The sequence below is a fragment of the Hippocampus zosterae genome, chromosome 14 (assembly GCF_025434085.1).
Source record: "Hippocampus zosterae strain Florida chromosome 14, ASM2543408v3, whole genome shotgun sequence".
Lineage (NCBI taxonomy): Eukaryota > Metazoa > Chordata > Actinopteri > Syngnathiformes > Syngnathidae > Hippocampus > Hippocampus zosterae.
The window spans coordinates 14,032,835-14,163,420 of record NC_067464.1 but is presented as its reverse complement, the minus strand read 5'-3'; the positions used below and the strand labels follow the sequence as shown (position 1 = coordinate 14,163,420).

General features: G+C 42.1%; 1 protein-coding gene and 1 long non-coding RNA gene across 3 annotated transcripts; one reads left to right on the top strand and one right to left on the bottom strand.

Annotated features, from left to right (window-relative positions):
• The first annotated feature begins 63,142 nt into the window (after positions 1 to 63,142).
• On the top strand, positions 63,143 to 117,279 carry LOC127615142 (uncharacterized). Its single transcript, XR_007966828.1, has 2 exons — positions 63,143 to 63,955; positions 116,877 to 117,279. It is a non-coding gene; the product is annotated as an uncharacterized LOC127615142 (long non-coding RNA).
• Positions 117,280 to 118,622: 1,343 nt separating this feature from the next.
• On the bottom strand, positions 118,623 to 126,053 carry bsdc1 (BSD domain containing 1). 2 transcript variants are annotated; one of them, XM_052086686.1, is made up of 11 exons: positions 125,815 to 126,053; positions 125,206 to 125,260; positions 124,365 to 124,481; positions 123,329 to 123,496; positions 122,874 to 122,928; positions 121,921 to 122,036; positions 121,763 to 121,831; positions 121,049 to 121,133; positions 120,511 to 120,966; positions 120,187 to 120,290; positions 118,623 to 120,102 (listed from the first exon to the last, which is right to left on the bottom strand). In XM_052086686.1, the coding sequence occupies exons 1-11, from the start codon at positions 125,823 to 125,825 to the stop codon at positions 120,073 to 120,075; spliced, it is 1,266 nt and encodes a 421-aa protein (XP_051942646.1). In that variant the 5' UTR covers positions 125,826 to 126,053; the 3' UTR covers positions 118,623 to 120,072. The 2 variants fall into 2 exon arrangements, with proteins under 2 accessions (XP_051942646.1, XP_051942645.1); XM_052086685.1 differs by having other exon boundaries at positions 120,478 to 120,966; positions 125,815 to 126,052.
• Between the last annotated feature and the right edge of the window lie 4,533 nt (positions 126,054 to 130,586).

The window sequence follows — 130,586 nt, the reverse complement described above, 5'->3', positions numbered from 1 at the left end:
TTTGTTTTTGAAGTACAAATGTTGAAACTATTTTTGACCTTGCAATTATTCCCTCTTCAGTTCTAATGATGAGAAAATGGTTTACTCTACAATGCCCATTAAATGATCTCAAATTTCTGTGTGGCAGTATTTGAGCAGTTCAAAAAGAAACAGTATACTTTTTTTCTTCTTGAATGTCAGTAATCTGATTACAAAACAGCCAGCCTCAACATTCATTAGAGACCTTCGGTGACACTGGTGCTGCTTTATCATCAGCGCGAAATAGCAAAAGTTGTTAGGTTGATTGTAATTCAATGAGATTGGGGAGAGCGAAGTCAGTTGCTGCCATGTTCTCAAGGCTGTATGTAGTCTTAATTCTTGTAATTTAAACCAAATCATCCCCAGTGTCCCATTATTGAGTCCCCAATTCATCCTACTGTGATACCACCACCGAAAAAGGCCCCCTTGTTGTTGTCTTTGCTTGACTTAATTAAGTTATGATTTCCTTCGTATTATCTGGGGCATCTCTGTCTAACATTCCAAGTTTCCAAAAGCACACGGATCAACCCCCTGCACTTATATTTGCCCTCACACAAACATGTCACAACCGTGGAATGCGAGGTATGCTTCCGCCACCCAGAGGAATGATCTCCATCCTTTCACTGGGCTGAACCTCCCAAAGTGGAATACACCCTGAGGGGTTTTAAATCTGTGAACACGCCCTCCCGCCCTTTCTTACCATCCTCCATCCCACTATACATTCCCCAAAATGAGTCAAGAAAGACAACAACAAGGTTCAAAGTCTTCTTTTGCCCCATCTCGACATCCAGTATACATCTATTTATATCCTTGGAATTTCAGATTTTCACTGATGTGGGCATCTATGAGTGGACTCTACCAGGATGAGCCCAAAACATTCAGGATCTTGAATTTCATGGGATTCGTTATAGATTTGATGATCACAAAGTGCCACGTTTTCACATTGTGGCAACAATCGGATGCAAGAAAAAAGGTGGTTGTGTTTCTGTATTGGCCAATGTAATTGTGGTTTAATGTCAAAAAAGGGGTCTTGAGTAGTAAACTGGTATAATCTGACATGTTGAACCGGAGGGCAGTATGGCAGGATTGTGGTTATCACGTCTGCCTCACGGCTCTGTGGTTTGGTTTTGGATCTAGCCTTCCAGTGTGGGGTTTCCCTGTACTCTCATGTATTTTTGTGAGGTTTTTCTTGGTATTATGGCTCTCTCCCACATTTTCTTTTTGGAGTGGGAGCAGAGCTGTAGTTGCTCGAGTTGTGTGTTGTTTGTGAAAGTCTCATTCCATCAAACTACTCTTTTTGAGTGAACGTATGGAAAGGAGTCACTTCATGAACTGATTTGTTCCTTTTTCGGTTTAGTTGACATCCAACTCCCCCGCAAACAGTTGACGTTTCTGGAGAAGCGCAAGTGACTGAGTGTGGAGCATCTGCATTTCTTTCCATGAATCGGTTCTGTGATAGAGAAGAGAATGGGGACTGGTCGCTACCCTTGAAAACTGCTTTCAATGTATGCATATCCACAGGGTGCGGTTTGGTGCAGGTGACGTAAATGTCGTCATCAATCATTGTGCGTGAGGCTCCACGCAGACTGCAGCTGAAAGTGTGCAACTCAGTTTTCCTGACCATGCGTACTGAATGTATACAGCGTGCCGATGGCGCATGCACAGAGCAACAAACGAGAATGTGCACCTGCTTGAGTGAGAAGGTCCGCTGGCATCACCATCTTTATAATTCAAATTTAGCCCAAATACAGGACTTGACTCAAACACCTGGAGCAAAGCATCCCTAAACACTGGAACAAACTCATGGGCTCCGTTTCTTTTTGCTTTTTGTGGTGTCGCCATGTGAATTAGAAAAGTGCATCCATGAAAAAGGAACTGTGAAATGTAGTATGTGTGGAACGGCATGCACATTTGCAATTTGTGTGCAAGTCCAAAGTTGTCTGCATTTGCACAATGCATTTCAGGTAGTGAGGTCGGTGGGTCATGAGGAAAACAGCACGCAGATAGACCATTCTAATATTCAATCTATAATTGTACAGCTCTTTTCCCTAATATTTCAATAGAAATTGTCAGTGAGGAAAATATATCAGACTGCTATGTCTGTGTCAATAGCTTATAGCATCCTTTTCCAAACTTCATGTCATTTTACTGGACCAAAAGTGGGTTATGGACAGGTACGAAAACAATTACAGGAGATTCGAAAGTCAATAGTTCCTATTTAATTGTTTTATATTTTAAACAAATACTGTATTGTAATTATGACTTGACTGCTGAGTTAGTGTTGTTGTGACGTGTTATATTCATGTGATATACTGTACCAGTACACAATTTCAAAGGCAATTTTTCACATGATATTTTCTTTATTGTTCTTCACTTAAATAAAATGTGTGTCTCACTCTGAGAACTATTTGTCAAAAGGACTTACTAAAATAAATTACAGTGAGCATCTAGCACTGATTCCCAAGACACACTTGCACTATACATCTTGTTTTGATGAAAAACCTTATTTCCTTGAGAAAAATGCATCTGTGGCTGGCAGACTTCCTCTGGCCTCGTCTGCCGACTTATTTTTGTCAAGTTTCATGCTCCGCCTTCTTCTAATCTTCCCGCACTATTTTTTTCCCTCACTCGGAGTGAGTCAATGGCCTTGTTTGTGTGGTTGCCCATTTTCATGGCCTGACTCAGGATAAGCATGAAAATCAGATAAAAAAGGCCTCTATTGTATGATTAGCCTCCCAATGGATGAGCATGAAAAGTAGGGGTGATTAGGGAGGACGGGCCTAAGTGGTGACTTGTGCATGCTAAAAGTTATCGTTAGGCATTATGGATCAGCTGAAATTAGTAAAAAAAAATGAATAGGTTAATATGTCGAAAAGTATTGTTTTTGTTTTGCTATGTTAGAGAATCTTGGCATCATCTGGCAGCATTGAGAGCAGGAGTTTACCAAACTCTGAAACAGAGCTAATTCTTGACGACTACCAGTTTGAGACACATTTCTGAGATAACTGTTTTGCTGAAAAATATTACTTTGGGCACGGGGTGGGGGGGGGGGTCATCTCATCATAGTTGCATGGACTAACTTGTATTCACAAACATTATGGAGTGCTACAGATAGTGCATAGCTATATATTGAAAAGGGGTGGACATTTAGACACAGTCTAGGATAGCCTCATGCTGCTAGCTTCGGCTAGCCCGTTCGATGCTCGATTCATACCAGTGGCAGCAGGACCACAAAATGGAACAAGGACAGCAATCCAAAGTGACGCTTTATCGCCAGATTACTATGTCAAATCTTACACAGGCAACACTGCATGCTAAATATTATTCCTCGTTGAAGGTACAATTACATGTCTAACTACTTTCCGAACTCTGTCGCTTCAAATGTGCGGAATCTGAAAAGTTCTGACATCTATCAGTCCCTACACAGTAATAAACTTGGTTGCGGTTGGTCAAAAGAGGTTGACATGGTCTCATTGAGATTCGGGCATACGAAGGAGCGGATCTGGCTACAATGCAATGCCAGATTCTGTTTAGGGTAAGCCATTTTAAAATAAAAAGAAAAACTGTTTACATAGTTATTAAGTGGATGTTTTGTCATCCTCGTGGTGCGGGAGGCAGAGTGAGCTCCGTTAACATTCATTTCTAAACATAGCCTATAAATAAGCCCGTGCGTCAACTGTTTACTTTCCTTGTACTGCTTGACACCCTGAGCTCCTGTACTCATATGTTATAAGTTTCTGAATAGCCTGAAGGAAGAAGCAGTTTGCTCAGAATGTATTTCCAAATGCACCCATGGTGAAGGAACAGCGATTTTTGGGGGCAACGAGATCTAATGTTCATGATCTTGGTTTTTGTAAAAATGAATTTACCCCGAAGAAATAAACATTTTTTTGACTGGTTTGACTTAGAAGGATGAAAAATAGCAAGAAAATCAGCAAAATACTAAGGTAAACCCGTCATCGATTAAGTTATGGTCAGAAATGAAAACCTCATGATAGACTGAAGATGCAATAACCAAACCGCAAAATATATTTCTTGACCATTGCATTTGCCCGTATTGAAAAAGGCAATGAAAGATTTCAGACGTGGGATTTTTTGTCAAATAAATACATAAATAAAATAAAACAATAAAAAATTTTTACTACAAAACATTAAATTTGTGTTGTCTGACCTTGTAGATCAGGGGTGCTCAAACTTTTTGGATCGAAGATCTACTTTTCGATCATCTAACCTCCCAGGATCTACCCTTACCGGCACGCGCGCGCGCGAGCGCGAGCGCACACACATGCACACACGCACACGCACGCCCTGAAGAGAAACAGCCTGAAACTGAGGCATGCGACGCACTTTTGCAGCCTGTTAACTATCGTAGCTCACACGTACCGTTTTAAAGTGCTTCCCTGGGCCCTACTAGATTCCTATTCTTTGCTCGTGCCCTTGGTGAATTGTACACGAAGCAAACTCTGAATGAGAATAAAAGACGGAGCGCCACAGTTCTGATCACAAGCTGCAATTGCAGACTGCTGAGAGCTAACAACTTCCGGTGACGTAATCATTATTTTATTTTTAAATATTTTTTTGTGAAAATGACACTGATGAGATGATTAGGGTGCAGTGTACATTAACACAAAAAATATATTATTAACATGTACAAAGACACACAAATGGTTGTTTGTTTGTTTGTTTGTTTTTTCTCCTCGACACTCCTCGGATCTACTTGGGACCTGTCTTTGATCTACCGGTAGATCAGGATCTACCTAATGAGCACTCCTGTTGTAGATTTTTTTTGTGTTGTTTGTTTTTTGTTTAGACATTTGTGCTACCAGGCAGCTACTAGAATAAAGAGAATCAGGTGGACAATCCCCTTCACTGCCATGAATAGGGGTGTGTCCACTTGGGAGAAAGGTCTTTGTTATGCTAATTATTTCGATCAACTGGCTTATTGACTGCAAAGGATCCTCACCAGAAGGCAAGCACAAAGCTGCACATGGCAGACATTTTAGCAGCAGCTTCTGCAGACCTATTTGCAGCCTTCTGGCAGGAGGGTGGTAAGATTATTATAGCAGGATGTCCAATGCTTGGCCAAACTCATGGTTTTGTTTTACCTCATTGATGGATTAATTACTCACACGGATGCTTGGAAACAAAGTCTCAAGATGCTGCAAAATGAACAGCAATTGTTTTGATGTGTCTGTTGTGTTGATTCACACCCCCCACCTCCCCTTCACGAGCCCAATCTTCCTTTGGTGGTAGACACATGATGCTGCAGACCCCTCCCAACATTTCTGCATGAGTACAGACATGCCATAGAGCCAGTTGCCATAGCAACTACTGCTCCTGTCCCCGACTGGTTTTAAGGGCAAACGTGATTTGGTGGTAAGCCAGTCAAGGGCAAAATGATAGCGGGGGGAGTTCTTGATCTAATCATGTTTGGTTTGTTTATTTGAGATGACTCTCACTTCCTCATAGTAATCATAAATTGTTTGGTACAGTTTGAGACAACACGTTTTTCACCTTAATTGATGTAGATGAGAAAATAGAAATAATAGAGGAATAAAAGAAGAATGAAGTAGGAAGACGTGATAGATGCAAGCTAGAACTGGTATGTGTGTGTCAGATGGGGTTGCACAGTTGTGGGGCAGCTCATTCCCACTGGCAATGCAGCCAGAGCATTAGTAGGTCAGTGTGCCATCATCTCATTCATCATTATCACTGCCTGCTTTTCCTCCTCTCGCCCTCTTCCTCCCTCCTATTTTTTCTTTTTGCAGTTGTTTTCTTCCGAAATGAATACTATGAAGGCTCCAGGAAAATTCCATTTGAACGAAGTGGAGTAGACCTCACAGTGCAGAGGTACCGGGTTCGATTCCAGCTCAAGCCTTCCTGTGTGGAGTTTACATGTTCTCCCCGTGCCTGCGTGGGTTTTCTCTGGGTACTTCGGTTTCCTCCCACATTCCAAAAACAGATCAGAAAATGGATGCATGTATGGATGGATGGATGGGTGAAGTTGAGCTTGGGAACTGATGCAAGACAGCATTTTTTTGATTGTTGTTGTTCTGTGCATGCTCTTGCCCTATCCATGAGGAATATTGGTCTTTGTAGTGCGAGAAGTACAAAGTACTTGTAAGTACGTCATCCTTGCCAAAGAAAGCCAAACATGAATACCGTATTTTCCGGATTATAAATCGCTGCGGAGCAGAAATCGCACTGGTCATTAAATGCATAATAAAAAAGAAAAACACATGCATATGTCGTATTTTGGGGGGAAATTTATTTGATAAAATCCAACACCAAGAACATACATGTCACCTTGAAAGGCAATTCAAAATAAAAATTAAAAAGAGAACAACAGGCTGAATAAGTGTACGATATGCTAACGTAGCTTGGCATATAAACAACGAGCTGAGAACGTGTCTGGTATGGTCCGAAACATACAAAGAGTTATTCAGATAACTCTCGCATAAAGAACATGCTAAAAAGTTGACAAAACCATTCGTGTCACTCGGAATCACAAAATCCAATGAAATCCCCTGTCACTTTAAGACAACTCCGGAATTAGAAGATGCAGCGCTTCGTCTTCTACGTCACTTACGTCAGACTCATCCTCAATTTATCAACACAGACCGAGAGTGTCCTCTTGCGGTTCAATGTGAAAATAACATATGAAATGATGCAATAATGTGTTAATAATTTCACACATAAATCGCTCCAGAGTATAAATCCAAACTATGAAAAAAAAAACCCTGTGATATATAGTAAATCTGGAACATTGATCTCTATGCGTCATTTTCACGTTATTTTCTATCTCTACGGAGGAAATGACACCGCGTGTATACAGACAGATATATCATGTGTATGAGTTAGTTGGGCTGGTACGCAACAGGCCGGAAATACACCAGCAGAGATAATTAGTCATTGTAAACCTCGGAGATGCTGCTCAAAAGTACACTTGGAGCGAGGAGGAAACAGACTGGTGAGTAACATGAACACAATGTATTTTATTGACTAAGAAGTGGAAAAAAGTGTCTTTTTGCATCAAAACTTCCATGCGTCACCATTTTATATTGGGTTATTTAAATGAGGGACGAACTGTCGCTCATTCATATCAATGACTTATTCCAAAACTTTCAGAAATTGGTACAGTATTTTGACCGTAACCCACATATTGACTACCTGTAAACATAGTCATTGTATTGAGTCTTGGTGGCCTGCCTCTAATGTTGCTCAACAGTTTAGCCCTCATTTTGGCACATCTAATAAGATTGGAAAATGTATAACATAGCTGATATTAAATAAAACACACGCTCACACGTGCACACTTGGTCAGTTCTGCTTCTCACTGACCGTCTTTCCATGAAAAAAAAAGAATTCATTACTCTCTAGCTCCAATCATTTTTTTTTCCTTTTCTGCCTTCTTAAAAGCCCATCCCCCCCAAACCATTTTCATTGTCATGCAGATTTAAGGATCAAATGGGGGATGGGTGCGTGGGGGATGGGCAACTACGAGGCTGGTGAAGAGGCTGTACTTGGTGTTAAGTATGACCTGGCAGCCCTGCTGTGCCTCAGCAGGCAGTCTGGCGTGAGCTGGGGAGGAGGGAGCAAAGACAGAGAAAAATGAGCTCTTCTAGGGTTATCCCCTCCCCATTCAGCCTGTATGCATGACTCAGGCATTGCTGAGCTTCGTTCCTTCTAGAAATATAATACATGTATTGTGCAAGAGCAGTACAATGTATGATTGTCATACAGTTTCGGGTATTTTGAACGTTTGTCTCGACATAACAACCTTATTGATGTGAAAATAAACAATCATAATTCATAAATCATATTATATTAATCCGTGGTGAAACAAAAAGCCATCACAGACATGGACGGCCTCACCATCTGTCTGGGTGGCACAATGTTTGGACTTTTTCAAAACATGTGAGGTTGTGTGCAAACGTGTACCACTGTGATTGGCTATGGCGCTGTGTAGTTCTTATGTCTAGAGGTTGAACCAAGACCACGTTCATCCCAGCTGTCAGTGTACCGGTAATCACATCCTCTCATTGCATGGTGGAAATGAATGCTTAGCCTTGTGACTGTAGCCTTGAGGTATTTAGGCGACATTTACACAAGACTATTAACGGGGATAAAAACCGTCTTGTTTTGGACATTATATGATAGATGTGTTTTGTTTAGCGACAGCCGGGACACTTCAATGCTCTTTCATTAGATGCATGAGGTAGAATAAAACCTGTGCCTCCACCTGTTGCCAATCAGACAACAGATTAACTCCTGGCTCCCTGTTTGTATTTTAGCATTATTGTCTTCAATTCAACCGGCCCAGATTGCACACGGAGTCCATTTATGAAGAAATATAGAAAGGATCACCACTATTTCAGGTATCATACTTCTGTAATATTTTTGGAGAGGTTTCTGTGAGATTATTTAAAATTAAATGGGTGCATTGGCTCAAAAACGGTTATAAAATCCTGAACAATACTGCAGTGATACGAGCCATTGAAGTATGTTCAGATAGTCGTTTGCACGTTTGCCTCTCTGTTGTAGGATTTTAGTTTGCATCCTAGTTTAAACATTTTTGCTTTTTTTGTTTGGAGATAGAGAAACACTGTAAGTTGTCCATGTGTGTAAATGTGACTAAACAGTTGTTTGTAGTATACGTGGGCTGCGATTGACTGGTGATCAGCGAGGGTGTACGCAGCCTGTCTCACCTGCAAGTCTGCTGGGAGAGATTCCACTTACCGTACACATGACACAGGTGAAGAGAAGTGGCAGAGGTAGGAGTAAGTCAGATATCTAAGTCTCACGGTGTAACCTTCAAGTTTCAAGAAAGTCCCAAGTTAACATAGGAAAAAAAATGTCCGAGTGCCCACCAAATTTCTAGCAAGTCATCAGTCACGTCAAAATCTTGCAATGATAACATTTAGTGAGACTAAAATATTTTTTTCACCGATCATAACTAAACCCCCCGCCCAGTATATTATCTCTAAAAATGAAATGAACATTTACTGTGCATAAAAATTAAATGAACAGCAACTTGAGAGTACTGATTGAAGGCATACATGTATCCACTTAAATTATTGAGAAAGCATACTATGTTTTACTAACGTTTGAATGACTACTGCTACCATGATGATCAAAATTGAAATGTGTGGAATATCGGAGTAAACATTCATAATCATCCGATTAAAATACGTTGGTTTTGGTGCAAATCTTTTTCCAAAATTATTTTGAGTGTGTACAAGGAATATACAGTCTCGCTTTATTGTCTCAACTATATGCATAACCAATATCAATAGTTGAGCAACTGTTTGGTGAATGAAACTATAGAGCTAACCTAGCTAGTAACCTTCATAGCTCACCCAGCTAGCTGCTAGTAAAAGTCGTAGATGTTGTGTATCTTAGCTTTGGGTTTCAAACCTCGCATGTTGTTAGTCATCGCCCCTTCCCCCAAAAATATAATCTTTATATCCAAATGTATTCATCTTTGGTGTCACTTGCGCAATGAGTCAGCCTCAGCCCTTCAACAATGGTAACTTTTGTTTTGGAATGAGACATAGATCTGATATCAGCAGCCTGTCTGGAATGTCTGCCAATCACTGAGTGCATGTATGAAGTTGCTGAGGCACTGTGAGTTATTGCACAAACAGCTTTGACCATTTCTCCCCCTCATACAACCATTTTTGGAACAAAAGGTCATGCCTTGAGAATGATACAGCCTTCTTTCCTTTGACTTTACGGAACGTCTTCCTTGTGAGCCAACTTTTATGGCTGTTAAAAGATCCAAGGTTGCTTCATCAACCTAAGGACTGTGAACATGTGAATAAGAACAATATGTTGGATCGAGATTAGTCTCCTTTTCACATGTTTGCTGTTTCCGCTCGTTTTGCACGGTGGGGATTTTCATTACCATATCAACAGTGCACCTGGTCAGTATCAGTAATGGATGACTTGCTCACGTGGAATCGTCGATGTTTCAAAGTAACAGGTTGATCCACCCTTGTGACTTACACTTCAGACATCGGACAAACATGCCTTTTCCTACTATTGTTTTATAATAAGAGTCCAACATATTTATTCCTACCTGCAAAATGGTTATTTCACGTAGTCGGTACATAGTTAATGAAACAGTATCTACATGGGATTTTTTTTGTATTAAAATGTTGCAAAGATGGAATTTTAGTCATTCATTTATACAACTTTTCATCTATTTGTTGTCAGCCATTTACAGGGGTCAAGTGTGAAAGGCACACTGAGTTGGAAGTATTCCCACGCCAGCGGTAACATTGAAAAAGTATAAAGTGTTATATTTCCTTCTAAATACTGAAAATGTTCATCTTTTGAATACATCTGTCATACTCAGAGTAACAGCAGAAGAGCAAAGGTCTCTTGTGTTGTGCTCAAGTTAATGAATTAACGCTACTCCAGTGACGTGTACACCTGCTATGATCAGCATGAGCAGCATTATTACAATAACTTTCAAAGAAACAGAAATTCCATCCATGTTTCATTCGATTGTTTCTATTTTAAAACACCCTTTAAAAGTGCACTTTCCTTACCAATATGTGCCTTGTCTGTCGCAAGCACCACTATCTGTTACTGTAAATGCAAATCAGCGATGCATATTCTTCCAATGCATGCAGCCCCAGTGCAAAACTGTGAATGGTGGTGCTGCAAAAGGATCCCAGCAAAAAGAAATAAAACTCTCATACAGTTGGCCATTGTACTATGATGAGTGATGTTTAGACTCACTGACTCAGCACCTCATGGCACAAAAAATAAAGAAAAAAAGACAACTTGCTTATTTTTTCCCCACTCCTCATTCCCAGTGAGAGATTTACTTCAGTTTAAATTTTAACAGTTAATTACTATCGGCAAATAATATTTGTGCGTTATATTTCAATTGTTTTTCCCACCTCCCACTGTTAGTGTACGTCCTGGGTTGTCAAGTTAAAGTAATTTGTTGTATGACATACTGTATGCAGTCGGTGAGGTAGGTATTTAGGGGACGAAAATTAGTAGCTAACAGATGGCTTTCCCACTCATTGTGCAACAAAATACTCAGCTCAGCTTGTGGGAAAAAAAAGTAGCCCGAATCATTATTTGGTCATCATTTTGTTCCAGTTTTCCATTTCATCCATCTGCCATTGCAGCTCTGTTGTCATGGAGCATCAATGCGGTGTGTTGTGTTTTATTTTTTTTGTTAGTGACCTATTTATGTGTCTCACCCACCCCCACCCCACACGAAACACACACACCAGCCCTCTCTATCTCTTGCCCCAATTCCCTCACTGTCCTTCGTTTTGAACCAGCACAGTTTCCTCACACTGCAATCTCAGAGATCATCAATTCAAATAGGAGGATGAAGGTTTTCTTTGTGTGTTGTTTTCATTTTAAGCTCGATGAGTTTTTATTTGCTCAGAAGTGTTTTCATGCAAATGTGTTCCATCAATATCTTCTCAGAGGGTTACTGAGGTAAGGTAATATGTCAGAGGGTAGAATATCCATCACATTTTTAGATTGCTTATCTGGTTTAGGCTTACCACAGAGTATCCTAGTTGAAATTGGGCAAAACTATGTGTGCTTTTAGCTGTGCCTGATTGTGCTTGCTGAGTATCCACCAACCCAATCTCAACCGATCTACTGACACTCCTCCACGTGGTCAACGACATCTGGGCCCGCCTGGCCAGTTGAATGTGCCCTAACCTCTCACTACCTCCCTCAGAACTAGTAATAATGCTCTTGCTACCGCCCGACCATAACTGCTAGTGATTGATTAGGGATTGATTAGGTGAAAGAGGGCTTGGAGAGTGGGGGTTGGCTCGTGCGGCGCTGTGGCAAGTTATTTATGTTTGTGTCTCATCGGGAAATGAGACCCGTCAAGATTTATTAAAACGGTCCAGATTATTACGTTGTACATTCACTCCTTGTCGGTGTCCGAGTGGCGACCCTGAAGGATGGAAACATTAAAACAAAATGGGATGAATATCCTCCCGCCGAGAGGTTCAACATGAAAGACACTTGCTCCTGAGAGAAAGGGAAGACATCCCTTTGTGATGTGGCAAAAACATGGTTTGCCTTCCTGTTGGGCTTACTAACAAGATTATAATAGTTCAGTGATGAGCTGGAGTTATACGGGTAAGCAGTTTCAGGACACCTTTCCATTGGACCATAGACTAGCAGAATAACTCGTGATGCAACATTTTGCCAACAATAGCTTGAACATCAGAGTATAGCTCTTATGTGACAATAAATACGTTATGAAAGAAATAACGACATGATACTATACTATACTATACAATACGACACTACACGATACATCCAATCTATGGTCATCAGTTTCGAAATCAGTGAGAAAATGAAAGATTCATGACAAAACTGATGCTTATTTTCCCTCTTTTTTTTTTTTGCACTCCTTGTTTCCACTGAGTGAAATTGTTCAATTTGGAACAATAGTAGAAGTTGTTTTGTAGAAGTAAACATCAATCGGGCTTCTTTGTCCATCATAGCATGTTTGGGAGGGATGGTCGTGCATCCATCCAATCCATTTTCCGACCTGCTTTATCCTCACAAGGGTCGGAGCAGGGGTGTTGCTGGAGCCAATCCCAGCTGTCTTCAGGCAGTAGGCGGGGGACACCCCGAACCAGTTGCCAGACAATCGCAGGGCACACAAAGACGAACAACCATCCGTGCTCAGATTCACACCTAGAGACAATTTAGAGTGTTCAATCAGCCTGCCATCCATGTTTTTGGAAAGCGGGAAGAGTACCCAGAGAAAACCCACGCAGGCATGGGGAGAACATGAAAACTCCACATAGGAAGGCCGGAGCCGGGATCAAACGCACGACCTCTGCACTGTGACGTCAACGTGCTAACCACTGTCCCACCGGGCCGCTCTGGTTGTGCATCAGTTATGTAAACAGTGTGACGACAGTGTCGTCCAATCAAACTCAATAAACAAGAATGTCATAATCCAATCCAATGTTCTTATGTTATTTGGCTACAGTATCTCTGAGTTGTATTTCTCATTTTATTATGTCATGCACTATATTTGTCTTGGGGATATCATTGCATGACGTCTTCATTGACATTCTGGTTTGTTGACCGGTCACTGGTTAAGGTCTGTTACCACCAAGATGTATGATTTGGATTTCGACCCAATTTTCTGTATTACCATTGAAAAGTAGCAACCCCCCCTAAAGAAAACATAAATAAATAAAGGTCAGAAAACGGCTCCAATGTTGTGAAATGAAAAGTCAAACACAATCCAAAGCATACCACATCATGTGTCAACCATGATGGAGGCAGTGCAAATTTAACGGGCACGTATGGCTGCTAATGGATCGGGGTCACTTGTGTTTATTGACAACGTGACAACTGACATAACGATGTGAATTGTAAAATGCATCGGGCTACACTCTTGACTGATATTTAGACAAGTGTGAAAACGAAATGATTGGGGGGCATGTCACAGTGCAGATGGATAACTATGCTCGACATAAAAGAAGTGAAGCGAAACATTGGAAAATTATTTCATGGCATCAAGTAGAGAATGATTTTCATGTACTGAAAACAAAAATTTTGACCTTCAAGGTACAACTGGCCATACAGCTTTTCTAGAGTGGTAAAGGTAAAGGGGTAAATTGCTGAGGACGTGCACGCATCCACCATACATGAGCAGGTGTTTATGGTGGACCTTCATAATGCCTCCAAATATGCTAGGTAAGCCGTTTAGGCACCATAGGCAATGCAGAATATAATCGGCTCGAACCAACGATTGTAATTTTGATATAATGTATAGAATTTGATGAGATTGTCGATTCTTTACGGTTGTCATTGGAGGATTAAAGCCTCTTAACATGTAACCTCTGACTATCACCTGTGTCACTGCAAGATGATGAAAGTGATGTGATGCACTCAGCAAGAGCAATGTGATCATTGCCGATTGTAGTCAGATGTGCTTCTCCTCCTTGTGTAGGCTTTTGCCTCAGGCGGAGTAGGAGTTTCACCCTCGTATGAAAACACTTCAATAATGCTTATAAGATGTCTTTATAATATAAGATAATCAGAGGGTAATGGAATACATACCAGCGTTACATATTCCGAATACAAAAAAAAAGTCAAATTGCATCAATCAAATTGTAAGGTACATTTATTAAAAATTGTGATTATTTTGCAGGATTATGTTTTCCACATGGATTGTGACGCCACTGTTTATTTGTGCCCTCAGCGCAACAAGTGCATACATTGTCACAATTGTCCTGCAGCTCAATGGGCCGTCGTTACTCCAGTCACACGGTGCGGTGTTGCTGAGAATAAAGGGGTGTCCATTTTCAGATGTGGAGGCGGGGAAAGGGGGTGTCTGGCAATGTCCTCCAAACGTGTTTCTACGCATTGATCTTGTTTACTTGCTGGTTGAGTAGTTGAGCACCTGTGGCTAGAGCCCAACACTACTCATGGGCATTTTGTCTCTATCCGACTAATATCATTGCCGTACTGAGATGCAGCGAGAGGAGCTGAGCCTCCAGTACAGTAGTGTCCATGTGACTGCCCCCTGGTGGCCAAGGTGCAAGCAGCACAATCGTATGAGACACTGTGACAAAAACTGTTTAATTATTTTTAATTGCATGTAATTATTTCCGCGTTTGTTGTTGTTGTTGTTTCTGATAGATACTTTAGATAGATAGATACTTTATTCATCCTGAGGGAAATTACACAGAGCTCTGTTGAAAGCCTGGGGTCAACGTTTGAAATTAAGAGCTATCTTTCTCCCTTCAAGAGTCACCTAATAAGGACTTCATGAGTTTGTCGCCTGAAGCATTTTTGGCACAAAGCTTGTACTGTTTAGCTTGATGCATGGTTGCGCTCTTCCAACTAGGAAGAGCCATTGTAAATATTTGCCTCAATGAGAAATGTAAATGGCTAACAAATCAATGATTTATCAATCCCTTGATGTGGAAGAAAATCGATTTGAGCCTGCACCTTTCGCATGTGCTTAACCGATGGGATGGGATGCATTGCAATGGGAAGACACAAATCACAATGCTTGGCCAAGGCCTTTTGAGGAATCTCGAGGAGAGCGATGCCAGTCGTGAGGGAGCTGATGAAACCCAGTTCAGGTGTCCAAGGATTTTAAACAGGCTTAATGTTTGAGAACTGTGTCAGCTCCGATGTTATGGTTTGCAAATAGACCTGACTGCTTTTCATATTTGCTTACGCAGTCTGCTGTCAGTAATATGAAATCCTTTGTATTTTTTTTCCCCGAATGAAATGGACCACAGTTACCAGGCGTGAATTGTTTATCCCATTGCCCAAGCACTCACAGACCTCTTTATCAGGCGACCCTGTAATTAAAATAACAAAAAACTGCTTTCTTGAAATTCGTCAATTATTTATTTTTTCAAATAATTTTTCAGCTTGGTTTTTATTTACAGTTGTTTAGAACTGCACCGGACAGCTCTGACAAGTATTTGTAAAATGATGGTTAATGCTTTCAAGGTTCTTTTCCCATATATTTTGCACCCAAACACCCACAGACATGAACGATTGAGTTGGAATCCAGTCTCCAAGTGACCATTCCACAACCGTGATCTCTGATCGCCCCATTCAATTTTGCGTCATCCGCCCATAGATGTTTCCTTGCGGTTCCTTAGAAACATACTTGACGCAGATTACAACAATAATGCAAACAAATTCATGAAACAATGATATGTAAACATGTGGACTGCACCTCTTTACATCTGACAAGAGGTGATTTACATTCTCTTGCAAGGACAGTATCCACTTTTTCATCAACTTGCATCATTTCACATCACATGTTATCCGCTATCGAGAGTAGCAGCAATGCAGTGCCATGAACGCACAAATGAGTAACCCTACTTTCAAGCTATGCAATGTGGTCTACGTTGTGGTAATATATTTGGATCGTTGCTCCAGCTGTGCACACATTTGATAACACACAAACGAGTCCGAACCTCAAAGTATTTCGGTCATTAGATAAGCTGTCAGGCCCGTGCTGTTCATACATAGAGTATTTACCATTAGAATTGACCACATTGGGTCTGTCGTCCTGGTCAGAATTTAATTGGTCACAAGTGTCAGGACATTCTAACCTTCTATTCTTTGTCAGACGCTCTCACAATCAAGTTTTTCTTTGAAATGTAGACAGCAAGTTCAGCTGCCAGGCACTCGAAACATTTCAGAGGGTGAAAAGAAAAAGTACTGACATGGATGTGGTTGCTGTTGATATTGTTTAAACGTGCCAAACGTACAAGCGGATGTGTGTGAGAGCCAGTGAATTACAAGGTTTTGTGCTTTTAATTTGGAGTTTGCTTTGATGCCCGAAAGCAGGAACGAGACACAGTAGAAGAATTTGGCAACACATTGAACAATGATTGCTCACTTGGGCTGTCTCGTACACATATGTACTTAAACAGTGTAACCGTATTTTCCGCACTATTAGGCACTTTGGAGTATAAGGCACACCTTCAATGAGTGTCCTATTTTAAAACTGCGTTCATATATAAGGCACACAGAATAGAAGCGACAGTCGTGGCTGCGGTTGCGTTATCCATCCACTAGTTTGAGCTACGCAAAAGGGAATACAATACAATACAACTTTATTGATATCATACTTTCACAACTGCTGCAGTTGTAACAAATCACTTTACACAACTTTTAAAATACTATGTCCAATAAATCTAAATGTAAGATAAGGGAAGATAAACTTTATTTGTCCCACACTGGGGAAATTTGCAGTCTACAGCAGCAAAATTGGGGGACATAAAAACAGTGTATACAGGTATATTGATCCATATGTAAGGCGCATTGGATTATAAGGCCTTATAGTGCAGAAAATACGGTGCTTTGTATATTCTGCTCGCTATAATGATTTTTTTTCCTCAAAACAAAACAAAAACAATGTTGCAAATGAACATTTGTGTTTTCTCCATTGTATATATTACTCTTAGTGTGCAGTGCCAAATCATATGAACAAATCATCCTGAAAATTACCTCTCCTGATCGTAAACTGCTCCATTCAAACATCATCTGAATATATGAATGCAATATTACTCACACTTTCAACACTGCCCCTCTGGGCAATGCCAGGAAGGTTTTTTTGTATTTTGTTTTTTATTCCAACAGTAGGAATAAAACCAAGACTCAATCGAACAACCAAGATATATTTTACTTCTGGATGTGTTATGGTCCCCTTGGTTCTCTCTATCTCTCCCCATGTGTTGCTGTGCAAATGGATGAATCATGTAATACCCAGTCAAGAGAGGGATGAGAGCAGTTATGCCAACGGCAGGACCATATTGAAATATGCACACGTGTTTCCAGGTATTGTATTTGAGAGAAGGTGAAATATTAACTATTCTCACTGGCCACATTATGAGGTGTTCTCAAGTTAACAGCACCTAGTACATGAAATATGTTATAAATCTTTACAGTGACTTCGCTTCTTTGTGTTGTATCCCTCTTATGTAGCTAATAAGGTAGCAAAAATATTAACCTATGGTTTCAGCATGATACAGTATATTCAATTCTATACTACTACAACCCAAAAATAATACAAATATTGTTTAACCACTCTTATAATGTCCTGTAGACAGCTGTTTCGAACTGAATAGGCCATAGACAATACATGTGTGTCGTTATTCATCTACTGACGTGGACCAGATTGTTGTTTCTCTTCTGTTAGTTAAAGAAAAACCCACAGTGGTCATACAAATAACTTAATTCTGACAAAATAATAATAAATGTAAAAAAAATCAACGAAAATTACCCAATGAAAACGGGATATTGCTTATGGTGGTTCAATACATTTCTATCGATTAAAAAAAATTAAAATTCATGACACAGGCCCTGGGCAAAAATGATGATACAGCAAGAAAAGAGTAGAAATAATTTGACTATACGTTCATGTTCACCCAAGATGTGTGCTCTAATTAACATCACAGATGTGTTCAAACTTGTATTCAGTCAGTTTGGCATATTTCAAGGATGACAAGTAGTTACTGTGTTGTTTGGTGACATTGTGTGTACCACACTAAACCTGGACCAGAGGAAGCAAAGAAAAAAGTTGTCTCAGTAAATGAGCAAGAAAATTATTTTTAATTTTATAGAATGTCCTATAGACAGACAAGAGAAAATGTGAACATTTTGGCAAGGCAAATCAGCTCTGTTGATTGTCACAACAAATTGAAACAGATCAAGTAAAGATCATTGTCCCTACTGTGAACTGTGAAAGAGTTTCTTTTATGTTATGTTATGTTATGTTATGTTATGTTATGTTATGTTATGTTATGTTATGTTATGTTATGTTATGTTATGTTATGTTCTAGGGTCAGCTCTGCTACATCTGGCACAGGGTGTCTTGAATCTGTGCAGGGTACAATGAAATCTCAAGACTATCAAGGTATTCAAGGGAACAATGTGCTTCCCAGTATCAGAAAGCTTCGTCTCAGCCACAGGTCTTCAGTCTTGCAACAAGACAATAATCCAAAACAGCTACAAATACCTAAGAATGGCTTAGAGCAACACATTGGACTATGCTGGTCAACATGAGCCCTGATCTAAACCCCTCTGAGTATCTGTCGAAAGAGCTGATACATTGTGTCTGGAGAACACAGCATTCAAACCTGAGACAACCGGAGCAGTTTGCTCATGAGAAGTGGGTCAGCTGAGGGGTGCAGAACTCTCACTGAAAGTTACAAAACTCTTTTGATTCCAGTGATTGCCTCAAAATGTTGTGCAGCCAAATATTCACTTACGGATACCAACATTTTTGTCCAGGTCTGTTTGATGAGTTATAAGTGTCATTATTTTTTTTTCTATTATTAAAATTATTTTGTTGAGTTCAATTTTTTTTTCCTGTGACCACCGTGGGCTTTCCTTTGATTAACAGACAGCCACCAATAGTGTCTCCACATGTGTGTAACCAAGATGATGCGGATGAAATTTATTCTCATCTTCTATGTCACTGTCATGAAACAACCAGGAAAAAAAATGTCTACCGGGTACTTTCCTGCAGGAATGGTAAGCTCACATACGGCTACTGTATGTGATCTTACCCCCCTTTTTTAGCACTCTCAGGCAAACGTACTTCACACAGGGTCCCAGAATAGAGTCATGGTCATAAATAAAGCATGTACCTGCTGTGCATCCCAGCTTTTCGCTCGTATCCCTGCAGGGAAGAGAGGGCTGTTGCAATAAATGTGCCTGTTTAAAACAACAGAATTTGTTTAGGGCTTTCCATCGCTAGTCCCTTTATTTTCTCTCCCTGAGCCTCCTTCAATTGCATACAACACTTTAGCAGTCAGTTCACATGAAATATTTACCTTCTTCTTCTCAATCACAAGACATCCCTCTTCGTAGCCTTTTCATACCCTTATATTGCTTTCCGCCTGCTCTCACAGTTTCTCTGTTGACTCATCGCTGACATCAGTGACAAGGATTTAAGTGGTTGCCATGGCAATGCCTTGACAACACTCATGGAATTTGGCATGCTGTTTTGTGAATGGAGGAGTTTGGACCTGAAAACACCCACATGTGGCATGTAGGATGAGTTAGGAGATGTTTTTGTCTTTTTCCAAAAATCATATCACATTCAGTTATAGTAAATAAATGGTACACCATTTAAAAATGCTAACTGGCCTCAAAGGTGATGATGAAGTTTTGTTCACACTGGGGATATTTTTTTTCCAGCCCCACATGCTCCCTTCGGTCCTGGGCCTTTTGTGACTCTGTCAAGTGCAAGATACTGATTCCTCAGAAGCTGATGCCATATCATCAGCAGGTGAATAAGGAGGCTGTTAAAGTGCTCTCAGTCCCTGAAAGGAAAAAAAAGTGATGTGCAAGTGAACGTATTTAGCTGTCTTGAACTACACAGTACACTTTTTTCATCAATTTTACATGGAAAGGTGCATACGGGCACACCACACTGTGGTACTGAGCACTACTATTAGCATAGCATCCAAAATAGAACTAAGATATGACAACGATGTCTAGATTAGTTCACAAAAATAATAGAGCCTTGAAGTAGGTGATTCTGTGCTGCTAGGATACTATATTATGCAATGCAAAGACTTTGTTTTTCTTCTTTGTTCTTTCTACTCACAATCTTGCTGCTGTAGACTGTAAATTACCCCAGTGTGGGACAAATAAAGGATATCTTATCTTATCTTATCTTATTAACAAGGTATATATCCTCAATACAAATCAGTGTGAGCATTACTTTGAAACAGGTTTTAAAGTAAAGCAAGAAAAAAGTTGCATTATTTTGAAACAGGTTTTAAAATATAGCAACAACAACAAAAAAGTACATTCTTGATTTAAAAGGCCACCTAGTACATGCTTTTGCGGGTTACTGTAAAAGTTTATTCTGATGTGTGTGCGTGTGTGTGTGCGTGGGTTTTTTTGTGCGTATGTGTTTTAGAAATGTGGAAGGAAGCGCTTACTCTTACCCAGGATTCAAATCCTGAACCTCAGGGGTCTGAGCAAGACAGGCGAACCACTGACCCATGCTGTCTTTCACTCAGTTTTTAACCTATTCACATGGCCGAGTATCAGAGTCGCCTCCGGGATTTTTTTTTCTCTGCCGGGGCTAAAAGTGGGTTTGACCAATCCATAGGGGGGCCACCACAGTGCCACAATTTATAATTATATTTCAGAATATTAAATAAAATGCTGGAGGAGATTAACTACGGCTGCACGGATTTCTAATCGGGATATAGCCCCACCTTAGCTCCAGTGTAGCACCATCCCTGCGGAGTGCGTGTTACGACCGGGAAAGAAACAAGAAATATTAAGATAATTAACGTAACCTTTGCAGTTGACATGGCTTCAGCTAACCGTTTCATCCATCCACAAACACACACACAAATGCTTATGCACTCCCACTCCTCCCATCTTGCATGATGATGATGCAAATTACCTTTTTTTTATTCCGGCGACAAGTGTACTAGTTTAGACTTCTATTATTGTGCTTTAAAAGTAAGACTGTAGGTGGTTTAAGGAGACAGGTGACATGCCTACGCTGCAGTCAGCGTGTTTTGCCCCACATGTCTCAAGTGAGTTTCATCAAGGGATATGAACGCACGAAGCTGCTCTTTTGACCGAAAATAGGAAATACTACTGCTATCGTGGTTCACAGTTCAACAACTGTAAACAAGTTACTTAACTACAGTATCAGATACACCAACTTTCTTACTCCCCATTCTCCAAGCCTGCTCATTTTTGATTTGGCCCCGGCCAGTATTGGAAGCTGGCTATGTGGGATTGAACCCAGTACCCGCCAATTGCAATGACTATTTTCTCCCACCTATTTTTTTTTTGTGTGTCTGTGATGTGGTAAGTCCATTCTCGATGCTGATTGGCTATCACAACGCAATACCTCTATGTGGCTTTCAGTCCAAACTTCCCAACTCAAGTGAATGCGATCAATCCGCTCATGCCACCTCAAACATGATTATCATGTCGCCTGGCACAGGTCTGCAACTAACTATGTGTTGCCGGCGGGATAGCCAGCTAACATGCTGCGAGCTTGAGGTGACAAGGGTAGCTTGGAAGGTAACCTCACCAAAGGCTAGAAAATGGGAAAGCGGATAGGTGTCTTTTCATCAAGCAGTTCCATTGTCCATATGTTGGGCATCTGACATAAGTGTGTATGTGGCAAGAAATTAGGAATTTAGGGGGGGTGAAGTTACAGGACATGTGACATCACATCCATCATGGCTGCCACAGGGCTCAGCTGCCAGCAGCTGTTGTACATTAAGCAAAGTGCAGCAGGTGGATTTGGTTGAGCCAGTTATGGGATAAGTCAATAACATTACTCTGTGAGGGTGTTTCCTTGAGCGCTTGATTTCATAATGCATCGTGGTTTGAACCATGAGGCATGACGTGTATATCTCAGGGTCTATTGGTAACTTCTGAGCTGATTACCACAGCCTGGACTAAGTGTATGGTTCACTGCAACTGGCCCTCCACTCAACAGTCAAGCCGCACCTCGTCTTCATCTGTGAAAAAAGCAGTGACATTAAGGTATTGCACTGATAAGTGTTGACTTTCATCCGGCAACCATTAAATCAAGCCTTATTCCTGCTCCTGGGTTAGTAGTCTGACCTTAACTTTTTGTTTGATGGAAGTAGGACAGCAGCACCGAGGCATTCCCACAATAAAATCCCACAGAGAGACTGCGTGTGTGGTCTGCCGCTGAGGCTTTCTGACAGTAATTGTTAGGGATGGAGGTGACAGCTTTGGGAGAATTTCAGGGCATAAAGGCCATACAGGTAGGCTGAGCTTCTCCACCCTGTGGACAGCATGGCCTGTGTCCACACAAATTAACACACGTTTACAACAGCTGTTTTTCCTCCTTTATTTATGTCCAGGATCCATTCCAAACATGAAAAAAAATTCTGCCTTTCAGAAGCTTTTATTGGATGCATTCCTGTGCACGTTGACCTGGCTTGCAGTAAGTCTTGCTAATGTATTTAAGTTGTACCAAGTTTTCTTTTTCTTAAAACAGTGCCACGAATAATAAATTCCTATTGTGCAATAGAGTATATTCTTTTGTTATATATAATACACCATTTGTTTGTTTTTTGAATGATGAATGTGACTATTCTCATCTATCATGGTCATTTCATTCTCAGGATTGTTCTGGTTGTGTTGACAATTCACTTCTTACCTGAGCAGGCTTCATCATTTTATGCAAGTAGGCTGAGTTAGGACTGCATTCTATTTATGCTCCAAATTGGAGGCACATCCAAAGCACGTATGGTATCATTCTTCTTGAATGCAAAATGACTGTTGTTGAGATGCTTTGGTGATGGGCCTCTGTCCGTCAGCAACAGTTGTTGTGCGGAAACTCCCTTATTGATGCTCCATTCAGTTGTACAAAGGTAGTGAAGCTGCATGGACAAGTCCAAAAAGAGTTGGGGGTTTTGTTATTTATTGGAGGCAAAATCAGTGAGTCTCTTTAGAGTTGATCAAAGGATGGCATTGCATGTGGGTTATAGGGGGTGTCTTAAGCCACCTCCTCTTTTGAGAGATGGTCTTTCCACCTTCATGGAGATGACCTCTCTTAGTCCTCTTTCAATCTGTCTGTCTTCTCTGTTGGGAATACACTTTAATCCTCAAATGAGTGGGTACCGGGACCGAGCTGGCAGGCAAATAATGAAATTCCACCTTTGAGTGACTAGTGGGTTAAAAATGATTGTGGGGAAATAAAACAAAGCAGCAAAAACAAACCAAAAAGATTTAAAAATATTATTTTCAAATATTGAAAAAAACATCTGTAAATAGGTGAGTTCATGCTGTGCGAACATGCAGGAATCCACTATATATATATATATATATATATATATATATAGCATGGGTCACCAATCTTTTTGAAAGTGAGGACTACTTCTTGCATGCTGATTACAGAAAAGGATACTCATTTTTAGAAATATTTCTGAAATCAGAACTTTGTTTTACCCTATTCATGCTGCCCATCAAAAATATTGAGCTGGCTCTCAGATGCTATGGTGTGTGTCATCCACTCTTGTTGGAAAACCATTTTCCTCTCATACTGCCAGCACATTGGCCTAAAACCATAACTGAAGACACTTGGGATCAGAACGGACCAAATATGTAGTCTGTAATCACAGGTTGCGGCTGGTGTGTGGTTCATAAGGTTCTAATTCCATTTGCCATACTGCTGATGTTTTTGTTTTGTCTTTGAAATGAAGCAAGTACCGTCAGTCGATGTCTGAACCACAGAGCTTCCGCTTCGTTTTTTGTGAGTTTCATGGTTGTACATTTCTTTCAGGCCAAATCTGCTCCGATGAATGGCAGCATTTACTTTAGGGACTCGTCTTATTTAGCTCTGAGTGTCTGGAGCCCTTTATTGGCCGCTATTCAAAATAACCAGCTCTTCGTATTATCACACAGTACCTCCCGGCTCTATGAGACAACCTTTACCTGACCCTTGCTACTAATATCTGTTAGATGATGTCTGGCTTTGGTTCAGATCATAAAAGAGACTTCAGCTATAAATTTCAACCTCGTGTTTCCCATTTTTACTTTTGATTGCATTCTGTCTGCCAGAGCAACCTGGCTTTATGGCTTCTCCTCTCAGTTGGATGCATGCTTGTTAGTCTGCTTCCTTGTCTGTCCTTTTTGCTGGCTCAACAAGGATAGAAACAGACTCTTGGTATCTTTTCTAACCTCAACCTTTCCTTCATATCCTTCCCTCGGTGTCATTATTCTTTCATCCTTTTAGTTTGTTGTAGTTGTGGACAAAACCAGAGAGATACAGACAAGAAAAACTAGTAAAATCCCTCCCTTAATATAAATATATATATATATCCATCCATCCTTTCCATCCATATATTTTCTGATCCGCGTTATGCTCACTAATGTTGACAAATATTTCATATTACATTAAACAGTAAAAATGGTCATAGGCTTGCATCACGCTTATGTTCCCTTTAATTACAAAACGTGCTCATGGTAGCATGTCAGAAGAGCTCACGGGTGGTCTTACAGACAGCAGTCATGTTAAATGCAGTTTGAAAGCATTCGAACTTTTGGGGTAGAAAAATAAATGTTTGGCTAAGATTCAAGCCCAGGGGGCTGCAGTAAGATCCATGGGTGTTTTGGGGGGCCAGACCAGGCTCTGCTTTGGCCTTTCCATGCAATCTGGGTCAGTCAAAGCTGTGAATGAGTGAGAGAGAGGCATCCCTTTACTCGTTGACCTCATGGCTCCACTATTATCATCATTTTCCCAATCCGTCACGACACTGAGACAAAGGGGTCCCAGAAACAGGAAATACATTTCCCTTGTGAGAGCACATGAACACGAATAACCAGGGGAGAGGAACTGTAGCTATACAATCCTTGAATCCAAAGGTCAAGGGTTATCACTATAAAAGCCACCCCTCCCCCACCCTCACGTTTGGCTACTCACCAGGCATGCTAATGGTACACATTTCCCCTGCGACCATGAACCCCTGTCCCTGTCCATGCTACATGATCATTTTCTCACTGGCTGCCATTTACAACAGTGAAGGGGGGTTCTTTTCTGATCTCGCAGACACGCCAGTTGGACAAAATGCCACAACCAACATGATGGTAGGGAAAACGCGCCACCTCTTTAACAGTGCATCTGTGTGGATGTGAAGGACACAAATCAGCAAAGCATCTCCTCTTGTATCGCCCTTGCTCCATTTCTCCATTCCATCTCTCCGCCCGAGCCCTGAGCTCCTGCCAATGACTGCTTGAGGAGTCTGATGTGTCTTGATTTCATTAACGCTCTCCAGATGGTCGTAGTCTGAGAGATCCGATGCCTCTGTCCCATACCTTGGAGAGTACAAAGCTGTAAGGCTTGTGCTGCTTGCTGGTGCTGAAAGTCGAGGGATGTTTGATTTAGACTTTGGAGCAGGTTCAAAGCAAATGAGGTGTGAGATCCAAGGAGAAATATAGAGGTAAGGAGCACAGGAGAAATAGTATGAGTGGGAGTGTGTATGACAAAGAAACAAATCAGTTTCATCAGCGAGAGAAAGAAAAATCATCACCAAATATGCGATAGCGTGAACAGGAAAGGCAAAAAGGGGTGTGATTCAAGTGATAATAAGCATATGAAAAAGTCAATTCTCCACCTCTGTCGAGTCCATCTGCTTGGGCTTATCTTTGAAAGGGTTTGGTACTTAGAGCATGGCCACAGGAAGTCACCCCCTCCCCCAACCCCCCTCTGAATTTGGGGAAAGAAATATGATCCTCTTAATAAGCCCTGACACAATGCTTTTCAAAAACAAAAACAAAGATCCAAGACCTCAGGCCACACTGGAAGCTCCATTGAGGCATTCCAAAAGTCTCCCCAACAGACTCTACTAGGGGACCAAAATAAGATACAAAACCAAGCCGCATATTTATGGCTGACACATTATACAACACGGTTACAAGCTAAAGAACGGTTGGATGATGATGGAAAGGAATTTGCCTAAGAAAGGTAAACATGAGAAAAAAGATTGTCTTAAAAAAAGTCAATCTGTTCTGTACCCTGCTTTAACCCCCGCGCATTCACATTTTTAATGGAAACTGGAAAAGCCTAAGACTGGCACCATAAGTCTGGCTTGTTCTCAGATTTAGTTACAAAATGATTTGCGGGGATTACAAATTGTGGTTTTTGGTGAATGGAAAATGTCTATTCCAGGTAAAATATGGTTAAGGTAGTAGAGTTGTATTGAGATGACTGTACATGTGTGTGTCAGGTCATCTTTCACCCATCTTCCGGTCTCAGCACATTCTTGGGCATCTTCCATGTGTTTCTCCGTGTGTCACAGAACAGCTTCCTGTTGGAGATGGAATGTTCCCCAAAATATCTGTAAGTATATGTGATGTGATTACGTAACATTAAAGGTCAGATGACAAGTGAAGGAGCTGGAAAACAACTCAAGGAACATTCGCTATTTCTACTCAATTGAACTTTTTCTCTTCTGCCTGCAATTTCTGATTTCTTTGTATTGTCTCTTGCGCATGGCGAGGAATTGAAGTAGTGTCAGAATCTAAGAGGCAGCCGTGTTTCCTTTATTTTGCTGCTCTTGTATATTTTGGACTGTGTACATAAATGTGCATGACTTTTCACGGAATGTTTTTTTCTGATTGTGTGTTTTATCTGAGTCCCCTGAGCTCTAACTCAAATACTATTAAGCTCCCTTTGCGAATGGTGGAAGAAGCAGGCTGAAAAAGCTACAAACAAAGAGAAGAGATTCGGGGGATGGGGCCGGTCAGAGAATGTGTGAGAGGAAGATGAATGACAGCTGACCAAACCCTGGAGAAAATGTGCCTTGGCAGTCCTGAAGTAAATAACAAATTGGCATTAAACCCTGGTGAAGGTCTTTGTTATCTAATCACCAACATTCCCTGAAATTGGCTCAAGATGGAGAAAGACAAGCAGGGGGAATCTCTGCACTGTTTGTAAACAGACAACCAGATGAATCCAAGTTATGAACTCCAGCCACGACTTTGGCACTCTTTATACGTACATGCAAACACAGTGAAACGTGTACACACGGATAACAATGCACGGCAAACACAATCCGCAAGTTGAAGGGTCGCAATTTTCACAGTGGGGATATGCGTGCCTGACTGCATTCTCTTTCGTGTTCATGTCAGGCCAAGTGTCATTTTTGTGGCACTTCCGCGCTCAGAATGGAAAACTGTAATCTAGAGTAACTTTGTGGGCAATTTCTTTTGCAAAGAAGAGATACACCGACATTCTTTGTTTTGGAATTCAAGTCCACACAGCTTGGGTGAAGACACGAAAACAGAACTGTAGCTCTTTCTACATATATATATATATATATATATACTGTATATATATATATATATATATATATATATATATATATATATATATATATATATATATATATATTGCATTTACAAGTAATTGTTTATTTTTGCTTTACAGCCAATTAAGATCCTCTACCGTCAGCACTGATGCTGATGTGCAATCACATTACCAAATAAATGAATAAAATGTGTTACATTTAAAAACCTTGGTAAAAAAATACCATTATGTGTTATAAGATTCTCATGGGAAGGAAGGAGGAAATCTGAGAAAGGATTCTCGTCGAAAAGACTTTGAGTAGGATGCCAGAGACCTGCTCTAAGTTCATTATGTCGCAGAAACCCCTGGCAAAAGCATTGATGGTTGCATACATTATTCATAAAATGTGATCTGACCTTTATTGAAGTCACAATCGAGAAACAAACATGGGCTGTTTAAACTAATACAAAAAAAAATAGACTTTTCCATGTTTACATTTTGTTAACCCTTTCGTGCACCCTGTAACCCGATAACATGATAAGCTGTCCACTGTCGTAACTGCTGTCCACGAAAGGGTTAAATAGCACAGCACAAAGATGGAAAAAGTATGCGAACATTTGGAGCTAACAGCTGGGCAAATCTTCTCTGGAGCAATAACCTCAACCAAGCATTTGCTGCTGCACACGAGTCAAGAGGGATTTCGGACCATTGCTCTTTCCAATTTCAGTTCAAGACTATTTTAGGGACTGTCTGGTGTGAGTCACTCTCTTGAGGTCACGCCATAGCATCTCAATCAGGTTGAGGTCAGGACTCTGACCGGACCACACCGTTACCCTTTTTGTTGTTGATTTATTTCTCTCCTTTGGTCCATTGTCCTGTTGTTTACCTCATCCTACGTTGGGTTTCAATTGACAGGCAAAAAGTCTCGCCTTCTCCTGTTAAATGTCTGGATACACTTGGCAATTAATTGTGTGTGTGTGTGTGTGTGTGTGTGTGTGTGTGTGTGTGTCTGTGTGTGTGCGCGCGCAAACACCAAACGTAAAATTGTAATCTGATGATTATAAATGTTTACTCATGAGCACCAAACGAATGTGTAAATATCCATTGTGAAAAATCCAACAGCAAGAAATGGAATCAATTCAGTTTGAAATATCCCATACCTACATAGCCATTTTGATTGCTGGAACAACCCTCACTTTAGGTGAAGTCGGTGATTTTGATGACCTCTTGTTGCCACAATCGTAAAATGGCATTGAGTTTCTCACCTGTTTCTCCCTGTGCGATTCAACAGCTTTCAATACGGGCTCCTGTATTTTTTTTTTAATGGCCGAGAAGTTCTCAACTGTTTTACACTCTATGCTTTGCCAGCTTTCAAATGAAGCTTTCAAAAACAAGTTGGCAAAAAAAAAAAAAATACAGTTTGAATTTTCCTACATAGCCATATTGGCTGGATGGAAACCCCTCACTGTGGGTTTAGATTGTTAATGTGGTGGCCTACCATTTCCATCCATCCATCTATTTTCCAATCCACTTATTCTCACAAGGGTCGGGGGGGGGGCACTGGAGCCTATCCCAGCCATCTTCGGGCAGTAGGCTGAACTGGTTGCCAGCCAAACGCAGGCTGTAACTATTAAAGAGTATAAAAGATCAAATTGTTATTGTTATGTTATTCTGCCTTGTTAATGAAAAACCTGAAACCTGCACTTGATGGGTGGTGTACTAAGTACTATTGTCAATAAAACTTTAAAAACATGCTGAAAATGGGTAGAGGAGCAGTGGGGCTACGGAGGGATTTTTGCACCAAATAGGATTCCAACACTTCCCCCAAGTAAAACACTTCCCCCTGACTGAATGTCTCAACTGCTAATTTCAGAAGGAAGCAGAAGACTCTTTCGTCATGCAGGTAGGTTGATGTAACCCTGGACTGTTTATAATTTCGGGTCGTTAGTGGGTACGTTTTTGGTGGAGACGTGAGGGAGTACAGTATGTCACAAACAAACTTGAAGAGAATAAGTTGAAACTTGCTTCTCCAGGAAAGTATTTTTTTTTTGAGGGGGGGGGACTGTCCAACAGACACCCACTGTACATAAAACAAAATAAAAACCCTTAAAAATGCAATTGGTGTACAAATGTAGAAGTGTTTTTTTTTTTTTTTTTTTACAAAAGTAGTTGCAGGAAACAGTGATTTTTGCAGCTCTGTGTGAATAGTAACATTTAGACAACATTGTAGTCTGAACATGAATCTTTTCACAAATATTTGCATTTCTCCCAACAGCAGCTCCAAATTGGGACAGAAGACGTAAACTTGGTGCTGCGTTAGAAACAACCTACTTATGATCTGCATGTTGCGAAAGTGAAGTCACCACATACTCATCAATCTCAGCTTTTCTGGGGATCCCTCCCACCATGTCACAATGAAAGGTAAATGCTGTATTCATCAAAACTGCACCAAGCTAGTGCATTTTGTAGTGCTTCTCCCTCTCAGTCATACATGATTCCATTTCCCACTCCACACTTCCTCTCCCGAATGGCCCCCCGAGGTTATACAGGAGGAAGTAGCTGTGCCCCATTGGGCAGCAGAGCACATGCAGCATACATTGTCGCTCATCCCAGAGGAACAGGAAGCAACCTCATGTTTTCCCAAGAGATAGGGAGGGATGACACATTGGAATGATTGTCATTAAGATACGCCGAGAGACTGGGGGAGACAGTGAGTCAGGCTGATAAACGTTCAAAGAATTTATAACATCTTCAGGAGGTGGAAGCATGAGGGGATGTTGGGTAAGAGAGGCTGAGTTTGAGGTTGAGTAACAACTAATACGGCTATAGACAATTCATTGCGAGGGAAAACAGATTGTATACATTGTAGTTGGAGTTGTTGGAAAAGACTATAGTTTAACATTTTGATTGATTTGGCCCAGCAGGATGAAAAAAAAATCCAACCTGTATGTTTCTGAATGGTCTTGCAAAAATGTATTTATTTACTGAGATGTTAGGGAAGGTGTAGAACGCAATGTTAACATCAACGCCAAAAGGTCAGGTGAGTGCCTAGTCACCTTTCAATGACAGGGCACATCCCTTCCTGTAGGGAGACAAGCATTCATAGTCACATTCACAATATTGCGAAGTAGGAACCAAATAGAAGCTGCCCACATGGAAGAGCACTGACTTGGACGAATTCCACTGACCAAAAAAACAAACGTGGTTGGACTGAACTCAGACGAACCTCCCCAAACGACCACCAATGATACCCCCCACTTGATGTACAAGGCTGTCCTCGAACTGGATGTTAGATTTAGTTGTTATCGAACTCTCTGTGGTATTAAACAGCCGGCTTTGAGGAGCAAAGTCTTTCTTTTTGGTGAATTTTAGTGTGTTTTGCACTTGCAATATTGAAATTGTCCCACTGGTTTTGACACCTATCATAAAAATAAAAAAGTGAGCATTTTATTTTTGCAAATGTGTTAATGGCTCTTTGACGCATGCAGTAGTCCTTGAGGCTAACTGACTGACCGGTGTCTTTATTTGCCCAAACCCGGCCCATTACCCCACCCCCAGGAGAGATCAGAAGAGAGCCCCATCACGGCCGCCCCCCAAAGGTAGCCAACCACCAATTAAGACCTCATAAATAAGCAGAAGAGTGTTGAAGTGGGTGTGGGAACGCCTGTTTGCAGTTAATATGTGACTCATCATGAAACTACTGAAGATTTATGTTTTCTTTTGACGAGCTCTTTCAAAACAATTACAAGCAATGCATTTTTTTCCTGAAGAAAAGTTAAATTACTCAACCATACCATTCGCACTGAACTAAAATGAATTTGATCATTTCAATTTGGGGGATTATTTGGGTCAAACCTCTCCCATCAGTTATGACACTGACTTCTGGGTTAATGTTTAACTATCAGCGATAACACAAACGGCTTTTCAGACAGGCATTCCTCATCACCAATGAATCATTGAAGATTTGAAAAGCTCGAGTTGTTAAAAAAGGCTCTTAAGAGGTACTTTCAATGTCTTCCCATGAGAAACATTCTACAATCAGGTGCTTCTCTGTTTACAATGGTCCCGCGATTTGGAGGTCATAAACGGCAAACAATGGACTCGTTTGTGCAGCAGCGGAAGAATACGTAGTCGACGTGGCACAAGAAGGCACACTCACATTGTGCCATGCTTAATATTTTAGCTCATTGTTTAATATTCTTGGCTGAGAAGTGTTTGTCATACAAATATTTACAGTCATTAAGACTGTGAGGTTAGTGGTTGAGCTCATTAGTAATAGTACGCTTAAAACATTGAACTTAAACAAAAAGTAAAAATAAAAAATAGCAGTTGGCTGTTGGAGCGATAGTCGTGTGCTTGCTGGTTACTTTCAAAGTGCCCTTCAGCAAGGCATCTTCACCACCGATGCAGTTCAAGTGGCGCAGGACTCTTGGCGTGCTGCTTTGACGAACTAAATCTCTCCTTGCTTGCCGCACACAACACGGAGACATGACAATCTAGACTGGAAGTGGGAGTTGAATACCCCCTTGCGGGACACCAATAAGTATAACTTTTCTGGAGAGCAATATACTCTAACTGCAAATGCTGTGGTCCTCCATTGTTGTTTTGGTTTTGATGTCATCTGGTCACCTCGAACCTGAAGATTTAACACATGTGCTTTCACAGTATTTACATGGACATGATATCCGCGTCGTCATTGTGATGCTAGTTTTCAAACGTTTTCTCTCTTGAAGTCCAGTCTTCTAAAATTCTATGAATGTCACTGCCGTGTAAATAGGTGAGGAGTAAAGACCCCTCAAATATTTGAAAAACAGACTTGGGTATTCATCCATGCTTTTCTTGCATTCCTGACATGCTCTATAGACTGATGATGTGCATCTTGAAGAATGCTGGCTGACAGAGTTAAAAGGGCTCCCCGTGTACCTTCAGCCATTTAATCAAAATGCGGGAAAAAAACAAAAACAAAGGATGGATTGCTGCATTTCTGAATTTTGACATTGCTTACACAAGTGGCTAGCTAAACTCCAGTGCCCCCCGTCCTCTTCCAAGTGCTGGGTGCCTTTGAAACATTTTTGCTCCTAATCAAAGTCATATGCCGCGCTATGCGAGGGGATTCTCAGCTCCTAACAACCCAAATAACAAAAAGGGTGTTTCCCTGGCGTGCTTTACCAAGCAGCTGTGAGAGCGCAGGAAATCACACATCTTTTGACAGGAAGTTCCATCGACACACACACGCCAACCTACTCAGGAAGCACTGCCAACTTGGCTCGCTGTTTCATTCATAAATCTTGCACACACAAACATACACAAGCACTGAGCGTAGCTGGCAAGCCGAGCAGATTTTCTCATGCAGCATCACTCACATGGACAGGTCAGAGGTCTGTGAAGGCTGTGTTTTCTTGTGGGTAGCTTTTTGAGAGGAGGGAATAGAAAAATATGATAAGGATCATTCCGTATCTTCATGTGTGACCTTAACCGGCTGTCAAGTTCGGAGTTTTTATCTTGTAATTCACTTTTTTCTTGCCTCATTTACAATCGCGATGGTAAATCATATGCAGGGCATTATGTCAATTCGCTGGCTAACTCATAACCGAGGTGGTATATCTGTGGAAATGAACTGCAAAAAGAGTCAACCCATGATTTCTATACAAATTCCACCAAACAGAGGCGCAAAAGGTTTTGGCAAAATGGCTTTAAAATAGGTCCTGTAAGTTTTACGGGTGTTGACCTTGCTCTGTGCTTCACACGCAGTTCTCACAATTTGTGGTGGTGTAGTTAAGTGATTATTTACAAGCCAGTCCAGGAATTTAATTGGTGCAGTAATGAGACATGTTACTGACAGATGTATTGAGGTTTGGGGGTAGCATAAAGCTTGAACAACACATTGTGCTTATCTCACATTGTTTCCTTTGACATGGTGTTTCTGCCAGCAGCTGCAGCGGAAGTCACGGGCTATTTGTGGCTTCTGAACAACAGTATTTATAGAGCACTTTCAAACAGCGTTGACTTGACTTGACTTGACTTGAACTTGTTTATGTTCATAATATATGTTTTTGCATTTGTGTGTGTGTGTGTGTGTGTGTGTGTGTGTGTTAAAGAGAAAGAGAGAAAGAAAGACAAGAGTGAGAGAGTAACATGGCGAGAGACAAAGAAACAAAACAGAGAGACAGACAGAAGTTTGTTCATCTACTTCCCTGCTGGGTCTGCTCTATTTCCTGGTTGCAGGTGCTGCAGTGAGATCACTTCCTGCCTCCTCCCCTGTGTGTTTGTATAGATCTGTGTGTCGGCGGCCTCCAGCAATTTCCTGCCCATGGGGAAGAGGAAACTGTAGGAAACAGGATGAGCCTCCTGGGCAGGAGGGGTCACAAAGGGTTTGGCTATGTGGACGAAAAGGACAGTGACCCTGAAATAAGGGAGTGGATCACAGATGCAGGGTTTGCCTCTTCTTTGTTGGGAACACATTGTAGTATTACTTGAATTAACATGATGTTCTTACTTCATATCTTTGATATTCTTGTTAGAAAGTTGTGAGTACCCGGAGAAAACCCACGTAGGCACGGGGAAAACTCCATACAGTAAGGCCGGAGCTGGAACTGAACCGTGCACCGCTGCAGTGTGAGACCGACATGCTAACCAGTCGACCACAAAAGTATGTCCTCTCTTCTATTTTGCACATTTTAATAAAATTGTCAGCCTTGATTGAAGGTCTTACTCTACCTCATGCAACCCTGTTAGGCATATGATCAGAATAATATTCTTTAAAAAAATCTTATGAACATTAGTAAATGTGTCCTACTGGTCAACAGGAACAACTAGCTAAATAGCCAGCTCCTCCTCTTGAGAGAAAGAAAACATTGATCCGGATTTGCAACCCTGCAAATACATTGATGAATATGTAGCAGAAAGTCCGAAAATTATTATTTCAATTATTTTTCAAGAATTGAAAGCCCAAATGTCCTCCAATTCTCGAATGACCTTTACACTTGAAAGTGTAATGGTATCATGGGAAATGGTTGCGAGAAATGTCATAAAGCTCATTATTGTAGTGTATGTGTTGGTCATGAATGATCCTGTCACAAAGACTCGACAGTCTTTCACTTTAAAAATGGCTTAATGTGCCTTGAATTAATTCACTCATCCATCTTTATCGATAAAACTCACTGCCAACATTATCTTCACTTCTTCGTCACCATGAATATCATCACCCGCACTCATGGTTCCAACAGTTTCGTTAACCACTGTTTTCCCAAAGCGTGCACTATTTCTGATTCATCACAGTAGTGTTTAAATAGTGAATGATAATGTAATTTATTCCTGCACCTATTATAACCTTCTTAGAACCTTTTCTTCATCATGTGATGTCATGCGTTATGCAACTACACTGTACAGTTTATCTGTTTATATATATTTTTATTAATATTTGTTTTTTTCCTCTTTTTGTTGTCTTTTTCTGTTATCATTCTGCTGCCCCAATTGTACAGAAACATCATGTTGTGGGATAAACACTGTGACTAGTATGTGCTATATCTTCCTGGACCATTCTTTCAAAAAAGGTAAACACAGACAGAAAAAAAACACATTTTTGAACTTGCATTTGACATTTATTTTCTGCTTCTTAAGATCATTGGTTTAGTATTGGATATTGTAGAGATCAAATTTCTTTTTCTCAGTGGCCGTTATCAGTTCACCATGCTTATGGAAAAGAATCTTTTCTAGCAGCAGGCTCCTTGCAAAAATATTCAAATTGTACAAGCAAGATCCAGTCTTGTAAACATCAATTGCAGAGCCTATAAAATCCTCCAAGACCAAACTGCTAATAAAATGTCAGCATTCTCTGAGGTAAGACATACTGTCCAATAAAAGTCACCCTGTTAACATTGCCACCAAATTAATGTACAGTAAAGTGAACCTCTTGTGTTTCCTGTCATCCTTCTTCACACTGACAAGAAACTTCCTTTCATACCTTGAAAGTTACCATTACCTCCGGGGGCAGATGTTATACATCCTTACTCACATGTAGTGACATACTGTAAATGCTGACATGCACGCACACACAGACCCATTCATTACGGAAGACTATAGGCCGTGAAGGGCAAGCCCGGGCAGATAAGTCTTCCTTTTGACATTTCTGCCACATTTGTTGTCATTCTCAGCTGCTGGGAAAATTCTTTTGGCATGCTATGAGAGACATTTTGTGATGTCACTCGTTACTCGCAAATTGTATGGTGTACTGAATGTGGAGGTTGAAAATTGATCTTTTGTTGATGATGGAGACTTAAAAATATGTTATGGTGAGAAATACCTGTTGGAAGAGAAAAACTTGAACCATCAAACACATTTGGGATAAACTATATCAGAGATTGTAAACCAGGCCGTCACATCCAACATTTGACCTCAGAAAAACTCCCACAGAAGCTACAGAATGTTCATTCCCCAGTTTCATTTCCTGTAGGTGTAATGACCTGAAGTACCTCGGCTACTTGAGACTAACAACTATGTCCCTGTCCAACGTGGTGTTTGTCTATCCACACAATGGATTCAACACAACATTTAAAATACACAACAAACAAAGACTTGAGTGACAGTTTGACAAAGGTATTAGAATACATTTAGTTTTCATGAGCCCCCGGGATGCTCCTCCACGAGAGGCTGTTGAGAAAATTTGCTGCGATATCTTCACATTCTGTAACACTTTGTTTTTTAACAGTCCCCTTGAAGTAAAAATGAAAACGTAAATGAATGTAATAAGTGTTACCAACCCTGGCGAATTTGAGTGATTGAAAATTTTCCAAGTCTAAAAATGAGGCTCTAAAAGAATCATGAAAAATCATGCTTTTCTCTCCACTCTCAGACACCGGTGGTGTGTCCGCTGAATGTGCAGAAGCCACACTCTGCTCAACTGTCAACCAAATACCACACACCTTCCTTATGGCCATGCAACATACTTAGTCTGTGAAAGTAAATCTGCGTAAAGCCTCCGCTGGCTAGAATATGTCCCGCTGATTCATCTGTTTTATCCATGCCCGAGAGGCACGAGCCACCCGGTTAGCTCACAAGCTAACCGGAAATCCTCTTAACCAATGGAATTTTCTACTGTATCACCTTGCTTGGTGTTGTGTCGTTGTTTCGGTCCACAGTGCAAAAACGCTTCAATGAAAGTAAACTGTTTATTAAACACAACAGCACGCATCATTCGTCCCGTGGCTCACACACTAGATGACAGACATTCCTCCGGCACATACTATTTACAGTGTATATTCACAATACTTTGCATCTTAGCATATTAAGGTAGACGGAATAACACAAAATCCATAACACTTGTGAATTCAAATACAACAAATACCCCTCACTACAGTAACAAATAATACATCGTGATTTTTGACTTTTTTTTGTTTGGTTTTGAGTCATAACGGCCCCCCAAGGGAAACGGTGACTAAACTGTGGCCCGCGACAAAAATGAGTTTGACACCCTTGCTCTACACATTCAATCCCAGATTTCTTATTTATTTATTTTTCAACATTTTTCAACACTTGATTGTCTACAGGAGTCCGGATGTGGATGTTTCCTAGTTTATATATAGTGCTTGTTCCCTGTACTTGGCTGATGACCTTTGCAGAGTGTCGCCTGCCTTTCACCCAACATCAACCCATGGGTTGCAGCTCACGCCAATATGAGACAAATGGTATCGAAAATAAAAAGAACGTCAGCATTCCTTAACCTTTTACTATTCATTTGATTATTCTCATTGGCTGTTCAGAGAGCACACATTAAAATGATCAGACAATGTTTATTTCAAGACGTTACTTTGAAACTGACAATGTATTAGTTATGTGTTTGTGGAAAACAAGTTGCTAAAATCTTCAGGGAATTTCAAGAAAGGAAAGAATGGTGTGTGGTGTTTCATATATGAATATTTACAGTTTCTAGTTTGTATTTAAAGAAGAAATTTTGCAGCAGAGCCTGTGAGACTTTAATGAAGTGAATTTGCTGGCCAGATAGACCTCTTCACTCTGTCCATTAGTCAGTCAATGGGAGACTGTATTATGTGCTGCTTGAGAGCGCGGAATACGCACTCGGAATATGAATTGGTGGCTTTGGCAGCAGTCTATTGTACTTAAGTGCTTTGAATTGCCAGTGAAGGCTGAGGAACTCAGATGTGGGCCAGGCAGATAGCTCAGCCTACTGACATACATTCAGTGGATGAAAAAAGTGGAGATTTGCTTCTCTTTGCTCTCTCGTTTTTCAAGACCCATCCCCCTCTCTTAATCAGACTTTTTTGAGCATCTCATTCCAAGTGTGAGCGAGACTTTTAGCCCTTCTGCACAGAACACATAACCTTTAACATGCATCTTCTCTGACCATTTCTTACTTTTTCCATAAATTCCTTATCAGTTCAACACTTCTTTCAAATGCTTCTGCACAGTTCCAAAGTGCCACGATTCTGGCTGGTGGAATGTTGCATTTTTGTTTCCCTCTCCTTCACTTCAATCCACTTCTCCTATGAGTCTAAGAGAGGACCCTTGTGATGCTTGGAATTCCAAGCTGCAAAGTAACAAAATGTTTTTTTCCACAGGAGCATTCACACTGTACATCAGTGTGTTCTGTATACATTGTAACCCTGCTGATGCAGGCAAGGGAGGCGAAGTTTTGCTGCCAAATAAACTCTAAGCAAACATTTATATAAAAGAAACTGTAACTCAATATGTTCCGTTATGCCTCAATAAGGATTAAGTATTAATTTAGGAATGATGCTGCATCAGGAGAATGTGCAATATAGCAATTTGGCCCAGTTCAGGGCCTTAACATCATGTTTAAAAGATGTTCTCATTCCCCCAGTTGATGAGATTTAGAGCTCAGTGTTGCAACATTAGCAAACAGTTGAGTGTTTATTATCCTGGAAGCCAGATTTGTTCACAATTGGTCAATCAGACCACCCTTAAGCACACAAGCCACCCTGGTATTGGCCTGCTGTCTGTCTTTCAGCAGACTGTTGAGTGACGAAGGGAATCGTGGAAAGCAAACCACCAGAGCTTTCCCTAAGTCTTTTTTTTTTCAATTCTAATTAGTCCTACTGTAGAATAGACTTTCCCTCCATCCATTTTCTAATCCGCTTATCCTCACAAGGGTCGTGGGCATGCCGGACCCTTATCTCAGATGTCTTCGGGCAGTAGGTTGGGTACACCCAGGATCGATTGCCAGCCAATCGTGGGGCACACATTGACAAACAATAATTTGCGCTCATAATCCCACTTATTAAGAGAGTTCCATTAACCTGTCATCCGTGTTTTTGGAATGTGGGAGGAAACTGGAATACCCAGAGAAAACCCACGCAGGGATGGGGAAAACTCCGCACAGGAAGGCTGAAGCTGAAATGAATAGAGAGAGAGAGAAAGGGGGAGGGGGAGTGGGAGAGAGAGAAAGAGAGACTTCAAAGTAGTCTAAGTAGGCACCTTGTCGCCAGATAACAGCTTTGCATATCTGGGTATTTTCTGAGTCAGATTTATGACCTGGAATGACTTTCTGTTCATTATCAAGACGTAATAGCTGTAACCGTTTGACCTGCTAATGTGTTTGAGTCCATCTGATTTTTAAGGTTGGGCATCAATAGCCGAGAAGTGAATGGAACTGGGATCAAATTTGGTTCTCCTGGAATCATTCTGATTTTAAAATGTGCTAAATTGTGGTTCATGGTGAGGCGCACGGAGTAGAAGCACAAAGATGGAACGATGTGTGTGCGTGGCTTCTCGCTACCGGTGTCAAGGCGCGGCAGCTTGGCAGGGGCACAGCGGGCGGCGAGGAGAGAAAAGAGAACGACAGGAAATGATGGATGGATGGACAGACGGGCTGACAGTGACGGTGGGAATACAAAGGTGCCCTTGCCTTGCCTTTCTTTCCTACTTGGTTGTCTGCCTGCCTCTGGATCATTGATGTTCTGCACTTCTGCAACATTGTTCGCAGTCCAAAAGGTGATATTGGAATAGTGAACCTGTCCTGATATTTATCGCATCTCCTCCCCCATCTCTCACATCTCTTTCCCTTTGCCCTCTCGCCTCTGTTGTTTATTTTCCTCTCTGCCAGCTGTCAGCATTGGCATGGTGCCACATAGGCGCTCATCGCTTCCTGACGAATGCAGCAACCGAGAGGAACCCTAGTTAATATAGAGACGGAATGAGAGGATGAAAGAGGCCAACGGAGGAGAGTAAAAGAAACTAAAAAAGAAGAAAAGACAACAGAGATCTGGGACTGCCTCCCGTGTCAGAGGAGATGCAGCGGTGGCTTTGGCAAATAATCATGGCCAAATGGGCTATGAAAGAGCTGTGGGGAGGGGGCGGGGGGATTGAAAAACAAGATAAAGTGTACAACATTTTCCATGCAGTATAAGATTACAATACCACTTTTGAGACTTTACTGATATCTTGTTGCAACCTCATGTGCTTCACTCCATACGATTTTCACACTATTTCCAAGCGCTACCGTTGATTTCCATGTTACATTGCGTCACTGGTGGCACATCTGTGTGGTATTTCAGTTATTTTGACCCGCTTACCCAGATTAATGTTCCAGTGCTCATTCCAGAACCACTGACACTGTAATATTACCTTGACAACAACGCAGCTATTTTCTTCCTGCCACCAACACAAACTACAGCTGTCATTTGTGTTTTTTTACAGACCATGTTTTGTCAACTTTTCACAAGGTCTACATATTAGTTGTCAGGGCACAACAACAGCAGAGGAAATTGAGAAACCGCACAGTGCAACACCATAACTGGAAAAAATATATATATGTACAGGATGAGAAAATTAGGGCAGCCCATTAATTCAGTGGTTAACGCGTCAACCTCACAGTGCAGAGGTCGTGGGTTAGATCCCAGTTCCGGCCTTCTTGTGTGGAGTTTGCATGTTCTCCTGTGTGGGTTTTCTCAGGGTACTCCGGTTTAACTCCCACATTCCAAAAACATGCACAGCAGGCTGATTGGACACTCGAAATTGTCCCTTTGCGGATGGTTGTTCGTCTGTATGTGCTCTGCGATTGGCTGCCAACTGGTTCAGGGTGTCCCCCGCCTACTGCCCGAAGACAGCTGGGATAGGCTCCACCACGCCCCCCGACCCTTGTGAGGATGAAGCGGATCAGAAAATGGATGAGAAAATTAATAGTGATATATCAACATAGACTTACGTTCTGCCACTTAGGCTATTTAATAGACAGACCTGAGAACCTGGACTCACCCCCACTCACCCATTTTCAATATGCTTCTCTCTATATTTTATAATTTCTTTTGTAATTTTGCTGCTGTTTCTTGGAAATTCCTCCATTGTGAGACAAATAAAGGTCTTTCATATCTTATCTTAGCAATTTGGGCACGTTTTCCCTCTGGTTTTGCCAGCGATATCAACACTTTTTTAAAAAACATAAACTAGTTATACACAATACCATTTGCTGTGACTGATTGCAATCAGCAAAAAAAGAGGGTTATTGCACTGAAATAAGGTGCAATGAACTTGGCTAAACAAAGACGCAAACACACACACACACGCACAAGCAAAACACACACAAAGTAATGCACTCATACAGAGTTAGCCCCGCCCCTCCCATGCAACCCGACAGACAAACACACACTCCAACTTTGCGTTCTTGTGTTACCCCCTCAGTTTCTTTGTCTCCTTTTCTACCCCCATCTGGCGCGTGTGGCCTCTCGGTGCTAATTCACTTCCTTGGGCACCATCTGCTGTGTGACTTTCTACAGTAAACTGAGCCTGGCGAGCCGTCTCAGGGAGGGATGGGGTGTGTGTTGTCACCTGTTCATCTCACCGCCTTCTGCTACCCAGATTCGCCTTTCACTGGCCGCTCTGTGCATTGGTTGTCACAGCGTTGGACAACAAAAACAGTGTTTGCCCTGCACGAGCACTTACCTAATTATTAATCTTCAATGACTTAAATGTGCCTTTGAGGCAGAAACCTTTGTTTAGTCTGAGCGTAGAGAAGTGCAGCCACCTTTAGCTATTCACAGTTGCCCTCTTAATTTGGTATGTCTGCAATGGCTCACATTTGTTTTCTGACTTACTAATGTGTCTGCTTCAATATCTTCCGATGTTAGATTTGTCAAACGGATGTTAGTTGCCATATAATTTTTTGGGCGGAGAAGGGATACATGTTTTACTGACTTTAGCCTTTTTTGCTGCTGTCCAAAGTTTGGCTCCATCCTGTTTGATTTGGCCTTGCCAGTTTGCCACTTCAAAATAGGATTGCGGGGAAACTACAAAAGCCAAACCACATTGAAACCTGCTTTAGAAGGAGGGTCTCATATTCATTTCTTCCCATGTGGCTGTTAACCGTGTAAAGGAGATGGTATTTGTATTTGAGAGGTTACTGAGGCCGGCAGGCAAAAGGACGGCAACAGCAAAGTGGGGAGTAAGTACAGTGTCCAGCAGTAGGTCTAGCAACTAAAATGATCCATGAAAAATAATTAGTAAGAAGAGTCATGTTTCGTCAAGTACAGTAGTCATTTGCAAGGGATTCAATACTTTGTATTCTGAATTACAAAAGCACTTTTCATTATATATTTGCTGCTATCGATGTAACCTCATCTCACAAATCTCCAAACCAATCGAACTGATTCACGTTTAACGGCACAAACAAAACCGAACCAGTCAGCAACCTTGAGAAGTTTAAATGCAACACTATTTGCTTGAAATGAGAAGTGACTGGACGACTGTGAGCAAACAAAGTTATGCAGATATTTTGATGACATTTCGTGAAGGGGCTGGGCTTCAGGCCAGGAAAGACTTGATTAGATTTTGAGAATGATTCAGCACCGGAATGCAGATCTAGGAATTTGTTTTGGTTTTCTTAACATTCAAGGAGCTAAGGCAGTGCCTCAAGTGAACCACAAACTTTTAAAACACAGGCTTTTGATAGCATTCCTTATTGAATGTGTCCTCCTTTCACATACATACAGTATGATGGAGTTATATGAAATGATGACATACATGTCCACCTGTAGAGATGGATTACAATAACTATTATAAATGTTGCCTTCAAGGGAAAATAATATGCACTAAGTTTGGACATTTTGACATTTTCAAGAGGTATTCATTAATGATACATTTACTCCAGTGGTTGTGTGTGTTATCACATGCGGCGCAAAACTGCACTGCAGTTTCTAACAGTTTCCCAGTGGGCATCTGATGTCAATTCAGCATCAATATAACATCAAATCCAATCTTCAACAACAAATTGATGTCAAATTGATGTCACGTGCCCACAGGGCCGTTTTTCTCACGTAAGGCAACCAAAATATAAGATGCACCTCCAACTAACCGTGTTCGTTAGAACTGATCATTTTTAACATGTTAAAATCCAATATTTAAGCGTAAATTTCTATTAGAGCTGCAGTATTTTGATAATGTGAATGTAACGCTGTAGGCTCGGCATGATTTTACTTTTGATATCGCCAATCCCCGAAACCTAATCAACATGGACTTATTACAGAGCATGTCAGCTTCGTGAGATAATGTTATCACAGCTTCATTCAATTCCAGAACCCAGCAGGTGGTTTTCTCCCATTTCAAAAGAGGCTAGACTTTACTTTTCATAACGTCAGAGGATTAGTGGTCGCTTTTCACAGGCCACTATTAAGAAGGATATAGATGAGCACGGGAGGTCCTACCGGCAGATCTATCTTGGCAAAATTCATGCTTTCAAAATGCGACTGTGAAATGCATAACTATTTGTGAATGTTATAGACAGATACCACATGGATTTTAAAGCAATACACATTCTGGCGTGATTTTAGTGGATTTGCTCCAGGGTGTGTGTGTGTGTGTGTGTTTGTGTGTGTGTCTGTGTGTGTGTGCTGGGTTGTGGAAACAAACGGCCTGTCTCCAGCTCACTTTCCTCCCTCATTTCAAGCCAGATCTATTTCTTTTTCCCCTCTCTGCCTTTTCGACCTTGGAGCACTACACCCCATCCCCCGCCTCCCAATACCTCCCTCCCGCCGAGTTGGATTTCTTCAAAACTCAGTCAACATTCTGCCATCTGTGCCTTGTGCTCTGACCCTTTTCTTCAGTCCGGGAAGTGCTGGATCCAAGCTCAAGCAAAGTCTAGGGGGAAGAATAGTGTTGCGGTCTGACTGACTGTTGACAGGACAGCTGTGGCAGGAAAACATCAGGGGAAGGAAAGGAAGACTGGCACAGCTCAGGACAGACAATGCAGGATTGTATGATTTCATGTGCAAAAAGGTCCCATGGGAGACGGACTTGCATGTGCGCGCAGATGCACACACTATAGTGCAGCAGAAAGCACGGTAGCAAGTGGGGTTTTGCAGCTGTTGTACATGCTTGAGAACTCAAGCAAGGGCATCATGACTACTAATAGCGCAAAGCATGAAACCAATTTCTTTGGAATTTTCAAACCTCAGCCTTGTTGTCATCCTTTTCCCTCACACTCCCCGAAAGGAGGTTGCAGCCCCGACATCCAGCCCCCCCCCCCCCGTCCGAGCAGGTTACCACTGAATTGAACCCTTCTCCGTTTAATATTTTTAACAGGCCATTAAGAGAGCAATTCACGAGACCGCTTTCTTCCGTGGTCCAGTTTTAGATTCCAAGCACCATAAAAAACCTCTCAAGACGATTCTTGTGATACGACGTATGAAATGGAATTATTCTGTTCTTAGTTTTGTTTGTTTCCACGAGTGTTCTGTTAAATTGTTACAAGGATGGTCAAGATGACTCCACAGTCCTTGTTTGTAGAACTAACGTGGCTTACGATGCTTTAAATGTCAAGTATTTTCTGACTTCTTTTTTTCCAGTAATTGTTCTGCACTCGGCCCCCATCCCAGTTTGTACAGTGATGTGGAAAAATTGTGTTTTTTCTGCCACTGTGGCAAATCTCGTGATTTATTATCTCGGATGAATAGAACATTTTCATTCCGAGGGTAACTGTCCAAGAGAAGCATGTGGTTGCGTCTTAAGTCCCTCACCATTCACCCCACCGCCTCCAGAAATCGTTCCCAGTGCTCATTTAGTCCAATCGATCCTCATGGAGAATCAATCTACAACTGATGCTGCACTCGTTCAAACCCATCCATGTCAGGAATTACAATATTGACCCAAGATATGGTCATTTTACACTTAATGAATGGACTGAGCACTCAGCCAAATGCAGGCTAGGCTGAGTTTGTCTCGATGTTTTGAATTGGTGTGATGCTAGATGCCCTCTTGGGGGGTTTCATCATTTCGGTGCCTGCTGAAGGGAGTTACGAGTCAGGGAGTCGGGGGGGGTGGGGGGAGTTACAGCAGAGGGATGGTGTCCATCTGTCAGCCTCGCCCACTCTAAAGTGGCCATCACTCAGGATTGATTAGCCACGAGCCTATTAGCCCCCTGGCTTTTCCACTTTCCACTTCTTTCCTTTTTTCACGCTCTCATTCTTCCAGGTCATTCCATTGAGTGTGTTCCCTTTCACGTCAACCTGCCAAACTTTTACTACTTTAGTATGACCTATCTACGCTGTCAGAAAAGAGGTGGTAAATTTGGACCCTTAAGAGTCCAATTGCCTGTCAGACAAGGTAGTACCTTGATGGATACACCTATTTATTGGGGCCCTTATGGCTTGCACTGTCTGCACAAAAATATATACCAGATGGTACACAAGAACCATGGCATACATATTTGTGATGATGACTCATCCAGGAAGTCACAAATGATATTGAAATTAGTTTGATGAGCTGAAAACTTTGTGTGTAATAAATATGCTAAGATCACAGAAATCAGGAAGGGGGCAAATCGTTTTTCATGGTTCTGTATCGAAAATTCTGAATGGAAACTCAGAACACAACTATAATATAGAAAATCTCCAAAATGGAGGTCCAATGGCATTAAGAAAAGCTGATGACTCCATTCCACTGCGCTGACAATGGTTTGCACGTAGGCATGCAGCAGCACGCTCACCCCACCAACAAACACCAATGAAACTGAAAGACAAGAAAACCAATTGAACAGCAATTGTGTCTATTGAATTTGAATATAAGGTAAGACATAGGGGCGGCCTGGTGGTTAGCGCCGCAACCTCACAGTGCAGACGTACCGGGTTCAATTCCAGCTGCGGCCTTCCTGTGTGGAGTCTGCATAAACCCCGTGTGGGTTTTCTCTGGGTACTCCAGCTTCCTCCCACATTCCAAAAACATGCATGGCAGGCTGATTAAATACTCTACATCATCCCTAGGTGTGAGTATGAGCGCGAATGGTTGTTCGTCTCCGTGTGCCCTGCGATTGGCTGCCAACCTGTTCAGGGTGTCCCCCACCTACTGCCTGAAAACGGCTGGGATAGGCTGCAGCCCCGGCGATCCAATTCTACAAAACCGAATTTCAAATAGCGAGAAGCTGACACAATTTGTGCATTCTACACAGTTAAAAGTAGCAAGATTGTGATGTATATCGTTTTCTATTGTCGTGCAGCATTCATCTATCCATCCATCCTTTTTCAGGATCTACTTATCCTCACAACGGTCATGGGGTGTGCTGGAGCCTATCCCAGCTGTCTTTGGGCAGTAGGCGGGGGACACCCTGAATAGTTTGCCAGCCAATTGCAGAGAACACATAATGAACAACCATCAGCGCTCACAATCACACCTAGGGACAATTTGGAGTGTTGCATTAACCTGCCATGCATGTTTATGGAATGTGGGAGGAAACCGGAGAACTCTCAACTGAACTGTATTTATAGAGCACTTTCAAACAGCCATCGCTGCATTCAAAGTGCTGTACATGGAGAAATTTAACATATACAATAAACAGTAAAACAAATAGGTAATAAAGGCGGTAGAAAGCACCAAACAGTAAAACCAAGAACAAACCTAAGTCATGCTGAGTTGAATTCCAAAGAATACAAGTGAGTTTTGAGGAGGGTTTTGAAAATAGGCAGCGAGGAGGCTTGCCGAATGTTCAGTGGGAGGTCATTCCAGAGAGAGGGACCAGGAACAGAAAAGGCTCGATCCCCTCTGAGCCTCAGTTTAGTTCTTGGTACTTCTAATAATGTCTGGTCCACAGACCTGAGGCACCGGGCAGGTGTGTAGGGGCGGACGAGCTCAGAGAGGTAACTCTGCAGCAAAAATGTAACACGATAATCCACCTTTGTGCTTTGTTCATGCACTGCCACCTGAGAGCTGGGATAACCACGTAATCTTTTCAGGAACGATGCCATTACACGGAGTCATTGCTCCATGTAGTGGACAAACGGCACAAGGACATCATTCTTCGCGATACTTAACTGGCAAAACTCCAAACGATTAGGATTAGTGTGAAAAGTTCTAAAATGCGCCAAGAAAATTGGTACACCCCTAATTTTCTTACTCTTTAGGATTTTAAATCCTGTGCCATATTGTTAATGAAGACTACTGTGCTCCAGTATTTTAATGTTGGTCATTATGATGGCGCTCGGGGAGCTTAGTATTTTTTGAAGTTGTAATAGGTGTAAACATTTTGAGAACCATTGGAGTAGCTACAGAAATGTGATGATAATGTACATTCGCGTCAGGCTGGAGTGAAGATGGCGGTAGCCTGCACTCAGACCTGAACGCACATCGGAGGAGTTCCTAGAAATGACAACCCGCGGCCTGTGCGTGTCTCTTCGCATCATCCCCACATCCTGGTATCTCCGGGGACTCCATCATTGACCTCCGTTATCCTGTTGAAGACCATAGAACTTTGGTAACTCAGAACTCTAGCATCGCCTGACGTACAAAGGCTGGTAAAGGCTCAGGCGAAGCTCTCTTCATGGGATTCGTGGAGGAGGAGGCAGAGACAGAAAATCAATCATTTCCATAAAGTACATGACTCAGCTTACTGGTTTCTTAGCTGTGCGGCTGTTTTAACCACAGACATAAAAGCAAAGGCCAGGATACTGTAAGCTCTAGCTAAAAGTATTTAAATGCTTTAGTTTGGGGATCAAAGTGTAAATAGAGGAAACAAAAAAGGATGACTCACGCACCATCAGAACAAAATGACCCCCCCCCCTCTCTTCCTTCATCCTTCTTCGTTGTCTCTATAAGTGTGTTTAGCTTACAGCAAATGACCGAGTATATAAACAGGTGAGCATTAGCCGTCTTCTCACAGTACCATTTCAACATAGTGACAAGTGATTTGTGCCTCGGTGGTGCCTCATATCTCTTATTAACTACACTGGAGACTGTAATAAATGGTTCTCCCTTCTGCGCTGTTAGAAAAATAACTTGAGATGGTAAAAGGGTGTTGCAAATAGTTGAAAAGCAGATATGTGCAGTGTGCTGCGTTTGATCACATACCAACAAAACTACTGTAGACATTGCAGACTTTCCGGTTACAAAGGGTCTTTGATGAGCATAGTTATGGCAGAGCAACTTTCCACACAGCAGTGTGGAATGAACTCCTTCCAAGGCAGACTTGACATCCTCTCATTTTGCTCATTTCCTCCATATGCTGCATTAGGGGCTGTAATGAAAAGTCATGAAATAAAATACAAAGTAAAATGAGAAAAGCAAATGCAACTAACTCATACAGCCCCAGATAACGAACTGGATTGTATTATATTGTTCGGATGTACCGAATGCATGACTCGCTGTATGATTTCTGTAGTCCTGCAGCGCACTTTGAGCGTGTGTTTAGAAGTGAGTGTATCTCTGAAGTTGATCCCACCGTGAGTAATCAGACTGCAATCAAGTGCAATCCCAACAGCATCCACCTTTCCGACATACTCTGCCTCCATCTCCTCATTTCCCATTACGAAAACGATAAGCACTTCAGAGGTTAGTGTGATGAGATGAGCGTTTTTTTATCTTTCAGCGCGCAAGAAAAAAAAGTATGAATCGACACGCCATTTTTTTGCTCCGATACCAACAAATATAATGTATTTACATAATACTGAAAGAGCCAGAAGCAGGATTGGTGTCAACAATTGTTCCATAAATGTACAATGAACAATCGTTTTTGTTTTCAAGCCAGCGTGATGACAAACCACAATGTCACACTCTGATTACAGGGCGCCAAGAATGTTGACAAACAAATTGACAGGCACGCTGGAAAAGTATGCCTCACTGACACCTATTGAACAAACAAGTGGATCATGTTGCCTCTTGTTAGAAGCTGGGTCAGTTCACAGTGACATTGTTGAAAGAATGAACATGTGTTGGGAGGTAACCATGAGGAAGAATTTTTCAACATTTCGAATCGGGGTTCTAAAAAGCGTCGCAACCTACCTCAAGATGGCATTCGCGACATATTCGGCAGTTTCTGGGCACGTGCTCGTCATGATGATTTTTACAAGGGCTGCGGAGGGATTTTTTTTTTTTTTTTTTTTGTTTTCTCAAATGTGCTCTCTCTTGCACAATCCAATCAGTTGAAATAAGCTTAAGTGCATCTTGATAAAAATAGACTTGTCTTTTAGACATATGCAGATGTTTCAGAGAATACCCTTTAGGGACGTGTATCGCTGAGCCAAATGATGTGTCTTTAAAAAAAATGAAATTGGTTGATTTCACTTTAAGCTACGTAATTAAAGTATTTTATATATTTTGATTATCACCCAATTGGGCTCCCGTGGACCCTCAAAATGCATCAAAGGCGATACAAATTTGAATCAGACCAATTTGCCATAAAGGTGGCCTAAAAACAGGTCGAAAGGCAATTGTCCCTGATATCATGACCTCACTAGACGTTGGTTCAGCAACCATCGAGCGATTAATTCTGTGTTTTCATTTCTTTCTCTTATGTGCCTCTTTTCAACACCATATAATAGATCATACGGATGTGATAGTATAGTGAAGATGTCATGGTTGAAGACGGTAAAGTCGAGGCAGTGCGATCTACTGCCAACATTTTATTTTATTTTTTTACATCCTCGTAATTTATAATGACAGGGTTGGGGTCACCGGCATTCTTGAAACGGAGGGCTCACAATTTGATCAACATTTTTGAAATGACCTAATTTGATGTTATCTTTTTCCATCCATCCCTCCATTATCCGAACCGCTTATCCCCACATCATGAATTCTATTTGTATTTGTGAAAGCAATGATTATCAACAATGATTTAACAAGGGTCGTATGATGGGTAAAAGGTGAGCACAGCTGCTTCACAATTGCGAGCTTGTATGTTCAAATCCAAGCTCTGGGCTTCCTTTATGGAGTTTGCATGTTCTCTCCCTCCTTCTATTGGTTTTCTTCCCATACTGTGGCTTTCTCCAACATTCCAAAAGCATGTTTTCCTGAGTTGAGTGAATGGTTTGTTTTCTATGTATGCACTGCAATGGCTGGTGACTAGTTCAGGTTGTATCCTGTTCTTGCCCAAAGTAAACTAGGCTTACCTTCAACATGACTGAGGATAAGAGGCCCCAAAAATGCAATGGCTTAGGGATGGATGGATGATTTAACAAGATAGGAAACAGGAATATCAATATTCAGCACTTTATTTCAACATTTGGAAATTATCACTTTTTCAACATTCTGAGAGCCTTACAATGTCCAATCATCGGCGAGCTATTCATTCCATGGGAATGACCTGGTGGCAGCGGTTGACCCCTCTTTTACAGTCTCCAAAATTCAATTACAGTATAAAATAGTTAAAAAAGGTCAACGTAAAAAAGACTTTAATGCGTTCACTTGTGTGGTCTGTAGCATATATATATATCATATCTTCCGAGCCGCTTGATCCTCATTAGGGTCGCGGGGGGTGCTGGAGCCTATCCCAGCTGTCTTCGGGCAGTAGGCGGGGGACACCCTGAATCGGTTGCCATCCAATCGCAGGGCACACAGAAACGAACAACCATTCACACTCACACTCACACCTAGGGACAATTTAGAGTGTTCAACCAGCCTGCCAGGCATGTTTTTGGAATGTGGGAGGAAACCGGAGCACCCGGAGAAAACCCACGCAGGCCCGGGGAGAACATGCAAACTCCACACAGGGAGGCCGGAGCTGGAATCGAACCCGGCACCTCTGCACTGTGAAGCCGACGTGCTAACCACTGGACTACCGGGCCGCCCGGTCTGTAGCATATCTGCAAAAATTATTTTAAGATTCTGTGATAGTCTGACCTGGAAGACATAAACTCCATTACCAGTATTTCTTATCGGAATAGTTCTCTTGAAAAGGAAAAGAAATGGCAGGTCGACCTGCGTCCTCCAATGGATAGTGTGCTCCATAAAGAGAATCAGCCATATATTTGGATATCTGTTCTCCCACAACAGAGCACAATGCCCAAACCAAAAACATATCAGAAATGAAAAAGGGGCTTGAGATTTAATGCACTCTAAGCCTACTCAATGGGATTACATTCTAAAAACGATCAAATGTGATTGCGGTGACATGCAGTTGATGGAGTTTATACAACACTGTGGCTGGCAGAGAAAATGAAGCGTGTCTTTTGCTGCATTGCTCTGCTGCTTGCAGTTGAAAACATAAGCTTGTCATAGAGCGCTTTTTTGCCTCATTAAATCTGCAGACGTGCCCTACTTTTTTCCCCCCTCTTCCTCCTCAATTGGACTCGGTTACTTGTGAGCAGATTTGGAGGAGGAGGCAAGGGGGTGTTTCATTAAACACTAATTTATTCTGCTGCGTTACTAAACATAATGTGAGCATGCTTGAAAAATGGAAGAAAGGCTTGTTTTTATTTTTACACGTCCCTGAATGTTACCTTTTACACTACGTGTCTGAGGCCACGTTTCTGTATGTTTCTATCCTCGCGGCATTACTTCTCCATCCTGTTGTGCTGCCATCAAGTCTCCCTTATCTTCACAAACCCTGATAAACTTGGACTTTTAACATCCCCATCCCCCCTTTGTTCTTCAAGCAGTCCTCCTCAGCATGACATTGAGCAGCCCTGAATTCCAGCTCGGCCACACCCGTCTCCCCCAAGCCCCCCTTCATCCTCCCTGGTCCCTTCGCGCCCCATTTTTTCCTCCTCCATCATAGTCGGTAAGCTGTCAAAACACGGCACTGCCTTCTCCATATCAAAGTGCAGTAAAAAAAAAAAAAAAAGAACCCACAAGCCTGTGTAATGTAGCTGAGATTGAATTTCAGTGTGTGGCAGAAAAATGCAGTCGTGTTTGGACTGCAAAACAAATAAAAAGCTGACACTTTGCTGAAGCCATTTTCTACTCCCTGTAGAATGGACCCATGACATGGACGATAGTGGACGAGTGTTAGTTTTGTGAAAAAGCGAATACTTTTGCTCCTGTTGTGTGACGTGTGTGAGGACCATTGACAGACAGACAGGTCTTGACAGTTGGCTGATTTACATAAGCACTCATGGAAAGCCAGGGAAGAAATGTCTTCCATTTCAGTCCGGCGCAATATACTATTCACTCTCGCTGTGCTGCGTCTGTAAACAAACTGCTATGCTCATTTGTTGAAATGAAAATGAAGCAAAAAAAAAAAGTGACATAGCTTACTACTATTCAATGACTGGGTATGTAATACGGAAACAACCACCCCCCAACCCCCAAAAAATTATTTGGTTGACCTTGATGTGTGCTTAAAAGTTTTACTAGTTTATTTTTTAATTGTTCTTACTTTAGCCATGCTGTATTGCACTAATTACACACTCACACACACAAAACATCAAAAGCAAGAACGCATGTATATGAATATGTATATATGTACGGTATGTCCTAGAAATGATCTAGTAGTTTTTGTATTTTTCCTACAAGTATTTTTTCCCCACATTTCTCTCAAATGCCTACTACAGTATATGTATTTTCTGCTAATTTAAAATGCATAATCCTGTCTGACCTTGCCTGAGAGTGTTTCAGGGGTGGGCGGGGGGATATCTGGAAATCACCTTGACATTCTTTCAAGGGAACATTTGAGGCATTTGCTTTCAATTGCCACACTTAATAGAGCTGTCTAATTTTTAATTCACACAAGAAAAAGAAAAAATGTTTTCCGTGGAACATGTCTTTATTTTGGTGGAAACATGATTAAAATGTCGGAAAAATATGAACCGATATTTCAGTGAGATATCAGCGGGTGGCTGATAAGTTTGCTGCCTTGATAGTTACATTCACATTTCCCTCAAACTGGATTTTTTTTTATTGCTTTAAGCGAGTGCAATCCTTACATGGACGAAAAACGAACTGCACAAATCCATTTTAGTCATCACATTATTTTCATGTTTTTACATCAAGCAGAGAGGATATACATATCCTCTCCTAAAAATCCACTTCTATCCAGCAACTACTGCAGCCACCTTTTTGCACATACAGTATTCCTGAGCAGAGTGGGAGGAGTGTTGGCTTGACAAGGAAATAAATTCATGCTCCATTACCTGAAAGAAGTCAATATTCTAAAGCATATGGATGAAAGTAAAAAAAACAAAAAAACTTTTTAAAAAGTATCCCAGAAGTCATTACATTACTATTACATTTATACAGTATCGCCATTCATCACAAAAAACTCTCAAAGGGCTTCACAAGCCCTCTTATCTCAAAAGTCTCCAACATCCCCTGGTGTAAACCACCATCCTGGTTAGATCAACCTTCTGGGATGACCAGGATGCAATGGCTGCTGAGTCGGCAACATTAATGACATGACATGATGTTATACAATAATGTGCAGGTAGACGCCTGTCTGGAAGAAGTTTGCCTCAGGAACATTGATGGCAAATCTTCCACAGTAATGCCTCCGGCCAAATGGACTCTCCTTTTTTTCCCGGTCGCCTGATGGAGAATCCTCCAGACCACAGGTGTCAAAATCAATCCTGGGGGCCAGATCCAGCCCGCCACATCATTTCATGTAGCCCGCGAAAGCAAATCATCCGTGTCAACCTCTATGATCCTTGCTTAAATCTGTTCCGAACTCTCAAATTGTCATACGTAATAACTAACAGTGACATTTTGCAATAATTCTGTTTACACTCACTTAAGCAATAATTGAACAAATACTTGACTGACTTAAAAACTGGTGAGTCATCATTTTTTTGTGTACAAGTAATAATGCGATGTGATGATCAAACATTATTTCGGTTTCACTGTCTTAACGGCCCCCGAGGGAAGACGTAAGTCCAAAGTGGCCTGTGACAAAAATGAGTTGGATACCCCTGCTCCAGACTAACAGACTCACTTTTCTCATTATCATCTAGCGAATTCGCTGTGCAGGAGGGGACGGATGGAGAAGAGAAACAGCACTAAGACAGGCCAAAATCCAGATGTCAGGGAGGTGAGGTGGAGCGACAGCTAAAATGCACACTGCGTTGTTGAATGAAATGCGGGAGTGAACAAATGAGTCAGAGGGTGGAGTATTTTAAAATATAAAGACAACAGTCGTCACAATAAAAAATTAGCTTTAAACTATATGCGCCAAGAATTACAAGTGGTTCCGACTTAAGGAAAGGTCTTTTTTCAGCCACCGAAGTGTCAGGGACGCCAGGCGCATGTCAACGGAGACAACGGAGACACTCTTACCAGACACGGGTACACCACAACACACACCATGGCACTAAGACAAATTCCCAAAGAAGGCTTGCAAAATCAAAACACGCTAGTTTTTACGCTTGGGCGCATCTGCGCTATCTACAAAAATAGAGTGCTATGTTTGAAATTGTGACGAGCTAAGCAAATCCCACAATACAAACTCTTTTTATTCTAGTCTTTTGTCTTTCTAGCAATTAAAAACAAACCAAAAAAAGCAACAACTACACACAGTAGTCTTCAACTCCTAAAAATAGAAAACATTCTGAGTAAAAAGACCGACAAGGAGTGCTATTCTCTTTCTGTTTAATTAAACCATACGTAGTCAGCTAAGACTGCACATAAACAACAAAGAAACCATTTCTAAACCTTCTGCATTTGATTTCAAACACCAATTCAAACAAAGGCATCAGAATTTCTCTTTTCATACCACCTTGACTTTTGATCAGCCTGCAATAAATCTGAGGACCTTTGACTCAACCGCTGCGATCACATTTCACACCGTGCACTGGACTTGCCAGAGAAGTGTGAAAAACAGAAAATGAACAGACAAATGTCAGCATCCTGATTAATTTGTGCATCTCAACGTAGTCGCTGCAGGCATGATTATGTCGTTTCCTGTGCGTGGGCCTATTCAAACGAACTTTAACTACGGTATATTAAAGACATGTAAATGAGGTGTATTCGCTATTGACCTCCACTCAAGCAGTTTGTGAGCACCACCGGCCCGCTGTGGAGTTGCCGCCATCAAATTGATTAGTGCCATGCTTCCTTTTAATCTGGGGAACTCTGCAGCTACTGACAAGTTCAGTGCCAGAAAGCTGAGTCAGGGCCAATTCACCATGCGGACAAGGGGCCACGCAGCGCCCCCTCCCCCACAACGCACATGCCAACCGAATCATTTATCAGCAGTCAGGCCAATGTGCATGGGGGGAAGGGTAGGAGCTGGTATGTCACGATGACACAACTGTGTTGTTTTTTTGTTTTTTTCCCCCTTTACGAGTCTATGTGAGACATGATTGTAACTGTCTGGTGGGATTTCATGCACCCGCTTGTACAGTAGAATCGGTGCCAGGCAGTCAGATGTGTTAACGGTAATGTAGAATGACTAACAGAAGCCTACTCTAAAGCCCTGTCATTCACCCATCCATGACTTACCACACACTGTGCTTCCCTCAGACCTCAACAATGACAGCTCTTGTGCAATGTGGGGCAAAATGTCTCTGACTGGCTAATGAGCAAAGTTGCTTTATGGTTTGTGCTCTTTTTTGGGGGAGTACTTTTCACACCCCCCACTATCTCTAGCAGCGGGAGAAAAATGAAAGCAAAAGGAGGAAGTTCTGTTTGTACAGCCCAAAAGTGGCATTCTGATTATGCTGGATGAGTGTTCAACAGAAATCCCCTGTTTTCCCAGCTTTCACTATGACAAATACTTTGGTTTCCATCCAGCGAAACTAAGGCTAAAAAGTCCCTTGACGAGCAGAGGCTGGCCAATTATTTAATCTTTTCTTATTGTGCCAAAGGAAAGGACAGATGCAGGTCAAAAAGCACACAGCATCTTTAAAAAATAATTTAAAAAAAGAAAAATCCCCAGTACCTCTTTTTAAATATGTGTCCCAACCACAAAGTGGTGCCCTGGTTTCGGAGGACTTATGGATGTCTTCACTTTAAGGTCACGGATGTCATGATTTAAAATGGGAAACGTTCTTGGGGACGGAAAAAATGATGAGGCTGTTTTTATATACATGCTGCAGCTTAATATAGCAGACTGTAGATTATAGAGTCGAAAGAAGCTTTGTTGTCCATTGCCAAGAGTCTGTAAAACAGCATCCGTGTCTTTTGTTCCGCAGAAAGTCAAGTTTAGAGAAGGCTTAACCCCAAATGTCTTTGCAGGGGTCCTACAGCGGCCACTAGGACACGTTTTTTTTCCCCCCCAACACTGCTCAAGCATCAATATGGCTTCCTGTTGTGCTCCCTCAAAGTTTTTGTGGCAAGCTCTCCAGGAGTCGCCTCACTCAGTTTGCTATTCACCATCTCAAAGACAAATGATTCACCACTGTCCTATTCAGTGGAGGCGGTTGGCGTTTTCTTCTCTCGATGAAAAATCTAAAGCAATTTTGAATGGGAAAACAGAGTGACTTTGATAAAGAAAATGACTTTTCTTTCAACAGGAAATGGGTCATATGGCGCAAATGGTTTCCCTCTGCTCAACACTCTTCTCATTTTACACACGTACAGAATATCGCTGGCGTCGGGCTGGATCCTCATACCTCTCGAATCCTTACTTTTCACGAGACCCCAAAATCAAAACCATGAACATTGAATCGTCAAAGAGAGCAAGCGCTTGTGGAAACTTTAGATTGGTCAATAATTTAGAAAAAAAACCACACACACACACACAAATGTAGACTGACAAACAGCGTCCATTGAGAAAAAATGGCATGTTGAATTTCCTCAATTTTATTGTGTCGATTGATTACACACAATATAATCATCTAGAGTTAGATGTTTAAGTAGATGTAATGTCTCCTTAAATATGTATCTGGATACAAATGATTTTATTTCATGCGACCACCTAATGAAATAAAACTGACTAAAATCAACATACATTAATTTTTTTTTCTTTCAGTCTAGATTGATGAAAATTTACTCAGTTAGGACATAAGAGGTTTCGGCCCAAGGTCATTGATATGCACCCACATTAACCCTTTCAGGGAGAGCGGTTACTACAGTGAACAGCTCATCATGTTATCAGGTTACACGGTGCATAAAACATCGAATCACCAACATATGCTCACTTCCCAAACCTTCGACGAAGCTACACAATCCAATGATATTCAATAATACATGAGCTCAGCTATATTAATGACAATGTCCTATCCGTGTTTTTACAAATATTGTAATGCACCGGTTTACTGCATGACAAATCAAAGATAAGAAAACGTCTTCCGTGTTGTCCCCTTTGTTTTGAGTGAGAGACCAGCATCAATGACAACAACACGGGTGACTGCCATTACTGCTTCTATGTGCCCCCTGCCAACAGTATAAAATAACAAACGAACAAACACACTTTTTGAGCGAATGAGTTACAATAAGACCACGTAACAAGGTGCTATTTTACAAAGTGTTTGGACAGAGATCCTGAACAAATTTGCTGGAACTTTTTATGCGCTGTGCAACAGTGCAAACACAGTGTACTGTATCGTGGGTTATAAGTGTGACATCATTAATAAGGAGTTACTTCAAATCTTTTCAAATGAATAATTGTGATGAGTTAAATTGTTTTACCCTAAAAGACATACAGTATATGATATAGAACATCATAAGTTGGTATTTCTCTTGATCTAATACAATGTCAGATTGTCTAATAAAAAAATTCTTACATTTGAAGAGCCTAAACTATGTGAACAAGACCATGAATGATTACGGTACACGAAAATACATTTTTTAAAATAGATTGGAGCAGCCCTCGTCTGAACTACCATACGGTGATATCAAATGGAATTCCGCAATTAACTAGAAACAGATTCCTCAATCTCAAGCTAAGCGCATTTATAATGACAGCGCAAATTATTGTCAGATGCGCATCCGCATTCACGTTGAAACACGGAATCAGCTCTGAATGAAGCACATTTTTGTGAGTCACACTGGAAGTGCTTGCGCCTGCATCAATAGGAAGCACCTCTCGGGCTGCTGGCTAAGAGCTCCACATGCTGATGTCACCTCTTGGCACTACTTTGTGATCTTTGGACGTGATCAGCAATTGTGCCACAGCCAACCAGTCAGCTCATTGGGTTTGACCCTGGCCACTGATGTCATGTAGCAGGAATGCAAACAAGTGGGCCGATGTCGTGTTCACGTGCAGGTGTGTGTGTTTGTGTGTGTGTGTGTGTGTCTGTGTGTGTGTGTGTGTCTGCTTGATTAGTGGTGCAGCATCCATGCTACAGTACTGTTTATAGAACTCAGCGGTTGTCGCACAAACAGCCTGCCAGCTGTGACCGTGTTGATTTTTCATCGGCCAAGCTGTATATTTAGTGAACTCACTGCTGACTGGACGTGAAGTTGCTGTGCCAACGTTTGGCATGGCCTCCAGCCTCTCCGACACTCCTAAAAGGGCAATTTTTGATGCTGAGTGTTAAAAGACAATATTCTATCATGTCCTGATTTTTCAAAATATGAATGAAAATTAACGTTAACACTATCAGCTACCCGCTGAGGAAAAAGCGTTTGTTCAGCATGCAGTTGAATTGAACAGATAAGCGCACAAATGCAAAATGAAATCACTCACAAGGAGAATGGAGAAAATGCTCACTCTAAACTGAAGCCTGCCGCTCCCTGGTAAAGTACAAACTGCTGAGTAAAAAAAGTCATAAAATGACAGTTCACTCAGCTCTCTGTGTGCATATAACGGTTACGTGAGTGGTGTGCCTCATGAGACAAATACCAAACATATTTGATATCCCGGTGGTCCAGTGGTTAGTCGACCTCACAGTGCAGAGGTACCGGGTTCAATTCCAGCCGACCTTCCTGTGTGGAGTTTGCATGTTCTCCCCGGGCCTGCGTGGGTTTTCTCCGAGAACTCCGGTTTCCTCCCACATACCAAAAACATGTATGGCAGGCTGATTGAAGACTTCAAATTGTCCCTCGGTGTGAGTGTGATCGCGGATGGTTGTTTGTCTCTGTGTGCCCTGCGATTGGCTGCCATCTTGGTCAGGGTTTCCCCCTACTACTGCCTGAAGACGGCTGGGATAGGCTCCAGCACCCCCCTTGTGAGGATAAGCGGATCGGAAAATGAATGAATGAATGAATGTCTTGCAAGGTGAAAATAACATGCTCATGCTACTTGAGCTATGTGCTGAGTACAGAAATTTAGATGACCAATCAAAACTATCCTAAGTCAATTATTTGGATGAAATATGATTTCTTTTCAATTTAAAAAATATTTTGTTGATAGTAAGAATTTCAACAATCAAATGATCTTTCACTAAATGACAGAGGGTACCTAATTAACATTTACATCCACTGGGAATCGTTTTGTGGTGTACATTTTTTTTTTTCAGACATGAAATATGTGCCTTGTCTTAGTAAAGGTTGAGAAACTCTGCGATAAAAACGCATGGGTTGGGGCACTCATAAGTCAAGTTACCGTTGTACTGGAATTTCACGACATTGCAGCAACCACTACGGAAGGGCCACAAATTTTGGCCCCAGTAATTTGCTTGCTCTCAAAACAAAAAATCAAGAATTATTTATGGTAAAAACCAACTAAATAAATCAATGCCACCCATGAAAGGTATTCCTCGAAAGCATTGACTCTCATCGTGTAGTACAGGAACCGCCAGCTCCCCTTAATCGAGCTCAGTGTGTACGTATGGTATATTTATAGCAATGAATGCATGAGACAACATTGTGCCATCAAATACACAGCACATCAGGGAGAACAAGTACATTCTCCCCACTCACAAATATTCACTTGTATTAACTTGTATTGCGTGCAATACGTTTGTAACTGTACATGATACGACAGTGACTTACAATAACATTAAACAGACGTTTTGGAGATAGAACCTGACTTGTTTTTGATAAATACTTACAGGCTTAGTATGCAAGTGTATTTTATTGTTGGTTATTATGCTGGTGTATGAGAGCTTGTATTCGTTTTTCTTAGGTGCTACTTGATGTAAAAACAGACAATGGGAAACTCATGATATTGTGCTACTGAAATTGTGAAGCTTGGCAGTGAGAAGCGCTTCTCAGGTTACGCTGTTTATTTCATGGTTTTGCCACCTGATACCTTGTGTGGATTATAATGGCCACACAAACTGGTTTAGTAGAAGACCAAATGGAGGGCAGAAAGAATTAATGCAGCGATACAAAACAACAGGTGTTTGATGGGGCTTATGTCAGGGTTTTGCTAAGACCTATTAAAAAACACACCCAAACCTCTCTATATTAGTTTGTACAGCTCAAACTTTTTAAAGTCTAATTCAACCCCTCTTTGGTTAAAGAGTGCTGTAAATCAACCCTTTTGTCAAAGTTCGTATTTTTGCAGATGTTACCATAATAGGACCATGGTATGTTAAAAAAATCTAAAGTTTCTAAACAGGTATTCAACAGCAGATTTGGTATTTCGAGATTAGACAATTCAGAATATTTTGTAGACCCTGCTCTGGCATTTGAAGCCAAAGTCTTTTTCATGACCTATTGCAATGCAACGTACAGATGTGCAGCACATTTACTGTGTTACATGGATGTTTAGCTGAAGGGTGCCTGGTATTCACATCCTGTCAGCCATGTGTGGTTCCATCAATGCAATAAAATCACATTGGACATGGATGGTTTGGTGAAAGGGCGGCTTCAGTTTAGTGTTCATAAAACGGTTGTGTCACTGTAGTGGGATGATTTTCGCCCACTCTTATTAAACACTCACTTGTTCATTCACTTGAAGATGCTATGAAAAAGATGTTTGCAGACAGGTTATTTTGGGAGAGGACTCTGCTGTGTTTTATGACAGGTACACCTGGGATATTCTATATTATTAAAAGCGCCACTGAATGCAATATTTTTTTCATTTTTAGAAGGATTTGAAAACCAGAGTCATTTAACTGAGTTGACGTTGACTTGCTGTGTCGAAGGTCTAACATGCGATGTTTTTATGCATTATTCATAGACAGTAACCAATGCAGTAACTGTACACCTGCTATAAATGTATTATCAATGCTCTGAGAGTAAAATATTGAACTGTAAATGCAGCAGCTAGAAAAAAAGGAAATGGTTGACCATAAATGAAATGCATTTGTCAAAAGCAGGACTTTGTAGTCATCTGGAGTGTGAATTGATATATAGTATTCTGCTGTGCAGCTCACATCAAACAACGCACGCTCCTTCTGATGTCACTCCAACCCACCCAAGTGAGTGAAGTGGTGGAGAAATGAACCAAATTAAAATTGGAATTGTTATGCCTGTGTCAAAGGTTAAAAAGTAACACCATCCTGGACAACTTTTAACAAGGCACAGGTTCAAATTGAACTCTTTTTAGTGAGCGGTTTTACTGAGATTATTTTTTCCTCATGTGACTGTGCACCGTTACACTCGGTGACCTTGCAATCATCTCTTCACCTCTAATTGGACAAAGCCTTCATGTCTATAGAACTCACTTTAAGCCTTATTTAATGGCCATGTAAACCACTACAACATGAGTGAGGGGCCTCTCAGTGGCTTTCAACAGAGACTTAGAGAGAATAGTGTAGGGTTAAGCAACTCAAAGTGATGCTGGGAAGGTGGCATGCTAGAGTAGGCAGCACCTGGCAACCCAAACTTTCAATTAGGTTTCATTTATTTTATTTTTCTGCTAAGAGAGACGTGCCTTTGTTGTTTCCATCCATGACAAAGAAATGTACAGTATGCATTGAACATGTTTTTTTATGTCCTCAACCACTTGATGTGGATGAGCAAAGTGGCTGTAAAATCTAAAAAAACAAATTAAAACAAGAGAAATGGAGCGGGTCATAAACCTTGGATCCCCTTGAACAGTGGAATATTTAATTAACATGGATTCCAGGCCGGACTTATTTTTTATGTTGAAAAAAAATCCAGTTGTGACCGGCATGATTCAGAAACTTTATCATAACAGTTCATGTATTTGGACATTTTTGTACGGTACATAGGCATACTGTGTTCACACACTGTTGGGTTAAGGGACAGGAAGTGTAACTACCCCATGTTATAGCCACACATCTACTCTGAAACCAACAGCGCAACTCAGACTCCAGCTCACAGACATCATTCTTCATGATGCGCTTTTGTTAGCGTGTAAAACTCGCTCACGTGTGAATATCAGTGCAGCACACACATACACGTGCACACACACAGACACGCACGCACACACACACAGACGCGCGCACACACACAGACACGCACACACGCGCGCCCACACACACACACACGCGCGCCCACACACACACACACACACACACACACACGCACGCACGCACGCACACACAAAGGAGTCCAGTCCCATTTCCACAGCCAGTTAAATAATTCCCAGGCTCTTCAGATCGAGCCAAAGCATATTTTATAGACTCGTAATTCAGACTGTTTAAATAATGTATGAACTGTCAAAATTGTCTCAATTATTTCCTAAAAAAGGCAAATTATTGCAGATGCAGCCTCGTAAATAGATGAGATCAGTGCCGAGATGTGACAGCAAATTTCTACCTGTAATTTGACTATGCTGTGAACACCAAATCCGCACACGATTTGTGACAATATGTGAAATAGAAAGGGCATATAATTTATGGTTTAATAGTTGTACCACTCCCATGTGATTTACATGCATTTCAATGTACAGTATATCATAATACTAAATCGTGATCGTTTTCCTTACACACCTATTTTTACTTCGAACATCATTTTGAGGAAAAGAAAACAGTCTTGTTTGCACAGTTCTCACGTTAATGCAAATGCAAAAACAAAACAAAACAAACAAAAAAACTATGATAAACGATTGTTTCAAGACAAAATGATGACTCAGATGTTAAAAAAAAAGAATGTCATACACATGAACATGTGCTCTCTCTTACATCCCCTTCAATATGGCTGCTTACATGATGTGGAGGCAGAAGATTGTCTGCCTCACCTTGCGCTTTATCTGCAGTTTCAGGCATTCAGAAAAACTCAAACTGTAAAACACAACTTTTAAATAAATTAGCCTATGTAAAATTGCACTGTATAAGAATGTCTGAAAACATTACATTAGAGATGTGCCTATAGCCTATTTTTCGACAGTACAGTAGGATTCATCAGAGAATCTTGGGCATCCATGCTCTCTCTTGTGGAGGCAGAGGATTGTCTGCCTCACCTTGCACTTTATCTGCGGTTTTTGGCGTTCAGCAAAACTCAAACTGTAACACAAAACTTTTAAATACATTAGCCTGACTAAGTAAAATTGCAGTGTACATAAGAAGTGTCTGAAAACATTATATTGGAGATGTGCCTAAAGTCTCTTTTTCAATGGTACAGTAGGATTATTCAGAGAATCTTGGGCATTCTGAGCCATTGAGCCATGGCTCAAGCCTACTTTGGTTTGATGGGCAGGGCTGACAAATGAAGGCATGTCGTCATTTTAGAAATCTGAACCACAAATAGAACAGTGGGGTTGCCAGCCATCAATAAGCCTTTTTTCCCCGTCCGTTATTCTTTTCATTGTACCACCCTCTCAATGCGGCACAATTGAGAAGAGGAGAAGCCAGTTTCTGCAGTCTAATCCCAGAGTTGAAAAAAAATTGCTGGGCGCAGGTTTCTCCATTGCGCCCCCCCCCTCCCCCGCCCCCTTTGTGGCTGTCCAACAGCCCTGTTTCTTGATGAAAATGTCCCGCTGGATGAGGGCATTAGACGCCTCCTCTAATCCCATGTAATTTCCCACAATCCCCTTTGCTTGCATCCTGCCAAGGAGGCCTTTTGCGCCCTGCTGAGCCCCTATAGCTGCTGGCTTCAGCTTTCCCACACCCCTCCTCAAGGAGTATTTCCTGCACTGGTGGAGAGGAAACAAGAGATTGCGTCTTTCCTTAACTCCTCCTCCTTTCATCTCACTATTCATCTGAGCCAAATCAGCAGTAGAAGAAACCAGACGCACACTGATGAATGTGTCTGATTGACCTTGAGCAAAACAAGGCCATCGTATAGACCATAGATGACAGGGCACATACAGCTTTAGTCATTTGGGAGAATTACAAATCCAGAACGGGTTGAGTCATATCAAAAAATATGTGCACGTATGTGTGTGTGCCCACGTGATTATGTGAGTGTCTAAACCTCAGTGGCATCATTAGGCATATTCAAGTCAAGTCAAGTCAACAGTATTTATAGAGCACTTTCAAACAGCCATCGCTGCATACAAAGTGCTGTACATGGAGCGATTTAACATACACAATAAACAGTAAGACGAATCGGCAATAAAGGCGGTAGAAAGCACCAAGCAGTAAAATCAAGAACAAATCTAAGTCATGCTGAGTCGAATGCCAAAGAATACAAGTGAGTTTTGAGGAGGGCTTTGAAGATGGGCAGCGAGGAGGCTTGCCGAATGTTCAGTGGGAGGTCATTCCAGAGAGAGGGACCAGCAACAGAAAAGGCTCGATCCCCTCTGAGCCTCAGTTTAGTTCTTGGTACTTCTAATAATATCTGGTCCACAGACCTCGGGCGCCGGGCAGGTGTGTAGGGACGGATGAGCTCAGAGAGGTAAGGTGGCGCGAGATTATTCAGATTTGAAAACAAAGAGGAGGATCTTGAAAATAACTGTAAAATGAATGGGGAGCCAGTGAAGGGATGCCAGAGTAGGAGTGTGCTCTCTCTTACGAGTACCAGTCAAGAGGCGAGAAGTGCTGAAGACCCCCTAAATAACGTGGTGTGTTGTCTTTTAATTCAAAATTTGGTGGGTGAATTATTTTCGTCTGTAGAAATTGGCCAAGTACAGTGAAGAAATGTTGATTGAGGTCAACATTTGACCAATCACAGTGAAATGATGTGAAACAATTATACCAATTTCCACTTTTGAGAAGGTAAGAAATAAATCTCTTTTGGCTAATCTACCTGCAGCACACCACCGTAAAATCATTTAGACGTTAACCACAGTTTAAACTCAACTCAAATTGAAAAAGACTGCAATGCTTTGTTTTGAGAGCGCGCCATTTTACTTGGTGTAGGCAGTTTAGTGAAGTAGCAGAAACATAATGCTATAATTGTGATCAGAAAACTAAAAACTGGAGCCAGTAATCCCTTGTTTATTGTGGGGGTGAAATTCCAGACCACCCCCATGACAGACAAAATCTGCAAAGCAGCAACCATCTTCCCAAACATCCCAGTGTTTGCTATTTTAAATCAGCTTACAATGTTTTTTGTACATGTGCAGTTGAGCAACTTGAGCCAGTTGTGGTCTGCGATGGACACATTACACGTCAATTTTTTAATCCATCCATCGATTTTCCGATCCGCTTTATCCTCACAAGGGTTGCAGGGAGTGCTGGAGCCTATCCCAATTGTCTTCGGGCAGAAAGCGGGGAACACCAAGAACCGGTTGTCAACCACTCGCAGGGCACACAAAGACGAACAGCCATCCACGCTCACTGAGGGACAATTTAGAGGGTTCATTCAGCCTGCCATGCATGTTTTTGGAATGTGGGAGGAAACCGGAGTACCTGGAGAAAACCCACCCAGGCACGGGGAGAGCATGCAAAGTCCACACAGGAAGGTCGGAGCTGGAATCGAAAAAAGAAAATCAGCGATGCAATGAAACTTAAAAAAAATTCAACTGTAGAATAGCGAGGGTCAACAGCATATATGCATCATTGCTGCAATTCCCCGTAACCCACTCCCAACTGCTGCAGAACCAACAGCACCAGCACCAGCCCAACTCGGGAACGACTTCCAATCGGTGCTGGGTGTGCCTTCGGGCTACGAACAGTTCCCAATCAACAACTAACAACTGGGTTTTCACGTACCCAGGACACAGCGGCTTTCGAAGCAACTATCAGACCCAGTTGGAAGTTGCTCAACAACAACAACAGCACCAGCACCAAAGCAGGCTCATGTGTACAGTGCAAGTAATACCTTTAAAAAATGTGAGCAGTACCGGACAACTGAAGCCGTGCACAATTTTGAAAGCCTAATTAAGCAGCAGTGGTCGGAAGGAATTGGGGAGAAAGAGGAAGAGAAATAGAAAAGGCTCTATGCCTTGGTCACAGAGCTGCAACTGGCATTTCTTTCGAACACTTCCTGAAAGATCTTGGAGGGTTCATCAGAGTTCGGACAACCACACTGCATGTGATTTTTGTGGACTTGGAGAATGCGTTTCAATCGTGTCTCATGGAAAGTCCTGTGCGGGTGTTCCAAGAGTATTTTACCTGACCCCTTTGTACAGGCTGTTCCGTCCTGTATGATCAGTTTGGTATACATTGCTGACAGTTGGGATTTTTTTTTGTGTGTGGGCTGGACTCTGCCACAGCTGCACTTTGTCACTAATTGTGTTTAAAACGTTCATGGACAGATTTTCGAGGCACACCCAAGGAGTTGAAAGCATTTGTTTAGTTTTCCTCAGTGTTGCATCAATCCTTTTTTACAGATGATGTGGTTCTGTTGGTTTTATCATGCCACGATCTTCAACTCTTGCTTCAGTGGGTCACCATCGATTGTGAAACAGTTGGGATGAGAAACAATACCTCTAAATCTGAGTCATTGGTCCACAGTCAGAAAAGCGGTGGGATAAGATCCCGCCCAAGTGGAGGAGTTCTAGTATCTCGCGGTCTTGTTGATGAGTGAGGGACGAATGCAGCAAGAGGTTATTTGGCGGAGTAGTGGAGATCTGTTGTGATGGGCAGAAAGGTGAAGCTCTTGATTTACCATTTAATTGACTGTACGTACCAGTCGTGACTAAAAGATGAAGATCATAGACAAAAGAAGTCGAAATTGGTTTCCACAGGATGTCTGGGCTCTCCCTTAAGGTGGTCTCTCTCTCTGAGTGGCATATTCCTTTGAAGATTGCAAATGTTGGAAATGAAATGAACTTTTCTGATGAATGTTGCCGAAAACCAAGGGTTGCTTCTGTCAATGGCGACATTTAGCGACTTTCACCCTCAACGATAGATTGTCATAATATAGAAATGACGATTTTAATTGATTGCTCACTCCCCCAGACTGGTTGGTGGTGGCCAATCGGACTTTTGCTGCTCATCTGAAACTTACCTCCGCCTGGCTGTCTGATCCGCTGATGCTACTTGACACTACCTGTTGCATTGATAAAAGAGATTTTCTGCCTTTTGGACCCAAAAACTGTGTCGGAGTTTAACAGACATTGGTGCTCACCGCTGTCACTTAAATTCATTGACACTGCTTTCTGATTTTGGTATGCTGCCTGACTGAGACTGCAGTTGCATCAGAATCCTTACAGTGGGACTCTGATGTGGTTTCTTTGCTGGATCACTAGCGGTATGTAAAAAAAATAAAATAAATAAAGTGCACTGTGCTCAAACTTCACTTCCTTCCAACAAAAAGTGAAACACTCTTGATGGAGAGTTTGGCATCTTAATGAAATCAGTTTATTCTGGGGCAAATTTCCTGTCATCACTTCCCCCTTGTCACGAATCACTGCTTCTACTATTTGGAAACGTAAAAAATAAAATAAAGAAGCAAACTCATACTGAAATGTGGTTCTCTCATTTCCTCCAAGAATGACTACAGCAGTGGAATTTGGTTGGAAATGTGAGCGTTTACTTGGTGGTTAGAGACGCTGCATTTTAATGCTCCACAGAGATGGGAAAACATTCAACCTATGCAGTTAAAAAAAAAAAAAAGAACCTGCAGATTAGATTTACAGCAGATGTACAGTTAATCAGCGTTTTGAAGATTTCCACCGTGTAAAACATTCCCTTGGCTATGTATTATCCCCGAGACATCTGGCATTTACCTAAACTTCCTGGTGGGTGGGTGTTGGTGAACAGGAATCTCCAACGCCATTTTTGGATGTCATCCCTATGAAATGTGGAAATGGCTCAGCAAGTTCTTAAACCCACGTGTAATCACAAAGTCATGATTTTTGCCGGGGGGGTTGTAAATTACCCAAAGCATTGGAGCACAACCACAATAGCAGCCTCCATAAATATTCTGCAGTTTTATTTGGAATCTCTCTAGCATGCTAGAACATCATGCTAGATTCGCTAGCATGATGCTCTAACACGCTAACGAGTCTAGCATGACCCTTGGCAATCTGTGCAATGGAGACTGTTAACAAAGTGATATGGAAACCACGTGCTAGCAGAATAGATATCGTGTGTCGTGACTGCCCGTTTGCTTCTTGATGAGTTGTTGACATGTTTCAGGAACATTGCGAAAAAGCGCACACACCGACAAGAGCAATATAGATGTGAATGAATGATTCGGGAATACAGGGAAGGGAACGCAGCCATTTAACTCCCTGTGAAACACGAAGTCGTGCCATTCAAATACAACAACATAAGTCATCATAAACTAGCCCTATAAACAAGCCAATACCAAATTATAACACAAAATATGATAGTGCCACACTATTTTTAAAACTGGGGTAAGGAAAACAGTTCTTTCGCCAGACGAGAAGAAAAGAAATCCTCCCTTCATGACCAAAGTGTCGTATGGAAGGTGGTATGTTGTTTTGGCCTAGAAATGCTTAAGTGAATAAACGGTAATAAAAACAACACCTTGTCATTTTACCCTTTGCAGAGGTTAATTTATTAATACATGAGGACATTCGTCAGGTGACATCATATCGTTGAAATTGAATTACAGCGCCTGAGTAACAAGATCTGTTTTAGAAAATGTTAGATGGGTTTGGGGTTGGGACTTTGGATTTTTTTTCACATTATATTCATGCAACTGTAGACCTTGCTTTGCGTCCTGGGACACAATAATAATGGAACAGCAAACGGCCTTTTCAAACATCACTTTCTGTATGAAAAAAAAAGGATCCATCCAAAAGGATGTAGAATTAATAAACAAGAGCTTAATAAGAGTTATGATCCTACCACTGATTGAAGTTTGTCCCAATATCTCTTCCCATATAGTGTACAGTGGCTTTGCACATCACAATGTGACTGAACGTTGACTGCCTCTTTTGATGAGATATTCGTCCCACAAAAGCAAAAATCTCACTGTGCTTTCTTTCAGCAGAAAATGTTTTATCTCTCCCATCCAACTGCAGAAGTGCAATGAGTCTCTCTGTTTCTTATCTCTGTATATCTGTATATCTGTATATCTGTATATCTGTGCTCTAACCCCTCAGGCCAAGTAGCGATGTCCTGGAATCTTTGAAAACTGCTAAATGAAATTGCTGGCTGTTGTCTCGATGCCCTGATATGCTCTTTAGATGTATGGTATGCAGCCTTTATCTCCTCTCTGATCCTCTCAGTGCTCTGTCAGTCAAGCGGCTTAGGTCACTGGGTTCAGACGGCAGCCTGCAGAATCATTCATTAATTTACAACGCTGGCTGTGGTCCCACTGAGCTGGTGGTTCAATCAATAGGCAATACATATGCATTCGGGCATGCACTAGCATATCCACGTAGGACATAAAACATGTTGTCAAACAATTAATTGTGGCCTTTTTCGACCAATGTAAAGCAAAGTGTTTTGATAACTTCATCATATTGGAACTCTTTTTGGAGGAAATGTTCCTTTGTTGCTGCTTATGCTGGAGATTTGGCTTTGGATGCATGTTTACCACTGGGTAGGTTTGTCTCCACTTTAATGCCACTATAATAGACCAAGTCAGCTTCTGCCTGCTGATGAGTTGAAGACCGTAACAACATCATTTTCAATGTTTTTTCCACTTGTTGAGAAAGAAACTTTGCTTTCCGTCATAAAATTACACATTTACATTTTTTTCACATGTGTAATGTCTTAATAAATAATGAATTAAAATGTCAGTATAGTTGTAATTCAACATGAGCCTCGGTGAGTTTGTACAGATTCTATACAAGGAATGATTCAATGTGAATGTGGAAAAGCTCATTTTAAAAATAATGGACTTGGAAACTTGCTTATGGTCTAGTGGTTCATTCGATATGGCACATGCAGCAGCATGGGCTTAAGACAAGGATTTTCCAAAAGTAATTGATGTCAGATTAGTTATAAAACCTGCAGGTAAATGCCGATGAAGATTTAACAGTTTTTGTGTCGTGTTGCATTGGTGAGTTAGTTAGTTTTTGATCAGCTAGTGTTAGGCCAAGTTGTTTTTGTCTCAGCATCACATGAGGCTCTTGGTATATAATATTTTTTATAGATCAAATTACCATGAAGTCATTCCAACCTCATCAACTATCATGTCAAGCACAGCGACAAACTTATTCCCATTTGGGGCCTCGCCTTAATCAGAAACTGCTTTAAGGCACATTGCAGGAGAAAAGTAGGAGGGCAGACAGATAAAGAGGGCAGACAAGCAGAACGATACCGACATCCTCTATCAGCAATAAAACGAGACAAGAAGTCTATTGCACAATCTTTAATCTCTTACTATCTGCTTTCAATCAGAGTATTATTTCCACTTTCATTGTGAGTGCAGCTGCTTCCGGAATTGCGTAATAGATTCTTTAGGCTGAGGCCTGCTAATGTACAAGTGTGAATGCATATTTGGAATCACAAGGTCAAAGATCATCCATTCAGCAAAGGTCAGAGAGGAAGTCCCATTTTAGTAAAGGCTAGGGGCCACTGGGGCGGCTCAAATGCTCTCAACAGACAGCGCATAAACAGAATTAGAGGGGCAAAAGACCCTCAGTGATCCGGCAACAGAAACAATTTAGACCTCCAGAAAAAAAGCTGAAAAAAACCCCGACTTAAGTGGAGGATCTCGGTTCAAATTTTGTTTTGACCAAAGGAAAACATTTTACATTCAGCCGAAAATAAAAAGTGGGTCAATGAAAGACGAGCATTTTATTTAATAATATTCATAGGATGTACAGAATATGTATTTATAATTCAAGAAAAATCATGATATATGTTAATTTCAATTGTCATTTCATTTGTAATGGCTTTTTTCTGTGAAATTACAAAGTGTCGCAAACCAAACAAGATGTTGCAAACCAAGTGTCCATTAAAGATTGACTTCCATGTAATTCTGGTTTGCTATGAATTAAGTGAGTTGGCTTAGGAGATGGTTACGAGTGTGCGTCACAAAACAGCAATGTTGATTACTCGTTTGGAATCAATTCATATGGTGACATGCTTGCAATGTTTATTTTCAACCTGTTTTGCAGGCCAATCACCAATGAGATTCATTCATTCATTCATTTTCCAAACCGTTTTATCCTCAGATAAAGCGGGGTGTGCTAGAGCCTACCCCAGCTGTCTTCGGGCAGTAGACGGGGAACACCCTGAACCGGTTGCCAGCCAATCACAGGGCACACAGAAACGAACAACCATTCATGCTCACACTCACGCCTAGGGAAAATTTAGAGTGTTCAATCAGCCTGACATGCATGTTTTTTGAATGTGGGAGGAAACTGGAGGACCCGTAGAAAACCCACGCAAGCACGGGGAGAACATGCAAACTCCGCACAGGAAGGCTAGAGCTGGAATTGAACCCGGTACCTCTGCACTGTGAAGTCGACGTGCTAACCACTCGACTACCGGGCCACTCTCAATGAGATTCAGTTCCCCTAAAAACAAAACAGAAAACTGCAAGTGTACATGAAAGCTCTCAATCATCTTTACTGACAGGAGGGTTATTTATTGCACTTTCAAAGGGCCAAGATAACATTTTTTTGACTCATAAATAGTATTTGAAACACCCATGCTGTGCAGCGTGATAAATGTCAGTCTCTTTGAGGCACCCCTGATATATGGCAACAGGATAAGTGTGCGGGCCTGTGTTTTCAGCTCGAAAAAACCCCCCAAAAACATTTTCATTTGTTCTGTTTGATGAAGTGTTGAGCCAGGCACTTGGCGATCTTAAACAAGACTCCTCAGATGATTCCAAGTAGCATGACCATCACAGTACCTATTCTATGAAAATATGCATTGTTTGGGATGTATGGATGGAGTATGGAATCAAAAGAAAGAAGTCAAATAGCACACAGAAAGAAATGCAATTCAAATACAAATGGTGGTGTCGTGCTGCAATAGCCACCTGGCTTAAACATATGGGCTGAGTCACGTCACCAAATCACTTTGTTATATTCTCCTCTATCAGGGGCCTCATTATGTGGGAGCCACCTGAGAGAGACTTTGCGTGTCTGGGCCACACCAAGTATTCCACAAAAAAAAGTAGAACTAATTCCATCTTTATGAATAACAGTCCAGAACATTGGCAGTTCTTCAAAAGGTGAACAAGATTAGTGACCAAGTTCTCTCTGTCATCTCCCCGGTGTTTGCATATTCCTCAGCATGTCGAGCTGACATCTAATTTCTTGAGCATTCCACAGCTTCGTATGTGCATTCAAGACATTTCTTGGTGTCCCTGGAGTGGGGTGGGAGGGATGGGGAGTATCTTTTTCTTGGAATTGGCCGTTCTTGTCGCCAACCTTTCTCATCATGGCTGGTATTGAAAAAGGTTTAACAGCAGAAATTTGTTTCACCAAAAGCTGTCATTAGTCTGAGTTATGGTCGCTCATAAGTGATTAAAAAAAAACAAGCGGCCAGGGGAACTTTGATGTCAATTAGGGGGCCACAAACCATCATTCTGTGGGCTGCAAATGGGTCCCCAGGCCACGGGTTGGAGGCACCTGTCCCCTATCCACATTCACTCTTCCCTCTCTTACCTGTTTAAGAGTACTTGTCAATCTCTGACCGATACTGAAATTGTGTGAATGTAAATGGCTAATGCGTTGTGAGCAAGGGGGTTGTTAGAATAGGTGATGTGATTTGACTACCTGCGACCCTGAACAGGATATGCGATGTTGAAAATGGATCAATGGAAGTAATGTGTTAATATCTTACTACTACTGTACTACTACTACTATTTCAGTCTCTCCTAATCTATCAATATTACATTCTATTCCTATTATAATGCTCCTTTTACGCTTATACTACATTTGCTGTCATATAACTTTTCGACTTTGCAACTCCATTTTGAAAACTTCTACTCTGCCAAACTCCTCTTTTATGCAAGACAATTTTGTGACTTAGCTATCATGTCCTGGCCCACTCAGCATTTACTTTAGAGGGCTTATGTCAGCCATCTGCTTTTAATCGCCAACCTTTTGAGACTGTCTCAAGGAGAGGCTCAGGTCTCATCTGGATCTAATACGTGATAAGAGCAAGCTGAGGCATCTTGAAAGTGCCTGAGAGCTTCATGGCAGCGGTGATCTGCGATGGATGACAGGATACTTTTACATTCACGGAGAAATGGTCACAATCAGTACTATGGACATAGGATTTACTTTGAGGTATTAGCCATCTAATAATAGCAGACATATAGTTTTGCACATGCATCTCTGTTGTATTACATATTACACGAATTTAGATTCACAGGAACAAGAGGATAAATGACTGAAGGCCTCCTCCTCCACTCACCACTCGCTATGATATCTTCGCAGAGAAAATCTATTTTTCACAGGCTTCAGCTTTGGGAGTGAAAAAATACAATTAAAAAAGAAATCACCAAAGAGGAGCCTCTTTATCAGTGAAAGATAATATTAATCACTTGATGAGGTTCAACTTGATGTGTTAGCAGTACCCTGCAGCAGCAGCTACGTTCATTGATTAATGACCCAGAGATTAAAGTCCATTCGCAGTCATTAATAAAAGTATCCCATCCAGGAGCAAGGTAAAATACTTGACTTTGACTGGTGCAGGGCCAGTAAACCAAATTACACCCGTATCTGAGATTATCAGGTTAGTTGTCACATTATCTCAGAGGAATCTGCTTTCTCATGCTGCACTTCAGAAAACTGGGGAATATGATATACGTATACCATGTGTAGTCCACAACCTCAAAGCATTCCAGACCTTCATAAGCCAGCACAGTATTTGCTTGGTTTCCCCGAATAGTTAAATGCTGACACAACACTCTGCGGTTCATCAGGGCCCCTATTGCAATCGGCACTTTGTCACTGACATTTCACATGATCACGTACCACCAGATACGACATCCAATAACTGGTTAGCTGGTCCTTCAAGTGCGCAGAGAGAATACCGTACAGGTAGCATGAACGATCACTAGATGCTGTCAAGTCCCGTGTTTGCCAGCAGGGGGCGGGCTTTCTGCCCGCCGTTTACACACCTGTCACCCATTTGGAAGTAATTGCTCAGCCTTTATTTGGACGCTCTGGCAGTCTACTCACTGCCGGAGAATTCCACGCCGCACCAATATTCTCTCGCTCAAATTACTATTTGGATTATTTGTTGCCTCTTAGCCTTGTGGCTGTTATTACGCGCCATTATTCCTATTACGTACGAAATTTATATAATCGTCTAATCAGACCTTCCTTGCCATTTGTTTTCCGCAAGCGTTTTCTGTTGTTCCCTTTATTCTATCCCTGGTCCTTATTTTGACCAGCGTTTTTTGTTATTCTCCCTGTCGGGTATTTTGTGTTCGTCATTAAAGACTCCTTTTTGTTCTCTGACAAAATCTCTTTTGTGTCTGCCAATTCGGGGATTCACCTTTCAGTTATTTTGTTGTGCACAAAGCAATAATTCCATCGCTTCGGGCACAACGTGACAGATGCTCATTGGTTGATTAGTCATGTCATTGCTGCATCATTGGAATATTTGACATGTGGCACGCTGAAATCTCTGCTTTGCTACTGCAGTCTGTTTGCTTGCTGCCTTCTGTGTCCTCTTCAGTATTTATCTAAATTCGCGACTTTACTTTGGTCAACTGCCACCATGTAAAATGGAAATATAAAGGAGACAGTGCTTCATTCCACTTACCGTATTGGCCGTATATAAGACGGTGTTTTTTGCATTGAAATAAGACTGAAAAAGTGGAGTCGTCTTATATTCGGGGTCTAGACATTATACCTATTCACGAAGCTAGATGGCACCAGATATACAATACAATACATGCATGCTGATTTATATAGCGCTTTCACAACAGCGGCAGCTGTAACAAAGCGCTGAACAAAACAGTTAACATAAAGTAAAATAATAAACACAACACATAACATAAAACACGGACAGTCATGCAGTTCTAACCACTTTTCCATCACACGCTTTGTTGTTTGAAGCAGTTTGAGATGAAAGAGGAGAGAAACAAAGTGTCCTTTAGCCAGTGGATCAGAGACGTCATGCTCAAAGTGTGCACACGTCGGCTACAAGCTAAGTTTCAAAGTCAACAAGAAGGTGTAGCATTCATTGACGAAAAAAGAGATTGGTTCACTTCTCCTGTCCCATGGAAATCCATTTCAATTCCAAGTAGCGACTCACGGTTCCAAATACGCGTCGGCGCTCTTCGCCAACGCTCCTCTCTCCTCACCCTCAACTTCAGCAGCCATCCATCCAGCCGCACCAACGCTGACTGTCCAACAGCACTGACAAAGCCACTGAACAAATCGGGGTTGTGAAAAATGCTGCCCTTTACTGGCGCAAAAAATACAAGCGCGCTAGGTCTGTCCAGCACCGACAGTCAATGGTGCCGACATTCCTCCCAATCAAAATCTGTGCTGGTACAGGCGTGCTGCCGAGAAGGCGCAACCACCAAGCACAGATACTGCTCCTTTGACGAATGTCGTGGCCAAGAAGCGCTGAAAACAGTCCATATCAGGTCCACACAATGAAACAACAAACAACATGTGACAAAACAAAAGACAAAAACAGCAAAAAAGAACAAAAAAGTAAGGCTCTTGAAGAGCACTTGCCGAAGGCTGCCTACTCGGGCGCCATCTTGAAAAAAAAAAATAATTCATTGAATATCATTGAAGCGAATGCTGAACTTGACTCCCCAGGCCAAAGTGAACCCCTGTCATGAAAAATAAAATTAAAAATAGTGGTAGCACGAAGAAGAAAAGGAAAAATAGCACTAAGAAAGAAAAGAGAAGAAAATAATCAAAAACAGAAAATGGAGAAATGTAGCGACAGTCTGGAGAAAAGTGGGTCAAAGATCGGCCAGGTTAACTGGCAGCTGAGGAGAAGTTGATGTAATTTACATTTCAAAAACCAGAAGCCATTCATTTACGAATGTATTTGCACTTTAGTTTACATATTTAAATGTTCAGATATTAAGACTTGAATAATAAATAACATGCTTTTTCTCTCAAATATATTGTTATAATCACTTGTTTCAGATGTACTGTAATTATTTTCTGCATAAAAAATAATTTGGTGTTCAAAAAGTATTTTTTCAAACTTGAGTTTTGAAAAAGAGGGGGTCGTCTTATAATCAGGGCCGTCTTATATTCGGGCCAATACAGTAATTGTTGTTGCCTGTTAGCATCCCATTTCAACGGATCTGTTCAATCCAGCATCATTTCATTGTTTACTGTGGCATACTATTTTGAAGTGGAAGACTGCGTTGAGAAGGGGGAATTGTGAAACCATCTTTTCATTCCAGAAAATAGGATGAGCATTTCAGAAAGTCCCGAAGAGCTCCACTCCGAGATGTCAGGGGCAGGGTAACTTCACAGTCGCTGTGGATGGAGGAGGAAAACATTCCTTTTTGGTCAAAGGGCAAACGGTTCACTTCCTGCTTTCTGGCTGACGCCACTGGAGGAGGTTAAAAGGGGGACATTATAGAGGTGACAGCGAGTGACACTGCTCAAATATCTTCCCCTATCTCTTCCTCGCTCTTCCTGCCCTTAAAAATGATGAAATGAACTCAAAGAAATGATTGAGTTTAAAGGTTTTGTTGCACGGAGGAGGGGGGCGGGGGATCCTCTTTTTACTTTTGCCTGCTCCTCATTTCCCGGCAACATTCTCCACTCCAGAGGTTTTACCGTAGGGCCTCCCAGTGACATCCAATCACAAGGGAGCTCCTACGGATGGAGGTGATTTACTGATGGCCCTCTGTATGTTTTCCCTACCCCTGGTGTTGGTTCAGTTAAGCACTCTGCTTACCTACTTTTTCTACAAAGGGTGGTGCTTTTGTACAGGTGTGTAAATGGGTGTACATTTCACACATGTCTCCCACCAATGAGCAATGGCAGGGGCATATGTTGAAATTGCAATAAATGTGTCAGTCAATGTGGGAGGTGAGATTTATTTGAACAGCCTGTTATAATAACAGATCCATGGCGTAAATGACGAATTTGATTTCACTGACACAGCCGGCTTACACTCTCTCAGTAGACGTGGGGCACTGCCTGTGCCTGCCAGTGTCCATTAGAGGCGCTACTGTCATCATCTGACACCAGCTGATGTATAATGGAACCTTACTCACGATGACTTAATTAAAAGCACGATGTCTAGTACATTTGAGCAGAATGCGGAATGTAAAACTCCACTTAGTCATTAGCTAGTGTTCATCGAATTACATTAAAATCACCTGAGGGGAGGGCTTGTGAGGTCACACTCGGTAGTTATTACTCGATGTTTGGAGCCTGCTGCCACGTGGCGTGGCCTGCAAAGGTTGGAGAAACACGTCACAGAGACAGACTAATCTCAAACGTATTATGGTCTAAACCTCATCACTTTTATATATTGTTTTATAAGTGTCTTCATGTGTTTTGGATACCAACATCGCAGCAGTAAATTTAAATAGGAAAAGTATACAAAATACACAAATGTTTATATCAGTAAAAAAAAAAAACAATAGCCCAGATAAAAGCTTGACGCACACTGCAGCCCGGACCTGGAGTCGCTATCTTTAAACTGCAAGCCATTCTACTCGCCACGTGAGTTCAGCTCCTTTTTACTAGTCGGTGTTTACATTGCGCCACAAGCTAACGCTAACACGGCGATACAAACACTAGCCAAACAAGTAAACAAACTCGAACTAAAATACCCAAAGTCACCCCTGATCATTTTGGGGGATTTTAATAGAGCACATCTTAACCGTGAACTTCCCAGATATAAGCAGCACATCGACTGTTTCACCAGAGAAGGCAACATTCTAGACCACTGCTATACAACAATCAAAAATGCATACCGATCGGTCGCCCGTGCAGCATTGGGTCTTTCTGACCACAATTTAATCCACTTAATACCTACATACAGACAGAAACTCAAATGTGTTAAACCGGTTGTTAAGACTGTGAAAAAATGGACAGATGAAGCAAAGCTAGCTCTACAAGAAGGCTTAGACTGCACTGATTGGGGCGTCTTTGAACGGGCACACTGGATGAATACACAGACACTGTAACATCATACATCAGTTTCTGTGAGGACATGTGTGTACCAACGAAGTCCTTCCGCTCCTTCAACAATAACAAGCCATGGTTTACTCCCAAACTCAGGCAACTCAGGAAAGAGAAAGAGGCCGCACTTAGAAGTGGAGATCGGGCACTGTACAAACATGCCCGAAACCAATTGACAAAGGAAATTAACATCGCTAAGAGAAGCTATGCAGAGAGGCTGAAAAACCAGTTCTCTGCTAACGGCTCTGGAATGGCCTGAAAGCAATCACTAACTATAGAATGCCATCCCCCCAAACAGTGAACAATAATAGTCTTGCTAATGAACTAAACATGTTTTTCTGCCGATTTGAAAAGGACACCCCCATTTCCCCCACACACCCACCTCTACCAGAAACCACTCTACCTACTCCCCCACCCTCTTTTTCTCCACTACATATCCACGAACAGGACGTGAGACGGCTCTTCAAGCAGCAAAAGATCAAGAAAGCTCCGGGGCCCGACAAAGTGTCCCCCTCCTGCCTGAGAGTCTGCGCTGACCAGCTGGCTCCGGTCTTCACACAAATCTTCAACAGATCCCTGGAGCTGTGAGGTCCCATCCTGCTTCAAACAGTCTACCATCATCCCGGTTCCCAAGAAATCGGCAACATCGGAACTGAACGACTATAGGCCTGTCGCCCTGACGTCTGTGGTCATGAAGTCCTTTGAACGCCTTGTCCTGAACCACCTAAAGAACGTCACTGGACCCCTGCTGGACCCTCTCCAGTCTGCCTACCGGGCAAACAGGTCTGTGGAAGACGCAGTCAACATAGGTCTGCACTACATCCTCAAGCACCTCGACAGCACAGGGACCTACGCAAGGATTCTGTTTGTGGATTTCAGCTCTGCGTTCAACACCATCATCCCGGAACTCCTCACCCCCAAACTAGGGTGTGTCCCCTACGATCTCCCAGTGGATCCTCAGCTTCCTGACGGGACGGACACAACAGGTGAGACTGGGAGCAACAACATCATCAATACACACCACCAGCACTGGAGCCCCACAGGGATGTGTCCTCTCGCCACTGCTCTTCTCTCTCTACACAAACGATTGCACCTCAACAGATCCAGCTGTCAAACTCATAAAGTTCGCAGACGACACTACGGTCATCGGTCTCATCAAAGACGGCGACGAGTCTGCGTACCGCCAACAAGTGGAGCAGCTGGAGCTCTGGTGCAGCCGACACAACCTCAGGCTGAACACGCTCAAGACTGTAGAGATGATCGTGGACTTCAGGAAAGATTCTTCTCCAGAGTTGCCCCTCACACTATCCAACTGCCCTGTGTCAACAGTCGAGACCTTCAAGTTCCTGGGAATCACAGTCTCCCAGGACATGAAGTGGGAAGTAAACACCATCTCCATCCTGAAAAGGGCCCAGCAGCGGATGTACTTCCTGAGGCTGCTGAGGAAGCATGGCCTGCCACAGGAGGCGCTATGACAGTTCTACACGGCAGTCATCGAATCAATCCTGTGTTCTTCCATCACGGTTTGGTTTGGGGCCGCCACAAAAAAGGACAAAATCCGACTTCAACGGACAGTTAGGACGGCAGAAAAATCGTTGGCACCGCCCTACCCACTCTTGAGGACTTGCACACTGCAAGAATCAAGACAAGGGCACGGAAAATCCTCCTGGATCCCCCGCACCCTGCCCACCACCTTTTTCAGCCACTCCCCTCAGGCAGACGCTACAGATCCATGCGCACCAAATCCAGTAGACACTTAAACAGCTTCTTCCCTCTAGCCATTAACTCCTTAAACAGTCACTGACGTAGTCACTCTTCTTGCACCACAAAATGGTACTACAAAACTACTGGTTACTCTAAAATTGTCACGTTTCGTTTTTTTGGTCTGGCCAGCAGGTGGCATGAGCGGTCTTCCTAGCACACCTGCTGGCAATCATTAATCAATAGAGACACTATTTAAGGACTCCTACGTTCTACACCTGTTGTGGGAGTATTGTTTATGGCATTGCTTTCCTCATTGCTCATTGACTAGTGGCTTTTGACCTCGTCGTATTTTCGCGTTTAGTCTCGGTACCAAGTTTTTGTGTAAGTACCATTTTGTTTTATGATCTGGCTTTTCATGCGTGTACAAAGTGTTACATTGTTTTTCGTTCGTAGTTTGTGGGCTTTACTTTCCTTTTCTTGCTCTTTTGTGCAAGCACCTTTTGTTAGTCGTTTTTGATTTACCTCCTGGTCCTCATTGTGGACCAGCGCTTTATGTTCTCGCTTATTTTCGGTTCGATTTAGACATTAAATTATCTTTACATCGGAGACCTTGTTTTTGTCTACGTTTTTTGGATCCCCCTCCCTAACTCGGTTTATCCTAGTTCGTAACAAAAATGGTTCAATGATTTTGTTGTTTACGATGATACTAGTGCAGCGTGTTATACCAGAGACAAATTCCTTGTGTGTTCTACATACTTGGCCAATAAAGATGATTCTGATTCTGATTCTGATTTGGGAAGACAATGAAGCGATAGATGAGACACTATGGAGAGTGTAATCATGAAACTATACCATTATGCCTTTATAACAGCTTCTATACTTTTTGTTCTTCTACTTTCTTCCTTTCATAACTTTGCTGCTGTAAATTGGGAATGTCTCCATTGTGAGACGAACAAAGCTTTTCCTCTTATTATTCGTAAAAAAGCAATTCTTCTTCAAGCATAGACATCTACACGTAGATTCCACTTTGAGTACGACTCCGGTCGTGAGCATGTCGTGAGCATGTTCACCATATTGATGCAGGTCAACTTCCTTCAACTTCAAAAAGAGACAACCTACAAAAAATTAATGCCTCAACCCTTTACAAACACTAATTGATTTGGGAAACGGATTGTCACCAAACCCTTATAGATTTAAGAAACAGAAACACACAAAACAACATATGTATTACGATTTGAGACTTTCTTTTGACTTGCATGTACAGGCCTGTATGTGACTTACTCCCACCTCTGCTTGTCGTCCACGTGGTTTCTATATACTTCATTACATTTACTTACATTTATGATAATTTTCACAATTTCGTAGTGTTGTAGGAACAGTATTTTCAAATACAAAATATTTTCACTATGCATGCTATAATTTATTTATTTTTCTTTTTTTTTCAACGCAACTTGTTTTAAACATTACAAGTAAATATGTTCACAAAATAAGTACTTGGCCATTTTACTGGGATAATCTAACTCTAAACTTTAAAATTTAATGACACAGCTTACCAACTTCAGCCATGATGGAATGCAAAGGATCGATCTCTGTCCCACTTTGCGCCAACTTTAGCAACCACCTCTGTCTGGCCCCATGAGTGACGCACGTGCTACAGTTTTCCAGTTGACACATTCTGGCAACTATTGTTTTTTTTCCTGACACCTGTCACTTTTTACATCTCACTTTTTTTCCATTTAAAAGCCAGTTTCGGGAAATTCTGTCCACCCTGATGGTGCTCCTTTTTACAATTTTGCTATCAAAGTGCTGAAAGACAATCAACATTTTGTTTTACATTAACGTTACCAAAAGTATTGATTTTTATTTATTCATTAAAATTTCCCATATATCCATTTAAGGAACTGCTTTTTCTTGTTAATCAGAATCAGAATCAGAATCATCTTTATTGGCCAAGTTGCATTGCAAACACGCTGCATTAGTATCATCGTAAATAAGAACATGTCAAATAAGTATGGAAGGACATTTCGTAATGTAAGTGAACCGTACTGCGGTGGCACTGTGAGACAATGTGCAAAGCATCAAGAAGAGCTAAAGTGATCAGTGGTAGAATACAATACGATGACAGTTTGTACAGTTGGTGCAGAAAATCTTTGAACCATTTTAGAGTGACCAGTAGGAGTATTTGTTGTACAAGAAGAGTGACTATGTCAGTGACTGTTTAGGGAGTTAATGGCTAGAGGGAAGAAGCTGTTTAAGTATCTGCTGGATTTGGTGAGCATGGATCTGTAGCGCCTGCCTGAGGGGAGTAGCTGGAAAAGATGGTGGGCAAGGTGCGGGGGATCCAGGAGGATTTTCCGTGCCCTTGTCTTCATTCTTGCAGTGTGCAAGTCGTCAAGAGTGGGTAGGGCGATGCCAATGATTTTTTAAGGTCGCAGACCGCTTTAAACATGGAGGTCTTGAAGTCAGACACTTCAGTGAAGCCACAGACTTTAGGCTTTTGTAATAGAAAAACAAAAAACAAAGGGCGAAGCAGTCGGTTGCTTTGATTCCCTGATGGCAGACGCTGCATTTGTATGGGCCACCGATGGTCAAACGAGCTGCTCCCATAGCGCTGTGCTCAGAGGACCTCTTATTACTGATGCATGAGTTATTTCTAAAAGAACACTTTGAAATAACGCCAAACATGAGAAACTTTCCCTTGCTCAGTGGAGTGAACTCAATACAGGTGCAATGAAGCGTGATGTAAACTTGTCCTTTTTTTTGGGTGGGGGTTGGGGGGAGTGGGGTTATCAGGAGGAGACACAGTGGAAGTTGGTCAGCTGTTAGTACATGTCGCCACATGCATGGACTGTACATGGCTGCATTCAGAACATACTACGTTCATAGCAACATGCTTAGCAAGTGGAAACCAGCATATCTTCTATACTCTTCTGGCTCATTTTTTCCATCACCCTAGCACACCCATTTATATAAAACAAACCTTTTCACTTTGTGGCTTCAAGAGGACATTTGAGGTCTCACCTACTTCTCTGTGGTTTGCATCATCTCTTGCATCTTCACAAAGGCTGAGCGATATGAAAGACGAGGACACAGAATGATGTTGCTAATGTGTGTTTTAAACAGGAATAGATATGTTTTACAATTTTTGTTTAAAGATGTCGTGAATAAACATGGGTAAAGTCCAAGAGGAATTGCCATTGTCTTGCACACATCTGATGTTAGTCAAGCTGTGGCTTCAGGACTCAAGGGACATTATCTGCAGTCTCAGCTTTTTCTATTCTTTCCCCTTTGCGTCTCACTGATCCACAGATGCCGCTTGAGTTGATGAGGCAATTTTTTTGAAGTCCGGGATCCTTGATGAAGAGAAGGTGATGGGAGAGCATGCGGAGCCGGGAGAGAGGAAAGGGAATATGATGAGCCAATCAATCCTTCCTGTCTTATTGCTGGCTGAGGAGGAGACAAAAATGACAAAAGAAAAAGGCGCAGCACAGCAGCACTGGTGTCAGATGTTAAAAATCCATGCAAGGAGGAAACAGATGACAAGAGACAAAAGCTTTGAAGTATCAAAATTGAAATCACACGGAAGAAGAAATGCTAAAAATGGAGCGATCGGCATCTTAAATATGAAACGACTTTGTTTGAAAATTCTTTGCGTTATTGATGAGCCTGTCAGGCCGGCTCTTCATCAGGTTGTGGGAAGCATGTGGGTGGAGAGATGAAGACGGGAAGTGTAGAGGAATGCAAAGAGGGAACGTTTGGGTGAAAGGATGGGTTCGACTGAAGGTCTGCGGGGTGTGAAAGCAGTTTCCTGTATAATAGCGAGTGATGAACACAGGCCGAAATGCAGGAAAAGAAGATGCCAAATGGAAAAGAAGAAGAAAGGTGGAAAAATGACCATGAAGGTGGAAAAATGACGATGACATTTAGTCCCTTTGTGACCACAACTTCTAATCTTCAAGGAAGACTTTCTTCAGTATACAAAGAGCATCAACCCCGAATGAATGATTTGAGTCATTAAGCGGGTGTCTCTGAAAGTGTTTATCACATTGTACTAATGAATTACGGGGCTTGGGGGTGGTGGGGCGGTGCAAGTAATTCATTGTAAGGAACTTATTTATTAGCAAAAGCTGACTTTGGGGAATGAGTTCTCATTCTGATTGTTTTCTCATCTGTACTTTCGTGAGCCAGAATGGACAGAGTAACTGCATAGACAACTGAGTCATCCTGTCTGCCAGTTGGCTAATCCTCGATAGCCAAGAGAAGCAGCAGTCCGGCAGTCTGTCTGTCTCTTTTAAACATGACCATGATTATTTCATCTCGGCTCAATCTACTTGTGGAGCTTTCAAAAGACAACATCTGACCTAGATTTTGTTGTTATTTTGCTTTGTTTTAACTCCAAACTCTCCCATCTTTTTTGGTTGATATTTAGGTCAGAAGCGGACGGGACAGTGTTTTGCAACCAGAGACCGAGTTTTTACTGTCCACTTGCAGGCCAATCCCTGGTATTTAGTTGAAAACATAGACATTGAAGAGGAAGAGGGGTGGATGATGATCAGTTGCAGGGATTTAGACTCTTGATCGTCTGGATCATGATGAATCCAGTATTAGAATCATCATGTGTAAACTTTGCACCTGATGGAAACCAGGACAAAATTTAGGTGCAGGTCATGTTACACGATTTTGGTGAATTTGTTCAAGGTGCATGCAGAAAGCATCTGGGCTCCGCGGACGTGTGGTGGATGTTATCGGGTCCACCCATCCATCCATCCATTTTCTGACCCGCTTGTCCTGAGGGGTTGGTTGCCAGTCAATCGCACGGCATACACAGACGAACAGCCATCCGTGCTCACACTCATACCTAGGGACAATTTAGAGTGTTCCATTCACCTGCCACACATGTTTTTTTGGTAATGTGGGAGGAAACCAGTGTACCTGGAGAAAACCCACGCAGGCTCGAGGAGAAGATGCAATAAAGGAAGGCCGCAGCTGGAATCGAACCCCGCACCTCTGCACTGTGAGGCCGACACGCTAACCAGTTGATCAGCGGGCCACCAGGATGTCATTGTATTTAATTCATAAATATGACATAAATCCATTCAACAGCTATTGGGGTGAGTGGGAACAAGGATACAAAGATTGGAAGGCAGTCCCCATTGGCCACTTAACAGCGTTGATCTGTGATTGCCCTGGCCAACTTTATATCATCCAGCCGTTCTGGCCTGCTTGCAGTTCCTGATAAACAGACTTTGCACATGTCGAACTGTCAATACAAGGCTTAAACACAGGACACAGCTGCAGGGTCCCGAGTAAAGGAGATATTTATTTGAGGATCAGCGGCTGAAAACTCAAAATAGGCAAAGCTGTGGAAACAAGGCAAGGACTGGTCAGAGCTGTGGCGAGAGGCTACAGTGCAAGCATAAGGACGAAACATACTGGCACAGGACGCAGGGAGACAAACACGAGTTTAAATGGCAACAATGAGGGACTGAGAATCAGACTGGCCAAGGAGGAAGGGCAAGTGACCTGAAACAGAGGAGAGTCATTCTTTCAAAATTAAACAGGAAGTGGGCAGACAAACACAAACAACCCTCACCGCGGTGTGACAAGATCTACTGCATGAACTCCAGCAAATCAGTTCCTGCTTCCGCCATGCCAAGCACTCGTGCCTCTTGCATGCTATTAAAGGGAATGAGAAGACTTCCATTGGCTGCCAATCAAGTTAGCTTTGTTCATGACCACAACGGCGCAGAACAATTGATTCTGTGTCAAGCTACGCTTATCTTCGAAAATACCAAAACTTGGTCTAGCCTGCCTCTACGCTTCATGCTAGACTTGCACTGAGTACAAAAAATAGAGCCCTTAGTTTTATCTTTTTTTTAAGGCATTTCTATTTCCCAATGTATCTCTTGCTGTTTCTGGCTCGTCTTTTACAATCAAGGTCATCCACTTTTAATATGTTGCTTGACACTTCAGTTTGCTCCTGAATGATTGTTGAAGCACTAACATGACTTCTCCTTGACGGATGATGTTCAAGAGGATTGTTACCACAAGTGAGCGTATCAGTCGTCTGCAGGTGTTACACTGCGCTTAAATGCACAGACATCCTCAAATGTTGCAGGTGAGGTTTAATGTTGTGGTGGCACTCGTACATTATGTTTTACTGAAGTGCATAAGTCGAATAAAAGACACCGAAGCAAAGGGAATGGAGGAAGCTGTTGGAGGGGAGCTCTGGAGAAATGATGAGGAAAGAAGAGGAATACAAATGAGAGGTGAGCCGTGGGTTTAAAAGAAAGGTAGGATGAAGGAGAGTGGGCAGAAGACAAGATGAAAGAAGAAAGATGAGAGAAAATGAGTGAGAGTGGAAATAGAGATAGCTTGGAAGACAAAAAAAAGAGGAAGAGAGGTTTAGAAAGACAACGATGTACTGAGCGAAGCAGCCGTCTTGCCAGCATTTTCTGTGACCTAGATTCTCTGCTTCTCCCTCGATCCCACTCTCATGAATGTTTGATTATGCCTCCAACAATAGCTGTATTTACACTTTTTAAATTACTACTCACATGCAGAGGGGAGGGAAAATTAAAGCCATTCACTGTGGCAGGAAAATGGCAGAGGAATTGATTTGAGAACACTGAGGTAAATGGCATGTAGGACCAAACTAGGCTGCACACACACACACACAGTCCTCCTCCTCAACATCAATCAATTTACGCTTTATTTACAGAGCACATTTCATCCAAAATATTGTAACACAAAGTTCTTTCCGCAATAAAAGTCGAGGTTTACGGCATGACGGGACAGAGAGACAGACAGGCAGCTACCCAGGAAACACCTCAGTCAAAGTGGTTTAAAATATGGGTAGGATAAGAGTAATCAGATTCGGAACTATTTATCAAATAATCTAAATAAATAACTACAAAAATAACATATTTGTAACATATAATGTAACCGTCTGACCCTCCCTTCACTGCTATCCCCTTTCAAACTCGGGCTAATGCTCTACATCCCCAAACCTTGGCGAGGCACATCTTGGCGCATCAGCAATCACCATGGTCACAGATAAACCTCTGTCTGTGTTGCTATGGTAACCATTCTGGGAAGTTAAGCCCGTGACTGCCGTGAGAAGTGCCATAGAGAGGAGCCACATAAGACAACAAAATGGCTGCAAGATTAAACAAGCTGCAGTTATCACAACAAACAACAATAGATGTTGGGAATGCACACACGAGATTTGCCCCCTTTTCTGCCTTCATCTCAGTCTCCTTAGTGGACATACGTGCATCAACACATAAACATAAACACGAGGGCACACACACACCCAGCCTTTAATCCCATTCCAGTAACCAGAGAGAATTGGTTCAGCATCAGTAATCTCTGAAAAGCCCAGTTTTTGGAAGCTGTTTGATATCCTGCTCCAAGTAGAGCGCACAGATGAGCGGCTAGTTAAAACTTGCAGCTAACAAAATTGAACATACATACAGCAGCACCGTGTAACAGATGACGTTTGTTCTTGATTTTACTGTTTGGTGCTTTCTACCGCCTTTATTACCGATTTGTCTTACTGTTTATTGTGCATGTTAAATTGCTCCATGTACAGCACTTTGTATGCAGCGATGGCTGTTTGAAAGTGCTCTTTAAATACTGTTGACTTGACTTGATGTATAAGATTGTGATGCGCTTCTTCATTGATGATTATTTTATTCATTCACTAAATTAATCAGGTGTTGTATTAAAACCCTTCGTAAGATCCATTCATCCATCCATTATCCGAACTGCTTATCCTCACGAGGGTCGCAGGCTTGCTGGAGCATATCTCAGCTGTCTCCGGGGCAGTAGGCGTGGTACACCTTGAACTGGTTACTAGCCGGCACGCTTAGGCAATTTAGGGGATTTCATTAACATACCATTCATGTTTTTGGAATGTGGAAGGAAACCAGACGCAGGCACAGGAGAACATCCAAACTCCACATGGGAAGGGCAGAGCCTGAAATTGAACCCCACACAGCTGTACTGTGACGCAGACATGTTAACCACTCATCATCGTGCCGCCCTTAGTTCGAACGAATGGTTGATTTTCAGACAAGACAATTCTATAATTCGTAACCTAAATTCTGCGACAGCCTTTCTGTTCCGGCAGTCTGTGTTCGATTATACAAAGGAAGATCCGTAAAGTCATGCTTGTACAGTATATTGTTGTATCAGAATAATGTATCACTCTCTAGAATCTAAATATATCTACCAGGTAATAACATGACGCATTTAAATAAAGTAGATTATAATGACCAGAGAGTCTGATTATTCACGCGTGCAGCTCGCTACATACATGATTTGCTTGTCAAAGTTGGCTGTAATACGTTATGACTTGACCAACCATTCAGAGGACAGAAAAATACTGACGTCATTGCAGTCCAGTGCACTGACCCTGTGAGGATGAATTTGAAATCGGATTAAAAAAAAAAAAAACAGTCCCATTCCTAATACAGTGCTACTTGGTGCCTAGACTTACTGATCACCACACGGTTACTGTTTTGGATTTTGTGTTACAATGCAACATTTTAGCCTCAAGAGAGCTTTACACACCGTCACTCTTGCTATGTGGGGAAAAAAGGAGTGGCATTGTTGCAAATACAGCTGCTTATTAAATGAAACAAACAGTCAAACACAGAAATGCAAAATGAAAACATTCGCAACGAGCATGGAGCAGATGCTCATACCGAATTAAACATGTGGTAAACGTCTAAACAACTGACTTGAAGGAATAAATGAATACAATTTCATCGAACAAACACTACATTTAGGTTATAAATACATGTCAGAGCTTCTGATTGTGTTCAGGCCAGCATAGAAGGCCTTGCTGGCCCTGACTGTTCACCACTGTGACAGATACGCTTCAAAATTTTGAGATATTACATATTGTACACAATCTAGAGTGAAAGCTGTTATAGGTGCAACAGGCCAGTGGTCTTTTATTTTCACTTTGTGTAATGGCCATCATTCCGTTTGCTCACAAGGTGAATTTTTCATTTTTTTTCTTAAACACACACGAGTGGTTCAGCACCCACCCACTCTCTCCTGCTTACACTCCGGTGGAGACCTTGCCCGCTCATGACCATAGTCTGGCTCAGTCCATAGACCTAATCATTAATACTACTCCTCACACCACAGTTGCCATGGTAACCATGTCTGGGTTTGTGTGTGCGCACTGCTAGGGGATTGGTTGCCAGGGGCTAGATGGTTTCCAATCAAATCTGTTACTGGGGTGTATGAGGGCCCCTTTCATGGACAGCAGCAGAAACCGGAGTACAGAGTGGGGGACAGGGGGCGCCACCTGTTGGACAAGGCTTTAATCATCTTATGGCAACTGTTTTGGATGAGTGACGCAGCCACCAGGGAAATCACTTCAAAGTAGACAGGAATCTTTTTTGTCATAGATTCAGTGCAGTGATTTAACATGGCAAAGCAGCCCATGTTCCAAAAAAAGATGAGGTCTCTGCCTGTGTGCCTCACGCACGCTCATGGTGAGGTGTCATCATGACCACAGCCATCAGGCCACTGATGCCGCAGACAGCTTTGTGATAGATGAAAATGATCTACGGTGCCAAGCAGTGAGCCAGTGGACCAGTGACTCGAACTGGGCCATGTGCTCCATCTGTCACTGTCAAGAGATTCAGTCTCTCAACACGCCCAAAACATTGCACATTGCATGTTTAATTATGTTGTCATTCATCACTAGTGAAACCTGCAACCAACCACACTCACCTTCCTCTTCAGTTAAAATTCTTCAAACACTTCACCACAGTGTCCGACTCTAAAAAAAATTAAGGTCGCATTTCTTCCTAACATACAATTTCATATCCGTTCATTGCATTTGTCTTGGTCTTTTTTTGGTCATAATACTTGTATCATGTGTGACACTGCAGAACTTGTGATTATGATGCTCCAGCCAAACATGCGAAAGCCCATTCAACAGAAACCGGATGTATTTTATAAGACAGGCAAAACCGTGGCTGTAGTTGACAATTGACAGGTTGGACTACGATTGGACGAGACTCGGCTAAATTCCATCCCACAATGGCGCATAGCGCCTATGGCCAATTCTACCTGTACAAAGTCCAAGAAAATACCAAAAGAAAGAAAACTCCACCCCTGCATACTGTTACTCGGTGCTTTGCCTCGACTTTCGCTGGCAATGAAAATAGGGCCCTGAGACAGATTTATTCTCAATTTAGATTTTATTTCAAAATAAATAAAATAAGGTTGATACATTTTTTGGATTTGTATACGCCCATGTTCACGTCATAATAATAAAAATGCTAATAATAAGAATGCTAATATTAATGATGATGATCATGATGATTATTATTTATTTTAGGGGGGGAACAGTGGTCGTCTGGTTAGCACGTCGACCTTACAGTGAAGAAGTGCAGGGTTCGATTCCGGCTTGTCTGTGGAGTTTGCATACCTACGTGGCTTTTCTCCAGGTACTCCGGTTTCCTCCCACATTCCAAAAACATGAATGCCGGGTTAATGGAACATTCTAAATTGTCCCTAGGTGTGATTGTGAGCACTATGTGTTCCCTGTGATTGGCTGGTAACCAGTTCAAGGTGTCCCCCGCCTGCTACCCGGAGACAACTGGAATAGGCTCCAGCATGCCCGCAACCCTTCTGAGGGTAAGCGGATCAGATAAGGATGCATGGATAATAATGATAATAATAATAATAATATTTTACACAGTGGTTCTTAAACTTCTTAAAGGTAACGAACTCAACCAGTTAATATGCACATTCACCGAAACCTTCAGTAGTGAATATATAAAGGTGAGACTAATAAAGGTTTTCTTATATTTTTTTTATATATTCTTTTACAACTCAACTCAACTGTATTTATGTAGCACCTTCAAACAGCCATCGCTGCGTGCAAAGTGCTGTACATGCAACATATATACACCAATAAAGCAATAAATCAGTAACAAATATGGTAGAAGGCACCAAACAGTAAAACTAAGATCAAATCTGAGTCATGCTGAGTCAAATGCCAAAGAATACAAGTGAGTTTTGAGGCGGGTTTTAAAGATGGGCAGCTATGCCGAATGTTCAGTGGGAGGTCATTCCAGAGATCAAGATATATAACATCAAGATATATTTTAAAAAAAGACATTCATTAAAAACAGAAAAATGTCAATACAATATCAAGAGATAAGTTTACTTTTTTTTTTATGAATTGTATGACGTACTATCACGACAGTCACATGTTAAATTTCCCATAGCACCGAATGGACAAGCAATGTCATGTGATCATCTGCAGCCAGTGATGGCGAAGTAGGCATGTCATAACTAATTGCCATGTTGAGTCGGGTGTGTTTTACCCTCCCTGGCAGAGGCTCCGTCGAACCCCTGAGACCGATTCACCGAACCCCTAAGGTTCGATCGAACCAAGGTTAAGAACCACTGTTTTATACCATTTTCACTTCCCCATTTCGTGTTCTCTAAGATTGCTGGCAAAAAGCATGAGCATTTCATTATCGGACTATTTATACGTTAGTCTCATGTTGTTAGAACTCAACCAAAGTATTACAGTTTGATTATTTAATTCTTTGACCACTTTGAAGAGGACAGGGTGGGAGTTTTCTCATAAAAGTTTGGCTTACTCCTGAACAAACCTCTCTTTGTCCCTCTGCTCACTTTTGTCTCTCAAGTGCTGCCTCCCTCATGCCCGCAGCCTTCGGATACCTTATCTTCTCATCTACTCTGGAATTACAGCAAAGCCAACATCTCAGAGGAGCGCTCTAGATTGCTTACAGAGGAGAATGGGATAAATGAGGTTTGCATGCACGAAGGAGATGACATTTTCGCTGCGAGATGTTTTAATGAGTTGGCGGGGAAGTATGGAATGTTATTAATTCTCATGAACTGGGGGGGAAACGCAGAGGAAATGTGAAATTCGCCTAAAAACGAATACACTGTGATAATCGTGGTGACAGAGTAGATTATTTCAGCTTTCTGTTCATTTGCAAATGTGGTGTGACCCCTTGAACAAACGGATCAGAGAGGCATTATCGAAGTCACTGATGCATACTACATGACGCGCAAGTCGGACTCCATTTTCCGTCCTTTATATGATGTCTTGTCAAGAGAGACGAGAGAGGAGGTAATTCCAAATGTATTGTTTAAAAGCCTGTAACCGTTCACTCCATCTCACTGAGATACCAGGTGCCATCTCTGATTTTGTTTTAAACACCAAGACAGAGGGAGGCTCATGACATTGCGAGTTTCACTTCGGCTCACTGGCCCACATTGCAAAATGTTCATATTTATTATGCAGATGGATAAGAGAGTCTTGCTGTGAAATAAATCATCACATCCGGGAAAAGAAATGGAATCCTAACGGCTAATTCATATTCATCTCTGCCATAAATTGACGAATCACATAATTGCTTTAACAGCTAAGTTTGCAGAATGTTTTTGGCTGGGACTGAAGAAAATGAGAAGTTGGTTGCCGTGGGTCAGGTGTTAAATGTCTTTTCAATGTATACTGTATGACTCATCCGACTAAGCCGGGACTCACATGACAAAACAAAACAAAACTAACTGCAGCTTTGGCTCACATGTCTCAGATGACTTCACAGTATATATTGGCCACAGTTTGACATTGCAGAAGCATTGGTAGATGTCATTCATATCATTAATTTATTTTAAAATTGGCTCTCGCAGTGGGTTGGCGGTGTGTTACCGTAATGTATAATATGAACAAATGTGGCGGCTGGCTTAACTTGTCTTCCCGATGGTGCACATCAAATAAATGATTTCCCATGGTAGGAAAAATTCCTCAGGCATGTTTTTTAATCGAGGTACTCAAATTACTCGAGAACGCATTCCACGCCTAATGTTATAGATACAGCTTAGTTTAATCATAGGGGGGAAAAGTTTCTCACCCTCTATTAAGGTAGAAGTACAGGTACGTGTGGATAAAAATGTTAAAAAGTATAGGTATTCATTGAACTTATAAGTTAAGCCTGAAATGCAATAGTTCTGTACAAAAGCAAACAATGTTTTACTGGGAATTGTGCATAATACCCATTTTGACAACTTGGCACAACAAACTTGCGTGCAAAGTTTCTCCCTTTTTCCAAAGTCAGTCTTGAATGCTATCAAAAAAGACTTTCCAGCAGCTTTGCTGACATTGAAAACTATCAACTTACTGTTTTTGAGAAGGGCTAATGATACCGACTCAGATTAGGCAAACATTTTTCCTTTTTTATTTTTTTTGTTGCGCCAAAAGTAGGCTGGCACAAGACCACAGTGGAGCTGAAACAAAAACCAGGCAGAGCAGAACAAGACAATTAAGATTTAAAAAATGGTCAGAAAAATTAATACTCAAGTAAAGTACAAGATACCAGAAAAAGAAAATCTACATCAGTGGTTGAAAAAATGATTTGTACCTCATTCCCGATCGATATTAACAAATGTGTTCAGAGCATATCATGGATGCTTTCATTGTGATCAAATGAATGACAGCTTCTCTGCTAATCGTAAGACAAGATCATTTGTGGTTACACATCCTGGAGGAGAAAAGACAACTTACATGACACAGGCCCCGGGGGAAAAAAAAAAACAAGGAGCGTTTTGACTGAAACCTAATGACCATTTTTCCTATAATGACCATTATGAGGTTGCAGGCTCCTGAGTGTCTCGTGTCAGTGGGCTGTGATTGACAGCGTGCAGCATCGTGTGAGGGGGCATTTTTTAAATACATATTTAACTTAAAAAATGGAAAGATCTGATGACATAACCTTAACTCATTCACTCCCAAAGACGTATTTAAACGTCTTTTCAGACTTGGTCTAGAATTGGCTGGTACTGAATGAGTTAATAACAACATAATGTTTAAAGGTGACGGAACATGGACAGGGAGACAGTGCAGATATGACATGGTAGCTTTTCAAAGCAGTCGTTCCAACATGGAAAATCAGGATGTAGAGGTCACTGTGGCAGCTTGTGGTTAACAACCACAATGTCCCTGATCTGCAATTAATGTTTGCTTTATATAAATTGACACCGTGATATTTTCCCCTTAAATGTTCCTGTTGCTTTTTCGACAACAGCCTAGACATGAAACCTCATGCACAAAGATAGTAGAAATTGCCGTGTAATTTACGTGAGGTTTTCAGTATTGGGGGGAAAAAATGGTTCAGCTGTCAGTTTGTGTCATTTCTGCCACAATTCAGTTTTATTTAAATGCAATTAGGTCATAATCAGTCAAGAATAGCATTATTTCAGTTTTTTTTAACTGTCAACCATGCAGATGAACAATTTGGCTCATGCAAGGCCATCATTTGGTATTAAGATAAAGGGTCCTATTTTCGTACCGTATCGTGCAGATTTAACGAAAGTGCAGTGTAACTGCACACATGGGTGAAGTTTTCTTTCTTTTGGCATTTTCATAGACGGGGGCAGTTAGAAATTAGAAATGGGCGTTTGCGCCATTGTGGGACTGAACACAGCCGACCCGTGCCAATCGAAGTGGCTCCCTTGATTCCATTTAGATTCAGCACATAAGAGGCACACAATCCATATGATGAAAGCGCAATGGACTCGTTGGAATCCAGGCAGGAATTTGGCGTGCGCAAAGTACTTTTAAGAGGAAATGCAAGAAGATCTCCACTTGCCGATGCTGTAAGGTTGGCCGCTGCAAAGTAGGGACTTGGAAACTGTCTTCAACCCCCCCCAAAACCACACACACATTCCACCTGTGGGTGATTTATTGAATTAATAAATTTTGACAATGATTAGGAGGGTTTGATGCATGCTATTGTCATATTTATGAATGAAATACGATGGCATCCCTCACACATGTCAGCGAAGCCCAGAATGTGTCTGCCTGCACATGGATTGGATCAAATCCACCAACAATGCATTTAATCACCTGCACCACAATTTGCCCCTGCTTTCGCCAGGTCTAAAATCTAGTCTACTTTCTGTCACCAAATCGTCATATGCACCGGGGGCTTGCAATCGTAAAAGCCCTCCGTCCACCCGAACGCCCAGTGAGGCGTAGCACGGTCTGCCAAAATGCACCAGTTTTTATGTCGCGCCCCCACGCGTACCTGTCTCTAAAAATAGGGCTCACAGAGTTTCAAACTCTGCACAACAGCAAAAATAGATCGCTGAAGAAACTCAGAAGAATTTGCAGATGGTAATCTGTGTTTGGCAGAAATCCAGGATCGTATTCTTTAAAAGTGTTGCTATATCCAGCTATTTTGTGCATACATACATGTAGATTTATGGTATATAAAGACGCACTGTGCGGACAAAAGTGTTCGATGGCACTTTTAAACAATCAATAAGGAATTTTGCTCGGCTCACTCTCTATTCTTTAGGCATACATTTTGGAGAACTATCTGCTTCCTGCTTTGTGGGAAGATGTTGGTGAAGGACTTTTGTTCGAAAATGAGTGTGCCCCACTGCGCAAAGTAGCCAACATTCCATACCAGCATGGTTGTATTTGAGTTTGGTTGTGGAACACCTTCAGAGCCCTGACTCGGGAGCGATGAGCTCAAACAGAGCCTGTCAGCCAAACCCACTGGTTTGGCATTCCAATATTTTGATTCGGGTGGGCAAGTGCTTGTTTAGGAGAAGGATTGTGTTTCCAGATTCTTTCTGTACATTCAGAGATGACTAAACGGTAATGAAGCAATCTTTGCTCTCTCCATGGATTCCCACACCCGCTCAGCTCCATTCCATATAGCGACTGAGACTGAGGGCGTGGTGAGTCTCTCAAGGATGATATTATAACGATATGTCTTTTTGGCCAGAGTCTGGCTGACACATTGTTATTATTTCAGAGCCTTTAAACTAGCCAGAAAACAGCTGCAGTGAAAATCATAAACGATTAATTTTCATGACTTGACATGATCACACTGTGTGACTCCAGAAGGTTTTGGAGCCATGAATCGAAGCTGGGGTTTCCTCAGAAGTTGTTCTCATTTCTGTTTAGAGAAGTAGCAGACTCGTGTAGTCCTGATGAAGCCCCCACTCGTTGCAGTGGGGTTGGGGGATGTAATGGAATAACTCTTTTATTTTTCGGATCCGCCTCTCCGCCATCATTGATTGACCATGATTGCTCACTCTGTCATTTACTGTTGAATCCAGGTGTTCTTTATCACAGGCGCTGTCAAAAATGCTGCTTCAGTTGAAGCCGAGGATCCCTTCTCCAGTAACCTACGACGCCAGAGGTAGGCAACTCTGGTTCCTTGAGAGCCCTATCCTGCTTGTTTTAGGTCCCTCCCTTCTCCAACACACCTGATTCAAAGGATCAGCTCATCAGCAAGCTTTGTCGATGTCACGTTCTGCACGAGGCGATCTGGTATCGCCTCGAGCAGAGGAAATAAAGGGTTGGATCCCAGAAAAACAGACAACGAAAAAATCTTGTCAAACAAAAAGGTTTCTTTAATGACAAAAAAAAAAACAGAAAGAGCCCGACAGGGAAAAACGGTAACAGAAAACGCTGATCAAATAAGGATCAGGAATAAACAAAGAAGGAAATCAACTGAAAACGCTCGCGGAAAACAAAACGCGAGGAGGGCCTGAATTGGTGAAGAAAAATACAACAATTCACAATTTAGAGCCTTAACGCGTATATCGAAAGTAACGGCCGTAAGGCAAGAAGGCAAAGAGTCAATTGTAATAGCGAAAATGGAGCACGAGAGAAATATGGCACGGCGTGGAATTCTCCGGCAGAAAATGAGCTGCCAGAGCCACTTGATAAAAGCCTGATAATCACCCTGGAATTAAGAACAGGTGTGCAGTAGGCAGAGGGAAAAACCTGCCACCTGCTGGCAGGCACGGAACGTGACAGTCGAGGCCTGAACACCTTGAATCAGGTGTGTTGGAGTAGGGAGGGACCTAAGACAGGCAAGATATGGCTCTCGAGGAACTGGAGTTCCCTACCCCTGTACGAAGCCAATGCCGCGTATGTCATGTAGAATTACCAAAATGACAGTTTCCAAAATGCAATATGGTTCAATTCATTATGCTGCACATTTTTTTGGAATCACCATCGAAAAGTGTACCGAAAATCTGAAGATCTCAGTTGTTCACAAGCGAAAATGGGGTGAGGCTCACCACCTTGTGAAGAACTGCGTGAACAAATCGTTAACAACAGGTTAAGAACAATGTTTCTTAACGTAAAAATCTGAAAAAAGGAATTTACAGTCCGTAGTGTCAAATGATTCCGATAATCTGGAGACATTTCTACATGTAAACAACAATGCCCCCCACCTCCCAAAAAAAAAAAACATTGAAAACTCGTGACCTTTCCTCAGCCAGCATTGCAAGATGAACCAACATCAATGTGTCAAGGATATCATCATGCTGGCTCAGGAACTCTTCAGAAAACAAATGTCAGCAAATGTAGTTGGGTGCTACATCCGTAAGTGCAACTTCAAACTCGAAGATGCAAAGTGAAAAGCCATTTATCGACAACACCAACTTCTAAGATGGACCCACACAACGTGGAACAAGGACGTGTTCGTACCAATTGCATGGGCAACCACAGTAGCGATATCTGTGACGGCACCATTAATGCTGAAAGGTGCATGCATACAGGTTTTGGAGCAAATCTCAATGTTCATCGTTCACTCCAGCTGGAATGAAGCATACTCAACTCAGTTGACTGGGATGAGAGCGCAGGGTATGGCCAAAGAGACAAATTCAGCTAGCATCATGCGGACAGCTGGTTCGCATTACTGCAGCTCAACTGATGGGAGTGCAAGCTTGCAGGAGCTCTTCAACTTATGTATTTTTATTTTTTTGGCGGGGTGGGAGTCAAACGATGTGGAGGTGCGTGAAGAGACAAACAAAATAAGGTGATGAAATAGTCAGCTGTAGATAAATATCTGACAAGTTTGTTATCACAATGTTCATGGATGAGCGCATACCAGCTGGTGAAGAATGCGAGTGAAAACAAAGGAAGAAAGAAATTAAGATGGGCTGTAATGCGTAACACATGCAAGTCAAGTGAAAAGGTCAAAGGGAGACGTGCTATTTATGAGCACATCATTTTGGGGGACGAAAGTGTAGCAACGATGCTGTTTTTTACAATGGCAGTCATTGGATCCTACATGTGGCCTTCGGTGCCTTCTCACCAAAGAGTTATTTTCCTGTAAACCTTTCCATATGTGCAACTAAGAAATAATCACAATTCTCGAAAGAAGAAATATCGACCAAGACATCTGTGATTCTTCATTATGCATGCAATGCTATTCACATGGGGATGGATAGTTTCGAAGTCAAAAGAGGGAGAAAATGAGGGGTGCGACATGCGGGAAAGAAAGTGGTGGAAAGAAAAGTGGCTTGTCGACAAAAGTGAAATATCTGAGGCATGGCTTGGAACCAAACTCGTGGGTGGGGAAGTTTATTGTGATAATCTTTGCTTTGGAGCTCCCACACTCCCTCGTTTACTATTGGGTGTTAGGTGGTTTGGGACACGGATCCCGTGGAGGATTAAGGATTGTAAACCCTTCAAGAATGCACTTCAGTAAACCTCAGATATGATTCCCGTGTTTGTGTTGTTGTGGCCGTATAGAATGGCATGACAGGATAGTTTGGTTGCTCGAATGTTTTGAGTTGAATAGCTTGCCTTGTAAACTGATACCGATAAACTGAACTCAAAAATAAGCTGGGGAAGAAAGAAAGAGGCAGTTCAGCACAGCCTCTTTCTGTTTCTGGGCCCTCCGTCTATGTGCGTTTTTCTTCAAAAGTCCATCAAAGTCAGCTTTTTCCGATTGGATTGCCAGCAGAAATAGGTCAAATTCTCCATTCCCAATTTTAAATGGATTGATGTTGTGCTTGATATTTGTTATGTGATGATTATGACTGGCAAACATGAAACGGGGACTGTGACCAGAGCTTAAGAAATACTGTCAATGTTTTGTTTTTGTTTTTTCCTGAAAGAGAAATGAACAGCAGTTTACGTAACTTTGATATTCATTGAACTTACTTTCATCCCTATCCTCTTACTCGTCATCTGATGACCTTACGGTTCATTTCATTTTTTTTTTCATTTCCAGCTTCAGGATTTCCATTATCTACACAGCTGGTTCACTTCTATGTGGTTTATAAACCCGTTGAACTGTGTGGAAAAACTGCAACTGAATTTACACTGAACAAAGTTTTGAGAAAACAAGTCCGTGGACGGAATACATTTCAGACGGTAAGGAGCTGCTCTCCCTTGGAGCAGCTCCCACACTTCTTGGAAAACTTTCTTCAAGATGTTGGGAGTGTGTCTGATTTTGTGTAGATTTTCGTCCATTCCACGGCTATTTTTCTTTTCAATTTCAGAGTTCACTTACAGGATGGTGGCTGATTCCTGACTATTGTGAAGGTACCCGTGAGTAAGGCACCAACCTTGCCACCACCCCATGCCACCACCCTTCACACACACACACACACGCACACACACACACACACACACACACACACACACACACACACACACACACCTTTTTTAACCTTATCAGTATTTACTGAAATCTCTGGTGCGACAGTGTTTTTATATCATTACCGTATTTTCAACACTAAAAGGCGCACTGGATTATGAGGCGCACCTTCAATGAATGGCCTAATTTGTAATTGTTTTCATATATTGGACGTAGCGCGTTATAAGACGCAATGTACAATGCATCCACTAGATGGAGCTACGCTCAAGGAAATACCAACAGAGTGATCAGACGTCAGTAAAACTTATTTAATAAAGCACTTAACCAACAGCAAGTTATAACATTGACTCGTTAACATTGAACTCTCTTGCCGCTGCTCTATTTCCGTGTTCAACTACGTAACCCGATCGCCTTAAATTTGAACTCTACGTTGTCAGCATGTCTCGAGCAAGGAGCCATTTTGGGGTCGATATATTACCGTAATAACCATACGCAGGGTGCATCGGATTTTAAGGCGCGCTGTGAGCTTTTAAGAAAATGGAAGGCTTTTACGTGCGCCTTTTAGTGCGGAAAATACGGTAAGTTTAAATACAGCGCCTGAGAAAGCATTTGCACTTGTTGACCCTTGCAAAATCTCCATAGAAAAGAGCAAGGCGTGGATTAGGACCTGGAAAAAAGAATGTTGACTGACTGATTCTAACGACAACGAGCATGAAAGACGCAAATGAAACAGCCATATGTTTGCGTGCGTTGCAGATGTTGAATGGCATGCACAATATTTCAAAGCAAAAGAGGAGGAACAGAGGTTGTTCACTTTTTCTCCCCAGATGTTTTAGTGTGGCTGTTTTTGTTTTGTGCATGTGTACAATTAAGTCCATTTAAACTGCACCGTCACAGCATACAGATCATAATCTTAACTTTGTCAACTGTGCTTGAAGAATCGCCCACTGTTCCAGACTCCTGATTAAGTTTCTAGCTTCCTGCTTTGTTTTCAATGAATTGAAGCGGTTCTGCTTCTTATTAATCTATCAGAAGGACACAAAGAGGCTGCTAAGCATTATCTTGGCTTTCTTCAGTGAACATGTTACCTTTGTGTTTCTCTCCGCCTCGACTTCTGAAGAAGGATGACGGCTGAAAATCAGGAAAGCAAAATCACCGATTTACAATTCGATGTCTGCTGTGCTGTTGGTTTGTGTGCCCATGCGGGATGACAGATGTGTCTGTCGTGTGTGGGTTGTTTAATATGTAGGGCTTAGAAAGAGGAGAGCTCAGATTGCCCGAACTTTCATCACTCTTCAATATCAATATGACTGTCTGCTTCCATGAAGTGCCAGCATTCGGAGCGGCGTCGAGAGAGAATCCGACCATGTTGGAAAAATATGCAGTAGGAATATTTCAGTTCAGGTAGGCATCTGGTAAAATCCTCCCTCTGCTAAAACATTTCGAGGCAAGAGTCAGAAAAGGCGTGCTGCTTCTCACTTTTTGAGCTTTGCAGATTCTCCCATCAGCTTCATGAAATGCACGCACTCTGGTAAGAGCGACATTTAGATGAGGACGTCCCCTGTCAATTTGTGCTGTTTGTGTATTTTACCACAACTTAAGCAAAATCCTTCTTAAGCTTTTTAGGAGACTATACTAAGGACTAGCGCCTCTTGAAGGTGTGAAGGTCATATTGCACGTTTTGATTCAATTAACTGATTCGGTGCTCCACTGGAGACTGCTGCGTGGGCCGAGCGGCCGCTGACTCACGCTGGCGGCTTGGAGTTTGTGTGAAAGTGCAGCTCGCGAAAATTGCAGTCATTCTAACTGCGGAATGAGATTTTGAATCATTTGGTTTTATTTGAAAAATACCGGTCTTGAAATCCGTAGGAATGCCGCACTTGTGTGTGTGAAGGGAAGCCTTGCTAGGCAACGCTTAAACAACGGACGACGTACTGGCTTTTCCAACTAATATAACCAAATATACATTCAGTCACTGGGGCGTGCAGGGATATAAGGTGTTCAAACTAAAATAAAGGGGCATATCCATCAGCAACGGTTTATACGCAGTATCCACCAACTCAGGGTTGAAAATCGTGCCACCACCTCGGTGCCAGCTTGGAAGCGGAGCACAGCAACTACTAAGCTCAAATCCAGCAAAAGGCTCTTTGAAACACTTTACAGAAACAGAATTTACAACAGAAGTCATTGCATGTACTGTACTTGTATAAGACTAAAAATGACAAAGTCTCTTTTAATCTTGAACAGGCTTGTAGGAGGCTATATTCACAATGGATGTTATACAGGGCGGTCCGGTAGTCCAGTGGTTAGCACGTCGGCTTCACAGTGCAGAGGCCTCCCTGTGTGGAGTTTGCATGTTCTCCCCGGGCCTGCGTGGGTTTTCTCCGGGTGCTCCGGTTTCCTCCCACATTCCAAAAACATGCGTGGCAGGCTGATTGGACGCTCTAAATTGTCCCTAGGTGTGAGTGTGAGCGCGGATGGTTGTTCGTCTCTGTGTGCCCTGTGATTGGCTGGCAACCGATTCAGGTCCCCCGCCTACTGCCGGAGATGGCTGGGATAGGCTCCAGCACCCCCCGCGACCCTCGTGAGGATCAAGCGGTACGGAAGATGAATGAATGAATGAATGTATGAATGAATGAATGAATGTTACACAGGACCGCAAGATTCCATGTCACTGATGTCACCTGATATATTTGGTAGAAAGCAGTGAAACATAAAATTATGTTTTACCCAATAGCATATGCGGAACAGTTGGGGGAACCAGCCAAACTATGATTTTTTTTTTCGTATTTTAGCAGGATGGATGAAGGTGTTTGGTGTACCAAGCAAATGAATGAGATATCAACACAACAAAAGGTTGCCACTTTTTTTCCCCCCCATTCACTCCTAGACAAAATGTTACGTTCATTGGTAGTAGTGGGGCCGCCCGGTGGTCGAGTGGTTAGCGCATCGACCTCACAATGCAGAAGTTGTGGGTCTGATCCCGGCTCCAGCCTCCCTGTGTGGAGTTTGTATGTTCTCCCCGGATCTGCATGGGTTTTCTCCGGGTACTCCGGTTTCCTCCCACATTCCAAAAACATGCATGGCAGGCCGATTGAACACTCAAAATTGTCCCTAGGTATGAGTGTGAGCGCGAATGTTTTTTTGTGTCTGTGTGCCCTGCCGTTGGCTGACAACCGGTTCAGGGAGTTCCCTGCCTCCTGCCCGAAGACGGCTGGGATAGGCTCCAGCACAGACTGCGACCCTTGTGAGAATAAAGCGGATTGGAAAATGAATGAATGAATGGTAGTCGTGGTAGTCGCTGACAGTTTAGTGGTACACACACCGGGCAGCGTGCGATCAGTTCCCCCGCTGTGATGGTGTGAATGTGGGTGTAAATGATCAGCTGTCTCTACATGTCCCCTGCGACTGACTCGCGACCAGTTCAGGGTGTAGTCTGCCTTCTGCCTGAAGTCAGTTGGGTAGCCTCCAGCAACTCTCCGTGACCCTGTTCAGGAAATGCGGTGTTGAAAATAGATGATACATTGGTGGTAGTAGTGGTACAGATTGCTGCCATGCACAGGCTTGTTCATTGGCCTACACCCAAAAAGATGATCAGACCACTTCTAATTCTTCTAACAAGTAAAGCATTGAACCAACGAATGATCAAAACATAATCCAAGTGTACTGCACCTTATTGTGTTCCTGGTGAGTGTGTGAGAGCACTTAAAAAGTGTACATTGACTTTTGATGTCTGATTTCTATCTAAGGCAGAGGTCCCCAACCTTTTTTGCCCCACGGACCAGTTTCATGTCAGACAATATTTTCAGGGACCGGCCGGATGGATACAACAATATAATATGATATGACTCGCATGAAAAGTGGGGTATTTTCAAAACATAATAATAAAAACGAATCATGACAAGGAACGTCCTATCTGGTCGCAACATTCTCTTGTAATATTTAAACATGCCTTCAAAATAAGATGCGCCGCAAATAAAAAGTGGATGAAAAATACGATCCACCTTCGCCGCTTATTATGCAGAGTAGGCTTGGTGTGTGTTAATCTCCCGTTGAGATAACGCCGTATTTGAAATGGGATTCCTGATACTGTCAATTAAATGTAGCCTTCTCTTTCTTGGAAGTCGTTGGCTCCTCTTCTGTCTTTTCGCTGGGCTTTTCCCCCTTCCCGAAAAAGTGTTTCAAAGACGTTTGTTTTTTATGCGGTAACCTATCACGTGACTGAGAAGCGCACAATTACCTCCATCAAGAGTGACATACTGTATACTGATATAACAGAGAATCCAGTAATTTGTTAAAATAAAACCTCTTTCAGATTCCGGAACGAGTAAAACGGAAAGAATGTAAGTTATTTATTCTTTTTGTGCGGCCCGGCACCAAATGACCTGCGGACCGCTACCGGTCCGCGGCCCGGTAGCAGTTGGGAACCCCTGATCTAAGGTATGCAATACGAATGCAAAAGAGGGGGTGTGAGAATTGACCACAAAATGCAAAGAAAAATATTTCATTTTGCCATTTCTTATTTTTCCAGTTGCAGACTTTGTGTCGTCAAGAATGTGCAGTAGATGGGGGCGCCAGCGAAGTGCGTGTGACAGTCAGGATTTTTTTAGATAAACTAGACTGATGAAATAGGAGCCTTCGGCCTTGCTGTGGCCCCATCATCCATCTGGTGATGTCACCTGTGATTGTGTGTTACACAGACTCCGCGTGCGCACATGCCTGCATGTGTGCTCGTGTGTGGAATTTCAGACCACTAAGTGACCCTGCAAAAGGGCCTTTGGGAAGTAGGGAGGATAGATATGGCTGTCAGGTGGAAGTTTGATGCATCTCCGGTGCGCCGTGGCTGCAAAGCTGTTTACGTGAGGGCGTGCACGCTCACACGCACGTGCACAAAGCACTGGGGTATTGTAAAAACAAGCACTTATCAAGCCGAAACCCCGCCCTTTGCAAATTGGGAACCGAGGTATGGTTACCTTAGCATTCCACTTGGTGAAAGCCTTTTCCTTGGATTAGTTTCACACTCTCACTGGGACCCTGGGGGTGAAAGGAGCATCCAAACACGATGAGTGAGCTGCAAAGGGCTTCAGATAGCCAGCTGATGAAGAGGAAGACAAACTTTCTCCCTCACAAAAAGGGGAGGCGGGACTGAATGCTTGGCAAGCAACAGCTGTGTGTGTGTGTGTGTGTGTGTGTGCGTGTGTGTGTGTGTGTGTGTGTGTGTGTGTGTGTGTGTGTGTGCGCAAGTGCAAATCTGTGTGCGAACTTGACTTGAATGTGTTAATGACACAGTGTTATTCTCAACACTGCACAACCGATTAAGTTGCCACTCTGAATGAAAGACAACGGTTGGGCTTGCCAAAAAACGGAGGGGATGCTAAATCGAGGAGCACAACTGCTTGATAATGAGTTTTTTGGGGCATTGTGGGTGTGAGAAAGTGCAAATGTGAGAAAGCTTATGTGAGTGCGTGTGTGGCTGGGCTTACACCTGTGAGCTCAGACACAGACATTTGTTGCTGCGCTTAATTATCTCCGGCATAAATCAACGATTCTCCAACAATGCCATAGTAGCCAGCGCTGGTAATGGCCTGTAGATAAAAGCAGAGTTATTTCATGAACCTCGAAATAATTTGGTATTTATTTAAGTAGCACTCGTATGGATATCACTGCATCATTTTGAGGAGGGGGAAAAAAGGAAATTTCCTGGTCATAAAACATGGAATGAATCTGTCTCGTGCTCTGCATGGATCTCCTACACTGACTATATGACTTGCAAATCGCAAATCTGAATTACCCAGAAGCTAAGATGCGATACGGATCGTTACTTGTGTTTTTATTCTTTCTTCTTGTTGACTTTCATTAGCTTTCCAAGTGTGGTGCTTTGTCTAATACGAGAGTTGCACAAAAAAAAAGAAAAACGTATAACAATGGTAGCAACTTGAGAATTGTGCCTCTGCCTCACGTAAACATTATGACTAGTTCTTAGTCTGATGTTTTACACCACTGTTAAGCACAGCATTAAATATATTGATGAATTTCTCTGCTCATTCTAAAAAGTTTATTTAATGAAGTAGACATAGAGTGTAAGCAGATTTGTGTTGGAAACACTCCAGTAAACATCATTGTTGTGCCCTTCCATGAAGTAAACTCTGATCATTATTGAAATCATTGGAAACTGACAAAAGCAATCTTTAACATTTTACTGAAAGATACCTAATAAAATCATTCTTTGCTTTTTTTGTGTGTGCTAAGATGAAATGACTGAAAAGGGAATAAACGGGTCTGGACCAAATGATGGGACTTTAAGCCAGCTCAAAAGCCATTTTGTTGCACAACCATTTTGAGAAAATCCTTTCAATCAAATTATTTCTGTAGCGCTCGATGAGAAGTGATGTTTTTGCCCCAATTCTCGTGAGCAAACCGGTCCAGCTGTCAAGATTTCGCAGACTCCATATTTTAGCTCCTTCAACAGTTTCTAAATAGGATTTAGATCAGGGCGACTTCAGAGAGGTCTGATATTTTAATCTTAGCCATTCTTGGTTGTTTTGGCTTATTATCCTGTTGGAGAACGCATGACCTACAACTAAGAGCAGGCCGTCCGACACCAGACAGCATATTTGGCTTCACAAGGCCTTGACCGTCTTGAACTTCAAGACGTCAGATGGTACGAATCAGCTGAATAAAACAATCTTGTCATGTTATCCAGTAAATGCCTCTTTTATTTGCGCGCTTCATTTTTGCATCTGTAAATACAGAGCTGAGGTCACTTCTTCCTCTGCTCAGGCATGTATGGAGGCCAGTTAATAATCATTAACATCTTGTGCTGTAAAGAAACAGCCTCATAAACTCCATCTGTGACCAAGTCAAGAAGTAATTAAATTTCATCCTAAAACTAAATACAAAATAAACATCGTCTGAACATTTTCTTGTGAAATGTTTCCGTATGTTTTATAGATACTTTTGTCTGGGAAGGACATCGCCAGACAAAAGACAGCATTAGCAGTTGCGCCTTCGGGGTAACAAGGGCAAGAGAAGAGACTCTTTGTATGCTGGGATCATGGACATTTTGGCTGGGAATGGTCCTTTTAAAAAGCGCATTTTCCAGATGCCACAGCAGTAAGTGAGGCCTCTGTAACAGCTAGTAATTCAATTGTGCCACATGATTTCTTGGTGAGTAATCCATAAATGGGCACTCAGTGAAAACAGCTTGGGAATCCAGGCCTAATGAGCCAGAGGTAGTCAGAAGGCGGAGGCGGGAGGGACGAAAAGAGAGGGGTCAAATGGCGGACCCGCGAGGATGAGCTGAAACATTCATGGAAATGTGATGCGCAGTTTGCGGAACGGGAAAAGAATGTGAAGAGCAGTTAAAAAGAAGCGAAAAACCTGATGAGTCAAGAACAGTACAGCCAGGAAGTGGGAACCGCAAAAGCACTAATATGAACCAGTCAGAGTAAAACATGACACGTTTGCCATACCTGGCATTGTTTTCACGTGCGTAACAGATTGGCGCTGAAGATCCGACCACAACAGACACAAAGCAAGAGATGTGAACTGACAAGAAGCACAGACACAAAATTCTTGGATGCAGGCCAAATGGTGGAAATCTGTATTGTTTCAAGGAAAGTAAGGAAAGTTCTTTTGGATAGAACCAACAAACACATACGCAACACTGTCCAACCCCCCCCCCCCCCCCCCCCCACACTTAAGCATTCCTCCTACACACACATTCAGTGTGATGAGTACTCTCATTCACATAGTGGTTCATGGAATTCCATTCAAATGCCGTATTTGGGGACCTACAGATCCTCTGTTTTTAATACTGTACTTAACAATCAACACAATGTTTGCAGTTTAACATTTCAAACTCCATTAAAAAAACTATGGTAAGATTTACAACTATCACTTGAATGTTATACTGGAAGACTTGGGAGTGTATCCTACTGATTTGCAGCCACTCCAAAAAAATCCAGTATACATGGACCGGGGAGAGGAAAGGAGGGCACATTTTCCGTATCAACCATTTTTTGACTAAGTGGTTGTCTTCGTTCCTTCTTCGCTGTTCCTCCATCTCTCTCGCCGTTTCCTATTTTTAGTGCAAATAAACCCCCAACAAGTTTTGAAAACAAGCAGCCCAAGGGAAGAGAACATTTGTTCCAATTTAAAGGGGAGAGTGGGATTGATATTGCCGTGAACGATGTACATACCGTAAAACGGATAAAACAGATTCAAAATCCAGGTGCATCCCTGGATAAAAGGCTTTAGTGACATACAATAAAGCAGTGGGATATGCTCGGACCAAATCTAGACATGTAGTGACTCAACTATTCCTGCCCTATATTTCATATTTAATCTGCTGCGCCTGAGGATATCTTGCCCCTGTGCTCTGTGTAATCTTGTCAAGGGGCAGATGGCGCTGTCACAGAGTCAATCGGATCCCCTGGATTGGGATGGTGTGTCGGAGGCGAGTTCTCCAAGACCTGCCGTGCCAGGATCAGCAGGTTTGGCTGGTGAGACGCAGCATCAGCAGAGTGAAGTCAGAAAGGCATTTCACCATTTTGCAAGGCCTGAATAAAGATAGAGAAACATTCAATGCAAGTTTGACTTTGGAAATCCGTTTTTGGAAGGAATTTGAAGCAATTTCAAATTGGACATCCTCGTACTCCATCCATCCTTTTTGCGATCCACTGTATCCTGACAAGGGTCGCGGGGGTGCTGGAGCCTGTCCCAGCCGTCTTCCGGCAGTAGGCAGGGGATACCCTGAACCGGTTGCCAGCCAATCGCAGGGCACACAGAGACGATCAACCATCACACGCTCACACTCACACCTAGGGACTATTTAGAGCAGGGGGTTTTTTTGTGTCGCGAGCCACTTCGGAGTTACGGCTTCCCTCGGAGGGCTGGTGCCAAATCTCAAAGTCATTTATTACCCGTGACAATTTGACATTTTGGTACAGATTTCAGCAAAAATCTTGAAAGGTGACACACATGATTTGCTCCCGCGGGCTGCCATAAAATGATGTGGGGGGCCGGATCTGGCCCCCGGGCCTTGACTTTGACACCTGTAATTTAGAGTGTTCAATCAGACTGCCATGCATGTTTTGTAAATGTGAAACCGGAGTACTTGGAGAAAACCCACGCAGGCCCGGGGAGAACATGCATACTCCACACAGGAGGGCCGCAGCCGGAATTGAACCCACGACCCCCTCACTGTTAGGTCGACAAGCTTACCACAATATTCGAATTCTTTTTTTTAAATAATCTCGCGCCACCTTACCTCTCTGAGCTCATCCGCCCCTACACACCTGCCCGGCGCCTCAGGTCTGTGGACCAGTCTTTGTTAGAAGTACCAAGAACTAAACTGAGGCTCAGAGGGGATCGAGCCTTTTCTGTTGCTGGTCCCTCTCTCTGGAATGACCTCCCACTGAACATTCGGCAAGCCTCCTCGCTGCCCATCTTTAAAGCCCTCCTCAAAACCCACTTGTATTCTTTGGCGTTCGACTCAGCATGATTTTACTGCTTGGTGCTTTCTACCGCCTTTATTACCATTTCGTCTTACTGTTTATTGTGTATGTTAAATCGCTCCATGTCCAGCACTTTGTATGGAGCGATGGCTGTTTGAAAGTGCTCTATAAATACTGTTTACTTGACTTGACTTGACTTGTTTGTCTATATTTGTGCCAAATTTCATGCCATTCAAAGCTGCCGTCAGGTTTCAACACATTAGACAGGAACACAAACATTATTCGGGTTTTTTGTCCATCCAGCGTGCTGGAGCCTATCCCAACTGTCTTCGGGCAGTAGGCGGGGGACACCCTGAACTGGTTGACAGCCAATCCCAAGGCACGTATGGACGAACAGCCATTCGCGTCCACAATCACACCTACGGACAGTTTAGTATGTGTATTGAAATTTTGGGCTCTATTTTCGTAGCCTGATTTTTTTTTAGCCTGATGTTGTTATTTAGTAAGAAGGCAACATTTACATATTTGAGGTTTCACAAATAAAAAAAATAGCATTAAGTGAAGGTTGAGCATGAAATGCATCCTTTCAAAAAAAACAAACTCTTTTTCTCAGAATTTTTCTTGGAAATGAAAATTTTCAAGAAACTTACCAACTGCTGTTTACTAAAGAATAGTAAGAAGTGGAAATTGTATTTTCCCCTATTTTTTTCCTCCTTTATTTTGGGAGGTATAGCTAGACAACTCAATTTTCTGTATGCCTTCAAAAATTATGAAAAATTGTCAAAAATGGCTTTGCCAATTGGAGAAAAAAGGCTGGTACTGAATGCGTTAACAAATAATGTACATATCGTATCATTGTCCTTCTCGATATGCCTGGAAATTCAGCCGGGAAGTTCAAATTGTTTTATTATGAACTAAGGCAGTTCTTTTTTTTTCTGTGCAATCCGAAAGCGAATGCAGTGCATTCATGATCACATTAATGAATACTAGCAGACAGCGAGTGACTTTTGACTAGTTTGCCGTGCTCATTGTTGTCACTCTGCCTTTCTCTGCGAGTCAACACGCCACTTTAAACCAACCCTGCAAGCGCAGCGTGCATAGAGTCCATTACCAGTTGGAACATATCGACTTTAGACTTTCCTTCTGAGGGTTAAAACTCACGAATGTGATTCAAATCAACCCCAGGCATTGGAACGTGTCCCAATTTCAGGAAAAGTGGAAGCAGGTTCACAAAATACTACGTGAAAGTTTCCTCGGCAATACATTTAATTGTTGCTTGGCTATTTCAAAGTGTCAAATCACTGTGGGAAACCAACCAAAAGAAAGGGATGAATAAAATATGTGAAAGCAGGCAGAAACCTTACATCACACACTGGCAGTACGGTGACAGGCTGGTCTATTTTAAAACAACCACACTGAGTTCAACACTAGTCCTCACCAGACCTTTTGCTTCATCTATGAGTGTTCTTGAAGAGCTTTTTGACGCTACTGCGTACAAGGGAGGTTTTTTTTCTTCGTCAGTCTATCTGGAAATTCGAAATTCACAGGAAAGCACTGCAATGGTTAGAGGGTTAAAATTGCTTGTGGGTGTGTGTATGTGCGTGTGATTATTCCTTAGCTGTTTGTTTATATTATGAAATGAGGCATACCACAAAACTACACTGGGTGGAGTTTGCATGTTCTCCACTTTCCTGCGTGGGTTTTCTCCGGGTACTCCGGTTTCCTCCCACATTCTAAAAACATGCATGGCAGGCTGATTGGACACTCGAAATTGTCCCATTGCGGTTGGTTGTTCGTCTCTGTGTGCCCTGCGATGGCTGGCAACCGGTTCAGGGTGTCCCCCGCCTAGTGCTCGAACACAGCTGGGATAGCCTGCACCATGCCCCGCACCCCTTGTGAGGATAAAGCGGTTCAGAAAATGGATGGATTGATGGATCGATGGGCCCTATTTTCTTCACTGGAGATATTCTGCTGCCCGCAACATCCTTCAGTCTGGGGAGGTTGTACGTGGCCGACATTACTCCAACATCCTTTCTTGCCTGCAATGTATGTGTTTTGGACCTCTGTGTGGTGTAATGCATACAATTCAATGTCTGAAGCATAGAATTACCCTCAGGGGATTTAAATGAGCAAGGTCAAATCAATCAAATAGATAACATGTAATTTAAGTGTAAAACATAGCTAGCTAAAAGCGCAGCAGACCGGCCACTTTGAAAAGATATTGTAAATCAATGGGAGTAAAATAGGAACAAAGGATAAAACACATCATCACATTCCCATGTTTTACCAACTGGTCTTTGTGAAAAGTAGCTTCATCGAGTTGAAAGCGCAGTATATGGCTAGAAGAGGAAACCTCCATAGTGCAGCTGCTCTTCGCACACTAGTTGAAGACTGAAACGTGAAAACATGTTGAGCTGTGTAAAGACAGCCACAAGGGAACTCCAGCTCACTTTCCCAGAAGATGGCGCGGAGGAGAAAAGCAGAAGTAAAGAATGGGGAAAGGTTGAGTGACTAAACATTTGCTTTGGCTTGCGCAGAGTAGTCTGTTCGTCCCCTTATGTGCACCAGAGGAGCCCCTCATTTTGAACATAAATCTGAATGGGGTGGGCGTTATCATACTTCCCCCACTGCATCCCCCTCCTCATCCAAGCATTCCTCCCAGACACTGCTTCATCCAAACAAAGTGGCAAGTTCCCACCACAAGACATTGGGAAAAGACAAATCTTTGTCATGGAAAAAAGTGACGTCTTAAGTGTCCTTGGAACATTTTATTTTGTCAGTGGTAGATCAGCAGTTTGGGCATGCATTAAACACAAATGTGTCCGTTTTAACTTCCTGCTCGGCGGAAAATGCAATTGTATATGATAGGTTGGAGGAACCGAATATAAGGAGCGTATTTCGAATGGATGAAAAGGGTGTGGGGTCATAACAGAGACAAGCGCGCTGATGAAATGAGTGAATTCAGAGACCAGTAGTTATAGAATCCCTAGCAACACATTCCAATGGTGTCTGCCTCTTTCCTCAGAGCGAGTCTTTTGTGCTTATTGAAAGGCAGGGTGGGGGGGGGGGGGGTATACAGGGTTTCTCCCTTTAGGGTATCGAGAATAATACGTGCTCTCAAGACAATGATCTCATCCTGACACTTTGTGGTTTGTCTGTGTCTTTTGTGTGTGAGAGATGTAGTTTGGGACATTATGGTTGTGGGACGGCATGGTAGGTGAGAACGGGATACAGGAAGTGGTCTGTCAACAGTGGATTATGAGGAATGCTCCTCCAGAGGGATGTATATCTCTTCCCCCCCGTCTTTGTTTGCCCAAATGATCCATGCATGATATTGGCAATTGCTAGTGGTCCGTGTAAACACACACAGACACACAAAGACAAGCTTGGGTGGGTGGTGGGCTTCAACAGGAAATTCCTTTGTAGCCTTTCTGCTGACTAAGGAGTAAAAGTGAGAACTGAGTGAGAAAGACTGTAATATATATGCGGTGTGTGTTTGTGTGTGCGTGTGTGTGTGTGTGTGTGTGTGTGTGTGTGTGTGTGTGTGTGTGTGTGTGTGTGTGTGTGTGTGTGTGTGTGTGTGTGTGTGTGTGTGTGTGTAATTTGGGGTCCAGTTATGGCAACATGTGCATAAGCTATTACCACACATCTGTGAAGGACCTGGTGTGGGACTAAAGGAGCCATAAAATAATTACATATAAACGAGCATGCAAACAAGCATACACTTTCCGCTTATTAGTTACCAACTGGAAATTGTTCAGTTGACCTTTTCAGCCTGTACACAATTCTTTATAAGACGTCTGGAGGAAATATATTTGCTCCATGCCTAATCGTCTTGATGAAACCCATCATGGGGTCACAGATCAAGGTTCTCTATAATATTCATCACCACACTTGTTATTCATGAATCCAGCCAACAATCACTGATCTAAATTCGAATGACAAAATAAGCTAATCAAAATAATAATGATGAGAATGCAGAGAATGCGTATTGTAATTGCACACGAGTCCTTCTGCGATGGTTTATGTTAGCCCAAATGCTGTAAATGCAAAAGCCACATGGAGAATCTGGACGATGGTTGGCTGAATCCTATTTGAGTTTAATGAGGAGAGATTCGGTGTGAAAACAATTTGCATAAATAAAACACCGCCGATGGCGGAACGTGGTTAATCCACGTCTGCGTGACAGAAGCCATCAACAGAACAGTGGCGAATTCGGCCAAACTGGAACAACAGCGACCTCACGCGCTTCATTTGGGATGGTGCAGTCAATTTTGGACAGACGCACCCTTCTCTGTTCTAGAATGAAACAGTCAGTGTTGTGTCTAAGCACCGGCAACCCGAGGCCAAGACCAAGGCCAAGGACTTGAAAAATTTTCCGAGGCCAAGGCCAAGGACCAAGGACTTGCCTCCAAAACCAGGGACCAAGGACTGATTTTGAAGCTGAGGCCTAGCCGAGGACATGTATAAAACAATGCTATCATACCACTTGGCAGGTCTTCATGATTTGCAACACCCCTCCATCATGATATACATTTATGAATGAATGTTTTAGTGCAGTAGTTTCTTAATGTGAAGTAAATCAACACTGAACAGGCTTGACATGGCACGGAAGACAAGTTGTGAAATGACTTTGCATAGAAGTCAATCACTGAGTCCAGAAAAAGCGATAATCTCTGCAGTTTACCAGCAGCGAGTCCCAGGCACTCGCTGATCAGTAAAGTACGAGTCCCATTATGCATCGAGAGAGTCCCAAATTTCGAATTCTGAAATGGTCTACTTATTCAATTGCATATGATAATAACACAAACATATACATACAATTATAAACAAATGTTGCAAAAATGTAAATAATTCAGGAGCAGGCCTGAGGTTTTCGGCTCTTTGAAGTGAACGATGAGTCGTTTTTAGACGAAAAAAATGACCATGTATACTAAGCCGTTTTTAGCCGGAAAAAAAAAACGACCGTGTATAGTAAGGCGTTTTTAGACGAAAAAAAAATTCCATGTATAGTAAGGCGTTTTTCAACAAAAAAACGACCATGTATAGAAAGGCGTTTTTAGCCCCCAAAAAACAACCATGTATAGCACGGCGTTTTTAGCCGAAAAAAACGACCATGTAGAGAAAGGCATTTTCAACCCAAAAAAAACAACCATGTATTGCAAGGCCTTTTTAGCCCCAAAAAACAACCATGTATAGTCAGGCGTTTTTAGCCGAAAAAAACGACCATGTATAGTCAGGTGTTTTTAGCTGAAAAAAAGACCGTGTATAGTAAGGCGTTCTTAGACGAAAAAAACCCACCATGTATAGTAAGGTATTTTTAGCCCCCAAAAAAACGACCATGTATAGTAAGGCGTTTTTAGCCGAACAAATATGACCATGTTTAGTAAGCCGTTTTTAGCCGGGAAAAAAACGACCATGGATAGTAAGGCGTTTGAACCCCAAAAAAACGACTGTGTATAGTAAGGCGTTTTTCAACGGAAAAAAAAAACATTTATAGTAAGGCGTTTTAACCCGAAAAAACGACCATGTAGAGAAAGGCATTTTCAACCCAAAAAAACCAACCATGTATTGCAAGGCCTTTTTAGCCCCCAAAAAACGACCATGTATCGCACAGCGTTCTTAGCTGGAAAAAAAAAACGACCATGTATAGTAAGGCATTTTTAGCCCCAAAAAACGACCATGTACAGTAAAGCATTTTAACCCGAAAAAAACGACCATGTATAGTAAGGCTTTTTTAGCCGAACAAATATGACCATGTTTAGTAAGCCGTTTTTAGCCGGGAAAAAAACGACCATGGATAGTAAGGCGTTTGAACCCCAAAAAAAACGACTGTGTATAGTTAGGCGTTTTTCAACGGAAAAAAAAACATTTATAGTAAGGCGTTTTAACCCGAAAAAACGACCATGTAGAGAAAGGCATTTTCAACCCCAAAAAAACAACAATGTATTGCAAGGCCTTTTTAGCCCCAAAAAACAACCATGTATAGTCAGGCGTTTTTAGCCGAAAAAAACGACCATGTATAGTCAGGTGTTTTTAGCTGAAAAAAAGACCGTGTATAGTAAGGCGTTCTTAGACGAAAAAAACCCACCATGTATATTAAGGCATTTTTAGCCCCCAAAAAAACGACCATGTATCAAAACGCCTTACTTTACATGGTCATTTTTTTAAGGCTAAAAATGCCTGTCTATAAATGGTCGTTTTTGACGCTAAACACTCCTTACTATATGTGCTCGTTTTGTGGGGGCTAAAAATGCCTTACTATACATGTTTGTTTTTTTTCAGCTAAAAACGCCTTAGTATATATGGTCGTTTTTTTTTTCTCTGCCAAAAATGCCTTACTATACATGGTCGTTTTTTTCTGGCCAAAAACTCCTTAATATACTTGGTCGTTTTTTGGGGGCTAAAAATGCCTTACTATATACATGGTCGTTTTCTTTGGGCTAAAAACGCCTTACTATACACGGTCTTTTTTTCAGCTAAAAACACCTGACTATACATGGTCGTTTTTTTCGGCTAAAAACGCCTGACTATACATGGTCCTTTTTTGGGGGCTAAAAATGCCTTACTATACATGGTCGTTTTCTTTGGGCTAAAAATGCCTTACTATACATGGTCGTTTTTTTTCGGCCAAAAATGCCTTACTGTACATGGTCGTTTTTTGGGGGCTAAAAATTCCTTACTATACATGGTCGTTTCCTTTGGGCTAAAAATGCCTTACTATACATGGTCGTTTTTTGGGGGGCTAAAAACGCCTTACTATACGTGGTCGTTCTGTTTTTTTTCGGTCAAAAATGCCTTACTACCATTTTTTCGGGTTAAAAAGCCTTACTATACATTGTAGTGACTTCTATATACATAATTCACCACCAACTGCAAACGTGTGAATGCAATGTTGCATATGCGTGTCAGAGAGTTCACGATTTGGTAACGGGGTAGAAATAATTGCAGTCCCTTCAAGGACCGCCATGTTTATCTGCTGGTTTCTATGGAAACCGACTTTCGGCGGGTCTCGTTGGCGCGGGAAGTTTTGCTGCTGTTTGTGCTAATAAAAAAATGACACACTCTCTCTGAGTGCGAACGTGAGAAATGTCGCTTTCTTCGCGTTGCTACAATTTCCACAACATGGTCGGTTTTTAGGGGCTAAAAATGCCTTACTATACACGGTCTTTTTTTCAGCTAAAAACACCTGACTATACATGGTCGTTTTTTTCGGCTAAAAACGGCATATATATACATGGTCGTTTTTGGGGGGCTAAAAATGCCTTACTATATATGGTCGTTTTTTTTGGCCAAAAACTCCTTGCCATGGTCGTTTTTTTGGGCTAAAATTGCCTTACTATGCATGGTCGTTTTTTATCGGCTAAAAACGCCGTGCTATACATGGTCGTTTTTTTTATTTGTTGCTAAAAACACCTTACTATACATGGTTGTTTTTTCCCGCTAAAAACACCTAACTATACATGGTTGTTTTTTATCGGCTAAAAACGCCTTACTATATACATGGTCGTTTTTTTTCCGGCTAAAAACGCTGTGCTGTATATGGTCGTTTTTTTTTGGTCTAAAAACGCCTTACTATATATGGTCGTTTTTTTTTTCGGCCAAAAAAGCCTTACTATACGTGGTCGGTTTTTTTCGGCCAAAAATGCCTTACTATACTGGTCGTTTTTTTGGGGGGGGGGGCTAAAAACGCCTTACTATATATACATGGTCGGGTTTTTTTCGGCCAAAAATGCCTTACTACACATGGTCATTTTTGACGCTAAAAATTCCTGACTATACATGGTCGTTTTTGGGGCTAAAAATGCCTTACAATACGTGGTCGTTTTTTGGGGGGGCTAAAAATGCCTTACTATACATGGTCGTTTTTTTTTAGGCTAAAAATGCCTGACTATACATGGTCGTTTTTGACGCTAAACATTCCTTACTATACATGGTCGTTTTTTGGGGGCTAAAAATGCCTTCCGATACATGGTCGGGGTTTTTTTCGGCTAAAAACGCCTTCCTATACATGGTCGTTTTTTTCGGCTAAAAACGACTTACGATAATGGTCGTTTTTTTTGGGCCAAAAATGCAAAAATCCTTTTGTGACTTGATGACATTTCAGGAAATGTCCTGTTGTGATTGAGATATTCAGATAACATATCCCCTTTCTCCGACAGGAACAGGTGGAGAAGATCGAAGCCAAGAAAGCTGCACAAGAGCAAGAAATGACAACACAGAGAATTAGGAGTATCATGACTTTTAATGTGTTGTTTTGCTTTTTTTTTATTTTAAGAGTTTTATGCTTTCATTTATACATTTGAGTGATATACAGGGCTGGCTCGGTGGCCCACTGGTTATTGCGTTGGAGTGCAAATGCAGAGGTCCAGGATTCAAATCCCACTCCAGCCTGATCTCTTCTTGCTGGCATGGGTGCAGTCCGTCCACCCTCCCATCAATTTTCTCGTCCCCTTGTACTCACAAAGGTTGGGGTCGGGTGGTTGTGCTGGAGCCTCCCCCGGTCTTCTGGCCATAAGCAGAGGGGAGGGGGCACCCTCGCCCGGATGACAGCCAATCAAGAAAACCATTTGCACCGTTTTTTTTCCCCGGCTAAAAACGCCTTACTATACATGGTCGTTTTTTTCCGGCTAAAAACGGCTAACTATAAATGGTCGTTTTTATCGGCTAAAAACGCCTTTCTATACATGGTCATTTTTTTCGTCTAAAAACGCCTTACTATACATGGTCGTTTTTTTGCGTTAAAACGCCTTAGTATCCAGTAGAGATAATAATAATAATACATTTTATTTATAAGCGCCTTTCAAGACACCCAAGGACACTTTACAATAACAAAAACAATAAAACACAACACGGGTTGAGCAGCGGCAGCCAAACGCGTCAGTGTTCACTCAACTCGGAAGTCAGAAAGAAAGCACAAGGGAGTGAGAGGGGGAGAAAAAAAACACAATGTGTTCCTCGAGCCGGTCCTTGGCCTCGAGGACCAGGTCGAGGACCGAGGAGCGGTCCTTGGTCCTCGGCCTTGGCCTCGGAGTCAAGTCTTTTGTCCTTGGCCTTGGCCTCTGATTGCCGGTCCTCGGACACAATGAGGGATTAGAGACTCGAAACACTTGTATAAGGACCGCGAAAATCACGAACAAATCTAATAAATTCCATCCAAGGAAACCCATATTGATGGTTTAACTCTGGCGCTTTCAAACCGTACAAATAAATGTACGTTTTTCGTTTTTGTTTGTTTATTGAACATAAAGCATACACAGTCATAATTTGACAGAAAGTAAGGTACCGGTAAGTAAAATAGTAAAAAGGAAAGAGAAATCAGTCATAATTCAACACAGTTATTATGTTCAAAGGAGTAGGATGTACGTCTAAGTTTGTTACGGAAAATCGACAGATATGTTTTGCACATTTCATTGGGTAAAATAAATATTAGCATGTTTCTGTATGCAAACAACGGTAGCTAATGCGTGCTCGTATTTTGACATATGTACAGTACTTTGATCCTGCAACACTCAAACAACCCTTAGAATCAAAAATCAGTCAATAGCACGCAAATGAACCGCTTCTAAATTGCCAAAGAAATGTGGGGAGGAAGGACAGTGGCTGTAAATCGACACGCTCCTGTTAAGTGGAGAAAAAAAACAAGGCCAGGATAAACAAATTTTTAAAATTGTTTGAAGAGAAGGTTTTGGTTCGACTGGTGTTGGCCTGAATGTTTTTTTTTTATACCCAACACTTTTAAGGCCCGCTTCCAGCTAAAACAAACTGCACAAAGACCGCCATGATTATTTTATATAAGTGTGGTGTTCTTTTGGTGAGGAGTAGTGTTGTGTTTCAGTCAAATTTAACTCTTGGAATGATGGCCAAAAAGTTCGAAGTTGGTTTCATAAAACATTTTCCATATGTTTGAGAGGTTTTTTAATGGTCTGTGAGACCAAGGTTGAACTTTCAGAATAAATATTGGCAGATGTATGCCGACTTTCATTTGACATGAGTTTAAACTTGATTGGTTAATTCTGAAAAGCCACATGCAAGTTATAAGAGGGTGTGCACACTTTATTTCAGTTGTTATTTGCCGCCGAAAAGACATTTTAAAATTGTGTGGCACATGTTTTCTATCATGTTACTGAGGAAAAAAGTTTGGAAGTTATTTCTTGCACTTTTTTGTTTACATAATGACAAATACCTATCTATGAAATTCTAAGAATTACTGTCTTATATAAAAGTAGAATTGTAAACCTACCGCCTGTTTACGTAATTGAAAAGTGTCCGGTATATAAATTGCCTGCTTCATGATTTTGATCAGTTTCGTCCTCCCAAGATACTTAGAATACAGAGGATGCGGAAAGAACTTTGGTATGAGTGGCAACTTCCTGTACATCTTTTACACTAGAATGGAACCCCCCCCCCCCATTCTTTACCGTATGTTTCCAGTCATCTCCGGTTGTTTCATTTTAACAACAAAGAGCATCTGGATAATTTCATGGTGCAAGAAAAATGAAACTTAGTACGCCATGAAACTTTTAATGGCATGAACAATTGAGAATTCCTACTGAAAGCAACTCAAAGTAAAAATGATGTGACAGCTTTAAGATGGAACAACAGAAACGGTACTGTCAATCACAGATGTTCAATACATTGTCCAATCACATAACTGCTACAACATTTTGCATGTTAAATTGCTGGCATGCAATTCCCGAACCACTTCATGAGAATTTCTGTGTCTGACTTTAATCTTTATTTTATTCCTCAGATACGCCCATCCATGTTTGATACTGCTCACTCGCACCACTAATGATCCAATATGGCTTCGGGTAAGAGATGAGTCTCAACGGGTCACCAGAAAGCCACATGGCACAAATTGATACCCAACTGTTCACACATAAGGACAATATTGAGTCTTCAATTGTTCATGTTATTGTGTATGTTTTTAAACTGTGAGAGGATCCTCCGGCAAGTATAGAGAGAACCTGCAAACTCCACACAGGGAAGTGGGAACCTGGATTTGAAACCCGCAATCTCAGAAATGTGCAGTACCACTCGTCCCTTAGCCACCCCGTGATGAGCCACCTGAGAAACTACAATTATTGTACGCATCACAGCTGCTGCTATTAAACACGTACAATACTTGTGGCCCCCAGAACATCTTTCAAACCAACCACTCCATCCGAATGCAGAGAAAGCTGGTTGGTGCTAAATATGTGAGCAAAACCTGCACTGGTCGACATGTGTCTGTCAAAATTGGAACAGGGGCTTATCAAAAACGATTTGTAGCCATGATTGCCAAAAAAAGTGGCTCTACCAAGTACTGGACTGGGTTGAGTAGTTATGCGCATGCCAAGATTTAAGATTTTATTTTGAAAAATTCAGATAAATAACGGACTTAAATTAGAGGTTGTAACAAAAATGCACAAAAACTAAGGGTGTACATTTTCGCTCGGGTCTGTTGATATTTGCATAAAAAGCAAGTCAAATAAAGGCGGGCAAGGGTAGACTTAATAATTGCTCTTTAATAATAATAATAATCCAAAATTACTGCTGTTGTATTTTAGCTCACAATGATGACAAGCAGCACTTCCGCTACTTTTTACCTAACGTTAAGCCAACAAAAACATACATGATGAACTCATAGTACAAAGAACAAAAAAGGAAAGGGTTCCTCCGTTGTTGCGATCGATCTTGATTACAACCTCCATACAACTCCTATTTACGAGTGTCATCTGCTCTGCATTCCGAAGTAACTCCAAGAAATAGTCACGTCATGGTGTCTGGAGGAGAGGCCTACCTAAATCTTGTCTCCCTTTCCAATAGGTTTCCCAAACTGGTTCAAAACCCCTGCTGGAAAATCTCCAACGGACATATAAGACAAGGTGACGGCATGGACAAAGATTTAAGGCATGGTTCATCAGCAGAGAATTAGCTTAGATGGCGTGGACATGGTTGGTGCTGCAGGGCCTCTCACTCCCAGTTCTCCCAGTCTTCTTCCAACTTGGGTCAAACAAAGGAAAAAAATAAAAACTCCTGAGCATGCCACCAATTTATAAGCTACTCTCGAGGGACGAAGAGACAAACCTCTCCAGATGCTTCGATTTTAGAGAGCGCCATTTGAACTTCTTCCTCTGTCATGTCGAGATCAAAGTCTTTCTCCCAGTCCTCGCTCACATCAGTACTTGAACCTGGTGGACATAAGAGGAATTAGGGCCTTCAAATTCATGACAATTTGTTTGGTCCATCTTTTAAAACAGATTTAGCAGGCATGCATCACTATTAATATGATTCGGAAGAGTACATATTGATGACAATTAAAAAAATAACATTAAATAATATATAGAAATATATATATAAAACCTGTGGGGAATGTACATTTTTTGCCGTTGTTAGAAGGTGTAGACTTGCCACTGTCAGAGTTCAGCTCAAACACTCTCAGGTCATGGGGTCCATCCTCCTTTGCGGCCTCTACTTTTGGGGCCCACGATGTCACTGCATCCACAGTGACCTCGGGCTGGGTCCCAGTTTCCATTTGTGGCAGAGGAGCCGAGTCACAGGTCTGCTCAGGCTTTTGCGCTTTTGGCATCTTATCTACTACATCGTCCACAGTGACCTCGGTCAGCTTCGTTACCAGCTCGGTGACAACGGGCTGCTCAGGCTGCACCTCCAGCTGCGTTGGCAGACTGACGCTGTCACTGCTAATTGAGAGGGTGGCGTCTCGTTCTTCACCAGGAGACAGGTTTGTATTACTCAGCTGTGTGGTTGCTGTGGGAGTCATCGACGGTGCCGGTTCCTGTGCTGTGCTTGAATCCAATGGGAGCGTGAAGTTGAGAGGGTATGAGGATGCTGTACCAACAAAGTCATCTAACAGAAAAAGGAAACCCATCAAGGTAGTGTGAGCGAGTCTCGTTTCAAAAGGAGTACGAGTAAGTTGTTGCTAGTATACCCTCTTCCTCTTCCTCCCAGCCAAGGACTTCTGTGTGGGATGTCTGTTCAGCCCGCTGCTTCAGCACCACTCGCCGTGCCTCCTCCTGACAACGCAAAACGGCACAGAAACAAGTTCTGCAACAATTTCACCAACATTATGCAATCCTGTTCTTAAAAGCAAGTGTTCAAACAAATTACAGACACGCCAAGTGGATTAAAACCTGATATATAATTCTAGTGAACATTTTCCATTTCATTCCAAATGTTGGTGCCAAGTGGCAGCAATAAAGACTACAATTGAAAGTACACGTTTACATGACATCATCATGGGCAAAATTACCACGGTAAACACAAAATTGTTGAAAGAGAAATCGATAAAATTACCACTTAAGCACATAAAGCACCTCAGCAACAACAGCAGTCACCAAATTTTAGTTCAAAGCATGCAAAACCCAAAGTGATGTACTCAACCACCTCATGGGCCTAAAAGGGGGAAGTCAAAAGTGTTCTTTACAATCTGTTCTATGCACCCCCACTAGTCTAAACGCTGTACTCTGATTAATATTGCATTTATGGAATATACATTAGGTAGAAAAATCCATCCATTTTCATCCATCTGAGAGCATCATCAAGAGGGGCGGGGGTTGCTTCTCATATTCAAACTCGGCAGCTTGGCAATGGGCATGAGAGGATGTTGAGGTCATAAAGGATGTGTACTGATGGATACATTTACCTGGTCCAGCTGAAATACTTTATAGAAGTACCTCTGCCAGAACTCCGAATGGGCAACCGCTGCCGGAACCTTGAAATAAAATAGACAAAATAAACCCCATCTCCAGATTGCTTTTTATTAAGACAAATTAAGAGGTAGCATCACAAAAGTCGACGTACCATTTTTGTGTAAAGTGCTCGTATTGAGGGACTGCTAACCAAGAGCTCAGAGATTTCACCTTTCTTATCGTCCATACTGAAGTTGGAGAGCCAGTTGTCAAATTGCTCTGGGGGCCCTGGGAGAGTCAGTTGGAAATAAAGTGTAAGAACACATATGAACAAGTGTGAATGCATCCATTAGCAAAGACGTCTGGTCAGTAAAAATCCCACTGATCTCGCCTTCGATTGTGCCACAGCAAGGCAGCTTCATGGAAGGCACAACAAAGACTCACATTTGATGTCATGACGTTTTCTACATTCATGCAGTACATGCGCAAACGCAGCACACGTTTCCATAAAACGCCTCAAACCTACAATGAGTTCAAAGTAACGATTTGTCCAAGAGAACTTGGTGCAAAAGATATTGAGCAAGGCTGACAAGTTCACAAAGGATCCAAAAACTGTTCATTCAATGAACCTTCAGGTGATTTTGTAGCAGCTCTCCTTAAAAAATATATATATTCTGAAACAATGTATTCTAGGTATTGCCAGGATGAATGTTTATTTCGCCATTGTGAGACAAATAAAGGCTTTCTTATCTTCTAATTTATTTATTTGCTTTTTTATTTTCTGACAAAATGAGCAGAATGAATTCTGAAGTCTCTGGGGCAATGTTATCCTCTCATATTCATCCAAAAGCTTCACAACTCACTGGACAGCACTTGACAATGCAGATGGACAATGATCTGAAGCATACTGTGAAAGCAATCAGTTTTTTTTATTACTAAAAAGAAAATGTCCAAAGAACATGCCGAAACTGAAAACAGCTACTTTAACTCAGGATGCTCATTGATTAAGGTGTTTTGAGGAGGGTTGGAACAAATTCAGGGCATTTCAGTTGAAAATTTGATGTGATGAAACTAAATTGAGTAACAATAGTTAAATTACACATATTTACTGGGTATATGTCTTACCATCAGGCTCATTGCAATATGTGGCAGGATCAGCTTGCAGATTGTAGAGCCGTGCCTGTAAGGACCAAAAAATATACTAATGAAATGTACGCCAACTTGGAATTCAATGAAAAAAAATGCCAAAAACATTATTTTCTCGTTATTTTGGCATTGAGCAAATAAGGTTACTGGTAATCCAAACTGAACCTAAAACCAGACAAGTTGAGTTTGACCAAGTCAGACAGTGAGGGGATTTTTTTTTTCTTTTTCTTCAATATATGTACATTTCTGATAGAAAACAGTACGTCAACACAGAGTAAAACAAAATCTGGCATGACTTAGAAGTATCAGTCAACAGTTGTAATTAGTTTCACATTAAAAACACAAAATGAGAGCAAAGTCTTTAAAATGGACGTTGAACTGTCAACACTGTAACATTTCTGTTAACTGTCATAAAATGTCAACTCAATATCCACCTTCGAGCTGTCGTAGATTTCTGTAGTTCCAGCTGGTGTTGCCACCAACGTGATAACATCGCAGTCTATGGTTTTATCAGGGGGTGGAGCGAGTGTGTCTGTTATGACTCCTAAGAAGCTGGAGAGGCTCTTCTTCACCTTCTCTGTAGTCTCTGACGAGCCTTCAACCTAGAAAGAAGAAGGCATTGTGCTCAGAGTTCAGCATGTTGTTCAGCGCAGACACTTCTTCAAAATAACTGCATTTTCTGCAAAATCAATTATGTGCCTGTTTTAGAAGATAGCGGAGGCTCGGAAGTCTAAACTGTACGCGGCGAGTGACTGAGTAGCCCACAAAACTCAACGATGCTAAAAAGTTGGTCGCCAAGTGCCCACAATGTCAATGGTGAAATCGGATCGCATCGTTTGAGCCCTTGGCTCCTCTCTGGCAGAAGGACTGCACTTTTCCTTTCTCAACAGGGCAGCCGCCTTCGTTGGCTTTCACAACACTGTCGTACCCATGGCCGTCCTTTTTGTTTTTTGATGTCATTAGATGCATTGACAAGACGTCGTCATTCTGGTATTTATCGTGCCTCCCGAGTTTGCGGTGTGTTGTGGGGCGGCACTTGACGAGCGTGTGCGCAGGACACGGACAGAGGCATACTGGAGCTTGGTGACCTGAGTCATATGGTATAGCGCCCTCATAGTGGCACAACGCTGCATCTGCAGCTAAAATACAAAGCTACCGCAGATGGACATCAATCCCTCAATAAGCACAGCTTGGGGGCGTGGGGGGCTTGAAGCTGTGTTGAGCATACAATTCGGCCTGGTGGGGGGGGGGGGGGGGGGGGGGGGAGTGCACAAAATTAGCTGGAGGTGACCGCCACACAATTTTGAACGCAAAAAAAAATTTGGATAAAGGCATGTAATTCCATATCCAAGTATTGATTTATTGCACATTGTTGCGATATGCTGCATGTGCCATTATCGCAATGACATTCTTGCGATATAATGTGCAGTCCTAACAGATGCAGGGACAAAAACAAAAGCAACAACTTACCGCCAACTTGTTTTTGACAGCAGTGGCTGTGGCCACAATTGAACAGGCTGTGTCATGCTGCACTACTGTGGAAAATTCCGTCAAGTCTCGCTTGATAAACTCCAAGGCCTCAGATGACTATAATAAAAATAAAGACATTACAATTGGAAGAAAGATCCAGGCACAGTAGGCAATTATGGTACTAAAGCAGACTTGTGCACATTTCAGCATGACATCGTTGATCCGCTGGTGAAAAGAACACTTTGATTCGCTCCTCTTTCATCTATTACTGCTTCAAACCACAGAGTGAATGGAGGAAAAGTGGCTAAGATGGCTAAACTGTCTGTTTTATGTGTTGTGTTTTTTTCCCCCATTTTATCTTAAGTGGTCTTTTGATGTTGGCGCGGCCACCCGCAGCGGCTCCTCTTGTTGTCTGTTGTCTGTTTAAGAGGGAGGAAATTTCATCTGTGCTGTACAACACATTTTACAATAAAGTTGTACTTGATACTTGATAATGCACTGAAAGTCAGCTGTTTATCCATCCATCCTCAGCTCTACAAGCCATCTATAACTTAATGTGCATGTAGTGTTTGAAATGTGGGCAAAAGATGAACTATCACAACTTTACAAAGGTGGTGTGGGGTCACGAGCAAACTCAGCACAGAAAAGTCAAAATGTAAATAGAGAACCTTAGACATGCTTGCCAAGACAGACATATTGCTCACGCAAAACTTCAAAGACCTTCTGAATAACCACAACCTGGACACTAAGTTATACAACCAATCTACATAAACAAGTAACACTTGGTGGTAAAATGACAAGCAACTTTAGACCTGAATATGGTGTGTTAATAAATGGTTACCTTGTCTTTGACGGCCTGGAAGCTTTGATGAAGCCAGCCTCCCCACCAGCTTTCTCTGTCATCGGATGCAAATTATAATTCACGTTAGCCAAATAAACAACTGGACCAAAATGTTCATGTCCCTGGAATCTCTTTCCTGCTCCGAAGTCATCGTAGATTGGGCATAACCTCGCCGAATTCGCTTCAGCTTGCAACGAACTGGCTAACGGTTGTTGGCAGTTTGAGGTAGAAGGCTAACAGTCTCGCAAAATAAACGCCTCGCTATGCTGTCACTTACGAATTTGCACAGCAATTTGATTAGTTCAATAAACACGCCAGACAGAGAAATGAAGCACAATTCCATTTACTCGTTCGATAAGTGGTGATTAATGTTGGTAGAGAGAATTACATTCAGGCTAAACGAACGTTTGCTAGGCTATATTTTGTAAACAAACGCACTTCCTGTTATTATTTCGAACATTAGAGAGAACGGCAGTTTGTGCATAGCAGTTTAATCCAATAATAATATCGGCGCAAGTTGCAACAAATTTTACGGCTAATGTTCCCGAAAACATATCCGTTGCTAAAACAACTTTTAAAAGTAAAGCTAATACGTGACTTCTCACTCACCCTTCAGCCATCTTTAGGCGATGACATCATCATCAGTACTGTATTCTGAACTCTACCCCCAGTTACGTCAAAGTAATACACACGCAACGAAAACCGTTTATACCTGCCTTGACATCATCACATATTAACATATACGTGTAAAAAAACAATCTAATAATATATTCTGGGCATCTTTCATGTTTAGTATGTATATGTACAATACTGTATCGTGTTATGTCGTGACAGTGTCCTGTCTACGGTGGTCTAAGAAGACCAATTTTAAGCGGCAACGCCTGAGCGTATTACGTCGTATAAAGAGCTTTTGTTTGCAGATTTAGCCGGGAAATGTTCATATAAAATGTTGTTTTGACGATCTAAAATAGAATTTATGGTGAAATACTTACGAAACATTTAGCTTAGTTTCAGGGGAAATATGGAGGATTGAATAAATGCTCTCAGTAATCTATACGGACTATGAATGCTGATAGTTGGAGTTTTTTACATTCACATTGACAACACTTTGGATAAAAATTGCAAAGAACTTTAGACTACACATGCTACTTTTGGATTGTCACAACATGTAAAAAGTCCAACACAAAGTTCTTCATCTCATTATCTCTAAAGGTGTTGACATTTCATCGGTTGATGAAACAGATTTGGCTATCCCAGATTGTTTCTGTGTTCTTTGAATTACAAATAATCCCCAAAATTCAGACAACTTGTATATTTCTTTAATGCCCTGGATGCTGTTGTTCCTATTAAAACTAAGAACATTTCATGTCGACCTAAAAAAAAAAACCTAAAGAAAAAAAGTGAAGAGTGAAACTAACCCCAAGTTTATTTTGACCTGTACAGATGATCATTGTAATTCAAGTCCTTGTAATTTTAACAAGGCGTCAATAAAAGATATAACATTTTTCAGAAATAACTAGAACAGAAATTAAGTCAGCCCGAGTGTAAATGCTTTAAATTCAGGTTAAACAGTTTGATTTCTTACCCACGCCATGTATGAAGTCCTAAAAATAATTTTAAAAGATATTTATTCTTGTAGTTATTTCAGAAACTTACTTTTGTTTCTTTACTTAACTTTTAAATATTTTGAAAGTCTTCTGTTAATGTTTATGAACAGTGTCAATCTTGTGTTTGTAAATGCTTGTAGATGTGTCTTATTGCCTTGTGTATAAAATGGAAATGTGCTATACTGTATAAATAAAATAGTTTTGCCTTGCCTTACAATGTGACCTTTTCTTTGTGTGTACTCGTGTATAATATGTCCCTTTTGTTTTTTTTTAAACAACAAGAAAAAAATGATGGTACCCTTACAATGTGTCCTGAGTATGACGTTAAACTGCATCGAACTGGTCCTCCAGGTTGGAGGTTGGGTGTGAGGTTAACAACCTCACCCTGTAAAAACAAAAACCTGTTACAGAAACGACGAGAGGAAGCCATTCCGGTAAACCACGGCGAAGAAGAGACGGCACATCCTTGGATGTATCTATGACGGGGCCGGGTGAAATCCAGCAGGAAGCCTGACCCCTGATGACCCCGATCTTTGGAACCAAAACCAACACCAGAGTAGGCACCTGGAATGTGCGCACAATGTTCTAGTCTGGTCGCATGGACCAGGTGCTGAAGAATATGAGGGACTATCGCCTGGACATCTTAGGCGTTAGTGAAATGAGATGGACGGGGCAAGGGCGCCTCATGGTTGATGGAGCAACTTTTCTGTACTCTGGGAAGCAAGACCACCATTCCCATGGAGTCGGCATCATCCTCTCCAGTAGTGCAGCAAAAGCATTGATTGGATGGAAGCCGGTGAATGAACGGATTATTACAGCAAGGCTCTACAGCAGATATGCCAAAGTAACCATCGTACAAGTCTATGCCCCAACCGAAGCTGCCTCAGCGGACGATAAAGACACGGAGGGTTCGTCATCAGGCGCCGACAGGTATGGCAGCCTCGGTCACACGCTCCCTAGTATTATCCCTGTTTTTGTTATTTTCGTTTGTTTTTGGCGACCCTGAGCGGCTTACTTACACGAGGGAAAAGTTGCTGCGCATTGGGGAGTCTACGCTCGGTCTTTTTTCACCAGCACACGAAAATCCACAAGGTTTTTCGGAGCTAATCGCGAGCGGAGCGGCTGCGCTGTACGGAGCATGGAGACGCCGCCGGAGGAGGGGGAAGCGAGCCGGCGTGCTCGTCAAGCTCAGGCAGCGCGGATTTCGAACCCCGCTCCCATCGATCCATCTTGCTAATCTACGATCTCTGCCAAACAAGATGGACGAACTTATTCTCCTCACAAAGACCAACAAAACATTTGCACGTTCTGCTGCGCTCTGCTTCACTGAAACCTGGCTCAGTGACCGCCATCCAGATCCCGCGCTACATCTACCCGGCTTCCGCCTTCTCCGAGCCGACCGCGACACGGAGCTATCGGGGAAATCGAAGGGTGGTGGGATTTGCTTCTATATCAACGAAGAATGGTGCACTGATGTCACGAAGCTCGACGCACACTGCAGCCCGGACCTGGAGTCGCTGTCTTTAAACTGCAAGCCATTCTACTCGCCACGTGAGTTCACCTCCTTTTTACTAGTCGGTGTTTACATTGCGCCACAAGCTAACGCTAACACGGCGATACAAACGCTAGCCGAACAAGTAAACAAACTCGAACTAAAATACCCAGAGTCACCCCTGATCATTTTGGGCGATTTTAATAGAGCACATCTTAACCGTGAACTTCCCAGATATAAGCAGCACATAGACTGTTTCACCAGAGAAGGCAACATTCTAGATCACTGCTATACAACAATCAAAAATGCATACCGATCGGTCGCCCGCGCAGCATTGGGTCTTTCTGACCACAATTTAATCCACTTAATACCTACATACAGACAGAAACTCAAATGTGTTAAACCGGTTGTTAAGACTGTGAAAAAATGGACAGATGAAGCAAAGCTAGCTCTACAAGAATGCTTAGATTGCACTGATTGGGGCGTCTTTGAAACTTCAACGGGCACACTGGATGAATACACAGACACTGTAACATCATACATCAGTTTCTGTGAGGACATGTGTGTACCAACGAAGTCATTCTGCTCCTTCAACAATAACAAGCCATGGTTTACTCCCAAACTCAGGCAACTCAGGAAAGAGAAAGAGGCCGCATTTAGAAGTGGAGATCGGGCACTGTACAAACATGCCCGAAACCAATTGACAAAGGAAATTAACATCGCAAAGAGAAGCTATGCAGAGAGGCTGAAAAACCAGTTCTCTGCTAACGACTCTGCATCTGTATGGAATGGCCTGAAAGCAATCACTAACTATAGAATGCCATCCCCCCAAACAGTGAACAATAAGGGTCTTGCTAATGAACTAAACATGTTTTTCTGCCGATTTGAAAAGGACACCCCCATTTCCCACACACACCCACCTCTACCAGAAACCACTCTACCTAGCCCCCCACCCTCTTTTTCTCCACTACAGATCCACGAACAGGACGTGAGACGGCTCTTCAAGCAGCAAAAGATCAAGAAAGCTCCGGGGCCCGACAAAGTGTCCCCCTCCTGCCTGAAAGTCTGCGCTGACCAGCTGGCTCCGGTCTTCACACAAATCTTCAACAGATCCCTGGAGCTGTGTGAGGTCCCATCCTGCTTCAAACAGTCTACCATCATCCCAGTTCCCAAGAAATCGGCAACATCGGAACTGAACGACTACAGGCCTGTCGCCCTGACGTCTGTGGTCATGAAGTCCTTTGAACGCCTTGTGCTGAATCACCTAAAGAACGTCACTGGACCCCAGCTGGACCCTCTCCAGTTTGCCTACCGGGCAAACAGGTCTGTGGAAGACGCAGTCAACATAGGTCTGCACTACATCCTCGAGCACCTCGACAGCACAGGGACCTACGCAAGGATTCTGTTTGTGGATTTCAGCTCTGCGTTCAACACCATCATCCCGGAACTCCTCACCCCCAAACTACTCCACCTCGGTGTGTCCCCTACGATCTGCCAGTGGATCCTCAGCTTCCTGACGGGACGGACACAACAGGTGAGACTGGGAGCAACAACATCATCAATACGCACTACCAGCACTGGTGCCCCACAGGGATGTGTCCTCTCGCCTCTGCTCTTCTCTCTCTACACAAACGATTGCACCTCAACAGATCCAGCTGTCAAACTCATAAAGTTCGCAGACGACACCACGGTCATCGGTCTCATCAAAGACGGCGACGAGTCTGCGTACCGCCAACAAGTGGAGCAGCTGGAGCTTTGGTGCGGCCGACACAACCTCGGGCTGAACACGCTCAAAACTGTAGAGATGATCGTGGACTTCAGGAAACATTCTTCTCCTCAGTTGCCCCTCACACTATCCAACTGCCCTGTGTCAACCGTCGAGACCTTCAAGTTCCTGGGAATCACAGTCTCCCAGGACATGAAGTGGGAAGTCAACACCATCTCCATCCTGAAAAGGGCCCGGCAGCGGATGTACTTCCTGAGGCTGCAGAGGAAGCATGGCCTGCCACAGGAGGTGCTACGACAGTTCTACACTGCAGTCATCGAATCAATCCTGTGTTCTTCCATCACGGTTTGGTTTGGGGCCGCCACAAAAAAGGACAAAATCCGACTTCAACGGACAGTTAGGACGGCAGAAAAAATCGTTGGCACCGCCCTACCCACTCTTGAGGACTTGCACACTGCAAGAATCAAGACAAGGGCACGGAAAATCCTCCTGGATCCCCCGCACCCTGCCCACCACCTTTTTCAGCCACTCCCCTCAGGCAGACGCTACAGATCCA

Bases quoted from the DNA above. Each gene is read 5' to 3' on its own strand.
- bsdc1 (XM_052086685.1), bottom strand. The intron at 123,497-124,364 runs GTAAGTTGTTGC...TCTTCTTTCTAG, and splicing joins CTGTCAAAAACAAGTTGGCG to GTTGAAGGCTCGTCAGAGAC. The intron at 120,103-120,186 runs GTTTGTCTCTTC...GTTTGACCCAAG, and splicing joins AAATCGAAGCATCTGGAGAG to TTGGAAGAAGACTGGGAGAA.